The sequence below is a fragment of the Leuciscus leuciscus genome, assembly GCF_965113295.1.
Source record: "Leuciscus leuciscus genome assembly, chromosome: 1".
Classification (NCBI taxonomy): Eukaryota; Metazoa; Chordata; class Actinopteri; order Cypriniformes; family Leuciscidae; genus Leuciscus; species Leuciscus leuciscus.
In genome coordinates this window covers 21,258,111-21,397,121 of record NC_138725.1, presented here as the reverse complement: position 1 = coordinate 21,397,121, position 139,011 = coordinate 21,258,111, and the positions used below count along the sequence as shown (strand labels likewise).

The 139,011-nt window shown below is 38.5% G+C and overlaps 5 protein-coding genes and 1 long non-coding RNA gene across 13 annotated transcripts in view; 4 read left to right on the top strand and 2 right to left on the bottom strand.

The window, feature by feature from the left end:
• The window catches only part of LOC309501119 (uncharacterized protein), a 31,813-nt gene extending 2,622 nt beyond the window's left edge, over nt 1-29,191 (top strand). The window contains exons 2-3 of the mRNA XM_082173154.1: nt 23,333-24,581; nt 28,611-29,191. Coding sequence (XP_082029280.1) covers nt 23,338-24,581; nt 28,611-28,617 — 1,251 coding nt within the window. The 5' untranslated portion in view covers nt 23,333-23,337 and the 3' untranslated portion in view covers nt 28,618-29,191. The remainder of the gene's footprint in view (nt 1-23,332; nt 24,582-28,610) is intronic.
• A 5,609-nt stretch (nt 29,192-34,800) lies between these two features.
• Nucleotides 34,801-55,223, top strand: LOC309499444 (uncharacterized protein; the record flags this gene model as incomplete). Its single annotated transcript, XM_082170686.1, has 2 exons — nt 34,801-34,908; nt 53,503-55,223. The coding sequence occupies exon 2, from the start codon at nt 53,508-53,510 to the stop codon at nt 55,221-55,223; it is 1,716 nt and encodes a 571-aa protein (XP_082026812.1). The 5' UTR covers nt 34,801-34,908; nt 53,503-53,507.
• A 2,371-nt stretch (nt 55,224-57,594) lies between these two features.
• LOC309499284 (uncharacterized protein) lies at nt 57,595-61,882 on the top strand. Of its 3 annotated transcripts, none has more exons than XM_082170433.1 (2): nt 57,595-58,989; nt 59,737-61,882. In XM_082170433.1, the coding sequence occupies exons 1-2, from the start codon at nt 58,932-58,934 to the stop codon at nt 61,248-61,250; spliced, it is 1,572 nt and encodes a 523-aa protein (XP_082026559.1). In that variant the 5' UTR covers nt 57,595-58,931; the 3' UTR covers nt 61,251-61,882. The 3 variants fall into 3 exon arrangements, with proteins under 3 accessions (XP_082026559.1, XP_082026558.1, XP_082026557.1); XM_082170432.1 differs by having other exon boundaries at nt 57,596-58,989; nt 59,719-61,882; XM_082170431.1 differs by having other exon boundaries at nt 57,602-58,989; nt 59,527-61,875.
• A 170-nt stretch (nt 61,883-62,052) lies between these two features.
• LOC309503553 lies at nt 62,053-71,893 on the bottom strand. Its single transcript, XR_014207722.1, has 3 exons — nt 71,017-71,893; nt 70,470-70,632; nt 62,053-62,973 (listed from the first exon to the last, which is right to left on the bottom strand). It is a non-coding gene; the product is annotated as an uncharacterized lncRNA (long non-coding RNA).
• Nucleotides 71,894-74,949: 3,056 nt separating this feature from the next.
• On the top strand, nt 74,950-107,526 carry LOC309501520 (uncharacterized protein). Of its 6 annotated transcripts, none has more exons than XM_082173692.1 (2): nt 74,950-75,268; nt 106,625-107,526. In XM_082173692.1, exons 1-2 carry the CDS (start codon nt 75,211-75,213, stop codon nt 107,098-107,100), a joined length of 534 nt encoding a protein of 177 aa, XP_082029818.1. In that variant the 5' UTR covers nt 74,950-75,210; the 3' UTR covers nt 107,101-107,526. The 6 variants fall into 6 exon arrangements, with proteins under 6 accessions (XP_082029818.1, XP_082029820.1, XP_082029817.1 ...); XM_082173694.1 differs by lacking the exon at nt 106,625-107,526 and adding an exon at nt 77,136-78,375; XM_082173691.1 differs by lacking the exon at nt 74,950-75,268 and adding an exon at nt 90,681-90,994.
• Nucleotides 107,527-129,214: 21,688 nt separating this feature from the next.
• LOC309501961 (uncharacterized protein) lies at nt 129,215-137,847 on the bottom strand. The gene is made up of 3 exons (XM_082174261.1): nt 137,798-137,847; nt 136,103-136,359; nt 129,215-130,985 (listed from the first exon to the last, which is right to left on the bottom strand). The coding sequence occupies exons 2-3, from the start codon at nt 136,158-136,160 to the stop codon at nt 130,093-130,095; spliced, it is 951 nt and encodes a 316-aa protein (XP_082030387.1). The 5' UTR covers nt 136,161-136,359; nt 137,798-137,847; the 3' UTR covers nt 129,215-130,092.
• Between the last annotated feature and the right edge of the window lie 1,164 nt (nt 137,848-139,011).

The window sequence follows — 139,011 nt, the reverse complement described above, 5'->3', positions numbered from 1 at the left end:
ACCACAAATACTAGATATTTAGTTTTTTAGCGACTACAGCATGTCATCTATGGACATTTGTTCTATTTTTTTGCTAGAAATTAGTCAAAAATGCCTTGAAGTTATATACATATATATATCATACTAGCTCTCCTCAATTATTTTCATGAACCATGTAAACAAACAAAGTATTTATTTTTATTTATTTTAAAATTCAATGTTTTACCATATGACATATTTTGTTTTACCGTATGACATAGTACAATTTCAATGTTTCATTGCATTTTTTATGTAATAAATTGATGTAGGCCAATTCTGAATGATTTCAAAGAAACACAAGGCATCTCAAGTGAACCTTTTATTAACAGTAGAATATATTTCCCAACACTTGAACATTTCTTTTAGCTCATATCAAAAGATTAATCACTTTTTCACGAAAAACGTATAACAAATAACAGTAACATTGTGAGAATGTGGGAAAACCTCTTTTCCGCGAGATATTGAAGCCAAAAATTATCCTTAATTTTGAATTGATGTAAAACGCGTTGCGGCAGCATGCAGACATAGGCGAGACGGCTTGCACGCCCATTGGCTGCCCTGTGGCAACTGCAGCAGCCTATCGAGAGAGGCCCCTCGTGACGTCAGATCCAATGAGGGCGCTTCACGCCCACTGCGTCACGTCCCGCCGAAACGGGCGTGCTTGGGCCTATAAATATAGCTCGACAGGCTGTAGAATCTGTTTTTTCATCGCCGAAGCGAACCAGAGCGTGTTGCATGCACGGCAAAGATACGCAGTACTCGTTCCCTCTTCTAGAGAGAACCGAGGTTACGTTAGTAACCGAGTACGTTCTCTTATGAGAGGTCTCGTACTGCGTAAGTATCTTACGCTAGGGGAACACAGTGTAAAATGCCGTGCGTGCTGAGATCCAACACCAAAGTCCCAAGGGCAAGTGCCCAGGGCTCATATAGTGCATTATCATCAGGGACTCGCAGAGAGTCCAGGAAAGAGGGGCTGGAACAGCATCATTCCTGTAATAAGTAGCGTCCTATAAGGAGCAAATTATATCACTAGTGTTTCACACAGTCAGGGCGAAAAACTCGGCCTGGTCTGATGAATATTATGGGTCTTACACACTGCCCATAGAGTTATTTAATCGATCAGCGAGCGGCGCTCAAGCAGTTTCAGTATTCTGAGTTGATAGCCTCGGGCAGACAGTACTGATTTTTAGATCGAAAGCAGCTTAGCCTACAAGGCGGGAACCTCTAGGTTATAAAACCTTATAAATGTAGACGGGGAGGCCCAGCCTGCCGCCATACAGATATCTTGCAAGGCAATCCCACTAGACCACGCCCACGACGAGGCCATGCCTCTTGTGGAGTGCGCTCTGACACCTAACGGGCACTGCAGGCCCTTAGAGGCGTAAGCCAGCGCTATAGCATCAACTATCCATCAACTGTCCATCATGGCCTCCTAATCATCCCCATATACTGATTGGCTTCATCACTGTCTCCTCTCCACCAGTAAGCTGGTGTGTGGTGGGCGTTCTGGCGCAATATGGCTGCCGTCGCATCATCCAAGTGGATGCTGCACATTGGTGATGGTTGAGGAGATTCCCCCCTTCTATGTAAAGCGCTTTGAGGTCTCCGAAAAAGCGCTATATTGTAACGAATTATTATTATTATTATTAACTATCCATCTGGATAGACTGTTTCGAGGCAGCTAGTCCCTTAGAATGTCCGTTGAACGAAACAAAAAGCTGCTCTGTCTGTCTGAAGAGCCACGAGCTGTGCACCAGCTAGAGAACACAGACCATTTCGAGGAATAGAGCCGTCTAGTAGACGGGGCTCTAGCCTGCGTGATCATCTATGTAGGGACCAAAGCTCTGGGCGAGGATGCCAGATCGAGCCCTTGGCCTGAGAGAGGAGGTCCCTCCTCACTGGTATCGGCCATGGGGCGGTACTCGTCAGCTGCATCAGAACCGGAAACCAAGCTTGGTTCGTCCAGAACGGGGCCACGAGTAGCACTGAGCACCCGTTTTCCCTGATTCGCTCTAATACCTGAGGTAGGAGCGTGACGGGGGAAAAGCATAGAGCGGGCAGCGGGGCCAGACGTGGGCCAGCGCGTCCCTGCTCTTGGAGAAAAACTCCGGACAGTGAGCGTTTTCCTGAGACGCAAACAGGTCTACCTTCGCTCTGCCGAATGTCTTCCACAGCAGTTGGACTGTCTGTGGGTGTAGAGACCATTCCCCTGTCGGAACATTGTCCCTGGACAGTCTGTCTGGTCCCACATTCAGGTGGCCTGGCACGTGCGCTGCTCTCAGCGAGCGCAGATTGTGCTGAGCCCAGACCAAGAGGCGCTCCGTCAACCTGTAGAGGTTTCGGGACCTGATACCTCCTTGGCGATTTATATAGGCTACCACCGACATGTTGTCCGAACGGACCAAACATGGTGTCCTTTTATCAGAGGACAAAAACGCCTAAGCGCGTTGTCGACTGCCATCATTTCCAAGCCCTTGAGCAGCGCTCCCCATCCCGAGGTGGAGGCGTCCATAGACACCACCTTCACACTCGAGGAAGTCCCCAGGCTTACACCTGACCGGTACCAATCGGTCTCTCTCCAAGGTTTCAGAGCTCAGACATCATATACTCTCACAGTTATACCTTTCCCTCCTCTTAGCTAGGTTCTCCTCTCTAGCTGCAGGATCTGCCCTTAGCTTTGCACGGAAACGTGCACCCCTCTCCTTACTAGAAAGAGGCATCTGTAATTAATCTGTAAGAGGCATCTGTAAAAATGCTTGAAATAGGCAGAAATATATTATATATGTTAATATTAATTCATAGTAGTTGTACAAACTATATATGTGATAAAACAATTAAGAAATAACTAAATAATTCAGTTAAATGCTCTGTGTCATATGGTATAACAACATGTCATACGGTAAAATCGTTTGTCCGTATGACATTTTTTGTTTGCCCTTATGACAGTTTCATGCTTTGTCCATTGTAACAGGCAGTTGCTTGGCCACCTCCTTCCACCTTTACCCTTGACCTTGACTTTTAAACTTTATATTTCACCTGTAAATCAATATTTTTTCAAATTTTAAATGTATTAAACCCTTTTTTGACGTTTGACCATATGACACCCAAATCTGTGACACATGGTAACACACTTGGAAAAGGTGAAATTACCTGAAATTTAGGAGCAAAATCTTAAACGTACTTTAAACTTGGCTGGTCTTCAGGGGTCCTCTGAGTGATGTCATCACATGTCACATGACTTAAGTCATTAATATTCAGTTCCAAAATGGCTTCCAAACTTTGTTTTACCGTATGACATAGGGAAAATGTGTCTTTGCGGAACAATTTGTTTTAGATACTAATGACATTTCTTTAAGGTCTATCTCACTGACACTTTAATATGCTTATCTTAAGACTTGAATAAATATGCCAAATGAAAAATTGTATCATTTTTAAACATTTTTAATCATTTTAAATTCAATTGTCTTAAATAACTTTAAGTGAATTCCGTTTGACCGTATGACATTTGACCACATTAATAGTCTAAAAGTTACCTATTTTTGAATTTTTCACACAATTATGAACAGTGAGAAGGACAAATGATGTGAGATTAAAGCATATATATAATTTTAAACCTATTTTATATAAATATATAATATTTATTGCTCCTGGAAGTGCAAATCAGTGCGGCACGTCACTGACCCATATATATATATATATATATGTATCAGAGCATGTGAGCGGAGTGGAGCGGGAGCGGGCGGATCTTGGACAGAGTGCAGAGCGGCATTTTTAAAAGGACGGAGCGTCGCCTTATTTCCCGCTCCAATTTCGCTTCAATTTCGCTCAGCTCACACCACGAGTCTGAAGCATGCTCAGGCAAACCTAAACTAGGATCCATCTGTCTTGCACAGTCATCAACAGTAGACTATTTTCAGTCAAAACTCGGCTCAATAATGGAGTTCAAAAAGTAGGCTACTTCAAAAAGGAAAATGAGAAGTCATACAGGTCAGGTGTACTATAACTAAGTAACTAACAATGATAATGTGGTACAAGAAAACGAATGTGGAGACATCGTTTCAGTCAGCAAAGATTCATTTTGGAATCTCAAGACACATCTCTCGAAAACATGACCGTGAGCTACGCGAACACGCTGAGAAGAAAACAAAAGGTTAGCAAATTGAATACGGTAACTTGCAACAAAGTGTAAATTAAATATAGCGCAATATTCAAACAAATATGTTTTTTCATTCAAATAGACCTAATGGTTCGTTTTATTTAGCCGAATTTGTGTCGTCCGTAATAATATTTATATTATTAGGCCCATTTATTCGTTTAATTTTACAGCAGTTTGTGTGTATGGAAGCCAATTTAAATTTTAATCGTGCGCGTTGCGCAAAAGTTCACTTTTCAAAATTCTGGCCTTATAGTTAATTTACTTTAAAAAAAATGTATGTATATTTTTGTTTATATAATTTTTATTTATATTATTAGGCCCATTTATTCGTTTAATTTTACAGGACCTTTTGTGTAGGCTATATTCCTTCTTACATAGGCCTGTAATTTGAAATAAAACATTTCTATTTGAAAAATGTTGTTGTTACTCATTAGTTCTTTAGGAGGTAAGGCTGTGGTCTAAGCTAAAAGTGATATACATGTAGATTTTTTTTCCTTTTTTGGAGCGAGCGGGGGGCGATTTGAGTGGAGCGCGATGTTTTTTTATATATGTAAGATTTTTTTTGCACAGTGTGATATATTTCCTGCAGTTGTGTACTTACAATATCACAAAAGTCTCCAAATATTTTTTATTTCAGAGAAATTCCAATTTTAAATATTGGCCCGTCCTGGAAAAAAATGTCGCCTGTCAATGACGCAATATCCGCGCTGTCCAACCGCGTAGTGCGTAACGTTTAGCGGCACGCTGTTCTTGTTTCGTTCAAACATTATGGACCATGGCAAGCAGACTTTGAAACAAAAAAGGACTAAAACTAAAATGAGGCTCAATATCAATTTAATAGCTTCACAAGTTACGACTTGACAGCGACACCGCTCTTGAACATTCTTTATTAAGACAGGTGAGCAAATGTACATAAAACTAATTCCCAAATGATATTTGCTTTCATTGTTAGATATCTTTAATAATAGCAGCTAGACCCCCACCTCTCTTAACAGCTCTGCAGACACTCATAAAAGTAAAGTTAGGAGGGGCTGCTTCATTGAGGACTGTTGCACTGCAGCTGTCTTATAGCCACGTTTCATTTAGAAGCATAAAATCCAGGTTGTTTGTGGTTAAGTCGTTGACTAGAAGTGATTTATTTTTAAGTTAGCGGATGTCTTTTTCCTACATGTAATAGGCACCAGATTAGTTGGGTTTGCTGTACGGCTATTGAAGGCCTTAGACTTTATATCTTGTAATAGAACAGCAATAGAGAAAGATACAGGCACATTGGGTTCCCGCTTGTTCTGTAAACATTTGAGAAAGTTACTGTTATCACATTTACATTTTACATTTAGTCATTTAGCAGACGCTTTTATCCAAAGCGACTTACAAATTAGGACTAAAATTAAGCGAGTCATCATGAAGAGGCAAAAAACAATAACAACGCAAGAAGTGCTCAGAATACGAGGTTCAGGCATTATTCAGAGTAGCATAAGCCCGATAAGTGAGGGTTTTTTTTTTTTTTTTTATGAAGGTAAGTGCTCACGAAAGAGATGGGTTTTCAGCTGTTTTTTGAATGTTGTCAGGGATTCTGCATTCCGGATGAGGGTGGGGAGAGTGTTCCACCAGCATGGAACTGTGAATGAGAATGTTCTGGAAAGTGATTTTGTGGCTTTCTGTGATGGAACCACGAGACGTCGTTCGTTGATCGATCGTAGGTGTCTGGTAGGGATGTATGCTCGTAGGAGTGAGTGAAAGTAGGAGGGAGCTGAGCCTGTGATAGATCTGTAAGCAAGCGTCAGTGCCTTGAACTTGATGCGAGCAGCGATAGGTAGCCAGTGCAGAGAGATGAACAGAGGAGTGACGTGGGCCCTCTTGGGCTCGTTGAAGACAAGACGGGCTGCAGCATTCTGGATCATCTGTAGAGGTTTGGTTGCACATGCTGGAAGTCCGGCCAGAAGAGCATTGCAGTAGTCAAGCCTAGAAATGACCAGGGCCTGGACGAGAAGTTGTGTTGCGTGCTCAGTTAGGAAAGGCCTGATCTTCCTGATGTTGTGCAGCGCAAACCTGCATGATCGAGCTGTCTTTGAAATGTGATCTGTGAAGGTCAGCTGGTCATCAAACATTACTCCCAGATTTCTGACCGACCTTGATGGGGGGATCGATGATGAATCAAGCTGGATGGTGAAGTCGTGCTGTAGAGATGGATTGGCAGGGAGGACGAGAAGCTCTGTCTTTGCCAGGTTGAGCTGCAGGTGATGTTCCTTCATCCATGTGGAGATGTCTGCCAGACAGCTTGAGACCCGTGCAGCTACTGTTGGATCATCTGGTTGAAATGAGAGGAAGAGCTGTGTGTCATCAGCATAGCAGTGGTAGGAAAAACCGTGTGCCTGTATGATGTGTCCCAGTGATGTAGTGTAGATGGAGAAGAGGAGGGGACCAAGAACTGAACCCTGGGGAACCCCTGTGGTCAGTTGATGTGCTCTGGATACCTCGCCTCTCCATGCGACCTTGAAGGACCTACCTGTGAGATAGGACTCAAACCAGTCGAGTGAAGTTCCTGTGATGCCCAGTGATGAGAGACAGGACATAAGGATCTGATGGTTTACAGTGTCGAAGGCAGCAGACAGATCCAGGAGAATGAGGAGTGAAGATTTGGAAGCAGCTTTTGCAGTCCGTAGGGCTTCGGTGACCGACAGTAATGCAGTCTCAGTTGAATGCCCTTTCTTGAAGCCAGATTGGTTGACATCCAGCTGGTTGTTTAGAGACAAGAAGGATGTTACTTGGTTGAAAACAGCTCTTTCAAGTGTTTTCGCAATGAATGGTAGGAGAGAGATAGGTCTGTAGTTCTCTACAAATTATGTGTTTAGTGTTGGTTTTTTAAGCAGTGGAGTGACCTGAGCCTGCTTGAAGGCTGTAGGGAAGGTGCCAGTATGGAGGGATGAGTTGATGATGTGTGTGAGTGCTGGTAGAAGTGTGGGAGAGATGGCTTGTAGAAGGTGTGAGGGGATGGGGTCTAGAGGGCAGGTGGTAGGATGACTGGAGAGGAGAAGTGTAGATACTTCTTCCTCGGTTAGCGGAGAAAAGGAGGACAGAGGGTCGTTGGCTGTGGAAGGGGTCAGTCTTGGTTCCTGTGTGTGTGGAGCTGAGAACTGACTGCTGATGGTTGTTGTTTTGTTGGTGAAGAAGTTCGCAAAATCGTCGGCAGTTAAAGAGGAGGTGGGTGGTGGTGGAGGTGGACAGAGAAGAGAGTTGAATGTCTTGAAGAGTAGTCGTGTGTTGGGGGAGCTGTTGATCTTGTTGTGGAAGTATGAAGATTTTGCAGCATGAACATCAACAGAAAAGGACGAGAGGAGAGATTTATACATTCTCAGGTCAGATGAGTCTTTTGATTTGCGCCATTTCCTCTCTGCTGCCCTGAGTTTGGTCCGGTGTTCACGAAGAACCTCAGATAACCAGGGGTTAGAAGGAGTAGCGCGTGCTGGCCTGGAGGAGAGAGGGCAGATATTGTCTAGAGAAGAGGTTAGAATGGAGCATAAGGTATCTGTTGCAGTATTCACATCCAGAGATGAGAATTGTGAGGGTGGGGGAAGAGAGGATGACACGGCAGAGGAAAGGTGGGAGGGGGAAAGTGAGTGCAGGTTTCGCCTGATGGTGACTGGTGGTGGGGTTGGTGGTGCCGGGGTAGTGAGTTGTAGACTGAAAGTAATGAGGAAGTGGTCTGAAACATGGAGAGGTCTCACCAAAATGTTGTCTGTGGTGCAGTTGCGTGTGTAAACCAGGTCCAGTTGGTTGCCTGATTTGTGAGTACCTGTGGTGATGTGTCGTTTGAGATCGAAGGAGGCTAGGAGAGAGGTGAAGTCTGTTGCAAGTGGTTTTTCGAGATGAATGTTGAAGTCACCGAAGACTAGAAGTGGGGTGCCGTCCTCAGGGAAAGAGGACAGCAGCACATCCAGCTCCTCTACGAAGTTACCCAGCTGACCTGGGGGGCGATAAATGACTACAATATGGATCTTACTGGGGGTTGTAAGTGTGATAGCATGATATTCAAATGAGATGTTGTTGCATAGAGAAGAGAGCGTTGAGTATTTCCACTTGTTGGAGACGAGAAGCCCTGTCCCGCCACCCCTTCCAGACTGGCGAGGGGAGTGAGAAAAGGAGAAATTGCTAGAGAGAGCAGCGGGGGTTGCTGAGTCTTCTGGTTGAATCCAGGTCTCAGTCAGGCCCAGGATACTGAGAGTAGAATGAGATGCAAAGGCTGGAATGAAGTCAGCTTTGTTGACTGCTGACTGACAATTCCATAGACCCACGGAAAGAAAGAGAGGAGCGTGTGAGGATGAGAGAATGGGACGCAGATTAGTAGTATCACGCTGCCTTGTGCGCGTGATGAAGGGGCGTGTTCGAGAGATAACAGGAATGTGATGAAAACACATGCTGATTAGGGAGAAAGATAAGATAAGAAGTGGAAAGGGAAAAGGAGATACTTAAGTGCCTTTCTGGTGTCCTTGCTCGGTGGAGTCGCGCAGGTAGAGTCGATGGTCTTTACCCGAGTCGGTCTTCACACGAGGAGGCTGAACGCTTCCGCTGACGCTTCCGCGACAGCGTGCAAATTACACAGATATACAGATAATGCTTACACCGCTTGAGTGAGTACAGCTGTTTCGGTCGTGCAATTAAGTGAATAAGGCGACAATGGGCCAAAACGAAAGTGCTAGTAGCAAAGGCTTAAGTGCAAATTAGACTGTAATAATAATAATTTTCACTCGCGGCTGCTTGTTTAATGTAGTAACGCGTCTAACTAAAATGCAGAATTATGGGAAGTTCAAAATATAAAATAAGCAGAGATTCGAAGATGGCCTTACCTTGACTAAAATGCAGCACTGAAAAAGCAGGAGAACAGGGTATTCTAGAGAAAACACACTTGCGCGCTCCTGTCGTGCCTCTTGTATGCTCGCTTGTCCAGAAATTGAAATTGTCAATGAAGTTCACTGCTTTTATATTGCAGGTTTTTTGCAGCCATGTATTAAAGGGTAACTAAACCCTAAACCCACTTTTTTTATTTAATGATCTGTAAGAATGAGGCTTTATTAGTGCTGTTCATTGATTCGAGTAACTTTTTTGACATTTGGGTATAAAGTGTTTTAATTTTACAATATATGGTGTAAAAACGTCTGAGTGCTGCCCTCTTAAGGTTGAACGGTGGCTACTGCAGTTGAATTTTCCTATTGGATGTTGCGGTGGCAAGTGACGTAAAAGGTGGCAGGTGACGTAAGCAGGTTCCAGCTCTACCACGCCCCTGGTACGAGCTCACCACGCCCTTGGTATGAGCTAGCGTAGATTTATCTGTGTACAGTGGTCAGGAGGGTACGTAGGTGTAGTGTTGCTGGTTGCAACAGCACTGCTGGACTGCATAGCTTTCCAGCAGACTTGGAAAATAGGCGCCAGTGTTTGCATGCACTTGGCCTGGAAGACCGTGAGTGTGAAACCTGCATTTTCGCGGGATTGCTTCTCCAACGCAATAGAGGTGGAAATGGGCTTCTCCTCCACACAGCTCGTGCTGAAAAGCGACAGTGCAAAATGCTGCTGATCCTGCATGGACTCCACCACCGCAGCGGCGTCTTGATGTGAGTGATCATATATATTTTAATCACAATTTATGGTTAGGCTAAAGTTAATCCTCTGGGGTCGACAAACGCGTCGGCGCATTTTGCTGGATTTTTTCACATAGCGGCAAAATATGAATATGCCTATAGAGAGTGCGCGCTATTGACATCAACTCGATAAAACCAGAGAATGACGGGCTCTGATAAAACTCATCAGATGCACTTTACGTCGTCTTTCGACTCTGTGAGCAAACTCCATTTTAGAGTCTGACAGCAGGTCTCAGGTGCACGCCCCCCCCCCCCCCCCCCCCCGCTCACGGTTCGTCCCCTCTATCTCCGCTGGGGTCTGCCCACTTTTCTAGCATTTTTCAAATATTGACAGTGGGTGGAGTCAGGCTCTGACCAGGGGTTTAGTTACCCTTTAAGCCCAAGCAACCTTGAAAACCTGTTTGTTCCTCTTGCTGGGAGTGGTCCACTGATGAATGTTTGAACTTTCAGTCTTTTAAGTGTTTCAAAAAGTTCATTGAAATCCTTCTTAAGGAGTTCTGACTGCTCCTTATGAATATCATTCTTCCCCACATGAATGATGAGTCGATTTGCAGTCTTATGTTTCATCAGAATGTTCTGAAGTTCCCTGTTTATATCAGAAGTTGTTGCTTGTGGAAGGCAGCACGTAGTTGTATCCCTGCTGCTAATGTTTTTGATTATGGAGTCCCCCACTATCAGAGTCCTGGGCTCAGCTGTGCTCTGAGCTGAGTGCCGCTGTCTGCTCCACCTTGAGCGCCAGTTAGCATCAGTGTTAGCTACTGGCCCATTCAGTCTGTGTTCAAACACCTTCATCACGTTTGGGGATTCCTCATTTACATTCATTAGTACTTCAAATCTGTTCTCAAGATGTATAGGTGGTGGTAGGAGACCAGTGTTTGCAATCCTTGTTAGAACTGTATCTGGGGTAGAGGATGCTACTGCGGCAATATGTGATGCTCGTGACAATCTGATGTCTCTCGAGTGCCTTTGGGTCTCGCTCCCTGTTTGTGCCATAGATTTGTAAGCCGATCGGCTTGTTTCTCTACCTGTCGACGAGCACTAGTTTCATGTGACTCACTGGCTGTATGCTGAGGGTGTCCATGATGAAGCTCTGTTGTGTGTTCTGTCTGATTTGGTGATCCCGTAAGTAACTTTGTTTCAAGAACTGCAATCCTTTGTAAAAGATTCTTGAACCAGAAGAGGCATTTTCTCTCTTATCCTCATGTAGGCAGTTGTGTTTTCCTTTCCCTGGAATGTAAGCTGGTCGGGGAAAGAATTCTGCATTTTTGTAGTAATCTTAACTTTGTCGTTTGAGCACTGTGCTGTTTGCTTAAGTTAAAATTAGGTGATAAAAGGAGATAAGGCCAGACAAGTAGTATGTTGAGGGTTGATTTGTAGGGAAGGACTACACACCTGCGCACATATTCAAATACCTATAGACTGAACTCGTAATACGCATGTGCACGCCATCAGCATTCTCATCTTTATTCTAGAGCTGCTATAAAGCCAAAACAATCTCTGTTACTTTAATTTCCTATTATCACTGTAAAGCCGCTTTGGAACAATCAACATTGTTCAAAGCGCTATATAAATGAAGATGACTTGACTTGACAAAATTACTCAAGTAACCGCACACCGACACATAGCATCTATTGAGCCTTCATCAGGGTGTGGGTAGCAAACACACTCAGGGTCCTTTTAAGCAGCAATTAGTTAGTCATGTGACAATCACCTGGTTACGTAATAAAGAATAGTCAAAAATCACAATAGAGAAGAAATTATTAGATAAATAGCGAAGACATATCTCACCAAAACATCCACAAAAAACACACAATATAATATAACAATGCACTAAAGTGTAAATAACTTGTTCTTGAGAAGCTGAAGAGGCTTGATGGCTCTAAAGCCACAGGATTAGATTCTATTCCATCTAGAATCGTGAGGGATGCCGCTGAGATCATTACTCCGAGCATTACTCCTATTATAAACAGGTCGATAAGAACAAGGATACTTTCCCAATTACCTCAAGATTGCCAGAGTGATTCCATTATATAAGAAAGGGAGTAAACTAGACCCTGGTAATTATAGACCTGTCTCAATTCTCGGTTGTCTGATCATTTTTGAACAGATTGATAATTACTGTGTTACTGTCGACCATTGTGTTTTAAGTCAAGTCACCATTTATATAGCGCTTTTAACAGTATGGATTGTTTCAAAGCAGCTTTACAGTGATAATAGAAATTAGTGTAACAGTGAAGTTGCGAAGATCATTAGTCATTAACTTAGAGGCCACTAACACGACACCGTTCTAACAGAAAACCCTTAACGCGCTCCGACCGCCCATCCGCACAAAAAGTGCCTGGTGTCTCAAGAACGCACTCCTGAAATAGGTTCGAAGGAGCAAACGATTATCTGTTTTCTCTGCGCAAACCTCAAAAATGCAGATGCCGCACAAATGCGCATCACGTGTTCGGTTGATAGGTATGCGCGCAAATGTATGCGCAGACATGTAGTCCTTCACAAATCAACCCTCAACAAACTACTTGTAAGGCCTTAAATTTATAATTCAGAAATTGTCACGTCTGCGTAGCCACGCAAACTAGAATTATCCCAACAACGTTTTATCTGTATAGAGGTAAAGGGAAGGAGGCCTTCACAGGGGAGAGACTACTTGACACTTCAGGACTGCGTTGTCATCATATCCTGGCCCTGGTCCTTCATCAGATCTGGATACGGCCTGGATCCGGCGGACAGCGGTAAACCTCGGGATAAACAGAGAGACTAATATTAGCGTATACGCCATCCTTTTTATGATGTACCAAGTACATCAGGATTTATGGGAAGTGTTCCCGGTCCTTATTCATTAAATTGAATAAGACTTAATATTTAGTTGCAAATCCTTTGCTTGCAATAACTGCATCAAGCCTGGGACCCATTGACATCACCAAACTTCTGCATTCTTCTTTTGTAATGCTTTTCCAGGCTTTCACCGCAGCCTTTTTCAGTTGTTGTTTGTTTTGGGGGGTTACTCCCTTCAGTCTCTTTTTTTAGCAGGTAAAATGCATGCTCTATAGGGTTTAAGTCTGGAGATTGACTTGGCCAGTCTAAAACTTTCCACTTCTTGCCCCTGATGAACTCCTTTGTTGTTTTGGCACTGTGTTTTGGGTCATTGCTGCATGATGAAGGATCTCCCAATCAGTTTGGTTGCATCTTTCTGTAAATTGGCAGACAAAATGTGTCTGTACACTTCAGTTCATTTTGCTGCTGCCATCATGTTACATCATCAGTGAAGATTAATGAGCCCATCCCAGAAGAAGCCATGCAAGACCAAGCCATGACATTACCTCCACCGTGTTTCACAGATGAGCTTGTGTGTTTGGGGTCATGAGCAGATCTTTTTTTTCTCCAAACTTTAGCATTTCCATCGCTTTGGTAAAGGTTCATCTTTGTCTCATCAGTCCATACAACTTTGCCCCAGAATGTTTAAGCCTTGTCTCTGTTCTTTTTGTCAAATTCCAGCCTGGCCTTCATATTCTTCTTGCTAATGAGAGGTTTGCAGCTTCTGGTGTAGCCTCTGTACTTTTGTTCATGAAGTCTTCTGCGAACAGTAGATTGTGATACCTTCACTCCTGCCCTCTGGAGGTTGTTGCTGATGTCACTAACAGTTGTTTTAGGGTCTTTCTTTACAGCTCTCACAATGTTTCTGTTGTCAACTGCTGATGTTTTCCTTGGTCTACCTTCCGAGGTCTGTTACTTAGTATACCAGAGGTTTCTTTCTTCCTCAGGACATTCCAAATGGTTGTACTGGCTATAGCCAATGTTTGTGCAATGGCTCTGATTGATTTTTCCATTTTCTCTCAGATTCACAATTGCTAGTTTTTCACCCATGGACAGCTCTCTGGTTTTCATGTTGGTTACACGTCTGACTATAAATGCAGTCTGCACAGGCAAAACCAAAATCTGAAACTGAGCGCAGACATTCAGTGCTATTTGTTTGAATAATCAATGTAATAGGACACACCAGGGCAACAAAACACACCTGCCAGTCACATGTTCCAATACTTTTGGTCACATGAGCAATGGGTGGATTCAAACAAAAGGTTATATCTTCTAAGTTGTGTATCAGATCCAGATGTAAATACCTGGAAATAAAAGCTGAAATGTTGATCTCTTCCCTCATATTCATCTTTTGATGTCAAACCCAAATATTTTCAGTCTACAGAAAAATGAAAGGAATTGCCACTGTTCCAATACTTTTGGAGGGGACTGTATATCTCCAGATAATAATAGGCAGATGCAAATTATCAATTCGTCGCCATTCACTTGCCTTTTGACGCCACCTTTTCCACCTCTTCACAATCATGGAAAGTTTCAAGGACATATAATCAATTTATAAAAAGGCATCAAATTATCATAATATTTTATAGCTCTTGTCTACATTCTACCATTACACCAGGACTCACTCTCATGTCCTTTCACTTTATATTTCTCTCGGTTAATTATTTTGATGTACTGAAAATTTAATTTAATATTTTTTTTCTTTCATGTCAGACCTGATGGAAGTGAAGGAGGAGAGTGAAGAACTGAGTGAAGTAAAGGTGGAGAGTGAAGGAGGAGAGTAAAGAACTGATGGAAGTGAAGGAGGAGAGTGAAGAATTGAGTGAAGTGAAGGAGGAGAGTGAAGAACTGAGTGAAGTGAAGCAGGAGAGTGAAGAACTGAGTGAAGTGGAGGAGAGTGAAGAACTGAGTGAAGTGAAGGAGGAGAGTGATGAACTGAGTGACGTGAAGGAGAATGAAGAACTGAGTGAAGTGGGGGAGAAGAGTGAAGAACTGAGTGAAGTGAAGGAGGAGAGTGAAGAACTGATGGAAGTAAAGGAGGAGAGTGAAGAACTGATGGAAGTGAAGGAGGAGAGTGAAGAACTGAGTGAAGTGAAGGAGGAGAGTGAAGAACTGACATTTTGTGAATGTGAGAAGACTTTTAATTCAGCAAACAGTTTAAAACGGCACCAGAGAATCCACACTGGAGAAAAACCTTACAAGTGTTCACACTGTGACAAGAGATTCAGTCAGCCAGTACATCTGAAAACACACGAGAGGATCCACACTGGAGAAAAACCTTACAAGTGTTCACACTGTCACAAGAGATTCAGTCTGTTAGGAAATCTGAAAACACATGAGAGGATCCACACTGGAGAACAACCTTACAAGTGTTCACACTGTGACAAGAGATTCAGTCAGCCAGTACATCTGAAAACACACGAGAGGATCCACACTGGAGAAAAACCTTACAAGTGTTCACACTGTGACAAGAGATTCAGTCAGCCATCAAATCTGAAAACACATGAGGATCCACACTGAAGAACAACCTTACAAGTGTTCACACTGCGACAAGAGATTCAGTCTGTTAGGAAATCTGAAAACACATGAGAGGATCCACACTGGAGAACAACCTTACAAGTGTTCACACTGCGACAAGAGATTCAGTCTGTTAGGAAATCTGAAAACACATGAGATGATTCACACTGGAGAACAACCTTACAAGTGTTCACACTGTGACAAGAGATTCAGTCAGTCATCATCTCTGAAAACACATGAGAGGATCCACACTGGAGAGAAACCTTACAAGTGTTCACGCTGTGACAAGAGATTCAGTCGATCAGCATATCTGAAAACACATGAGAAGATCCACACTGGAGAACAACCTTACAAGTGTTCACACTGTGACGAGAGATTTAGTCAGACATCAACTCTGAAAACACATGAGAGGATCCACACTGGAGAAAAACCTTACAAGTGTTCACACTGTGACGAGATTCAGTCATTCAGCAAATCTGAAAACGCATGAGAGGATCCACACTGGAGAGAAGCCGCACATGTGTGATCAGTGCGGGTCGAGTTTCTCTATTAAAAGTCGCCTGAGTCTACACATGAAGATCCATGCAGTGGAGAAACCACTTAAACACAGTCTGAGATCACGGTAAATAGTTTATTTTCATGTGCTGAGCAACAAAGTCTCTTATGTGTAAGTTAGCCACACATCACCCTATAGCCAAATCTATCCTCTCCACCTTTAGCCGGTGTGAATATCTATTAACTTGTGTTCAACCAACAGTAATGTCTATTTTGTCTATTTTTGTATTATTAACTGGTCGGAAGTTTGAGATTGCAATAGACGTGAAGGACTATAATGCGTTAAGAGCTCGCTCAAGTACTGCGGAGCTAAACCATTTAGTGCTTTGTAAGTAATCAGCAATATTTTAAAATTGATGCGATGTTTAATAGGGAGCCAATGCAGTGTTGACAGAAATGGGCTAATATGGTCATACTTCCTGGTTCTGGTAAGAACTCGAGCTGCTGCGTTTTGGACCAGCTGTAGTTTGTTTATTAAGCGTGCAGGGCAACCACCCAGTAGAGCATTACAATAATCTAGCCTTGAGGTCATGAACGCATGAACTAATTCAGTCCCTTCAGGATTTCACGATTTTTTGTGATTTTTGCGATCAAAATGACTGATTTTTGTGGTGGTGTAGCAAATTAGCTCTATGAAATATGAATAGGCCTAATCAATAATAACTGGTTATAATTGATTATGAACATTTGGATCAGTTAATATAATGAACTTACTGTCGTAAGTTAATATTACAATGAATCAATTAGCCTGTTTGTCCCGTGAACAATCAGGATTAATTGTTTATTAACTCATAAGTTATGAGCTTGAGACACGGACAACTTTACGTGTGACATGAACAAGATTTTATTAAATACCTTTTGACTAGTTACCAAAAGTCCAAATCATAGTCTTTGCTGCACCAATTTAACCCCCTGAGGTCGGCGGTATCGCCGGTGATACTAGCTCGCTTTTTTTTTTATCAGTGTAAAAGAAACTCATAAATACTCTGTTGACTTTGATTTTCCATAGGAGTTTCACACATCAATCGATTCTGTTAAATGTGTATTGTTTTTGTGTATACTCACAATAAAAACAAAGTGTTGTGCTTTTTGCCAAATAAAGAAAAATAAACACGAAGCGAGTTCTGCCTTCTCTCTGCCACTGAAGTCCATTCTGAAACGCGTCCGAAAATGAACAATAACTCAGCGAATACTCAGTCAAACAGGCATACAGACACACAGGCATGAAGCTTGAATTATCTTCTTTTAAATTAGTGTTGTCACGGTACCAAAATTTCAGTATTCGGTACCGATACCAGTGAAAATCCACGGTTCTCGGTACCAATTTTGGTACCAAAGCTTAATTTAGATTAAATTTACATAATTATATTAAAGTGTATATCACAAAGATGGAAACTGTAGTATTAAAGACACTTTACAATAAGATTCCATTTGTTAGATAACATTAGATAAAATGACCTAACAAAAAAAACAATGGTTATATACTGTCGCAATCATTCTCCTTTAGGGGTTCATTTAAAAATACATTTTTAAAATCAAAAGTTAACATTATTTCTGTTAACATTATTTAATGCACAATGAATGAAGAGAACAAACATGACCAATCAAGTGTTTTGTATTAAATAACATTCACAAACGTTAATTAATGTTGTAAAAATATATTGTTCACTCAATGTGTTATGTTAGATAACGCATTAAGTGATGTTAATGAATGGTATCTTATTGTAGCATTACCAAACTATACAGGAGATAAAATATGTTTTATTTGACTTGACTATACTTTTATTTAATCCAAAACTGTATTCATATTTAACTTTAAAAGGGCTTTTTAAACCTGCTAAGAGTTATCCAGCCAAGAATAAGACTAGAACTGCTTTTCTGACGGACTGATATTAATGACGGCTTTTTATTTCTCATCTCCATAAATATATCTAGTAGTAAAGCTAATGCAAGGGCTAGAAATCAATTAATAGGCCTATGTCACACTTCCTCGTCGTCATGGAGAGCGCAGTTCGCACAAGCGTTTGTACTCCCGTGGCGTCTGTCGTTGCTATGCATCCATGAACGCACATGGAAAAGCGAGCGCGCCGCTTCTATTATGAGCGCGCTTGCCGCGCGCCATTTGAAATAACCATAGACAGTATAAGAAATAACGTATCTGCACGCACAAAAACATCAGCACCACATCAGCAGCACCGCCGATCGCCATCAGCGCTTTTATGAAGAGGACGCAACTGCACGCGCTTCGGGCATGCACGCGCATCAAGTACCGGGTTTGAGAAAACCTGGTACCGTGACGTTAAAAAAAAATTAGTACCGACTTGGTACCGAAGTACCGGGTCTTTTGACAACACTATTTTAAATGAAGTAATTTATATAAAAAACAAATATTCTCATCTTGTGAAATCTGTATTAAAAGAGAGCGATTCCAGTCAAGCTCATTACAGCTCATTCAAATGTAATGTGACTCCGCCTACGGAGAGCGCGCGCTATTCAAACGCAAATTACTGAGGCAATCCACGCAAACCTGTGAACGCCCCCATATCAGCTCGAGAAAACACAAGTTTATTCAGATCATTAATTGTTTACACCGTCTCGCAGCGCTGTGAGGAATAATAATAATGGAAAATGTCCCTCAGAAGTGCGGGTATATCGAGGAGCAAGGATCCGACTGAGCTGAGGAATACTGTACTAAGTTTTTTTCCTTCTCACGTGAATCGGGTTTCTGTTTGTGATGAATGAACGGCAGAGATGCGCGCTGTTTACCACAGCTCGCAAAAAGACAGTTTAAATTTAAATTGCGTTTGTGAATGAATGATGATGTTTTAGCAAACTGTATTGCTATACTGAGATGAGTAAAAATCGACTGAAATATGTTGAAATAAAATGTAGGCTATTTATATAAGCAACGTATTAAACTGCAAATTAACATTTATATGCCCTAATATTTCATAAAAACAGTCAGGCGAAATATGAAAGACAACATTTTGTTCACTAGATTTGGGTACAGATTTTACTGTAGAATATACTGCCACATCAAATAAGCTTTTGTTTAGCAATTTCTATATATATATATAAAATACTATTTTTGTCAAAAATAAAGTCATCAACTAAGATGTTAGCTGTTCCAATGTTGGCTATATTCAAACTAATGAATACATAGATAAAATGTAGGCCTATAATCTTCTTTTTTTTTTTTTTACAAAGAAAGAGTACACTTGAAATATTGTTGAAATTGTAATTATTGTTGTAATTGTAACCTTTTTAATAAAATAGCAAAACATATTTACAAGATAGATGTAAGCAAAATCTTAAATGGTCAATATAAGTCTTCTAAATATATCTTTTGTCCTTGCATTGTGGCTCAGTCAGTGTCACACCTGAATGAATGGCTAATTATGCAGAGTGGGTGGGACATTGTATTCTCAGGTGTAAACCACTCCTCGTTCACGCCCCCCTCGCATATTGGCTTTCCAAGCAAAACCTGTTTTACATCAATTTAAATCAATGTATTGTTTTATGTGAACGATAAAGCAAGACTATTTTCACATAATTTTGAAGCCAGAACTCGAAGTGACAACATCCACTAGTCAAAAGTCTTATTGACACATATTTATTATGAGTTTTGTGGTCTTATTTCAGCAACTTTTTTCTTTTTTTTTTTTTTACCACGCATAAACATTATTCTCTTAAAAATTCAAAAATATACATGCATGGTGATCACATATTTGGGTAGCCCTGTTTGTGCTATATAGAGTGAATTTACACCTTTGCCATTAACATGTTTATAAATAACTGAAAAAAGCACTAATGTCAGAGCATGTCAGAACACCTCCAGGGCCCAGAAAACCGCTCAGACTCCAGAGGGTTAACTGATATAAATTCTAGTGTAGAACATTGCATAGAAACTGTCTATTCCTCGTTTAGTGAGATCAAATGATAAATTTACTGCAGGATCTAGGAAAAATCTAATTGTTATTAAAACAGAAAATGTTGCTATTAGTAAACAAAAACAATTTCTAAAGCTAGGTCTTCTAAACATTAGATCACTCACACCTAAGGCAGTTATTGTAAATGAAATAGTCACAGATAATAGCTTCGATGTACTTTGCCTTACTGAAACCTTGCTTAAACCAAATGATTATTTCGATCTAAATGAGTCTACCCCAGCAGGATACTCCTATAAGCATGAGCCCCGTCTGATTGGTCGTGGCGGCGGTGTTGCAACAATCTATAGAGATATTCTCAATGTTACTCAGAAAACGGGTTATAAGTTTATTTCGTTTGAAGTACTTGTACTAAATGTTATGCTCTTAGATGTTGGAAAAACTTCCCTATTATCTCTAGCCTTGGCTACCGTATATAGACCGCCTGGGCCTTACGCTGATTTCCTAAAAGAGTTTGCAGATTTTCTCTCAGAGCTATTAGTCAATGTCGATAAAGCATTAATTGTTGGAGACTTTAATATACACGTAGATAATCCAAATGATGCGTTAGGGGCTGCGTTTACAGATTTATTAAACTCGTTTGGGGTCAAGCAAAACGTTACCGGACCAACTCATCGTTTTAATCATACACTCGATTTAATTATATCACATGGAACCGATCCAACCGATATAGATATCTTTACACAAAGTGATGATGTCACTGACCATTACATGGTAACTTGCATATTACGTAACTCCTGTAATATATCATGCTGCGGAGTGTTATCGACCAGGCAGAACAATCCTTCCATCCACCATAGATAATTTTTCAAATTGCTTATCTGATCTGTCTCAGCTGCTCAGTGAACCCAAACAAACAGATGAACTAGAGGAATTAACTAGCACTATGAGCACCATTCTCTCTGGAACATTGGATATTGTTGCACCTATTAGACTAAAAAAGGTCAGAGAGAAAAGTAAAGCACCATGGTACAACAATACTACGCATGTTCTAAAGAGAGAAACCCGCAATTTAGAGCGTAAATGAGGAAAAAACTAATTTAGAGGTCTTTAGAATCGCGTGGAAAGACAGTATGTCACGTTATAAAAAGGCCCTAAAAGCGGCCAGGGCTGAGCACCTCCGCAAACTAATAGAAAACAACCAAAACAATCCTAAGTTTTTATTTACCACCGTGGCTACAGATGTCACCTGAACAAAATATTCCGTTACAGTTTAGTAGTAATGATTTCATGAAGTTCTTCACTGAGAAAATAGAAAACATCAGAACCACAATTGTAAATGTTCAATCCTCAATCGCGCCTTATAATTCAGCCTCAATTATCACGACGCAAGAACAATTACAGTGCTTTACAACTATAGAACAAAAAGAGTTAAATAAACTTATTATTTCATCTAAAACAACAACATGTTTATTAGATCCTATACCAACTAAACTACTGAAAGAAGTGTTACATATAGTGGAAGAGCCTCTCCTCAATATAATTAACTCATCTTTATCTTTAGGTCATGTTCCAAGAACATTTTAACTGGCAGTTATAAAACCACTCTAAAAGAGTTAAGAAACCACAATTAGACCCGCATAATCTAGCAAATGATAGACCCATTTCAAATCTACCTTTTATGTCTAAAATGCTAGAAAAATTTGTGTCCGCCCAACTGGGCTCTTTCTTGCAAGAAAATGACATCTATGAAAAGTTTCAGTCTGGATTCAGACCGCATCATAGCACTGAAACTGCGCTCGTTAAAATCACAAATGATTTACTTTTAGCTTCTGACCAAGGCTGGATCTCAATACTAGTTTTACTTGATCTTAGTGCTGCGTTCGATACTATAGATCACACAATACTCTTAGATCGACTACAAAATTATAATGGTGTTCAAGGACAAGCTTTAGGTTGGTTCAGATCATACTTATCTGACCGCTACCATTTTGTCTATTTAAATGGAGAAAAATCGATCATTACTCCAGTAAACTATGGAGTGCCGCATGGATCTGTGTTGGGCCCTCTGTTATTCTCAATATATATGCTGCCACTTGGACATATTATAAGGAAACATGGAATTAGTTTCCATTGTTATGCTGATGACACTCAAATCTATATTTCATCACAGCCAGATGAAAACGCTAAATTATCCAAATTGACAGAGTGTGTTAAAGATATAAAAGATTGGATGACGCGCAATTTTCTTTTATTAAATCCAGACAAGACAGAGGTACTAATCATCGGTTTAAAAAACCGCCCACAAAACCTCTCACACTACAACTTTAACATAGTAGGATGTCCTGTTACTTTATCCTCTACAGTAAAACACCTGGGTGTTATACTAGACTGCAACCTGTCTTTTAAAAATCATATTTCATATGTTACAAGAACAGCCTTTTTCCACCTTAGAAACATTGCTAAGCTACGTAATATGCTATCAGTTTCTGATGCAGAAAAATTTGTTCATGCATTCATGACCTCGAGACTAGATTACTGTAATGCTTTATTAGCCGGTTGTCCTGCATCCTCAATAAACAAGCTACAGTTAGTCCAAAATGCCGCCGCTAGAGTTCTTACTAGATCAAGAAAATATGATCATATAACACCAATTTTATCATCACTACATTGGTTACCTATAAAGTTCCGTATTAATTACAAGGTATTGCTACTGACTTATAAAGCCCTAAACGGCTTAGCTCCAGTCTATTTGACGGTTCTTCTATCGCCCTATAATCCATCGCGCTCTTTAAGATCACTAAATTCGAGGGTTTTGGTCATACCTAGGATTTCCAGGTCCACCAAGGGAGGGAGAGCATTTTCACATTTAGCTCCAAAACTCTGGAATAGTCTTCCTGATACTGTTCGTTGCTCAGACTCGCTCTCCCAGTTTAAAACTAGATTAAAGACGCATCTCTTCAGCCAGGCATTCATATAATACTTTTAATCTTACAGTTAAATCCGACCTCTAGTTCATAAATGCCAGAGGAGAACTGGCCCCCGACTGAGCCTGGGTTCTCCCAAGGTTTTTTTTTTCTCCATTAGGTCACCTGATGGAGTTTTTCGGTTCCTTGCCACTGTTGCCTTTGGCTTGCTCAGTTGGGGATATTTAATTTAATTAATCAATCAAAAATACTATTGATCAGCATTACCAAACGTGGACGTTTTCCACTAGAAACAAGCATTGATGTATTATTTTAATTTAATACTGTGAAGCTGCTTTGATACAATCTGTATTGTGAAAAGCGCTATATAAATAAACTTGACTTGACTTGACTAAGTTGTGTATCAGATCCAGGTGTAAATACCTGGAAATAAAAGCTGAAATGTTGATCTCTTCCCTCATATTCATCTTAGATGTCAAACATATACAGTCCCCTCCAAAAGTATAGAAACAATTACAGATTTTGGCAATTCCTTTCATTTTTCTGTAGACAGATAATAATAGGCAGATGCAAATTATCAATTCGTCACCATTCACTTGCCTCTTGACGCCACCTTTTCCACCTTCACAATCATGGAAAGTTTCAAGGACATATAATCAATTTATGAAAAAGGCATCAAATTATCATAATATTTTATAGCAGTTGTCTACTTTCTACCATTACATCAGGGCTCACTTTCATGTCCTTTCACTTTATATTTCTCTCGGTTAATTATTTTGATGTAATGAAAATTAAATTTAATATTTTTTTCTTTCATGTCAGACCTGATGGAAGTGAAGGAGGAGAGTGAAGAACTGAGTGAAGTGAAGGAGGAGAGTGAAGACCTGATGGAAGTGAAGGAGGAGAGTGAAGAACTGAGTAAAGTGAAGGAGGAGAGTGAAGAACTGAGTAAAGTGAAGGAGGAGAATGAAGAACTGAGTGAAGTGAAGGAGGAGATTGGAGAACTGACATTTTTAAAGGAAAGAAGAGCCAAGAAATCTTACACCTGCACTCAATGTGGAAAGAGTTTCACAACCAAACAAAGTCTTGAGTGTCACAGGAGGATCCACACCGGAGAGAAGCCGTTCTCATGCGATCAGTGTGGGAAGAGTTTCACACACATAGCAAATCGTAATCAACACATGAGGATCCACACCGGAGAGAAGCCGTTCTCATGTGATCACTGCGGCAAAACATTTCCTAGTACATCAGTCCTGAAGACACATCTGACAGTTCATACAAAGGAGAAGCCACATTTATGTTCTGTGTGTGGAAAGAGTTTTTCACTTCTGCCATATTTACACGCACATCAGAAAATTCACACTGTTGTGAGAGAGTACATGTGCTTTGAGTGTGAGAAGACTTTTACTACAGCAAACAGTTTAAAACTGCACCAGAGAATCCACACTGGAGAAAAACCTTACAAGTGTTCACACTGTGACAAGAGATTTAGTCAGCCAGCACATATGAAAACACATGAGAGGATCCACACTGGAGAACAACCTTACAAGTGTTCACACTGTGACAAGAGATTCAGTCAGCCATCAAATCTGAAAACACATGAGAAGATCCACACTGGTGAACAACCTTACAAGTGTTCACACTGTGACAAGAGATTCAGTCAGCCATCAAATCTGAAAACACATGAGAGGATCCACACTGGAGAACAACCTTACAAGTGTTCACACTGTGACAAGAGATTCAGTCAGCCATCAACTCTGAAAACACATGAGATGATCCACACTGGAGAACAACCTTACAAGTGTTCACACTGTGACAAGAGATTCAGTCGATCAGCACATCTGAAAACACATGAGATGATCCACACTGGAGAACAACCTTACAAGTGTTCACACTGTGACAAGAGATTCAGTCTGTCTGCAAATCTGAAAACACATGAGATGATCCACACTGGAGAGAAGCCACACACGTGTGATCAGTGTGGGAAAAGTTTCTGTATTAAAAGTCGCCTGAATCTACACATGAAGATCCATGCAATGGAGAAACCACTTCAACACAGTCTGAAATCATGGTAAGAAGTTTATTTTCATGTGCTGAGCAACAAAGTCTCTTCTGTGTAAGTTAGCCACACATCACCCTATAGCCAAATCTCTCCTCTACACCTATAGCTGGTGTGTGGTGAGCACAGGACACTTTGTTGATTGATATCTATTAACTCGTGTTCAACCAACAGGAATGTTGACAGATTCCTGCTACCGCTAACCCGGACGTCGAGGTCACTTCAGTGATTTGGAAAAAAAAGCACGTAAAAATCCTGGCAGAAAGTGATGCATAAGGATGTAGTGTAACGACTATTCACTGTGTCCTTTTTGGTTAAAAAATAGTGCAGACAAAAAGCTTTTTTTTTTATCCAAAGCGACTTACAACTGAGGACTAAAGCAAGCGAGTCATTGTGAAGAGGCAAAAAACTACAGGCAAAGTTCAGGCATTGCTCAGAGTAGGTGGAAGAGAATGTGGAACAGAGAGGTGAAGAGGAGAGGGCTGAGACAAGGCCTTACTCAGAAGATCCATCTGACTGGCCACCACCACACCAGATTGGGGACTCATTTAGGCAGTGTATGCTTGAGAATGGCCCACTCAAATGTCCTGATGGGCCGTATCCAAGATCAGACAAGAGTAGACAATGTTTTTCCAAAGCATACTGTTTTCGTTCAATGTCCAATGGAGAACAAGTGCAGTGGGATTGGTTACTGTACTCCAAAAGGACAGATAGTGTATTGTTTTGTGTGTAAGCTTTTTGGTGGAGCTAGAGTTGTTGACACACACTTTGTGGTGGGGTACAATAACTTTCAGTGTCTTTCAAAAATGCTGCATCACGCTTACGCCTTGGTAAAACTATTGACAGAACATTGCAAAGAGCCATTGATGCTGAAAAGGCACACTGGAGTAGTGTTAACGAGAGTGATCGACTGCATACTCTTCCTCGCAGAAATGAACCTGCCACTGAAGGGGAAGAATGCTAAGTTTGGAGATCCTATAAATGGAAATTTCCTGGGTGTCATTGATGTCATAGTACAATATGATGTCACACTAGCAGAGCATCTTAGAAAGATAAGCCTCTAAAGAAACCACGGGATATCTTTCCTGGTGCACTCAAAATAAATTTTTAGATTCAATTTCTGAATGTGTACTTGGTCAAATTAGTGCCCAGGTCAAAGCCTCTAGGTACTTTGCAGTGGAGTTGGATTGCACACCTGACATTTGAAAGCAGGAGCTGGCCTCCGTAATAATCCTGTATGTTCATACAGACGACAACAAGAATGCCACCATCAATGAGTCTTTTGTTGGCTTCACAGTCGTGAAGGACACAACTGGTAAAGGCCTCACAGAAACACTGACTGGGGTGCTGGATAACCTGGGGTTGGAGTTGGCTAACTGTAGGGGCTATGACAATGGCTCATATATGAGGGGTACACAAGGGTGTGCAAGCATTGGTGCAGCAGAAGTGTCCAGAGTAGAGGTCTGCTACCCATTAACCCGATTTTTAAACATTAAATAATTAAACATTAACCCGAACCCGACCCGAAACCCGTGAGTTTTTCGGGTCCTGTCGGGCTCGGGTCGAGTTCGGGTTAATGTTTAACTATTTATCCCCTGCTGTAGCCACAGTCTGAACCTCCTGTTATGTGATGCTGCGTCATCAAACAGAGTGTGTCTAACCTTTTTTGGCACTCTCCAAAGACTGTTCACCATTTGTTCGGCTTCGGTGAAGAGGTGGGATATTCTGAAACAATTTGTGGACATTACACTGAAGCCTCTGAGTGATACCAGGTGGGAAGCAAAAATAAACTCGTCAAAGCGGTACGTTTCCAGTTGGGGGGGATTCTTGATGCTTTGGAAAAGCTTGAGGAAGTGGAAAAAGATGGCAAAACTGTCTCAGAGGCAAAGTCGCTGTCTGGCAAGATTGTCAGCATGGAGTTCCTCATGTGCCTCTTGGTTTGGTATGATCTACATGTATTGTCAGAGATCACTTATGTCAGCAAGGCAATGAACATCTCGATGGACACTTCCATTGGAATGATAGACTCTCTTAAAGATTTCTTGCTTAAGAATAGCCAATGAGATGGAAGCTTCCCCTGAGTTTAGAGAGACGTTTCAGAAAGCAAAAGAGATTTCATGGTGATGATTCCAGCACTGGCCATTATGAACAGGAACCTGGAACCCAAAATTGTTGCTGCATACCCCTCTGACACTGGGTAGTTGCAGAGGCCAGCTCCTGCTTTGAAATGTCAGGTGTGCAATCCAACTCCACTGCAAAGTACTTGGAGGCCTTGACCTGGGCACTAATTTGACCAAGTACACATTCAGAAATTGAATCTAAAAATTCATTTTTGACGACATTCTATTAACAACAATAAACAATTCTGAATAAGAGACAAATGTTCAATCAATGATTATAATGGTTAATTTCTTGCAAGAAAGGCTCACAGTCAGTCAGGAGAATGTGAGAGTGCACGCCCAGAGAGGAGACTCTCCCTCTTTATATCTTTATATCTCATAACATAGATAACATGGGGCCATAGCCTAGGCTCTTAGCCAATTTAACCTTTCTCTGCCTTATTAGGAAAGTACATGATTTATTATAGGGAAAGATCATTTAATATGAATAAAATAATGCATAAAAAAACTATTTCCATAACACTGGGTATTCATTAGGGCTGGGTATTGACACACATTTCACAATTTGATTAGTTTTTGATTCAATATTGATTATTTTGGATATCAGGTTCAATACATGGCAAATTTTCTCAAGGAAAACAAATCTCTTAACTAATGCTGTAAACTATGGAGTCAGTTGTAGCCTATAGGCTTCATTAGCCTACTATGATTTTGAAGGTAAAAATGTACTTATTTGTATACAAACACTTAAATTACAGTTTTATTTATTTTTATAATAATAAAGTTATATGAAATATAAACATTTAAATGATGGCTGTCATAAAAACTTGCCAGCTTTATTCAAACATGCATTATGAATATATAATATGGTGCATATACAGTATTTAGCAAAATGCTCCTCTCTAGAGTTAATTTTACTAGCTGACTGATGGGTTTGTGGCCACTGGATATGGTTTTTCTGAGGTAAATGTGGCGTTACATGACATTGTTTACAGGCTGTTTTACTGACGTCTTTCCACGGTTGAAACACTGATTGAGCGATTCCATGTCACATGATACGGATTTCGATAAGTTGTACTATATTTTAACACACTTTCAGATGCTCATTCATGTTTATTTGGCGCTGTAACTGGTGTTATTAAGGTGGAAGAGAAGATCATGTGCTGCTGCTTCTCTTGAGCCAGAGCGATTTCACGCCACAGCGCCATAATGGTATTCGCTGGTATATATAATTGTATAATTTATGTTTTTGAATTTCGTAAGAAAATGGAATTTGAAATCTGAGACTTTGTTTCATATCAATAGTAACAAAGCACAAAGATTATTGCGATTTATTGGATGGGATGCGCACTACAATGTTTCATTCATTCATCAACTGAAAACAAGATGACTAATCGATTATTGGGATTTAAGAATCAATATCGGTTCGAAAAAATGAGAATAGATTAATATCGAGAAATCAATTTTTTTTTTTGCCCAGCCCTAGTATCCATCCATTGAGTTTATTATTATTATTATTAGGGGTTCAAGCACGTCAGTGCTGAAACCCTATTGTAATTGTTAATTTACCCTTTGGGTAGCTATAACAGGGTCATTTTGAAAATGAGTGTATAAATCTTTAACGAAAACTCAGAACTTTATGAAAATTGGTGAGCATATATGTGACAACATTCTGAACAAGCATGCAACTTTTTATGGAGATCGGACCATAGGTGGCGCTATAACTGTTAAAAAGCTTTAAAAACCACATATTTCATTAGTAAATTGCCTTATCTGCTTAAAGGCCTTAAAAAGCTTGAACCCTGATAAATGCAGCTTTATTTATTTATTATTATTGCAAGTGACAATGTTTTTTTTTTCTGAGTTATAAAGTTCTGAGCTTCATTTCACTAAGTTTTCTTTCTACCGCTGTGATTTTCAGGTGCTGAAGATGAACAAGAGGATCAGGAGTGTCTGAGGATTGCTCCGATCGGGAAGACAGGAAATGGGAAGAGTGCAACAGGAAACAGTATTCTGGGAAGAGATGAGTTTGCCAGTGAATTAAGACTAGATTCAGTCACGACAGTTTGTGGAAAGAGAGTTGGTGAAGTTGATGGTCGACCAGTAACTGTTGTTGATACTCCAGGTCTCTTTGACACGACACTGACAAATGATCAAGCAGTAAAATAAATATTGAACTGCATTTCCATGTTGTCACCTGGACCTCATGTGTTCATCATTGTGTTGAGTTTGGGAAGATTTACAGGAGAGGAGATGGACACAGTAGATCTGATAAAGAAGATCTTTATGATTGATTTGCCTTGACTGATTTTTGTCATAATTGTCTTTAATTCTGTTTTTGTCAATGTATATATATTTTTTTTTTCCAGTTTCTGGTTAGAGAGGAAGCTCAGGGACGTTTGTGTTGTTGCTTCTTTTCTGTTTATTATTTTAGGGCTTACTCTCTCCTGAAGATTTACTCCTATCTTTTGTTAAGCCTTTTTGATATATGAAGGAAATAAATACTTTTACTTTTCCTTAAAGTTGCGTTATGTTTTCACTCTGAGACTGAGGCTGAAGTGTGTTCTGCACATATCTTTACATCTCTACGTTATCATACTTTCTTTTCCTTTATTACCTCTCCTCCGACCCCTAGACTGGGAGGGGAACGCGTCACGGATCGCTCTGAGAAGATCCAAGCGCAGCTTCATTGGAAAATCCAGAATCGTAGTCATGTGCCAGACAAAGGGTCAAAACACTTGCAAACAATCCACAATAAAAACACAAGAGACAAGGGAGAGCGCTGAGACGTGCAGTGTGACAACTACTAAACCTCGCTGAGAAATGACAAAGAGAACATGGTATAAATAGGCTGAGACAAACGATAATGACAAACAGGTAAATGCAATAATTCATGATGAGTCCGGGCAAAGGATTATGGGGACTGAAGTTCATGTTTATTTGATTACTTACAATATCCCAAATGTTTCCAACTATTTGTAAACCGTGAGAAAATTGCGATTATAACCAAGGATGTGTGAGGGAGTCGCCAGTCAATGGCGTCAAATCGCGTTACCCTCGGTTTACCGCTCGTACTGCCCGTGGGGTTGTGGGGACCTAGGCAAGATCATGAAGATTGGCCCCACCGGAGTAAAAAAAATGTCATTACAATTTTATGAAGGAAGAGAAAGCACATTTCAATATTTAAGTTTATAAATGTGAATTAAGTGTAGCATTCAACATACATATGAATAAATATTTACATGAAACTCAAACTGTTCGTGGATGATGGAGCTCTGTGGCTCAGAGGTAGGAATGTAGAGTATATTAATAAATATACTAGTAATATTAATAAATATATAAATTGTAGCATGCCCCCCGAACAAGGATGAGACTTTTACTGATGGTTTTATGATGTTTAATCCTTTATAAACTTTGCTCCGTTCACCATATCACCAACGTAAGAGCTGAAATGTATACAAATGATATAACTGATCAGCTAACATTGTTCACATTCACATTCACACTTACATTTATGCAAAAAACAAACATATTTACAGACAAAATGCTCAACTGATTTACATTAACACACCTTTTGCCTCTTTGGAGGGGCTGCAAGCATGAAAATCAATGTTTATCAGGTCTCCGTGTCGAAGTGCCGTATTTGGAATGACAAGCTGCTATATGCTATAAACTGCGCTAGCTTGGGAGCGCGCATTCAAAAAGAAAACAAAATCGCGCAGCCCAAGACCGGAAGTCAGCCACATCAACACAACATTTTCAAAATAAAAGACAGTCGCCTTTTCTGTAACAAACTTATGGTTATTTACACTCCCACCAAATTATGAGAGTTTGTTATATCAGGATGACAACAACGAAGAATTTAACATGAAATAACAATTTCTCTTAATCAACTTATGAGCATTCTAATATCAGAATTAGCTTTTGCACAGGACGCTCTACACTAGAAGGCTTATTACTGCGTTGACCTTTGTTATTCAGTCTCTTATCTCCAAAGGAGATTTTCACTCTTCTCACGAGTCCGTCCTTGCCGGTAACAGTCTCCAGGACTCTGGCAAGTCTCCATTCACCTCTGGGTGACAGTTCATCAATGTCCAACACAACATCACCTACTCTTAGAATACTTAATGTTGTGCAGATACTCACGCCTCCACCGGCACCAGAACTGCTCAGTCATGAACTGCAAACGACGCCATCTCTTTGCTCCATAGAGGTCCTCCTTTGGGAAGGCACCAGGTGGAGGCAGTATTGTGCTGGATTTCATGTGGAGCAGGTGGTTGGGGGTAAGTGGTTCCAAGCTGTCAGGGTTGTTAAGGTTGTCTACAGTCAGTGGGCGACTATTGACTATGGCCATCGCTTCATAGAATAAAGTCCTTAATGAAGCATCATTAAGTCTGCCATGCGCAAGGGACAGAGTAATATTCAATACACTTCTGACAGTTCTTATCTGACACTCCCACACTCCACCTGTGTGACTGGAGTGAGGTGCATTCATCACAAAGTCGCACTGTTTTTGGGACAGATAAGTACTCAGTCTTTGGGTGTCCAGTTCACTTAGGGCAGCCTTAACGTGGCTTTGGATAACATCTTAGATAGATGGCCTCCAAAGTCGCCTGATAACTCGAGTCTGTATTTAAAGAGGTTTACGCAGAGATTTTCTTTACTCGACAGTTGGAGAGAAACTCATCCCTCTCAAAAACAATTTACATGGAACAACAATTCTCTTTCAAACCAGTCTTGTATCGATATGTGGCTTGTCTCTAGAGATCTAAATAATGTATCCTCTGATATTACTCCATCGCCTCTCTCTGATCACAAATGCATATCCATATTCATTTTTCTTTCAGATACTGCTAACTTGCAAAGATTTACCTCCTTTTGGAAACTGAACAATTCATTGCTTAAATCTAAAGAAGTAAAATATAAAATTAAAAGTATAATCACTAGTTATTGGGAAAAAGCAAATAAGGAAAACAATTTTTGTAGTAATTGGGAATTAGTGAAATTGGTAAATACAAACGTTCTTTTGGTAGCAAATTGGCTAAAAAGAAAAACAATGATGAGAGTATTATAATATGTAAAATTTCAAATCTAAAATGGTTCTATCTGATGTTGAAAAGGTTGAGCTTGCTCATCATCAAAATGCGTTGGATGAGGTTTATAAGCAAAAAGCTGAGGGGGCATTTATTAGATCACAAAAAAGATGGATTGAGCAAAACTCTTCTTATTTATTTAGATTGGAAAGACAACAAATGGAAAAAAAATCAGATTGAAAAGCTAATGATTGATGGAACTCTCTGTGAAGACCAAAGAGTCATTGCTAATTTTTGTGCCAAATTCTATCATGATTTATACACATCTAAATTTAAGCGAGCAACATGCTCTGAATTTTTTTTGATTCGTTATTTTCCATTAACCAATTAGGTAATGATGACCAAGCCTTCTGCGATTCTCCCATTACTTTAAAAGAAATTGATGAAGCAATTAAATCTTTAAAAATAAACAAATCCCCTGGTACAGATGGACTAACGTCAGAATTCTATCACATATTCAGTGAAAACATAGCTCCTTTCTTAGGAGCTAAGGGGTTAGCTAGGACTAAATGTCTTTAAGGAAAGCATAAACAAACCGTCTCTCCCTCCTACATTATGCCAAGGGCTGATCACTTTAATTCCCAAACCAAATAAAAATATTAATTTAATAGATAATTGGCGTCCTATAACGTTACTAAACAATGATTATAAAATAATTGCTTTAGTATTAGCCAAACGATTAAAAGGAGTATTACATTCTATTATTGATGAAGCACAGTCTGGCTTTATGCAAGATAGACACATATCTAACAATATAAGATTAATACTAGATGTTTTAGATTATTCTGATATAATTAATAATGTCAGCTTAATTTTTTTTCTTAGATTATTACAAAGCTTTTGATACTTTAGAACACAGCTTTTTATTTCAAGCTCTTAAAAAAATAGGATTTGGTGATTTTTTCTGTAAGATGGTTAAAATGTTATATGTAAATGGAAATAGTTCAATTAAACTAAAAAACCTCTGGTACCTCTCCCAGATTTTTCCTTAATCGTGGTGTTGGACAGGGTTGTCCAGTGTCCCCTTTTTTATTTTTAATTGCAGTGCAATTTCTTAATTTGCATATTACAAGGAGCAACCTAAAAGGCATCACTGTAGGAACCAAAAAAATAATTATAAGTCAATTAGCTGATGACACAGCGTTGTTTTTAGAAGACTCCTCTCAAATCCCCGTAGCCTTAAATATCCTTCAGTCATTCTCTAGAGCTTCTGGTCTAAGTCTGAATAATGATAAATGTGAATTATTGCCCATTAAAAATTGTAATGTTTCTTCAATATGTGGCATAGCTACTGTAAAATATCTTGGCATAGAAATAACTAAAGATAAAAGTAGATGTGCAACAAACTTTAATCCGATTATTGCTAAAACAAAGAAAAAACTGAATTGCTGGCTTCAAAGGGATCTATCTATTAAAGGAAGAGTTTTGCTCACAAAGGCCGAGGGACTTTCACGTCTCTCTTATGCGGCCCAATCTCTTTATGTTGATAAGTCCACATGTAAATTGATTGATAGAGATCTGACAGATTTTGTCTGGAAAAATAAGAACCACTATATGAAGAAATCGGTTATTCTAAACAATTATAACAAAGGTGGTTTAAATTTGATTGATTTTAGTTCTTTAAATTATACTTTTAAAATAAATTGGCTTCATCTGTATTTGAAAAATCAAGACTCCATCTGGAATATCTTCCCACAACAAGCTTTTTCAAAAATTGGGCGTATAAGATTTTTATTAATGTGCAATTACAACATATCTAAAATTCTCATCAAACTTTCAAATTTCCACCAACAGGTACTTTTGGCATGGGATTCACCCCCCATAAATTCTTTATCTGGAATAATCAAAATATTTTATACAAAAATAGATCTTTATTTTTTGATAAATGGTTTAATAACGGCTTACTTTTAGTATGTCAACTATTTAACAACCAAGGTTTTTTAATGACTTACAATGAATTTCTTTCTGAATACAATATGCCAGTGACCCCCAAAGAGTTTGCCGTAGTTATGGGAGCAATTCCAACAGGAATCTGTGTCCTCTTTAAAAACTACATTCACTCTTCTGCTATAATTACTACTTTTCCTGAGCCAATTGAAACTCCAATAGGTAAAATATGTTTTTCAGGAAAAAAAGAAAGAAATAATAAAGTTAGATCCCTTTTTCTTGAAAATATAATTTCTGTGTCTCCTGCAATCTCTTATTGGAGTAATGTATTTAAAAACTTAAATTGGAAAAAGATTTGGTCCTTACAACAGAAATATTTTCTAACTAATAAAGTAAAAGAAGTGTCCTTTAAAATAATAAATAAATTCTACCCTGTTAAATATTTTATGATTAAATATAAAAGTAATATTGACACAAGATGTTCATTTTGCCAAGTTCACACAGAAACTGTTTATCATTTATTTTGGTCATGTTTCTATACTGAACAATTATGGAAAAAATATTGAAATATTTATTAAAGATAATATCCAGCAAGATATATAATTAACATTTAAAGACATTATTTTTGGATATTTTGAGCCTGACCCCAATAAAAAAAAAAAGCCTGCTTTGTTATTAATTTATTTTGGCAAATTTTACATTCATAAATTTAAATTCACCAATAACAAACCAAATTATAATGACTTTAATTTGTGTACACTAAATGATGTATAAGATGGCTCTCATGATTTTTTTTTTCTTCTTCATTTCTCGTTATTTTTATTTGTCTATGCACTGATAATTTGTATGTTCAGATAACATTTTTGTAATTCTGATACAAAATTGTATACCATGTTTGTCATCTCTGTATTGTTTGCAAGCATAATAATAATAATAAAAAATAAAATAAAATTAAACCACCATACCTCCCCGGACATGTCCTCTTTTTGGACCTTAAAAAAGCCCAAAAAGCCCGGGATTCAGCGTTTGCTTTATACAGTCGCCGTTCATTCATTGTGTGCGTTTGTGCATTGCTTTAGGTCCCGCCTTCTCGCACGCCACCATTGGTCGGTCGGTCATGTACGTAACGCCGCGGGAACTTTGGAATGCGGAAGTGACGCGTGTCGCGAAAAAGCAAACACCGACAGCTCCAGCACTGAACCCCCATTCATTTCCAGTGTTTCCGAAGCACGCGCGCAGGTAAGTTGATGAAATTACTGTGTTTTTCACTTTTAAACACTTCAGCCGTCCTCTCGTGAATCTAGGCAGTAGTTGTGTTTATGTAGCCAGCTTTAGTTAGTAGTGATGGTGAAATTAAGCTTTGTGAAGCACTGGGGCTTTCCCCCTCGCCTGTATCGTAAAATGGTTCATTACTCGAAGCTTTTCAACACGTTGCACACTAACGACATCTTGTGGTCAAAAGGTGGAAAAGCTGCCTTTCTGTCCCAGTAGACCGTTTTTTTTTTTTTCATTTTAATAAATCACTTTGTGCTCTGTAAACCACAAAACAATACAATTAATCCTCATAATTCATGTGTTAGTGTTGATGTAGTTCTTATACAATGTATGAACAAACAACTGTATGAATTAATTTAGGATTAGGGGTGAGGAGGGCGTGCATATTACACGCCATAAAGTGCGTATTATATACACGCGAAAACTGCGTACCATATTTACGCTAAAACTCATTTTGGCGTATAAATGATACGAGATATTATATAGTGAATACATAAATAAATAAAATAAAATGAAGTAAAAAACAAAACAACAAAGAAGAAGAAGAAAAGGTTGGACAGGGGTGTTGCCAGCACCATAAGTTCCCACTGTATGCTAAATCATATTTACCATGACTATTATTTTATTTTTATCTCACCACATGCCACTACCAAATGCAAAAATGTTCCCCATTTATCAGAATAAATATAAATTATCCCGTGCAGACTATAGGAGAGTTTTTTAAGGGCTGCCACCGGCCCTAAATCCGAAAGCCACTCAAAAATAGAAGATTTCCTCAGTTTTTCTCAGTTATCATTTATAATTTCTTAATTTTATTTGAGAAAAACTGCTGTCAAATACACCTTGATACTCAAAGCTCTTCACTTCAACCCATCAAAATAAAACCCCGCTTTTTAACTTGACAGTAATTACGATTAATGTACTTATCAGAATAATTATAATAATCATAATAGTAAGTAGGGTATTGCAATTTATTTAAACATTGTTTAAGAAATATTAATTTTCCCCCATAATTTAATTGAGTAAATCTCTGTTGTGCAGCACTTTGCCAAAATATAAAAGTTATTTTCAGTTGATTACATTCTAAAACTTTATTTAAAGTATGCATTAATTTTAATTGCCACCATTTTGTATAGTATATTTGTGTTAAATCAGTACAGAAGCCAGAAAACAGTCAAACCAGAATGTTTTATTAATTATTAATGATAAATCTAAGTAGTTTAGCTAATCTGTAATTCAATTATTAAATTTAACTGATTGGATGTTTTTGATGAATGAAATAGAACAAAATATAATATGCTTTACAAATGAAAAATACAAACACACACACACACACACACACACAAAAACAGTTTGACCATTTAATACCGTGTATATTTTCTGTGATGATTATCATACCATGAAAATCTCATACCGTTACACCCCTATAGTTAATACCGGCCCTAAAGAACAATTACAGTGCTTTAAAGGGATAGTTCACCCAAAAATGAAAATTCTGTCATCATTTACTCACCCTCAAGTTGTTTCAAACCTGTAAGAATTTCTTTTTTCCAAACAGTTGATGGACCACATTGACTTCCATAGTATGTTTTTTCCTACTATGGAAGTCAATGGGTTCCATCAACTGTTTGGAAAAAATAAATTCTTACACTTAACTATCCCTTTAAACTATAGGACAGGAAGAGCTAAATAAACTAATCTCTGCATCTAAACCAAGCGTGCCGCACAAGCCCTGAAAAGTGAAGCCAAAACGTCTCGATCGCCCCCCGGTGGCTGGTCCTAGCCCCGCCTCCCTGTGTTATTCAACGGGACGTGAGACCAACTAAACAATTCAATTACACGTCAAATATCTTTTTCCAAATGTGGTTTCTTTCATTTGCTGTCGTTTTCATCACGCTGATGTAAGTTCAAGTGTCTGTTTAAAAAATAAGTTGGTTTTTAGTTAGTTACGTGATGTGGTGGTGTAACGTCATGATTGACAGCTGTGATTGACAGGTTCTCTGAGCGAAGTAGTCACTGAAGCACCAACGGACATTTTTTTCCGGCATCTTCGGAGGACTGAGGAGATTGTATTTACTTTATTTTAACAAGCCTCTTGTCGTACTGCAATCATTTTTTAAAAAGTGTGCAGAATCCACTCTCCCTGAGTGCATTGTTGTTCCCTGTAGCAGAAGAGCCTTTTCTCAATATCATGTTCAAGATCGTTCAAGCTGGCCGTTATTAAGCCTCTCATCAAGAAATCACAATTGGATCTAAATGAATTTGCAAATTACAGACCCATTTCAAATCTTCCATTTACGTCTAAAATACTAGAAAAAGGGTAACACTTTACTTGAAGGGGTGTGCATAAGACTGACATGACACCGTCATAATCATGACATGGCAGATGTCATAAATATGAAGGAGGTCTTATGCATGTTTATAACAACTGTCATTAAGTGTCATTCGCTCAATTATGACATTTTTAATGCAAATATGACATTGTTTGAGATGTCTTTGTTATGACAACTTGACATAAACCAATACATCATAACCTGTCAGTGTCTTTGTCATGACAACTTGACATTACCAAGACAACATAAATATGTCATAAACATGACATAGCAGATTAACTATCAAACTTAAGAAACCACTTAGCTTTATGGGTTAACATTACATTAAACTTTCAGGAGATTGGTTTTGACATTGGCTGTCATGAGGCTATTATAACTGTGTCATGAATGTTTTTCTTGACCTCAACTACAGTGGTACACATTTAATTTGTCATTAAAATGTTATAATGGCTTCATGACAGCCAATGTCAAAACCAACCACATGACAGTTTAATGTAATGTTAACCCATAAAGCCTAAGTGGTTTCTTAAGTTTGATAATTAATCTGCTATGTCACGTTTATGACAGGTTTTGTTGTCTAAGTAAAGTCAAGTTGCCATAACAAAGACATCTCACACAATGTCATATTTGCATTAAAAATGTCATAATTGAGCGAATGACACTTAATGACAGTTGTCATAAACATGCATAAGACCTCCTTCATATTTATGACATCTGCCATGTCATGATTATGACGGTGTCATGTCAGTCTTATGCACACCCCTTCAAGTAAAGTGTTACCAGAAAAAGTCGTGTCTGCTCAATTGTGCTTTTTTTTGTGTGCAAAATTATGAAAAGTTTCAGTCTGGATTTAGGCCACATCATAGCAACGAAACTGCACTCGTTAAAATTAAAAAAGACTTCTAGCTTCTGACCAAGGCTGTATCTCAATACTAGTTTTACTCGATCTTTGTGCTGCGTTCGACACTATAGATCATCAAATACTCTTAGGCTATGTTTACACGCAAACGATCTGAAGAGAAAACGAGAAACGCAAAAGTGGCGTTGCGTTATCACTTTTAATTCTGTGTTTAGACGAGCGTTATGGAGGGGAAATCTGCATGCATATGGTGACTCAAATGTGTGTGAAATTCGATGTAGTATTCACTCCAGGTGGCTAGGTGGCAATGTGAAGCACTGCCACACAACAACACCAAGTCCGCGCGGCTGCGTACAACCTTCCTTCTAGACTAACCTGGCAGACTTTTGCGTTTTTGCCCTTTAGACGGGAACGCGACAGTGGAGCGTTTTTAAGATTTCCACTCTGGAGGGTGGTTTCACTTTTTTGCGTTTTTAAGACCCAAAAACGCCTTCACCGTCTAAACGAAAGGCACATCTGATCAAATATTTTTACGTTTTCACCCGCGAGCGTTCTTGTGTAAACAGGGCCTTAGATCGCCTGGTGCAAGTAAGCCTGAAGATTTTCGACAAAAATAGCGGTTTCAGTCTCCAAAAACGCCGGATCCGTGTGGACGAAACGCCAATACGATAAAAAATGTATACGTATACAGCGAAACGCGTCTCCGTGTGGACGGGCCCTTAGTCTGGTGAGCCAAAGAAAAATTTCCACTTCGGTGGACAATAAAGATTTTCTTTTCTATTCTATTTCTATCGACTACAAAATTAGCCCATACATGACCATATTAGCCCAGTTCTGTCAACACTGCATTGGCTCCCTAATAAACATCATATACATTTAAAAATATTGCTGATTACTTACAAAGCACTAAATGGTTTAGCTCCACAGTGCTTGAGCGAGCTCTTAAAGGGGGGGTGAAACACTCATTTTCATGTTATGTTAATCTTGAGTACCTATAGAGTAGTATTGCATCCTTCATATCTTCAAAAAGTCTTTAGTTTTATTATATTTATAAAAGAAAGATAGGCTGTACCGAGTCTTTCCGGAAAAAAACCAGCGGCTGGAGGCGGGCCGTGTGGGCGGAGCTAACGCTGTGCTAACGCGCCGAGCTAACAACACACAGAGACATTTGAAGCAGTTTTACTCAACGCCCGGTTCCAACGCACGACCATGAACCTTTATCATTGTGACTGCTCGATCCTTAAGCATTAGACGATCTGCAAATCCGTCGATCTGGGCTTTGTTTATAAAACAATCATCGTCGAAATGCAGGGAACAAACAGTATACAAACATATTTGTATAGATTGTTATTGCTGCTTCCACAGACATCAGTGTGTATTTTACAAACTCCAAATGTATTGTTTTACTCATGCTTATGTGCATTTAAATATCTGAAACCTAAAATAAACATTATGAGGTTGAAAACACTGCTTAGTTGTGATATATGACAGCGCTGAACGCGTCCGACTCTGGCTCAGCGCCAGCCAACGCGTGAAAGCACAGTTTGAATCTGGCAGTTATGCGACGTCACTGAACATTATAAATGTGGCACCGTACTCTCAGGGGCACAGAGATAAAAATCCCATATATGAGACCATACCGCTCAAAAGGTTAATCATGCGGCGCCCGAGTGCATTTGACCGGCAGAAAATCGGCATTTGTCAGACTGACTGGCCGGTCGCCGGTCATGGCCGATCACGTGAAAATCGGCCAATTCCGATCACCACCCGATCAATCGGTGCATCTCTAATCTGGTGCACATTGAGTCCCCCGAATCCACTATTAAAAATACATAATCCACCCGCAAACCGCCCATATTCTTTGATTTAGATATCTGCATCTGATCACATTACAATTATTCAAATTCTCAGTGTTAAGCATGATAACATGGTAACATATCACACTGAAGTTGGCTAATTAAAAAAGAACATTTATTTAAAATAAAAGTTCTTCTTTTGCCAAAATTACATTTCCTTAATAGCCTAAACAGAAGCTTTACTCCCTTCAAACTTAAATTGTCAATGTTTCATTACATCACTGTTTGAAAACACTCTGAATAATTTTTTGTACCTTTATAAAAGGCATTTTTTTCCATAAATGTTTGCTCCATCTTTCATTTCAAAGTCTTAAATTTGATCAATATATTCAATTAAAATAATAAGGCACTAGGCTGTTACCAATCAAATTAAATAATTTACATTGAAAAATTATAACTGTATTAAATGAGATTATTTTAAATATTTTTGAATATACAAATAAGGAATGTTGAAAAGAATGATACTTTGAAACTAAACTGCCAGTAGGAGGCGGCAGGCGACCATCTTAATGAGCGAGTCATTGAGTCATTCATTCAAACGATTCGTTCAATCGGCTGATTTATTCAGAATGAAGCAGTTTATGAATAGTTAATTGAATCTTTGACTCAACCGATTCGTTCAAAACGTTGAATCATTCAGTAATGCTGCTGCAACAAGCTGTGAGATGCGTTACGGTTCTGCTTCGATCTTTGTTTGGAACTATTTTCGCTGCTGAAACAGAACAAAAACAGTCATTGCATCTAAAATGTAAGTGACTTAATTTTAACTATTTGTTTATTGAACTGTTATGAAATCAGTCTCGGTTTCAATCTTGATGGCATTCAGGAAAACATCACTCTGGTCGCGTGTAGCCTAGGCTATTGATTCTTAACTATAATATGTTATAAATAACTGCGTGAGCCTCAACAGCGCAACTTTGTTACCGTCAGTACATTAGGTAGGACTATATTATTATCAACTATAGGCTATCAATCGCCACTTACATTAAATGAAATAAAACAGAATCATCCTCACGGTTTCGGTGATTCCCTAGTTATTTTTTATTTTATATTAAAAATTGTTTTAATCAGGGCATTTGTCCGGATTGGCTACAATTCTCTCTCACTTTTATCTTCAAAAAAAGAAAAAAAAAACACACGTGTCCTGGACACAGTCTATGGTCCCGGACTCCCGGACAAGCGTTATTGTCGAGCCATATGTTTTCCTTGATTTGTTTTCCCTGAAGAGAATTACGTTGTTGAAAACGAAAGTAAAAGAGTCACGCACGTTCATTGCTTTTTACCGTGATGAGAGTTCCGTGTCTTTATTAAACTCAACACATTATAATGATTTATCTGTCATCCACCCTCGATTAATTGGAATGGAATATTTTATTACTTGGCCCGCCCGACCCGCGGATTATCCACGCAGCACTATACGGTTTGAAAATGGACAAGCGGTAACCGCAACAGAACCGTCACGCTGGGAAAAGTGTATCTGACCATGACTGTCTGTCCAAGTTTTGTCGAGAGCAACAGTGTTCATTACTAACCATTCAACTCCGGATTGATTCTGGAATCTTCGCTGGGGGAATAAGCATTAAGCACCGGCAACAATCCATCCTCTAACTAACGCATGCTCATGTTTTGATTCAGATCGTGCTCGAAGAGGAGGGGCTAGTCGTGCCTCCGTTGTCAGTTTTTTGAGAGAGAGAGGGAACAAGCAGCGCGCAGCTCTACAATAAAATAAAATTTTACCTATATTAAAAAAAAAATCTGAATCAATCCGTGGCGGTCAGCGACAGCGTTGATATTGTGGCGGGCCGCCACAAATTAATGAATGTATGGGAAACCCTGGAAGAAAGTCTGTCTAGCTTTGCCTAGTTCCATATTAAAAGCATGGATGCAGTCTTTGTAGATGTTATAATGGACTACAAGTTTTGTCTTCCGCCACATGCGCTCTGCTTTTCTGCATTGTCTTTTCATATTTTGCACTGCTGTTGAGTTTCTCCAAGGTGCTTTTTGTCTGCCACTCTTGTCTGGGTTGGGGGAGATAACCCCCCAATATTTTAATCTATGCATTACACCTAGGCCTGTCGCGATAGTCGATAAGTCAATTAATCGCACGATAAAAAAAAATGAGCTCGATAATTTTTCCGGCCGCGATAATTCCATTTGCATGCTTGTTTGTTTTCCTCGTCTCTCTCTCTCTACCAAAGAGACTGGATGACCACTCTCGGTTCCTAAGCGTATAGGAGGAGTGAACCCGCTTGTCAGTCACATGGTCTTTGTGTGGGAAAGCGCCGGCGGGACTGTTTGCGGCGACTGCCGGGAGAGAGAGAAGACACTTTGTGAGTTGCGACAGCGAGCCCGATCACATGAAAATGCGTATCTATACCACGAATGTTATTTCTCGTGCCATTTATACGGCAAAAATAGTTTTTGCGTGCATATGATACGCTCTTTATGGCGTGTAATACGCACGCACTCCTCACCCCTAATCCTAACCAAGTATTTTCAGTGCGTAGCATACACGCAATAAAGTGCGTCTCCGTCTTCCCGACAGTACACAATCACTCGCCAAAGTAACAGGAGGACAAAGTAACAGGAGGACAGTGCAAAATTGTGCGATATGGCTTGTTGAGGCTTTTTTTATTTGTTTACAAAGGTCCTAACTGTCAGTTTTGCCTGTTATGGAATTTATGCCTAATGTCTAAAGCCTAATGTTTAATATTTTTTGAAGTGCATTTTTGTTTACATCCATTTTATTTATTAACAGACATTTATTTTGTTAACAGACACTAAGAGTCCATTGCTTTTATTGTTTTTGGTTGTTTTGTTCATTTTTTTGGATATTTAAAATGTTTTCCGTTTTCAATGTTTAATATTCTTTAGAAATAAAAGTTTATAGATCGTTGGAAAGGTGTACCCGAATTATTATGCCATTATAATTATATTAAATGAAAATGGTCTCAGAACGACAATATTATCGTTTATCGCGATAATTTCTTGGACAATTTATCGTCCAGCAAAATTTGTTATCGTGACAGGCCTAATTACCCCCCCCCCCCCCCCCCCCCCAAAAGCAGCCAATTACAATTCCCTTGTTGTACTACCGAAGTTAATGAAAGGTGTATGATAATAATAATAATAATCAAGTTGTACGGCACCACAGCAATCAACTAACAGCTTAACGTTACATTTCTGTGGTAAATTGTAAACTACAGCTCCTGCACTGGGATTTAAGGATTATCTGGATAATCTGCGCAGATTTCAGTTGATGATTCTGTTTAAAGTTATTAAAAACGAATAGGGCTGGGTACCGAGTTCGATACTTTTTAGGTACCGACCGAATTGCCTCGATACTACCGAGTATCGAAAAATGACTTGTTTTTCGGTACCAGGTTTCGATACCTAAGGGGTTAACTCGTCAACGTCAGTGCTCAAACAAATACATATAAAATGCACAACGACACACGTAAAGTCGCTCACGCACATACACGCAAACTCTACACACACGAGACGCGCAGAACTCTCCGCGCACATACTCATATGAGAGGCGCGCGCTGTGATGTGGATAAGTCGATCAAATGAGTGGCTACATTTCTCCAGGCTCGACGCCAACAGCGCGCGATGCAGTATTTGCTGTAAAATAATTGCTGCAAAGACCGGTACCGCGACAGATATGATGAAGCCCTTGACAGTGCACGGAGTAAACATAAGAGCAGTAAGTTGCTGCGTCTTCGACTGGTAAATGAAGAGATACCTTGTTGATCACTCTGACAAATTAAAATAAGACCTACTGCATGTAGCCTGCCGTTCAGAAATGTGTTGGTTAGTCAGATTTTTTTTTTTTCAGTAAGGATGCATTAAAGTGTTCAAAAATGACCTTAAAACATGTGTAATGTTACAAAAGATTTCTGTTTCAAATAAATGCTGTTCTTTTGAAAATTTTATTCATCAAAGAAACATGAAAAAAAATTATCGTTTCCAAAATATTAAGCAGCACATTGTTTTCATATTTCTGAATGATCATGTGACACTAAAGTAATGATTTAGAAAATTTAGCTTTGACATCACAGGAATAAATTACATTTTGAAATATATTCAAATGAGACTTTAAATTGTAATACTATTTCACAATGTTGTATTTTTGATCAAATAAATTCAGCTTTGGTGAGCATGAGCTTTTTATATAAAAAAAATTGTTCCTTTGTGCACTGGCGAAGGAGCATGAGTCAAACTGAAAAAATAAAACCAAAGTTTTTCTGAAGGTAATGTGTTATGTAATCTTGTTAAAATGGGATTCATAAAATTGGTATCGAAAAAAGTATCGTTCAGGAACCGGTATCGAAATCAAGGTATCGGTATTGGTATCGAAATTTTTGGAACGATACCCAGCCCTAATAACGAATCATGAATGATAGAGAAAGAAAAGAGCAGAATGTGCTTTTATATTGCTTTAGAAATAAGTGATAAGTCACAAAAGAGAACTGAATTCTGCTCTGCGCGCGCTCCGAGCGCAACACGGACAAGCAGTCTTTGTCTCCGGTTCCACGCCTTAAAGGCCAAATAAACACAGAAATATTTCAAAATGCCAAGTCGAGTATTCCTGTATAAACAGTAGATGCAAGCTTGCACTATGTACATTTGTGCCAGTTGGAGCAAAAATCACAGGTTCTATTTAGTTATTTTTATTTATTATTGTATATGTTAATCTTCTCTTATGTTCAACAACGTAAAGATTAAAAATTATTTACTTTAAGGGGTCTAAAATAAAGAAAAGAGAAAATTGTTTGTTACTCCTGCACTTTATTATACTGAATGTCCTTTGTTTTTTGTTGTTGTTTTTTTGTACTTGATTGCAATAAATTATGGTTGAAAAAAATAAGAATCGTGTAAGAGAATCGTGATCTCAATTACCATGGAGAAAAATCGTGATTTACATTTTAGCAAGAATTCATTGAGGATTGTTGCACTGCAGCTGTCTTCTAGCCAGGTTTAATTTAGAAGCATAAAATCCAGGTTGTTTGTGGTCATTAAGTCATTGACTAGAAGTGATTTATTTTTAAGTGAGTGGATGTTTAAAAGTGCTAACTTCACAGTCTTACTTTTTGTCCCCACAGCAATCTTAAGCCGCTTTTCCACCGACATTACCCGGAACAATTTGTCCCAGGAACTTTTTTCCCAGGAACTTTTTTTGCCCCAGACCGGTTGCTTTCTGCGTTTACACCGCAGTCTAAAGTACCGGGAAGGTAAACTGCGCGCAACTGCTCCTCCCAGTCTGCGACGGACAGTAATCAGTTTTGAGCGCCACATTTATAATAGGCCTAAGTATGGAGGAGATTCAAACTGTGCTGCAGTTATGTATTGGTTTACTAACGAGGTAATTAACAAAACAAAATAGACGAGCACTGATACTAAAGCGTGTTCAGAAAGCTCGTATGCGTATAAAATTAGACAACGTATGTTATCAGTTATTGTGAGACGCCTGGGACGAACGCGCAAAAATTTCCTCTTTCGCAAATACGCTTAAAAAAAAGCCTGAACCCCGTCTATCAATCATAAATAGTGACAGTCTTGTAAATAGTTGTTTGTTACTAACCTCAAAGCGCTATTTCAATCCTGTTATAGTAAATTTGTAACATGGTTTGGAGTGCCTTGCAATAGATGACAATGTGTAAACATAATGACTTAATAATAAAAGCTGTGGCAGAAAAGAGACGAGCACTGATAAAGCGTGTTCAGTAAGCTCGTAATGCTAACGTTAGATATAAAATTTGTATGTTATCAGCTATTGCAGACATTGACCGTGAGATGGCTGGGACGAACGCGCAGAAAGTTTCCTCTTCCACAAATACCCTTAATAAAGCCTGAAACTCGTCGCCAGTCCACCAGTTTTTTTTTTTTATTAAATTCCATATTTGCAGACAGACATCTCTTACTGCATGAAGCCACGACACGAACCGCAATATATTTTTTAAAAAGGGAGGTTAAAAATAAATAAATGCTGCGTGGTGTCATCCAACCAAAATGCGGCGTGAACACAACCAATCAGCTTGTGCAGCGCACAAGTCCCACCCCTGAAAGTTCCTGAACTTTGAAAAAGTACTACCTCATGAGCAGGGACTATCGGAGGGGGAAATATTTACCCGGAACTTCATTTAGACCCTGGTTCCTGCGGTGTAAACACATCGAGTACCAGCCCAAAGTTCCTAGTTCCTGGGGAAAGTTCCTGCGGTGGAAACGCGGCTCTAGTTTGACATGTAATAGGCACCAAATTAGTTGGGTTTGCTGTACGGCTATTGAAGGCCTTAGACTTTCTATCTTGTAATAGAACAGCAATAGAGAAAGATACAGGCACACTGGGTTCCCGCTTGTTCTGTAAACATTTGATAAAGTTACTATTATCAAAGCAGAGACCCAACACACATCACTGAGAGCTGGTATCAGTTGTTTTTGGTTCACCTCGAGCAGATGGAGGAGGGTGTGGGCCCTGGCGTTGTGGCAGAGGCCGAAGAGCTCTCACAGGGGGAGGGGGAGCTGGGCCCGCAGGCTTTGGTGGTTGAGGTGCCTGCATATTTTTGCTTGATATCTGGAAAAAGAGTTGGATAGTTTGGTTCCAGTATACACCAGTTCTTCCATTTTCTGTGAGAAGCACAGAAGTGGCGATGCTGGAGAGAGGGAGAGAGTGTCTGGTGAAAGTGGCTGTTGCTCTGGTGTTATCGGAGGCTGTGATATGCTGACCTGGCTTCCCTGGCTGTTTTCCAGGAAGTCTTCCTTGGGTGCTGAATCTTGGAGCAGAGATATATCAATTAGATATTGTCCTTTAGCACTCTTGAACCAAGTTTGTTTTGGTGGTGGCCATCCTGATGAAACCGTTGTCTCTGACTCCAGAAAAGATTGAAGTTGTCAGTGAAGTTCACTCCTTTTATATTGAAGGTTTTTTGCAGCCATGTATTTAGCCCAAGCAACCGTGAAAACCTGTTTGTTCCTCTAGCTGAAAGAGGTCCATTGATGAATGTTTGAACTTTCAGTCTTTTAAGTGTTTCAAAAAGTTCATTGAAATCCTTCTTAAGGAGTTCTGACTGCTCTTTATGAATATAATTTTTCCCCACATGAATGATGAGTCGATTTGCAGTCTTATGTTTCATCAGAATGTTCTGAAGTTCCCTGTTTACATCAGAAGTTGTTGCTTGTGGAAGGCATTTAGTACGTAGTTGTATCCCTGCCGCTAATGTTTCTGATTATGGAGTCCCCCACTATCAGAGTCCTGGGCTCGCCGCTGTCTGCTCGACCTTGAGCGCCAGTTAGCATCAGTGTTAGCTACAGGCTGATTCAGGATCACATTCATCACGTTTGGGGATTCCTCATTTACATTCATTAGTACTTCAAATCTGTTCTCAAGAATGATGTATAGGCGGTGGTTGGAGACCAGTGTTTGCAATCCTTGTCAGAGCTGTATCTGGGGTAGAGGATGCTACTGCGGCAATATATGATGCTTGTGACAATCTGATGTCTCGAGTGCCTTTGGGTCTCGCTCCCTGTTTGTGCCATCGATTAGTAAGTTGATCGGCTTGTTTCTCTACCTGTCGAGGAGCACTAGTTTCATGGGACTCACCGGCTATATGCTGAGGGTGTCCGTGACAAAGCTCTGTTGTGTGTTCTGTAATTGTTAGGCCTTACAAATGTATAGTTCAGAAATGGTCACGTCTGCGTTGCCATGCAAGCCGGAATTATCCCGACGACGTTTTATCTGTATAGAGGTAAAGGGAAGGAGGCCTTCACAGGGGAGAGAATAGTTGACACTTCAGGACTGCGTTGTCATCGTGTCCTGGCGCTGGTCCTTCATCAGATCTGTATACGGCCTGGATTCGGCGGACAGCGGTAAACCTCGGGATAAACAGAGAGACTAATATTAGCGTATACGCCATCCTTTTTATGATGTACCAAGTACATCAGGATTTATGGGAAGTGTTTCCAGTCCTTATTCATTAAATTGAATAAGACTTAATATTTAGTTGCAAATCCTTTGCTTGCAATAGCTGCATCAAGCCTGTGACCCATTGACATCACCAAACTCCTGCATTCTTCTTTTGTAATGCTTTTCCAGGCTTTCAGCGCAGCCTTTTTCAGTTGTTGTTTGTTCTGGGGGGTTACTCCCTTCAGTCTCTTTTTTAGCAGGTAAAATGTATGCTCTATAGGGTTTAAGTCTGGAGATTGACTTGGCCAGTCTAAAACTTTTCACTTCTTGCCCCTGATAAACTCCTTTGTTGTTTTGGCGCTGTGTTTTGGGTCATTATCTTGCTGCATGATGAAGGATCTCCCAATCAGTTTGGTTGCATCTTTCTGTAAACTGGCAGACAAAATGTGTCTGTACACTTCTGAGTTCATTGTGCAGCTGCCATCATGTGTTACATCATCAATGAAGATTAATGAGCCCGTCCCAGAAGAAGCCATGCAAGCCCAAGCCATGACATTACCTCCACCGTATTTCCACCGTATTTCACAGATGAGCTTGTGTGTTTGGGCTCCAAACTTTAGCCTTTCCATCACATTGGCTCCTCTCTTTGGCTCTCAACGAAGGCGGTCGCATTTTCTTCCCTTCCTCTCCCTTATCTCCCCTGCTTTGCTCCTCTCGTCTCGTCTAGTCTACTGTCTTGTACTTTGAGAGACTCTCTCTGCACTGCTCTCCAAACTAAGAAATTATGGATTTGATCAACTGGTCTCTCAACGCAATTGACACCATCTTCTCGACGAGAAGCTTGGGTTCGGGGGAACCTGACTGCCCTGCCGGAACGTTCGCAGCTGGCTACACGATGGACGCGTGGGAGAGGTGGCGGGTCGTGTGTCTGGCGGCTCTTTCCGTGGAGGACATTGAAGATATCTACCTTTTCGGAACCATGATAACAGGTTTTCTGCTGTTTGGATTAGGCATTGCCCTGGTTTATCGAGGAATTAATAAGACGGTGACAGCTGTCCAAAACCCCACAAGGCTGCCCGTCATGATTGAAGCAGTGGGCAGAGCTGTCAGCACTCAGACTGTGACTTTGGTGACTATGAACCAAAATATTGATAACATCTTGGAGAAGCTTACAGCTTTGCAAAGGCAAATGGATCGTTTCGGAGACCCAAATGGACCAGGAGCTGTGTAAATTGGAATGCGGCTACTCGTCCCAAGACCAAACAACCCCAATCTTATCTGCTTTCGGCCCCCCTCTACCAGCACTGGCCTTGGCCGAGGCTGCTGCTGCAACAACAACTCCCTCTGGAGAGAGCACTGCAGCGAGACGCTCTTGCCTTCCTTCCCCCACTCCCCACTGACACCTGCTGATTGTTGACTCTGTCTGGGACCTGATCAAGGTTGACTCCATGGCAACTGCTGTGTATCGCTATGACATCCTGCGGACTGAAGCACCTAGATTAGGATGTCAGGCGTAGCGACTCTCGAGGCCTACACATACACGGACTCTTACATATACACAGATATGCAATCACCCTCCCCCACCCCCCATCCCTCGCCTTCGACGCTTTGTACCCCCAGTCTGACAGGCGGGTCTGACCAGCGCCGAAAATGGCTGCAGGACCGGATGGCTGCTTGCCTGTGCTGGGTTACCTCCACCCCCCACTGCCCTCCCCTGTTGCAAGTCTTGTGTGTTCATGTTGTGTACTGATTATGTGCTAATGTTGCTGAGGTGTTTTTTTACTGTTCCCAAACTGTACTCCTTACAGGAGCATAGTCTGGGGGTTGCCTTTTTTTCCTCCTCACCTCTCCTCATGTTATGCTGTATTTTTTTCCTCAATGCTCTGTCTTCCTGTCCTGTCTTCCCCCTTGTCATATTGTATGTATGTTTGTATGGACAGGTTGATGGCGGAATTTCGCTGGTACCTGTGACTAGTGACCAATAAAGCTACTACTACTACTACTACTACTACATTGGTAAAGGTTCATCTTTGTCTCATCAGTCCATCCTTGTCTCTGTTCTTTTTGGCAAATTCCAGCCTGGCCTTCATATTCTTCTTGCTAATGAGAGGTTTGCATCTTCTGGTGTAGCCTCTGTACTTTTGTTCATGAAGTCTTCTGCGAACAGTAGATTGTGATACCTTCACTCCTGCCCTCTGGAGGTTGTTGCTGATGTCACTAACAGTTGTTTTAGGGTCTTTCTTTACAGCTCTCATAATGTTTCTGTTGTCAACTGCTGATGTTTCCTCGGTCTACCCTTTCGAGGTCTGTTACTTAGTATACCAGAGGTTTCTTTCTTCCTCAGTAATTTTCAAATGGTTGTACTGGCTATGGCCAATGTTTGTGCAATGGCTCTAATTGATTTTCCATTTTCTCTCAGCTTCACAATTGCTTGTTTTTCACTCATGGACCGCTATCTTGTTATCATGTTGGTTACACGTCTAACTATAAATGCAGTCTGCACAGGCAAAACCAAAATCTGAAACTGAGCGCAGACGTTCAGTGCTATTTATTGTTTGAATAATCAATGTAATAGGACACGCCAGGGCAACAAAACACACCTGCCAGTCACATGTTCCAATACTTTTGGTCACATGAGCAATGGGTGGGTTCAAACAAAAGGTTATATCTTCTAAGTGGAGTACCGCAGGGATCTGTGTTAGGCCCTCTGTTATTCTCAATATATATGCTGCCACTTGGAAATATTATAAGGAAACATGGAATTAGTTTCCATTTGTTATGCTGATGACACTCAAATATATATTTCATCACGGCCAGATGAAAACGCTAAATATCCAAATTGACAGAGTGTGATAAAGATATAAAAGATTGGATGACGCGCAATTTTCTTTTATTAAATCCAGACAAGACAGAGGTACTAATCATCGGTTTAAAAAACGCCCACAAAACCTCTCACACTACAACTTTAACATAGTAGGATGTCCTGTTACTTTATCCACTACAGTAAAATACCTGGGTGTTATACAAGACTGCAACCTGTCTTTTGAAAATTATATTTTGAGATTTCACCAGAAGGAATATGAGGCGCCATCTAGGGCTTAAATCAAACTTCATTCACGCACATATGAAACCCTTACATACACATATACTAAGTAGTCACACATACATGTATACTGCTGAATGCTCAAACTAATACATATGAAATGCACAACATCACATCGTAAGTCGCTCACGCACACACACGCAAACTCTACACACACGAGACGCGCTTCCATATACATATTGCATGTTTCAGGCTTCCTCTACTTTCAGAGTCATCCTGCAGATATGAGGGTCGTATTTTAATTGTGGTTGAATACAAGCTCCCCCATGTTGTGGTCACCAGGTTAGAGGTCCTACCAGGTCTTCCTGGAGGTAAGCTCCCTTTAGGCCCTCACAGGCCTCCTCAGTGTTTTGAAACACAAACACTGGGTAGATCCATGGATCGAGTAGAGAAACTCCCCTCGCTTGTAAGGGCTGTAAAGCACTATGCTGAGTCATACTCTCCAGGATGTCCCGTCTCTGAGATCTGGGCTGAGTGGTTCACTGCCTGAGCGCAGTCCCTCGGGTTGGATGCCTTCCAAAGGCAAGTGTCCAGAGGCTCTGTCTTCGGACAGACAGGAAGTGGCCAGACTGTAGTGTCTTATGTAGTGACACCAGGTCAGGCCTGCCTGGTGGCATTTCAGGTGGCACCTTCCCCTGAATAGTGACTGGCTGGGATTCCCTCGGGTCCCCTAGCCACATTCCCTAGAAGGGACCCTTTCTAGTTTTTGAATTGTGGTCCTAGGCCTTTGAGCTGGCCCAGGTAGACCTTCCTTTAAATCTGCAGAGGTTTTTCTGTGGTATCCTTTAGCTTGGGCTATGACCGTAGGGAATGCTGTCACTGACAGCCCAGTGTGACCTGAGGGCATGCACTCCCCTTAGCATGGTGGCGTTGGTATATCGTTCCCCATTGCGGCATTCTGACGTAGTGTAGAATTCCCTTTCGAAAGGGAACGTCTCAGGTTCCCTGAGAACAGGGAACGAGACACTACGTCTTTCTGCCATGCCTCGGGGCCTGCCTGCAACAGTCCCTTCAGACGATAGGATGTTGTCTTGTGTGCAAGGCTCCCCTTTATACATCCAGGTCGCGCGTTAATCAATCAAGCTGATGATTCACGGGCTGTCGCCGGTCAACATGATTGACGTGAGTTGATATTTGATTTCAGACACCTGTCACGCCTGAGGCGTTCCCCATTGCGTCATTCTGACGTAGTGTCTCGTTCCCTGTTCTCAGGGAACATAGGTTACAGTCGTAACCTGAGACGTTTCTGATGCAGAAAAGTTAGTTCATGCATTCATGACCTCGAGACTAGATTACTGTAATGCTTTATTAGCCGGTTGTCCTGCATCCTCAATAAACAAGCTACAGTTAGTCCAAAATGCAGCCGCTAGAGTTCTTACTAGATCAAGAAAATATGATCATATAACACCAATTTTATCATCACTACATTGGTTACCTATAAAGTTCCGTATTAATTACAAGGTATTGCTACTGACTTATAAAGCCCTAAATGGCTTAGCTCCAGTCTATTTAACGGATCTTCTATCGCCCTATAATCCATCACGCTCTTTAAGATCACTAAATTCAAGGCTTTTGGTCATACCTAGGATATCCAGATCCACCAAAGGAGGGAGAGCATTTTCACATTTAGCTCCTAAACTCTGGAATAGTCTTCCTGATACTGTTAGTTGCTCAGCCTCGCTCTCCCAGTTTAAAACTAGATTAAAGACGCATCTCTTCAGCCAGGCATTCATACTTTTAATCTTACAGTTAAATCTGACCTCTAGTTCATAAACACCAGAGGAGAACTGGCCCCCGACTGAGCCTGGGTTCTCCCAAGGTTTTTTTTTCTCCATTAGGTCACCTGATGGAGTTTTTCAGTTCCTTGCCACTGTTGCCTTTGGCTTGCTCAGTTGGGGATATTTGGGATATTTCATTTAATTAATCAATCAATAATTCTATTGATCAGCATTATCAAACGTGGACATTTTCCACTAGAAACAAGCATTGATGTATTATTTTAATTTAATACTGTGAAGTTGCTTTGATACAATCTGTATTGTGAAAAGCGCTATATAAATAAACTTGACTTGACTAAGTTGTGTATCAGATCCAAATGTAAATACCTGGAAATAAAAGCTGAAATGTTGATCTCTTCCCTCATATTCATCTTAGATGTCAAACATATACAGTCCCCTCCAAAAGTATTGAAACAATTACAGATTTTGGCAATTCCTTTCATTTTTCTGTAGACAGATAATAATAGGCAAATGCAAATGATCAATTCGAAACCATTCACTTGCCTTTTGACGCCACCTTTTCCACCTTCACAATCATGGAAAGTTTCAAGGACATATAATCAATTTATAAAAAGGCATCAAATTATCATAATATTTTATAACAGTTGTCTACTTTCTACCATTACATCAAGGCTCACTTTCATGTCCTTTCACTTTATATTTCTCTCTGGTTAATTATTTTGATGTACTGAAAATTAAATTTAATATTTTTGTCTTTCATGTCAGACCTGATGGAAGTGAAGGAGGAGAGTGAAGAACTGAGTGAAGTGAAGGAGGAGAGTGAAGAACTGATGGAAGTGAAGGAGGAGTGTGAAGAACTGATGGAAGTGAAGGAGGAGAGTGAAGAACTGAGTGAAGTGAAGGAGGAGAGTGAAGAACTGAGTGAAATGAAGGAGGAGAGTGAAGAACTGAGTGAAGTGAAGGAGGAGAGTGAAGAACTGAGTGAAGTGAAGCAGGAGAGTGAAGAACTGAGTGAAGTGAAGGAGGAGAGTGAAGAACTGAGTGAAGTGAAGGAGGAGAGTGAAGAACTGAGTGAAGTGAAGGAGGAGAGTGAAGAACTGAGTGAAGTGAAGGTGGAGAGTGAAGAACTGAGTGAAGTGAAGGTGGAGAGTGAAGAACTGAGTGAAGTAAAGGAGGAGAGTGAAGAACTGACATTTTTAAAGGAAAGAAGAGCCAAGAAATCTTACACCTGCACTCAATGTGGAAAGAGTTACACAACCAAACAAAGTCTTGAGTGTCACACGAGGATCCACAGTGGAGAGAAGCCGTTCTCATGCGATCAATGCGGGAAGAGTTTCACACACATATCAAGTCGTAATCAACACATGAGGATCCACACCGGAGAGAAGCCGTTCTCATGTGATCACTGCGGCAAAACATTTCCTAGTACATCAGTCCTGAAGGCACACCTGAGAGTTCATACGAAGGAGAAGCCACATTTATGTTTTGTGTGTGGAAAAAGTTTTTCACTTCTGCCATATTTACACACACATCAGAAAATTCACACTGTTGTGAGAGAGTACATGTGCTTTGAGTGTGAGAAGACTTTTACTACAGCACACAGTTTAAAACTGCACCAGAGAATCCACACTGGAGAGAAACCTTACAAGTGTTCACACTGTGACAAGAGATTCAGTCTGTCAGCACATCTGAAAACACATGAGATGATCCACACTGGAGAGAAACCTTACAAGTGTTCACACTGTGACAAGAGATTCAGTCAGTCACCACATCTGAAAACACATGAGATGATCCACACTGGAGAAAAACCTTACAAGTGTTCACACTGTGACAAGAGATTCAGTCATTCACCACATCTGAAAACACATGAGATGATCCACACTGGAGAAAAACCTTACAAGTGTTCACACTGTGACAAGAGATTCAGTCATTCACCACATCTGAAAACACATGAGATGATCCACACTGGAGAAAAACCTTACAAGTGTTCACACTGTGACAAGAGATTCAGTCAGTCAGTAAATCTGAAAACACATGAGAGGATCCACACTGGAGAACAACCTTACAAGTGTTCACACTGTGACAAGAGATTCAGTCAGCCAGCACATCTGAAAAGACATGAGAAGATGCACACTGGAGAAAAACCTTACAAGTGTTCACACTGTGACAAGAGATTCAGTCAGCCATCAAATCTGAAAACCCATGAGAAGATGCACACTGGAGAAAAACCTTACAAGTGTTCACACTGTGACAAGAGATTCAGTCGATCAGCATATCTGAAAACACATGAGAGGATCCACACTGGAGAAAAACCTTACAAGTGTTCACACTGTGACAAGAGATTCAGTCATTCATCATTTCTGAAAACACATGAGATGATCCACACTGGAGAGAAGCCGCACGCGTGTGATCAGTGTGGGAAAAGTTTCTGTATTAAAAGTCGCCTAAAGCTACACATGAAGGTCCACACTGGAGAAACCACTTAAACACAGTCTGAGATCACAGTAAGTAGTTTATTTTCATGTGCTGAGCAGCAAAGCTCTTCTGTCAAGTCATTTTCATTTATATAGCGCTTTTAACAATGTAGATTGTCTCAAAGCAGCTTTACAGAGATAAATGTATAATTTAACGTAAGATTGTTTTGGCTTAATAGCGGTTCTTTAATAAAGTTATTTTCCAGCTAAAGTTAGTTTTGATTGATTCGCTTCCGTCGCAACGATCATTTGTTTTTAAATTAGGGCCGCCAAGACGACACCATTCTCTCTACACAGACTTTAAACGCGAACCTGTGAGAAACGCTGATGGCGTTCAGATGCGCATTAAGAACTGTTCTATAGTTATGTGCGTTTGAATATATGTGTGCAGGTTTGGAATTCCCTGCAAACCAAGCCTAAACAAATTACTGGTGTTTCCTTATAGTTTTGATTCAGAATTTTATTTGATCAATTCGGGGTAGATACGCAAATTGAGTTTTCCCGACGATGCGTTATCTGTAGAGTGGGAAAGGGATCCTCCATATGGAGAGACTAGTTGCCACTTCAGCACTGCGTTGACATCGGGTCCAGGCGAAGGTCCTTCATCAGATCTGGAAACGGCCTGGATCCGGCAGGCTGCGGGAAAACCTTGGGATAAACAAAGACACTAAAATTAGCGTAGATGCCATTCTTCTCATGATGTAACAAGTACATCAGGATTTATGGGAAGTGTTCCCGGTTCCAGCTGACCTAATCTATGCAGCCTAATATTGAATTATAGAAGTCTATAATGTATTATGTGAACGCTATGTCAAAGAGATGTGTCTTTAATCTAGATTTGAACTGACAGAGTGTGTCTGCTTCCCGGACAATGGTAGGAAGGCTGTTCCAAAGTTTTGGTGCTAAATAGGAAAAGGATCTACCGCCAGCAGTCGATTTTGATATTCTAGGTATTATCAACTGGCCGGAATTTTGAGATCGCAATAGACGTGAAGGAGTATAATGCGTTAAGAGCTCGCTCAAGTACTGCGGAGCTAAACCATTTAGTGCTTTGTAAGTAATCAGCAATATTTTAAAATTGATGCGATGTTTAATAGGGAGCCAGTGCAGTTTTGACAGAACCGGGCTAATATGGTCATACTTCCTGGTTCTGGTAAGAACTCGAGCTGCTGCGTTTTGAACTAGCTGTAGTTTGTTTATTAAGCGTGCAGGGCAACCACCCAGTAGAGCATTACAATAATCTAGCCTTGAGGTCATGAACGCATGGACTAATTGTTCCGCATTTGTCAATGAGAGCATATGACGTAATTTAGATATATTTTTAAGATGGAAAAATGCGGTTTTACAGATACTAGACACGTGACTTTCAAATGAAAGATTGGTATCAAAGAGCACACCTAGGTTCCTAACCGACGACGAAGACTTAACAGAGCAGCCATCAAGTGTTAGACAGTATTCTAGGTTATTACATGAGGAATTTTTCTGTCCAATAATTAGAATCTCTGTTTTTTCAGAATTTAGAAGTAGGAAATTACGAGTCATCCAATTTTTTATATCAGCTATGCATTCTGTTAATTTAGTGAATTGGTAAGTTTCGTTAGGTTTTGAAGAAATATAGAGCTGAGTATCGTCGGCATAACAGTGGAAGCTAATTCCATGTTTCCTAATGATATCTCCTAATGGTAGCATGTACAGAGTGAACAGCAGCGGTCCTAGTACTGAGCCCTGTGGTACGCCATACTGAACTTGTGATTGATAAGACATCTCTTCATTTACTGCTACAAACTGATAACGGTCAGATAAGTATGATTTAAACCATGCTAGTGCAATTCCACTAATGCCAACATAGTTTTCTAGTCTATTTAAAAGAATGTTGTGGTCAATGGTGTCAAACGCAGCACTAAGATCGAGTAACACTAATAGAGAGACACAACCACGATCGGATGATAAGAGCAAATCATTTGTTACTCTAACGAGAGCAGTCTCAGTACTATGGTATGGTCTAAATCCGGACTGAAAATCCTCGCAGATATCATTTCTTTCTAGAAAGGAACATAGTTGTGAAGATACTGCCTTTTCTAGTATCTTTGACAGAAAAGGTAGATTCGAGATCGGCCTGTAATTGACTAATTCTGAAGGATCAAGTTGCATTTTTTTAACAAGCGGTTTAATCATAGCCAGCTTAAAGTTTTTTGGTACGTATCCTAGAGACAAAGATGAATTAATGATATTAAGAAGAGGATCTATGACCTCTGGAAGCATCTCTTTCATTAGCTTAGTCGGTATAGGGTCTAACATACAGTTAGTGTAAGTTAGACTAACATACTCTCAATGTATACTAAACATTTAGTGCAGCAGCAGCGAGCATGAGGAGAATATGTTCAGCATGAGGAGTTCATTCAGACCTGAGCGATTTCGTGTTCGTTTGTGTGATTGTTTCGTCAAGTCAGAAGTCAAAGTCAGTTTGAGATCAGTGAGGGGAATTGATATGGGAATCAATCTCAAATAAATCAAGTGAAAATCAAATGAATCAAAAATCAAGTGTCATACTGGAACAGAGACTGCTAAATGCTTTACATTGAGCCTATAATGAATGAGCCGCGTGAGACATTAAATTAATGAACAATAGTGCAACTCTTTGGAACATAACTATTCCCTTAGTTCCCATTACTATTTGGAAAGTTTTATAATCATTTTCAATTTCTTTGCATGTAAATATATATAAATTCTGCACGTTATTATTTTAATGATCTAACTACTTTAGTGATTAATGTAGTTATCATAAGATCAAACTAGCTAGGCTACATTTAGATTACTTTGGACATTATGCTGCTGTAATAATTTATCTGGTTGATGAAGATGAGTGTCATTAGTGATTGTTTTTGTGTTATTGATGTTTTATTCATGTCAAAGTGTGAGAAATGACAGTATTGTCTATCAATAGAGCAGTTTTACAGGCTTTTATCATCTATCCTGACTCAAATAATGTGTTTCTAACAGCAAACACTCAGAATAAAGTGAGATGATCTGCTGATGATCCTGAATGGCTTGTTGAATGAGTGTTGATAGTCTGAGGCTCATCAATATTAACAGATCTGCTGAAAACACTCTTTATTTCATGACAATAGTTCCTGTTTTCATCTCATTTATTATGCTGATGTCTTCAGATCTCCTGTAAATTGACACTTAAAGCTCATTTCATTGGTGTCAACAGACTGAGGGGATTTGATGGTTACTATATATACATTTATTTATGTGTTTATGATTTTAACTGTTTTTCTTACCATTATTCATATTTGCAAGAATTTAGATTATTTCTATACCTTTATTTCTAGATACCTGTATTTTAATTAAGATTCAGAATAATGTTAGGATTAGCAATACAAATAATGAATGAGTTGTTATTTCTCACAGGGTTATTCACTTCAGCTTGTGTTTCTGGTGTCCCACTTTCACATGCGTATTAATGGAAGTCAGTGCAAGGAAAAGTCTAGTGTGAACGGCCATTAATAATAAAACAAACTCAGTAACTGACATATTTTAGATTTTGGGCAGATCAGCTCCTCCCACACCAATTGCATCATCAGTGAAGCTCCTCCCACTGCAATTCTCCAATAAATGCTGTAAATTCCCATCAGCTACAAGTGAAGACGAGCATCAGAGCATCAGGAAGAGCTGAAATCTGCAAAGACTGAGTTTATTAAAGAGGACAGTGAGAACATGAGTGATCCAGAACCCTGCAGAATGAAACACACTGAAGATCCAGAAGAACAAAGAGGTTGGTGTTTATTCTTCATTCATTCATGATGCTGAAGAACATTAATGTTAGAAACATTCAAGCACTTCATAATTTTTAGATAAACAGTTAAACTATGAAATGGTTCAGAATGTTCTGGGTTTTCTTCAACAAATGGACAGTAAAGGGAGGTTTGAGACTTTTTTATATTGATTATCAACATCAGATCAAGCTAATAATGTTTTAACTGTTTTATTTGACATTTATTTTATATCTGGTTCCCAATTTTTCAACAACATTACCAGAATTTTAGAAGATTCTTTTAACAGTAATGTTAATAACAGCGTTGATGAATCAGCAATGAGTGTGTCAGATAAATTTACCTCATTCATGAAAAGTTTCAAGGACAAATAATCAATTTATAAAAATACTTCAAATTATAATATTTTATAGCAATTGTCAACTTTCTACGATTTCATATGGGCTCACTTTCATGTCCTTTCACTTTATATTTCTCTCATTGAATTATTTTGATGTACTGAAAATTTAATTTAATAATACATTTTTCTTTAATGTCAGACCCGATGGAAGAGAACGAGGAGAGTGAAGAACTGAGTGAAGTGACGGAGGAGAGTGAAGAACTGAGTGAAGTGACGGAGGAGAGTGAAGAACTGAGTGAAGTGAAGGAGGAGAGTGAAGAACTGAGTGAAGTGAAGGAGGAGAGTGAAGAACTGAGTGAAGTGAAGGAGGAGAGTGAAGAACTGAGTGAAGTGAAGGAGGAGAGTGAAGAACTGAGTGAAGTGAAGGAGGAGAGAGAAGAACTGAGTGAAGTGAAGGAGGAGAGTGAAGAACTGAGTGAAGTGAAGGAGGAGAGTGAAGAACTGAGTGAAGTGACGGAGGAGAGTGAAGAACTGAGTGAAGTGGAGGAGGAGAGTGAAGAACTGAGTGAAGTGAAGGAGGAGAGTGAAGAACTGAGTGAAGTGAAGGAGGAGAGAGAAGAACTGAGTGAAGTGAAGGAGGAGAGTGAAGAACTGAGTGAAGTGAAGGAGGAGAGTGAAGAACTGAGTGAAGTGAAGGAGGAGAGTGAAGAACTGAGTGAAGTGAAGGAGGAGAGAGAAGAACTGAGTGAAGTGAAGGAGGAGAGTGAAGAACTGAGTGAAGTGAAGGAGGAGAGTGAAGAACTGAGTGAAGTGACGGAGGAGAGTGAAGAACTGAGTGAAGTGGAGGAGGAACATCATGTCAATCCTGGAGGAAAACCCTTGAGTCGCTCAAAGACTAAAAATACATTTTTAAAGAAAAGAAGAGACAAGAAATCTTTCACCTGCACTCAGTGTGGAAAGAGTTACACAACCAAACATAGTCTTGAGCGCCACATTAGAGTTCACACTGGAGAGAAGCCGTTCTCATGTGATCAATGTGGCAAAACATTTATCTGGGCATCACACCTGGAGACACACCTGACAGTTCATACAAAGGAGAAGCCGCATTCATGTTCTGTGTGTGGAAAGAGTTTTTCACTGCTGACATATTTACATAGACATGAGAAAGTTCATACTGGTGTGAGAGAGCACATGTGCTTTGAGTGTGAGAAGACTTTTATTACAGTGAGCGATTTAAAAAAGCACCAGAGAATTCACACTGGAGAAAAACCTTACAAGTGTTCACACTGTGACAAGAGATTCAGTCAGTCAACACATCTGAAAAGACATGAGAAGATCCACACTGGAGAGAAACCGCACACGTGTGATCAGTGTGGACAGAGTTTTGCGTTTAAAAGTGCCCTGAAGCGACACATGAGGATCCACACTGGAGAGAAGCCATTTAAGTGCGATGAATGTGGGAAAGATTTCAGTCAATCTTCAAACCTTAAAGAACACAAGAAGATCCACACTGGAGAGAAGCCGTTCTCATGTGATCAATGCGGTAAAACATTTATCTGTGTATCAGTCCTGAAGAAACACCTGACAGTTCATATGAAGGAGAAGCCACATTCATGTTCTATGTGTGGAAAGAGTTTTTCACTGCTGCCATATTTACATAGACATGATAAAGTTCATAATGGTGTAAGAGAGTACATGTGCTTTGAGTGTGAGACGACTTTTATTACAGCTGCACATTTAAAACAGCACCAGAGAATTCACACTGGAGAAAAATCTTACAAGTGTTCACACTGTGACAAGAGATTCAGTCGATCAGGACATCTGAAAACACATGAGAGGATCCACACTGGAGAGAAACCGCACACGTGTTCCAAGGACCAGATGTTTGAAAGAAGACCCGGAGTCAGAATTATAAAAAATTGAAGAAATGTTTTACTGAAGATAGTTTGCAGCTTTATCAACAGAAGTTCAGCTTCAAGACTCACACAGGAGTTTGTAGGCCGTCCCGCTTACAGTAACAAAGATCACAGCAGTTATACCATTTCCAAGGGCACGAATGACATCAGTACACACATGTTGGCTCCTTCTGAAGAAATAGATAAACATAGTAATTTTCCACACATATACAGATAGACGGAAGCATATCTCCATCTGATTATGCAGCTGACACTCAGACCCTGAAGTCTGGCACGTTGTGACCTTCCAGGTCGCAGATTTGGGTTGCTGGGCGCCAACATGTCCCGATCAACAACTCAGTCAATCTCCAATAATGACAGTGGTTCCTTAACCTGTAAGCAAGAAGACTAACACACACACCGACACACAGCTTTTCCAAGGTTGGATTTGGCCAGGCTCTAACTATAAACAGGAGTCTCATCTCAAAACATCAAGATACCCATACAGAAATGTAATATATGTCAATATATGTAAATTACATATATAATGTCAGTGCCCATGTATGTCTGCTGCCTATATGAGAATATATGCAAAATTCATATATGTAAAACACATACACATATATGAAACATATATTTCAAAATATTGCAAAAATGGCCGTTTTCATGTAAGTGCCATATATTTTCCCGTATATGCACATAAATGTGAAATATATGTAAGACGCATTGTATGTATACATGCATATATGTACTTATTTCTATAGTACATACTTTCACTTATATTAGGGATACAAATCTTATATATGAATGCATTGTAATTAAATGCCTATAGTTGGAGATTTTGTGTCTATTGTGTGAATACCAAATATAGTATTTTAATACAATAATGCAGTGTTTTCTTTGTCATTTTTGACAAATACTTCCACAAAGTACCATAACCATATGCCACAGCTTTAAAAATGCATCAGTATCACATGCATGTACACTGTAAAACTTTTCACTGTAAATTTACAGTAAAATACTGGCAGCTGGGTTGCCATCCACATACTGTATTTTTACACCACTAGTACAGTAAACAGCATTTACAGTACTCCACTGTAATTACCAAATACAGTATATACCACATACTTTTACCATATTAAACTTGTCTACAGCAATAAATTGTATTTTACAGGGAATAATGCTTTTATTACTACATAATTAAAATATTATATTTTAAGGTTTCATAAGAGTAGCCACACTAGGAAAAAGAAAACAACATTTTCTGGGTTTTAAAACATTTATTTTGGTTAAAAGCAAATATCAGAAAATTGCCTTCTGTGAACATGTTGGCTGAATTATTTTTTAAACATAAAATGCAATTTTAACACTTAACAACAAACAGGTAACACTTAGCACTTAATTAAAGGAATAGTTCACCCAAAAAATGTTATTAGCACATGATTTACTCACCCTCAAGTCATCCTAGGTCTATATGACATTCTGCTTTCAGACGAATACAATCAGAGTTATATTAATAAATGTCCTGGCTCTTCCAAGCTTTATAATGGCAGTCAATTGCTGTTTCTGTTTTGAAGTCCATAAATGTGCAAACGGAATCCCATTCAAAGTCTGCAAGTTTTCGCAGAAGTGAGGAAACCTGTAGGCTTACAGTGGTGTTCTTGTTTTGCACAACTTGGCCAGTTTTCTTTGAAGTTACTTGTCCTTTCTTTGTTTTTGATCCACGTTCAGGATTGATGTCAAGAAAGCGTCTAAAAGGCAGAAAAACAATGAAATATTATGGACTGAGTTTATATATTTTGACAGAGAGAGACAGCACAAAAGATTTGTAAAAAGAAACCAGATACCGGTTTTAACGACTAGTTTGTTTGGATAAAACTGAACAACATGAAAAAAAAATGCAATGTTGGATGTTGTGATCAATAACTGATATTTGTTCTGCCCTGGTTAAAATACATCAACTCAATGTGTCTGTTTACATGTGCACTGTCAACTAACTAAACTTTTGGAGGTGGGGTTGCCAGATTTAAAGTTTTATTCTACAACTTTTGTCTACTCATCACCCAGCTCATTAACAATATCATCCCCTCATCAGGTCCCATCAGAGTATCAGTGGAAAGGCAGTCATAGACTCTCAGTTTATATAGAGCACACATTGCCTGAATCCAGCCCAAACCTTTGTGACAGAAATAATTTAACTTATTGCAAGCCTTGCAATGTTTATTGCATATATGACTACACGATAATGTTAAACATGACATTTACCAGACTAAAATGCATGTTTGCACCCAAAAATTTTAATTCTGTCATTAATACTCACCCTCAAGACTTTGATTCATCTTCACAACACAAATTAAGATATTTTCAGGGTTCTTGCAGGTTTCAGCAAGTCAAATTTAACGTGTGTCAGAATCAGAATCAGATATATATTTTTTTTTATAGAAAATTGTACTATGCATATTATACTGTAAAAAAAAACATAATTAGTAGATTTTTTTGTTGATCATAGTTGATCATAACTAGAGATGAAATGGCATGAACATTTCATTTAAATGATTATAGTGACAAAAATGACCACGGTTTTCACAGAATCCTGTTCAAAAAGTACTAATACTACACAATGTCGAAAACCAGCAAATAACAAATAAAATTAGCATCAATATGCACTTTTTGTTTACATAAACATTAAAATAATACCATTAAAAATGATAGCCAGATTTTAAAAGTGTCTTGCAACATGTTATATACTAACATGTACAAGTTCAAACAAAGTTTAGACAAAGTTTTTTTATAAAAAGATAAACCTCACATATTTCAGACTTTAAATGATTTTTTTATAAAAAGATAAATTACCGACATTTACAATGCACTTTAGCTTCTTTTATTATTAATAGTAAAATTCGGTCGGATTTTCCCGCGGCGTCTGTCGTTGCTATGCAACCAAGCACTGCGCTCTCCACAATGACAAAGAAGTTTTAGTGGCTAATGGATTTCCACCGGCGAGAAACGCTTGCTGTAGCTCTGCTTCAAGATTTATTTACGGAGAAGAGAAAAAACACCCGTAGTGTTTGGGTGCACCCGGACCCTTCCAGTTGAGTGAGCTTTCAATGTTGTTACGGAAAGGGGCGGAGCTGATTGGTTGGTTCTTGTCACATGTCCTGCGGTGCGTTTGCGGCATTCTGAAGAGTTGAGATTTTTTTTATCTCGCTGCGCCTGGAAAAAAACGAGTGCGTCGCTTCAATTAAGAGCGCGCGCCTACATTTGAACGAACTTGAGCGCGCAAAAGATGCGATATGTGAACGGCCTGTTGGCGAGACCTTTTTTAGACCTGACTAAATAAAATTTAAGACCACGGATGAAAATCTGGCCTTTTTTAAGACATTTTAAGGCCTTAAATTTAAAGTTCAGAATTTTATACTTTTTAAGACCCCGCGGGAACCCTGATTTTTGATGAAATCTGAGAGGTTTCTGTCCTTCCATTGATATCAATGTCATTGCAACTGTCAAAGCCCAGAAAGGTGGTAAAAACATCAGTAAATAGTACATATAACTACAGTGGTTCAACCAGGGCTCCAGACTAACTTTTTTCACCTCCGTCCTGGAACCGTCCTGAAAAACGATTTGAACCGTCCTAAAGTGAATGTCAGCCGTCCCAAAATAAACATGTTGTTTCTGCACTTTGTTATTATCATCTATAGTTGTTAGTCACATAATAAAAACACCATTAAAATGTTTATGATATATATTATTTATTTAGCTCCATTCAAAGTAGTTATCTATAAACAGGTAAAAAACAGATTTAATAAAAAAATAACAGGAGTTAAATGCTTTTTTGTGTTAATGCAGAACAATTTTATTTTATTTTTTATTTTTTTTTACATTCGAAAATTAAGAGAAAAATACAGTTCAAAACATTTTTGAGTTGGTTGGATTAAACAATAACAAATAAATACTGGTGACTACATATCTCAAAAATATAATCATTCTTTATTCTTTCAAGCAGCAGACATATTTATTTGTATGAATTAAATATAATGAATCCTTATTAAAGCTATTAACGAGCAGTGAATGCTTTTCTCTTTTACTTTTGTTGCTTGATCAATATTAAGGACACAGACCGCATTAGGTTTATTACCCACTGTCACTTTAAGACATCGGATCATGTCCAATGACATGCGGATCCAATTGCACTGATGCACATCCGATACACTCAAAACTGTTTAAGACATAATCAACATAATTTACGTGAATACTCTCCAAAACGGACATTTCGACATAATGTTGTGTGTATTTGTCCACTCAGACACGAAAGAGAGCTCAATTCCGTACTCGCGCGCTGTATAGGTATCTGTGCATGGCTGCACGCTTCGGGTCGGGTGTGTGCGTACAGAAAACCGTACCGAATAGAGCTCTTTTTTTTGAGTCGTCACTCTTATTCAGATCTATATGTCTGCTCTACTCATTCTCCCAGACGTTTACATTTTTTAACGTTTTATGAGACATGCAGCGCATGTAAACTCGTGTGCCGCTGGGCAGTGGCGATTCTAGGGGGTGGCCTGGGGTGGCCGGTGCCACCCCTGAAAGCTCATTGGCCACCCCTGCGGCCACCCCAGATCTGATAGGTAGGTCAAGTTCGTCAACACAAGAAACGAGAAATGTTGTCAATCAGTGATGACAGCTGATCAACTGATTTAGGGCCAGTTTCACATTTTTAACTAACACAGGAACGGTCGTACTGAGACTGTGAGAGCTGATTTCTGCTCAGCGGACGTTTGGCCATGCAGATCAGATGACCCATGAGATAAGAGCACGCGCGCTGCACGGTGCACCTGCTGCTGCTGGTCCGTGAAACAAGAGGACGTCACACAGTTGCAACAATACAACAACGATAAAAACGCTGGAATCAGTCGATTGAGAGGTATGGTCGGGACCCAACGCAACAGAGTGCGGCACGGGAATATAGATCTGATGGCCGAGTGCGGGCGCGGGCGGTAATGCACTCGTGTGTCGATTCGCGGGAGTCGGGACTCCCGCAAAATAGAATGATCTATAAATTGAACAAATAAAAACAAATAAATTGTCATTTATCTGTTGCACAAAAGCAACAAGAACAACTAAAACAAAATAGAAACTATTTACAGGCCAGAGTCTCTATTTATAACATGTTTGCAGCGTTGAACAATGTAACCAATCACAGACATATGTGTTGATTTCTTGAACGCAATGGCCAATCAGATGCATTTAAGATAGAATCCCCTCACCGCTCAAAATGGACTTTTTGTTCAGTGCTGAATTCTGCATACTGGCAAATCATCTATTATATCAAACAAAGTGTAGATAATATGAAAGATTAATTATGCTGCCAGTTTCATTGATAATAACAGAGATTTGTGAGATGGCGATGAACTGAGATGTCAGCTTTTTAGGAATTATTAAGTGAGAAATCCGTCCCGCGCAGGTCTCTAATGTAGACTTTAAAAACAAACCACTAACATTATATTTACATTAACAGTAGCCTAGGCTGCAATCTAGTGTATGTAAACCTTTTTGCAGATAAACACAAATGCATTTTCGGACAAGTTAATGGCCAAGTTAATTGAGTAAATAATATCCCCCACTATGGCAATTAATAACAGACTATAGTAAACACATTTCCTAAATAGGCCTGTGACTATATCTTACATTTTATGAAATAGTACCATTATTTAAAAATAAAGTTTGCACTTTGTTACTATTATTAAAATCCTCTATTTCCTCTAATCTAGATCCAACTCCTCCCACCTTACATATAAGAGTTTAAAGGTTTACATAACATTACTTTATAGTATATATGGCCACCCCACTCTAGTTTTGTGTCCCATCTTGGCCACCCCAGTAAAAATGTCCTGGATACGCCTCTGCCGCTGGGTAGATCAGCACGTCACAGTAGCCTACAAATGTGCGCATCTACCACAAACGCAGGACATCAGTTCTGACTGGATCGCTTCCCAAATCGTCACTATCTAACATTTTTGTTGACGAAAATGTCAATAGATTTTCGTCATAGTTTTTGTCATTCAAAACTAGTTTTTATTTTGTTATTGTCTCGTTTTCGTCTGTGAAAATAAGCCATGTGAGATGTTCCGCGAAACAAGTCTCCGAGTGAGTAGCCGGCCAGTGATAGTAACTATAGTAACAGCATGAGAAGACACGCTCCGTTGTAGTCAGCGCTTGGTCGGTTAATTTTGGCATTTTCTAAGTAAGTTACCCTAATATAGGGTGACCATATTTTAGTTTTCAGAAAACAGGACGGGGGCTTGGTTGATGGGCGGGGCATGATTTTTGGGGAGGCGTGGTTAAGGGGTGGGGGCGTAGTTTGGGGGAGAATGCATCAAAAAATACAAATGCATTCACAACCTTGCAACTATGTTATACTTTAATACATAAAGTAATACATCCTTTCCATTCAATGTTTGGCACGCAACAATAGAATACTATATATATATATAAAAAAAAAATAGTTTAGCTTTTAACACCTTTTACATGACAATATTTCTTTTCATGGCCATAGCAGGTTAAAAATCTACTACTAAAATAAAAATAAAAAATCTACTATACTATTTCAGTAAAAAAACAATTTCAATCCTCCTGATGTTCTCTTAGCCTATACTTTCTTTATGTGCGCTTTTAGGTCGCTATAGCACCTTTATTTGACACTGACACGTACGTGCCAGCTTTGCAGTTCATGCATTCTGCTTTACACGGATCCCGACCGAAACGAAAACACGGGAATTTTCTCTGTAAATCATCTGTGAATTTACATTTGGGCTTTTTCTTTTTCTTTTTCTTTTTTTTTTTACGCTGTTAGCTACATCTTACCTCGAACTTGACCGTAAACTGAAAGCGTAAATCGTCACGTTGCTAAAATTCTGTGAACGTAAAGTCCGCCTACTTTGACTTGATTGGTCATTTCAAATATTCTGACATGGACAAGCAGTGACAGACCAATGACAATGAGGCTGCGATGAACAGACACACACACACACACACACACACACACACAGAGGCCTCTGTATTCTGACGTGCTCTCTGCTTGCCGCTGCGGATTGAAGAACGCGCTGATTATAACAAGACGGGACGAAGCCGGTTTCATTTGTTGTGTGTGCTAAGGAAAGCGTGTATTTAAAGAACACTCTTAATGGCCCAATGAAAAATAATGAAAACCAGGACATTTTCATCACTTTTTAAAAAACAGACAGGACGGCCAGGACACGACGTGAAAACAGGACATGTCCTGGGAAAACAGGACGTTTGGTCACCCTACCCTAATAGGCTAGTAATAAATAATAAGCGCTGCACTGTTTTACACTACGTCAACAGTGTAGGAGAATGACATGGAAAAGAAGAGATTATTCAACAATGTCGTTATTTTGGGGTTATTTTGCACACAAAAAGTATTCTCGTCACTTCATAATATTTAGGTTGAACCCAGGGCTCGAGACTAACGGCGTCCTATCGTCCTGGGGACGATAGAAAATGTGTTTAGGACGAACAGAAATATTCTCCAGGACGCCTACAGGACGAAAGACATTTTTGTATGTGTGTTCATTTATTACTAGCCTATTTAAAGCGTGTATTTAAAGAACACTCTTAATGGCCCAATGAAAAATAATGAAAACCAGGACATTTTCATCACTTTTTAAAAAACAGACAGGATGGCCAGGACACGACGTGAAAACAGGACATGTCCTGGGAAAACAGGACGTTTGGTCACCCTACCCTAATAGGCTAGTAATAAATGAACACACATACAAAAATGTCTTTCGTCCTGTAGGCGTCCTGGAGAATATTTCTGTTCGTCCTAAACACATTTTCTATCGTCCCCAGGACGATAGGACGCCGTTAGTCTCGAGCCCTGGGTTCAACCTAAATATTATGAAGTGACGAGAATACTTTTTGTGCGCAAAATAACCCCAAAATAACGACATTGTTGAATAATCTCTTCTTTTCCATGTCATTCTCCTACACTGTTGACGTAGTGTAAAACAGAGCAGCGCTTATGGGTTCTACATCAGAACGTAGGCTCACTATTGGCTAGCTCCTGGGTCATCACACACGACCAGAGTCGGCCAATAATAAGCATACGTTCTGACGTAGAACCCAGAAGCACTGCACTGGCTTTTTCTACCCGAGGCAAACTTTTGTTTAAAACCATACTTAGAATGGAAACGCCACTTTTAAGTTTGACCGTATTTTCGTTTTTGGTCAAATTGCCTTGTGAATGGGAGTGCTTGTGGCACTTCTATGATAGCATCAAAACTCACTATTTTTAAAACACTAAGAAGGCTCGACACAACATGAAACTGTGCTGGAAGTATCACCAGAGGCTCTACACATGAACTCCAGCATTGAGAACATTGTTTGTGTACACAGAGTTTAATAGAAAGATTTTGAACAACTCACTGAAGCTGTGTCCGCCGGCATTTAGTCAATTAGCAATAGTCGATCTAATAACTTTATTGTAGAGATGCTGTAAAGCCTAAACAATCTATGCTACTGTAATCTCCTATTATCTCTGTAAAGCTGAAACAGTCTATATTGTTAAAAGCACTATATAAATGAAGGTGACTTGACACTGTTTACTCTACGTCAACAGCGTAGGAGAATGACGTGAAAGAGAAGAGATTGTTGCATAATGTCGTTATTTTTTTATTTTTTGGTGTACAACAAATATTCTCGTCGCTTCATAATATTAAAGTTGAACCACTGTAGTTACATGGATTATTTTTAAACAATGTTTTTACTAGCTTTCTGGGCCTTAAAAGTTGCAAAGACGTTGCTGTCTATGGGTGGTTCAGAAACCTCTCAGATTTCATCAAAAATATCTTCATTTGTGTTCTGAAGATGAACGAAGGTCTTACAGGTTTGGAACGACATGAGGGTGAGTAATTAATGACAGAATTTTCACTAATCATTTAATTGAAAACAACTTGCACTGACATATCTTAAAATATGTGACTGCCACTGTTTTGTCTCAAGATGCACACCAGTAATGTTTTTTATTTATGTATTTATTTATTTATTTATAAAAGCTGCTTAAATACCCTAATTTTATTAAGGCCTAGACCTGGCTTAAGCTAAGCCCTGTATGGAAACCAGGGCCATATTGTTCATACCAGTAGTCAGCTTAATAAATCCTGTCAAGTCAAGGTTAATGACACAATTCAGTCTAATATATATATGAATGGCAAATATGCCAATGACTAACCTCTGAATAAACTCAAGGTACTGCCTCTTCCTGGTACTGCAAGCTGAACTCATAGGAGGAGGCAAACAGCGCTGCCAGGCCAGAGATGAAGAGGCTGTGATCCTTTCACACACACCTTGACTTTCCAAACTTAATATCCAGCACTGGTTGCTTAGAGATTGACCTGTAATGGAATAAAAAATAAATAATAATATTAATAATTAAAATAACTACTGTGGGTTCCACTGTGGTTTGATGTAGTTGTCTATTCATAGTTCTATGAATTACATTTTTCAACAAAAAATTTAAATTGGTTAGAATGCTAAAATGCACTGGCATATAATTTTGTTTGTTTTAAGCATAAACTCACTTAATTTTGACTTATTCTTTCAGAAAACAAGACAATTATTTTTACTTGTCTATTAAATGCTTCTTCATGTCATAATTGTAGATATCTGGACTGGAAACAAAATAAAAACACTAATTAAGAAAAACATATTTTGCAGTGGGGTGAGTAAATGATGGCTTTTCATTTTAGGTTTCATCTACCCCTTTAATGTTTACATACCAGGAAATAAGTCGTGGACTTTCTGGCAAATGTAGATTGCTGGACATCAGCGACGCAAATTCCTGAAACAATTTTTACAAAGGACAGCACAACCATGATCAACAGAACCAAAACATAAAACATATTACAGATTAATGAGATTTGCTTAATAATCTCTACTTATCTGCTTGAAGGATAACACCGTCTAACTTCTTTGAATTAGGGAGTAGTTGTAGGACCATGGGATGGCAATCAGGAATACTACATTTGAAAACAGCATTAGGAACATGGATTTTCATGTGCTAGCAAAATTCTGACAACGATTCAAAAGCACGATCACAGACCTGACAGAATTTGATAGCATTTTTATTTATTTTTTTACCACATAGACTATAACTGTAACAGTACTTAAAATCACTTACATTAACACTGGCCATAAGATTACAAAGCCTGAAACGAAAAAAATATATATCAAAAGCACGTCATGCAAATAGCATGGTAAATGTTGCCTATTATGTGAAATGTCAAAGTTACTTGGTAAACAGGTGAACAGAGTCAGTGAATCGCTTGCGCGGCCACGGTAGTAAACCGCGTTCGCAAAATCAAACCAAATACGTGGAAACAATGTAGAAATGCGAACGCAAAACAAAAACTTATATATTGGCTTACCGTATCACTCAGTTGAATAATTCTCCATCTTCTCAAACTCTAAATCCCACTTATCGTCACGCGCAGTTTCAGATGACAAATTCTTCCATCCGTCTTCATGCACCGTTAACGTCGTCCATTTTCTGCTGCGTCACAGGCAACTAATGTTTGAAACACGAACCGAAGCTCACAAAAGCTTAAAAATTGCTCACAGATTTGCAGACATTGTTTATCTTGATAACAGGAAAGATTATTCTGTTCAGTTGAATCCCGCTGACAAAACAAGTTTGCCTGTAGTAACTGCCTACTGTCTGCTCGCGTCACATTTGAACTGAATTGAGCGCGAAAGAAATCAATCCCACAATGCAATGCCTTTACAGTCAGTATGATATTGTATTACGAATTTATCGGGATGAAAACAGAAATGTGCTGTATATTTGCAGCTGTTCTGTAAAAGATACAGCTTAATACTGTATTATGGAAATACAGTGCAATTCTGTAAGAAATTCGCTGTAAATTTACAGTAAAGGGTTACAGTGTATGTTTACATACATTTATTAAATATGTGGAAAACAAATATGTATGTCACATATTTATACTTAATGTTGCCCATATATGCGAGAAACCAATACTATACTGTAATATGTGCAGATATATGGTATCATATATGGATGAACTCAAATATTTTCTTCACATGTTTGGACACATAAATGTTCATATATGTTGCAGGCATATATTGTGTTCTGAGATAAGTCAAATATATGTATAGATATATGTCATGCTATTTAAAATATAAGTACAAATATGGCCATATATTACATTTTTGTATGGGTAACAAGTTCTTTCTGTCAGGATAGGACACTTTAGTCTAAATGGAAAATATAGGCTTTAACTGAGAAATGGTCCCTTAAACTATAGACTTCAATGAACCCTATGTGTTTTAACAAGTTGAAGACCTTTCTTAAACACAAAACCAGTCCCTATTTAATTTCTGGAAGCCGGAATAAATAAGCAAGCACTGCTATTGCATTCAAATATCAAATACTGACTTTAAAAATAATACATGAAAATAACATTTCAGTAATCACACTGGTAACTTCAATAACCAAATAAAAATCTCCAGAGAAGTCATTCAAATCATGTGATATTTTGAAGGAAAAATATTGATTAATACCTTGATGATAATCACTCATTACATAAACATTGAAGCAGCAGTGGATTCCAGTCCACCCCCTTCAGTCCCCCGTTTTAGACCAATATGGGATCCTAAACACCACATCTGGTCTTTCCAAAAAGGCTGGTTCAAAATTTTAGGTTTCTGACCCATGGTCCTCTATCATGGTCAAATGTTTAATATATATATTGTTTTGTGGTGCTTAATTTAACCCCTTGTTTGGGTCTTAAATATAGACACCTTCTACCTTATTTTGTTTATTCTCAGGTTAGGTAAAGTCAGTCGAATTCGTTCTAAACAATAAGTACATAAATTTCCATACTTACAATTCAGTCGAAAGACTGCTCCGTGGTTTAGTTCAGCTCAATCTTTTGTAAAACAGAAACTTAAGGCAGGCGAGCTTCTTAATTTCAATTATATGTATTTCTTATTATATACAGGTTAACTAGTTTACATAAATGGTATTAATATATAAAATAAAAATAGAAGTAAATCAAAACCAAATAATTTGCAAGCTTTCATCTTCATGTGGCGCAATGGCAAGGCATCTAACACCGGAGAGGCCGTCCTTGGTGAACCAGCGTCTGACTTTGACATTCCTTACAATACTTTTTATAGTCCACACGCCCTCCGCACAGATTCAGTCCTTTACAGACAATCTGTCCAATCCGAAGTCTTGAACTGTCCTCAGTTCTGGAAACCCCCTTCTAAACTCCATATATAAAGCTCTTTCCTTTGTTCTCCTTTGCTTGCTGCTCTGGACCCTCTGCCTTTCTCCTGCGTCTCATGCTCCTCATCAAACGGGTAATGCTTGCCATTTCTACTTTGCTAAGATACATGCTTTCTACTACTTAGTGTTATTTCTATCTACCATATGCTATTCTTTCCATTGATTAAATGCTTAAACATGAGTACATTATTATCGTTTCCTGCATGCATTATTACAATAAAAACTATTACAAAACAAGTTGCAGTGTCTTTCTTATACAACACTCTTTCTTACTAAATCATAAACTTGGTTAGTAACATACATAAGCTTATACATAAAAGGCATTGGTTAATACAGAATAAATTGCATATATATTCCACTTACAAAGTTACAAGTGTGGATAATATCATGTCAGCCTATATGAGGCATTATAAGAGTATAAATTGCATATTCACTTAACATTGGGTTCCCCTGGATGTTCGGGATCACTTCCCCTTGAACAAGTAGCTTGAACTTTCCAGATGTTTTGCCCTTTTGGATCTCCAAATCATCTTGAGGTGAATCAAGTAAGCATATTTACAACAGAGAATAGTGTCAGGACCACAATATGAATAGCGTTTTACTCTTGGAACAATAGTGCTTTGTGGTGCTCTTATTTTTTAAAGTTTTATGATCATTTTCAGTTTCTGTACATATAAAATGTTATTATTTGAATGATCTAACTTTATAGTGATTAATGTAGTTATCATAAGATCAAACTTAATTTGGACACATTATGCTGCTGTCATTATTTATCTGTTGATGAAGTGAGTGTCATTAGTGATTGTTTTTGTATTATTGATGTTTTATCCATATCATGTTGTGAGAATTAACAGTATTGTCTTTCAATTGAGCAGTTTAATAGTCTTTCATCATCTATCCTGACTCAAGTAATGTGTTTCTAACAGTTAAACACTCAGAATAAAGTGAGATGATCTGCTGATGATCCTGAATGGCTTGTTGAATGAGTGTTGATAGTCTGAGGCTCATCAATATTAACAGATCTGCTGAAAACACTCTTTATTTCATGACAATAGTTCCTGTTTTCACCTCATTTATTATGCTGATGTCTTCAGATCTCCTGTAAATTGACACTTAAAGCTCATTTCATTGGTGTCAACAGACTGAGGGGATTTGTTGGCTACTATATGTTTATTTCTGTGTTTATGATTTTAACTGTTTTTCTTTTTTAAATTATTTATATTCTTTTCTATATTTCTAGATACCTATATTTTAATGAAGCAGCAGAATAATGTTAGGATTAACAAAAAATAATTAAAAATAATCTGTTACTGTACGATGAATAGATGGACAGACATACATGTTTAGAAATGTCATTTATTATAAAAACAAACTCAGTAATTGATATTTTTGATTTTGGCAGATCAGCTCCTCCCACTGCAATCACATCATCAGTGAAGCTCCTCCCACTGCAATCACATCATCAGTGAAGCTCCTCCCACATCAGTCACATCATCAGCGAAGCTCCTCCCACATCAGTCACATGGTCAGTGAAGCTCCTCCCACTGCAATTCACCAATAAATGCTGTAAATTCCCATCAGCTACAAGTGAAGACGAGCATCAGTGCATCAGGAGGAGCTGAAATCTGCAAAGACTGAGTTTATTAAAGAGGACAGTGAGAACATGAGTGATCCAGAACCCTGCAGAATGAAACACACTGAAGATCCTGAAGAACAAAGAGGTTCGTGTTTATTCTTGGTCAACATCAGATCAAGCTAAATACTATTTTAACTGTTTTATTTGACATTTATTTGATATCTGGTTCCCAATTTGCAACAATGTTACCAGAATTTTCAACATAGTTTACCTTTTAAAGAATAATCAGTAAACACCAAGTTACTGATAAAGTTGTATTTGTCAAATATCATACAAGTTATTCATAGTTCTAGAGATTCTTCTTACAGTAACTTTGGTAACAGGGTTGATGAATACAGTCAATGCTACAGTTTGTGTAAAAACTGAGACAATGGATTGAGATTATTCTCTTGTCTTCCCATCATGCAGTAGAAAGAGCCCAGATGATGTCACTTCCTGAGTGTCACAGTTTTAAGAAATGCTCTGTTTTTAAAGGAGGAAAATCATGTCAGGAGTAACAGGGTTGAGTGAAACATGTAGGACACAGATAATGCTAATAAAAATAGTTAATTTAAAACTAGTTAAAGCCGCGGCCGCTCTACACTTGTGAAATTTCTACAGACACTGCAACGGCCGTGAAATGACGTCACATTCTGTGGCAGTTTTTCACAAACATAAATTTAACATACCGGTATAACAAATAATAATAATTCAAAATTTAAAAATAAGCAATCCACTCCACTTGAATGCTAAACGTTTGTGTTATTTCTCACAGGGTTATTCACTTGAGCTTGTGTTTCTGGTGTCCCACTTTCACATGTGTATGAATGGAAGTCGGTGCAAGGAAACAGTCTAGTGTGAACGGCCATTAATAATTAAAACGTGTTTAGTAAAATAAATATCACAATATCTCTAAGTTGGTGTCAAAATATGGCAGTATTGTATATTTTAATGTTAATATCATGTTAGATAATTGTGTCATTGATCAAATTAATAGTTCTTGCTAAATGTTTATAATGTTTTAAAAATAATAACTGGAAGATACATTTACCTCATTCATGGAAAGTTTCAAGGACATATAATCAATTTATAAAAAGGCATCAAATTATCATAATATTTTATAACAGTTGTCTACTTTCTACCATTACATCAGGGCTCACTTTCATGTCCTTTCACTTTATATTTCTCTCTTTTAATTATTTTGATGTTCTGAAAATTAAATGTAACATTTTTTTCATTCATGTCAGTCCTGATGGAAGTGAAGGAGGAGAGTGAAGAACTGAGTGAAGTGAAGGAGGAGAGTGAAGAACTGAGTGAAGTGAAGGAGGATAGTGAAGAACTGAGTGAAGTGAAGGAGGAGAGAATGAGGAGAGTGAAGAACTGGGTGAAGTGAAGGAGGAGAGTGAAGAACTGAGTGAAGTGAAGGAGGAGAGAATGAGGAGAGTGAAGAACTGGGTGAAGTGAAGGAGGAGAGTGAAGAACTGAGTGAAGTGAAGGAGGAGAGTGAAGAACTGAGTGAAGTGAAGGAGGAGAGTGAAGAACTGAGTGAAGTGAAGGAGGAGAGTGAAGACCTGAGTGCAGTGAAGGAGGAGAGAATGAGGAGAGTGAAGAACTGAGTGAAGTGAAGGAGGAGAGAATGAGGAGAGTGAAGAACTGAGAGAAGTGAAGGAGGAGAGTGAAGAACTGAGTGAAGTGAAGGAGGAGAGTGAAGAACTGAGTGAAGTGAAGGAGGAGAGTGAAGAACTGAGTGAAGTGAAGGAGGAGAGTGAAGAACTGAGTGAAGTGAAGGAGGAGAGAATGAGGAGAGTGAAGAACTGAGTGAAGTGAAGGAGGAGAGTGAAGAACTGAGTGAAGTGAAGGAGGAGAGAATGAGGAGAGTGAAGAACTGAGAGAAGTGAAGGAGGAGAGTGAAGAACTGGGTGAAGTGAAGGAGGAGAGTGAAGAACTGGGTGAAGTGAAGGAGGAGAGTGAAGAACTGAGTGAAGTGAAGAAGGAGAGTGAAGAACTGAGTGAAGTGAAGGAGGAGAGTGAAGAACTGAGTGAAGTGAAGGAGGAGAGTGAAGAACTGGGTGAAGTGAAGGAGGAGAGTGAAGAACTGAGTGAAGTGAAGAAGGAGAGTGAAGAACTGAGTGAAGTGAAGGAGGAGAGTGAAGAACTGGGTGAAGTGAAGGAGGAGCGTGAAGAACTGAGTGAAGTGAAGGAGGAACATCATGTTAAACCTGGAGAAAAACCTTTGAGTCGCTCAAAGACTAAAAATACATCTTTAAAGAAAAGAGACAAGAAATCTACAACCTGCACTCAGTGTGGAAAGAGTTTCACAACCAAAGTCTTGAATGTCACATGAGGATCCACACCGGAGAGAAGTTGTTCTCATGTGATCAATGCAGCAAAACATTTCATGGGTCATCAAGCCTGAAGAGACACTTGAGAGTTAATATGAAGGAGAAGCCACATTCATGTTCTGTGTGTGGAAAGAGTTTTTCACTGCTGCCATATTTACATAAACATGAGAAAATTCACACTGGTGTGAGAGAGTACATGTGCTTTGAGTGTGAGAAGACTTTTTCTTCATCAAGCCATTTAAAACGGCACCAGAGAATTCACACTGGAGAAAAACCTTACAAGTGTTCACTCTGTGACAAGAGATTCAATCGATCATCAAATCTGAAAACACATGAGAGGATCCACACTGGAGAGAAGCCGCACACGTGTGATCAGTGCGGGACAAGTTTCTCTTTTAAAACTCACCTGAAACGACACATGAAGATCCATGCAGTGGAGAAACCACTTAATCACAGTCTGATATCACAGTAAATAGTTTATTTTCATGTGCTGAGCAACAAAGTCTCTTCTGTGTAACTGTGGGATTACAAATGTAAGAACCCTTGTGAAAAAAAAAAAAGCACTTTAGTGTACTTTTATAAAGTGTACTTATTATACAAATAATATACTTTAAATGTATACACTTAAGTATAACTCAAATGCAATGTTTTCACCGGTCTGAATGCACATTAAGTATAATTGATTTGAAATATATCACATATTAAGTTGAAATAAAATGCAATATGTTGTCATTAAGAGTGATTTTTTTTTTTGTACCACTTAAGTGGGACTTTAATACAACTTTATATTTACTTTCATAATTGCTTCTAGTGTCTTTAAAATTTATTTCAAGTGCACTGCTCAATGCATTGACAAGCAATTCATGTGAACTAAAATGTACTTTAATGTCAGTTAACAATACACTTAAGTGTGAATTAAATGTAATGTTTGCACCGCTTAAGTGCATTTTATTTGTATTTAATTTCAAATGTATCACAGATGAAGTTCATATTAAATGCAATTAGTTGAACTTTTGAATGCTTTTTTTAAAACATAAATGGGACTTTAATACATATTTAATAAGTACTTTGTGTATTTAAAATATAGTTAAAGTGTAGTTTAATGAACTGACAAGCAATTCATGTGAACTAAAATATACTTTAATGTCAGTTAACAATACACTTAAATGTAAATTAAGTGTAATGTTTTCGACAAACGTATTGCATGTAATTGATTTCAAATGTATCACAGATTAAACTCAAATTAAATGCAATTAGTTGAAATTAAGAGTGCTTTTTTGGAACAACTTAAGTGGGACTTTAATACATTTTTATTTGAACTTTGAAATATGATAAAAGTGTACTTCCAAATATACTGACAAGCAATTAATGTGGACTAAAATATACTTTAATGTAATATACATGTACACTATTATAGAATTAAATACATTTGTAATAAAAAAAAATAATAATAAAGTTGCAATTTATTTCAAATTTTAATGAAAAAAATCTTAACCTAGTTACAATCAACACAAATTCAATTTAAAACCCTCTACGTACATTTACTGACAAAATCTCTAAAATAAATACATAAAAACCTTTCTGTTGATGCACAAAAAAAAACCCCAAAGAAACACTATACATAAACAGTTACAACACCTAGGGATATTCTGTCATCATATACTCACCCTCAAGTTGTTTCAAACCTGTATGAATTTATTTCTTATGCTGAACACAAAAGATGATATTTCGAAGAATGTCAGTAACCAACCAGTTAACTGGTCCCATTAACGTCCATAGTAGGAAAAAAAAATACTATGGAAGTCAATGGGGTCCATCAACTGTTTGGTTACGGACATTTTTAAAAAAAATATCTTCCTTTGTGTTCAGCAGAATAAATAAATTCATACAGGTTTGAAACAATTTTGAGGGCGAGTATGATGACAGAATTTTCATTTTAAAGTGAACTATCCCTTTAACTCATTTATAAAGAGTCTGGAGGACAATGATGCTTATTATGCACAATCATTTTCTCCCTCATACAAAGGTACCTAAACCTATCCATCACAGAAAACATTTAGCATTTTTACATTTTCAGAAAACATCATTCTGTATGGATTTATAAGATTGTTTGCATGTAATTTACTGGTATTACTATACTTTTGGGGTAATTTGGTCCCCATAACCTAGGGATTACCAGTACACACATAATTTTAGAAGCAAACACACAGTACCTCAAACACACAACCCATGAATTAATACAAACAAAATGTGAAGAAAAGTATCATTCCATGTACAACACTAAGATTCAAATGGGTAATGCTTTACAAAAAGGTATTATTAGTTAACTACTTCAGTTAACATGAACTAAGAATGAATAATACTTTAAGCATTTATTAGTCTTAGTTAATGTTAATTTCAACATTTAATAATGCATTATTATATTCAAAAGTTGTGTATTAAAATTAGTTAATGCACTGTGAACTCACATGAACAATGACTATAAATTGTATTAACTAACTTAAACTATATTTTAATTAACTAATATTAACAAAGATTAATAAATACTGTAAAAAAAAAAAAAGCTCATTGTTAGATCATGTTGGCTAATAGATAAACTATCATTAACATAGCACACTTTACATAGCACCAACATTAAACAGGACAAAATGCTTACTCCAGCATTACAGTGAATATAAGTTTGTCTAAAAACAAAACAAAAACTGAAGAAATCCAAAGGCACAAAAACAAGATAACCAAAATCATGTCACCAATTTTTTTTTGAAGTTGTTGGAAAGTGCTGTTTATGTCAATGTCCCAGAAGCTCTCCAGAGTAAATGTGAATGGAAATGTTCCAAAGAGGCAGAAAAGTCAGAAAAAATACCTTGAGAAAAAAAAAAAAAAAAAAAAAAAAACAGAAGGAAAACATTTGTTTATAAAACAGATCCAGTCCATTATTATATTTGGCTCAAATGAATGAAATTGATAGATATACAGTTGTGCTTTAAAGTTTATATACACCTTGCAGTATCAGCAAAATGTTAATAATTTTAGCAATAAGAGGGATCACAAAAATGTATATGTTCTCTTTTTATTTAGTACTAACCTGATGAAGCAGTTTATTCTGCAAAGCGTACGTAAACTTTTGACTGCTAGCCTAACTGTTGATGAATGTGTGATGAATTACCTCAGTCATCAGGGTCACATCGTAGTGCTGGGCAAGGTTCCTTCTATTTCCCACAAACACCAGGATTCCACTGACCACACCATCTTCACTGACACTGGGCTTAAAGTGATTAAAAATAGAGAACATTTGTATTGCTACTTTACAGGGAAATGTAAATGTGGATAGGAGCAGGCTTCACTCGAGTATACTTGTCAACTTTAAGAGTGCTGGCCTAAATAATGATAATCATGAAAAGGGAGGGAGGCCGCAGCCGCCGCACTATGCTTAAATATATATATATTAGAGGTGGGCATAGATTAATTTTTTTAATCTAGATTAATCTAGATTAATTTTGAAATTAATCTAGATTAATCTAGATTAAAATGGCTCATTTGAATTCTGCCGAAGGCATTCAGAATATGTGTGCTACCCAAATAATGACTATAAAAGTAAGTCTTTGAGAACGGGTTTCTCAAGCCAGGTGGCGCATTAGACCAGGGGCTCATCTCCTGTTTCCAAAATGCATCATAAACTGCTTGAGAAAGCTGTTCTACTCATAGACTGTAAAAGGTTACTGTTACCGTCCGTAGGCAACATTAGGTAGGCCTATGTTATTATCAACTACTATAGGCTATCAATTAGGGATGGGCGATATGGCCTAAAATCTATATTGTGATATACATTGCAGCCTCTTGCGATAACGATATACAGTATATTATAATAAAACCATTTCAGAACAGGTTACACAGACCCATGCTAAACTGCTAAATGTTTTTTTTTTTAAAGGGTGTATGTAGTTTTGAGAACATATATTGTGCAAAACTGTAAGTATACAACATCATTTTGCAGATAAATAAAATTTAAGTACACTAGCTGCAGAGACTTAAGCAGGTCTAATGTTTATTATGGCTTGGAGCTTATGAAACCCCAAATTTAAAATTAGAATATTGTCTAACTGATGTCTTTTCAGTTAAAAAGAAACACAACAATGATTCTTAAAATCGAGATTATGTGCTACACCACTAAGATATATTGGAATGGGAATAATACGCGCGCGCTGGTATTCAGTGATATCATGTTTCGTTTTGAATTTGAGGTGGTAGAACGGATTAGTCAGCCCGGTATCACCCCAAAACGTCATATACTGACGCGTCTTGACCATGCGTCAACATACGACGAAAAGGGTACCCCTTTAACGTCAATATGAGACGCAGACAGAAGCGCACCAGCAGCGCCTCCTAGCGGTACCATAACGCATACCTAAACCTACCCATAACCTGAATCGTCACACATGGACGTTAGGGGGTACCCTTTTACCTATTTACCACGGTTGACACAGCAATGCAGCAGCCTTCTTCCTTTGGTTTGTTACCTGTAAAATACATGGTGATTATAGGGGCATATGTAAATGCACAGGTGGAAAAGATTCAAAGCATTAAAGCTATAGGGATATTTAGTGACTTGATAGTAGTGTTTTAGCTTGATCAAGGTGTGCTGTCTTGGCAATATATTTTGTACATACTCATGTACATCTAGCAGCTACTCAAATGAGTCAAAAGAATATTTTATGCATATAACAATTAGGGTTGCAAAGGGGCGGAAAATTTCCGGTAAATTTCCATGGGAAGTTAAGCTGGGGAATTTTGGAAATATTCATTACCACGGCAACCGCTTGCGCGTCCACTCTGAAAGTAACTGTAATAAGAGACGGATAGATACATTATTTAAGGTTATTTCTATTCATTAGAATATTGATATATGAACTTGTTGTCAAGTAAGCCCCGTTGCGAGCATGTGCGTCTCTCTAAACTTTCAGTGTGCTGCACTGCTTTAGTTGACTTCCGCACCTTCCCCCCCCCCCCCCGAAAATATCACCTTAATTTTGAAAACGTAATTCCTTTTGTGGATCCTCTTGGTCTTTCTTCATGTTTCTTTGACAAATATCAGTGTCTCAGTCTCACGCACGCTGCACGCGAGTTAACCACGCCTACTTATTTACATGTCGCGGTATACACGTAATAAAAAAATCTGTTACGGTTGACATTTTCTTCCGCGTTAACGATATATACCATCATACAGCCCAGCCCTACTTATGTGGTAAATAAAGTTATGCTAGCTTATTTAGCATCCAACTTATCAGCTTGCTATCTACTAGATGAATACATTTGCATCTGATATTTGCAATTTAAACATTTAATAAATATATTTCCCCATAATATCATCAAAACTTACTTCACTTTGTTTAGTCCACAGGCTCAAATGTGTGCCTTCAATAGTCTTGTGCTTTGGGCTTCTGTACATGTGATGGAGGCATGCACAGTGCCAGTAGGGGGTGTGGTCTCAATAGCCATGCAGTAAGCAGTGTGCTATGTGCATGTGATTGAGGAATGGCATGAATATTCAAGTGTATTTGAATGGCATCTGTTTGTTTTTGTCAAGATTATGCTAAAATATACTTTCCTCAACTATATTTAAGTTCCCTATGAAGAGCCAACCCTCAACTTTGAAAATTCCCAGTTTATTCCTGTTTATTCCCATAAATTCCTGTTAATTCCCTTAAATTCCCATTAATTCCCATGGAAAGTTTCCATCTTTGAAAATTCCCATAATTTTGCAACCCTAATAACAATTATGTTGACTGAACATGTTATGCATAAGATGCTAAACATATGTAAACCATACATATTTAACATTCATTTTTCTTTCTGCAGCGGCAGGAAATAACACAGTATTACATCAGCTGAATGTATGTCTGAAACATTTGCCTGAGAAAGTGCATCCGATCTTTATATGTATACATAACTTAATAAACCAAACACAATTTTAAAGTAAATTCATAATGAACACTATAACCTTGTAAATGGAGTCAATCTGAATCGAATTAAACGCATTTCACAATCACCTCGTGTTACAGCGTTCACGAAATGGCGGACAGTCTGCATATCAACATATTCACAACCTCGAACGTCATTAGCAGCTACTCGAAATATCTGCGGCATATACATTTGCATTACAGATCTCGTGTGCATATTATTAAGTTGTTGTAACAATAATACCTGCAAAATAACAGGAAAAATTGATGAGACAGGAGCCACTGTGTCACGTTTCACCAAATCCTTAACAGAGAGCAGATGTGAGGGCGCAGGCGCACACAGCTCCTAACAGCGCATTTTTCAAACTCTAGTGAAGTAGTGCGTCATCATGACGTAGTATTTCCGGCGCATGCGCATTAAACAACATGTTCGTATATTTCATGCATAGACTGTATATAAAAGGGTTATTTATTTCAGCTTTTCTGTTTAAGTTGAAGTTGTTCTAACTCATTGTGTTGTTAGACTCTGTAGCCTAAATTCACAAAACTTGACTCTTTCACCTAACTAAAAATCAATATTTTTGTTCAGTGTAGTCTGATTACAATTAAATGTGTGTTTAATTGACTAAGAACAACATAATTATATTGAAAGTATTCTGTCCACAGTTGTAAAGTACAACACATTACTATTATGCTAAGACTGTCAACAATATGTTGTACTTAATGCGCAAGTATATATTCTTGCCTAGTCTATATTATAGACTAAACGTATTTAAAATACATTAACAAATAATTTTTGGACAACACACCTGAGTTGTAATTAAAATCAATTATTTTCCATGTTTTCCATTAAAGTTCTTATTTTATTTAGTACATTAGTCAATACATCAAAATAAATTTACTTTAATAACTTATAACTTTAACTTTAATAACTTTAAAACACTAAAAAATCATAATTATTTAAAATGTTTGTTTAAGTAAAACTTAAGCAGACATTATTAAAAAGTGCATTTTTTAAAACATGCACTTAAGTGTGTTTAGAAATATTATCATGAAAGTGTACTTTCTTTAAATAAAAAATAATTAGACATTATTATAATGTGCATTTTTAAAAAGTACACTTAAGTGTGTTTAGAAATATTGTGATGAAAGTGTATTTTCCTTAAGTAAAACTTAATTAGATATTATTACAAAGTGCATTTTTAAAAAGTACACTTAAGTGTGTTTAGAAATATTGTGAGGAAAGTGTACTTTCTTCAAGTAAAACTTAATTAGACATTATTACAAAGTGCATTTTTAAAAAGTACACTTAAGTGTGTTTAGAAATATTGTGATGAAAGTGTACTTTCTTCAAGTAAAACTTAATTAGACATTATTATAACGTGCATTTTTAAAAAGTACACTTAAGTGTGTTTATAAATATTGTCATGAAAGTGTACTTACTTTAAGTTAAGTTTAATTAGATATTATTACAAAGTGCATTTGTAAAAAGTGCACTTAAGTGTGTTAAGAAATATTGTCATTAAAGTGTATTCCATTTAAGTACACTTAAGTGGTCTTTAATTTGAATTATATTATATTATCTGCAAGTGCACTTTTTAAAAAAGTATACTTTTATTATTTTAAGCACACAAAAAGTACGCTTTCAATACAATTAAGTACACTTCTTTTTCACAAGGGTACATTTACGAATAACGGTAAAATGCTGCAAATATTTTTTTCTTACACTTGAAAGGTGATTTACACCTTTACAAATCTACTACGTTTTAAATACATTTGTCCTTGGGTTAGAATGTTTTGGATGGTTCTCATCAGAAGGTAATATGATGCCATAAAGAATCTTCTCTTGTGCATGCAAATTTAATTTACGCTTGCAAACTTATGTACACTTTCACAAATCTTACCCTGTGCATACGATTCTTTATGGCATCATATTACCTTCTGATGAGAACCATCCAAAACATTCTAACCCAAGGACAAATGTATTTAAAACGTTTGTTTGACCTGTTCAATTCTCAATGCACCACGTATGCAAATTCCTGGACAATGCATCTTTAATTTGGCCAAAATCAAACAGGTAATTTTCTCCAAGTAGAGATTCTGTTGAATAAATGTGTTTGTGCCGCAGAAAATCCCTAAATGGTGTTGTCTTGATAATTAAGAAAATATTGTTAGGAGGAAACATGATATTAGCCTGTTTAATGGTATCATAGATTATAACATATTTTATATTTAAGTACATCTAGTCATTAAAAGTACAAAATCTTCCCAACTAGAGTCCACCAGTGAATCTCAGCCATTTCCAGCCCTGGATCTAACAGATCTTCATGTGTATCTTCAGCTGACTTTTAATAGAGAAACTCTTCCCACACTGATCACACGTGTGTGGTTTCTCTCTACTGTGGATCCTCTCATGTTTTTTCAGAGTTGATGACTGACTGAATCTCTTGTCACAGTGTGAACACTTGTAAGGTTTTTCTCCAGTGTGAATTCTCTGGTGCTGTTTTAAACTGGCTGCTGTTATAAAAGTCTTCTCACACTCAAAGCACATGTACTCTCTCACACCAGTGTGAATTTTCTGATGGGTATGTAAATTTTGCAGCTGTGAAAAACTCTTTCCACATACAGAACATGAATGCGGCTTCTCCTTTGTATGAACTTTCATGTGTGTCTTCAGGTCTGATGACCCAATAAATGTTTTGCCGCACTGATTACATGTGAACGGCTTCTCTCCAGTGTGAACTCTCATGTGAATCTCAAGACTTTGTTTGAGACTCCAAGTGTTGAGTCCAAGTTTGAGACTCTCAAGACTCCAGTGTGAACTCTCATGTGAACATCAAGATGTTTGGTTGTGATACTCTTTCCACACTGACTGCAGGTTGTAGATTTATTGGCTGTTCTTTTGTTTATAAATTTATTTTTAGTCTTTAAACGACTCAAAGGTTTTTCTCCAGGTTTGACATGATGTTTCTCCTCCACTTCACTCAGTTCTTCACCTTCCTCCTTCACTCAGTTCTTCACTCTCCTCCTTCACTTCACTCAGTTCTTCACGCTCCTCCTTCACTTCACTCAGTTCTTCACGCTCCTCCTCCACTTCACTCAGTTATTCACTCTTCTCCTTCACTTCACTCAGTTCTTCACTCTCCTCCTTCACTTCACTCAGTTCTTCACTCTCCTCCTTCACTTCACTCAGTTCTTCACTCTCCTCCTTCACTTCACTCAGTTCTTCACTCTCCTCCTTCACTTCACTTAGTTCTTCACTCTCCTCCTTCACTTCACTCAGTTCTTCACGCTCCTCCTCCACTTCACTCAGTTATTCACTCTTCTCCTTCACTTCACTCAGTTCTTCACTCTCCTCCTTCACTCTCCTCCTTCACTTCACTCAGTTCTTCACTCTCCTCCTTCACTTCACTCAGTTCTTCCACTTCACTCAGTTCTTCACTCTCCTCCTTCACTTCACTCAGTTCTTCACTCTCCTCCTTCACTTCACTCAGTTCTTCACGCTCCTCCTCCACTTCACTCAGTTATTCACTCTTCTCCTTCACTTCACTCAGTTCTTCACTCTCCTCCTTCACTTCACTCAGTTCTTCACTCTCCTCCTTCACTTCACTCAGGTCTTCACTCTCCTCCTTCACTTCACTCAGTTCTTCACTCTCCTCCTTCACTTCACTTTAAACGAAGGTTTTTCTCCAGGTTTGACATGATGTTTCTCCTCCACTTCACTCAGTTCTTCACTCTCCTCCTTCACTCTCCTCCTTCACTTCACTCAGTTCTTCACTCTCCTCCTTCACTCTCCTCCTTCACTTCACTCAGTTCTTCACGCTCCTCCTTCACTTCACTCAGTTCTTCACTCAGTTCTTCACTTCACTCAGTTCTTCCACTTCACTCAGTTCTTCACTCTCCTCCTTCACTTCACTCAGTTCTTCACTCTCCTCCTTCACTTCACTTAGTTCTTCACTCTCCTCCTTCACTTCACTCAGTTCTTCACTCTCCTCCTTCACTTCACTCAGTTCTTCACTCTCCTCCTTCACTTCACTCAGTTCTTCTCTCTCCTCCTCCACTTCACTCAGTTCTTCACTCTCCTCCTTCACTTCACTCAGTTCTTCACTCTCCTTGCTCACTTCTTTTGGGTCTGAAATGAGAGAAAAATAATTTAATTTAATTTTTAGAACATCAAAATTCCACGAGAGAAAAATGTATATATATACAACATGGCCATAATACAGACAATAATAATCTATCTATCTATCTATCTATCTATCTATCTAGATAGATAGCATTCTAGCTTTTAAAACTACTAAACTAAGACTCTTAGCTATTTCAAACTTAAAAGGCTTTGTCAAGCAACTTTTTTTAACCTAGTTAGTATTTGTTATTTAGTTTATCTTTTGTAGTTGTTTAAAAAAAAAAGAAAGAAAAAAAACTCCTTTTTACAAAAAGAGTGTGACATCAATTCATGACCATTGCAGAAATTTGATTGCTGTCTAGACAGTTTTAAATTAAAGTAAAATTAGAGTTTGCTTAAGTTATGATTACAATCCTGTCAGCCATTCTGGCAAGTCAATTTACTTGATACAGTTTAATGTTTATTGCTTAAAAAACAATGTTGTAAACTATGTTGAGAAATGTCAGACATTTTGTTACAGTAACATGGTTGCAAAAAAATTGTGAACCAGAGCTAAAATTATACTTAGTTTGACAGCAAATCAGTTTTTTATACACTCTTTCATGTAGTTGCGATGGTATATTGTGTCATGTTTATCAAATTAAAACTGATTCAAAAATGTAGACTCCACTTCATTGATAGTAGCTTATGTTGAACTTTATTCTTGTTCAAACTGTATGAAGCAGTACATAAAGTATGAATTAAAAAAAGTATGCTTCACTGACTGAACTGCAGATTGATCAGAGGAAATAAAACAATAAAAAAATCAGTTACCGAGTTCATTTTCATAGGGTCAAACGCCAAATATGTCTGCATCAAATTAAATTTACAAAAGTGAGTTTACATAGAAAACCCATTCAATGCAAGTGTCTATTTTAATGTTTCAAAAAACGTTTGTGAAAAGAAAATGTCAAAATACAGATGAAATAATGTCCCATTGTCATTCAGCATAACATAAATATTTATGTAAAAATTAAAACACATTTATTTTGACCTGTAGTTAATAAAATATATAAGATCATACTAAATTTTATTATATTTTAAATAATTAAAATTTCTTGCTGACAAATGGGTAAAACCTAGTGGTTTGAAGTGGCAAATTCTAAAGCTTTAAAATGACAATTAATAGTATTTTTGGGCTGCACTATGATCCTTAAATACAGTGTTTGAATATGTTATCAAATTATTCTTGTTCTAAATATAATGTGAACCCCTTTTTGACCCATATACTAATTTACACATTTAAGCATTTATATCTCATTTATTTATATATGTCTGTCTACTCTAACGCAAAGCAACTGATGCTGATTCACACATTTTTATTTTTAATTCTAACATTATTCTGTTATATCGAGAAGTAGTAAAGAACTGTAAGAAAGCATAATTGAAAGCATAAACACAAAGGAATAAATGTACATATTTGTAAGCAACAAATCCCCTCAGTCTGCTGACACCAATGAAATGAGCTTTAAGTGTCAATTTACAGGAGATCTGAAGACATCAGCATAATAAATGAGGTGAAAACAGGAACTATTGTCATGAAATAAAGACTGTTTTCAGCAGATCTGTTAATATTGATGAGCCTCAGACTATCAACACTCATTCAACAAGCCATTCAGGATCATCAGCAGATCATCTCACTTTATTCTGAGTGTTTGCTGTTAGAAACACATTATTTGAGTCAGGATAGATGATAAAAGCCTATTAAATATATATTATGCTTTCTTACAATTCTCTACTACTTTTCTAGATATAACCGAATAATGTTAGAATTAAAAATAAAAATGTGTGAATCAGCATCAGTTGCTTTACGATAGACAGATATAAATGCTTAAATGTGTAAATAAGTATATGGGTTTAAGACAAAAAGGGGTTTACATAGGTTTAAAGCTCATTTCATTGGTGTCAACAGACTGGGGGTATTTGTTGATTATAAATATGTACATTTATTTCTGTTTATGCTTTCAACTGTTTATTTTTTATAGTTATCTATCTGTATTTTAATGAAGAAGCAGCATAGTGTTAGGATTAGCAATAAATATAATTTAGGAATTAGCATCAGTTACTTTACGATCAGTGTTGGGAGTAACGCGTTACAAAAGTAAGGCATTACAGTAACGTATTACTTTTTGCTGTAACACAGTAGTGTGAGGCATTACTAATCATTTTTCAGTAATATTTTACTTGGTACATGTTCAGTAACACTTGCATTACAACACACTTTTTGCCCAAATTTTTATTGTTCAAAAAACGTATGCTCACGTCCGTAACGGAGAACTGTCTCATCCGTAACATTGTTTTCTCCTCATAATCGTGAACACGAAAAATTTAATAAAATTAATATTTTATGTTCTGTGGAGAGCCAATCCTTCTTCATCCGGTGGGTAGTATTATTTTTGATAAAAAAAAAATATAGTAAAACTAAAATATAGTCAAATATTTTGCCACCTAAAAGTTAAATATTTTTCGTGTCTTGCATGCATGCATGTCTATTTCCCTCATATTAAATATAAAACGCATGTGTAGACTAATATTTTTCGAATGTCTGGACTCCTTTATTAATGGAGTATATGGATAAATAAACAGACGTTTCTATATATTGGTAGGCTATTAAATTCATTTTCTGAGAATTTATATTTCAAGTTTTTACCTCAAATGTCACGTCCATAACTCTGGAATTGCCCAATTTTAAAGAATTTATCCTCAACTAGTTGTGTGGTGTAGGTCCACGTATTTTATAATGTTAAATTCAAATAATGCTAACAGTAATTTAAAGAAGTGGTAGCATTGGATCGGACGGGAAGGATAACTCTGTATACTTCTGTAGTTATTTTGGTGAAAGTAACTCAAACGTAATACAGGAGTAATGTAACGCATTACAATTCTGAGACAGTAATATTGTAAGGTAAAGAATAACTTTTAAATAACAGTAATCTATAATGTAAGCAACTTGCACAACACTGTTTACGATGAATAGATAGAAAGACATAAATGCTTAGAAGTGTCATTTATTATAAAAACAAACTCTGTAATTTTTTTTTTTGTCAGATCAGCTCCTCTAACAGATATCACATCATCAGTGAAGCTCCTCCCACAGCAATTACATCATCAGTGAAGCTCCTCCCACATCAGTCTCATCATCAGTGAAACTCCTCCTACATCAGTCACATCATCAGTGAAGCTCCTCCCACTGTAATTCACCAATAAATGCTGGAATATTCCCATCAGCTACAAGTGAAGACGAGCATCAGAGCATCAGGAAGAGCTGAAATCTGCAAAGACTGAGTTTATTAAAGAGGACAGTGAGAACATGAGTGATCCAGAACCCTCCAGAATGAAACACACTGAAGATCCTGAAGAACAAAGAGGTTGGTGTTTATTCTTCATTCATTCATGATACTGAAGAACATTCATGTTAGAAACATTCAAGCACTTCATCACATTTACCTTTAATATGAATTATGAGACTATATCTGCATCCATTGAGAATAAAACGGCTGTATGGTCGTCATGAAAGCGCTTGACTAAACAATGTCTCTCATGGTTTTTAGTTAGAAATATTGATATTTTCTTATATGTTTATGTTAAATTTCTTTAGAGAGGAGTAATATTTATTCAGTTTTTACCCAAAATGAGGAGATGTGAGCACTGTGGAGCATGAAAGAAGTACATTTTTCAACTACATGTCAACTAACTCTCATTAGAGTATTAGTAGACTGTCTGATTAATATCAATGATTTTGTTGGTCCACCAACAGACATTCGACTCGGTTTAAGTAACTTGGCAACTACAAGTAAACCGTACTACAAGTTACAAGTTCTCCTAACCGAACCCTAACCATAACCTAAGAGTCTACTGACAGTCTACTAATACTCAAATGACAGTTAGTTGACATGTAGTTGAAAAGTTACTTATAGTTAGTAGAAGGTCTAAAGTGGATTATCGAAATAAAGTGGAACCAAAAAAAAATACTATAAAATTTACAGCAACCTTTGGCAATTTTGGTTGTAAATGTTGAAATGAATTGTTATTTTATGTATTTTTGCACATAATGATGTAGTTGAGATCTGTTAGTGATTTTTAATGTTCTGTTGGGATTGAAAGGGTTTCTGTTGAGTTTTGTGGGTCACCATTGAGTTGAAGGCTGTGCTTCAGTATGAGCAGAGAAACACTGATGTTATGTTGCTTTATTTAACACTGCACACATAATAATTGGAATATCAATGTCCCTCATTCATGAAAAGTTTCAGGAACGTATAATTAATTTATACAAAGGCAAAAATACAAAATGTAAAAAGTGATTACATCAGGGATCATATTTATGACCTTTCACATAAAATTTCTCTCTTTTAATTTTTTGATTTGGTGAAAATGCAATCAAACTTTTTCTTTCATTTCAGATCTGTTGGAAATGAAGGAGGAGAGTGAAGAACTGAGTGAAGTGGAGGAGGAACATCATGTCAAACCTGGAGAAAAACCTTTGAGTCGCTCAAAGACTAAACAGACATTTTTAAAGAAAAGAAGGGCCAAGAAATCTTTCACCTGCACTCAGTGTGGAAAGAGTTTCACAAGCAAACAATATATTGAGATTCACATGAGAGTTCACACTGGAGAGAAGCCGTACACATGTGATCAATGTGGGAAGAGTTTCGCACAATCGTCACACCTTAAAGAACACATGAAGATCCACACCGGAGAGAAGCCGTTCACATGTGATCAATGTGGGAAGAGTTTCGCACAATCGTCACACCTTAAAGAACACATGAAGATCCACACCGGAGAGAAGCCGTTCACATGTGATCAATGTGGGATGAGTTTCACGCAAAAAACTAGTCTCAAGGGGCACATGTTAATCCACACCGGAGAGAAGCCGTTCACATGTGATCAATGTGGCAAAAAATTTCCTTGGGAATCACACCTGAAGACACACCTGGCAGTTCATATGAAGGAGAAGCCACATTTATGTTCTGAGTGTGGAAAGAGTTTTTCGCTGCTGCAAACTTTACATGGACATCAGAAAACTCACACTGGTGTGAGAGAGTACATGTGCTTTGAGTGTGAGAAAACTTTTATTACAGCGGGCAGTTTAAAACTGCACCAGAGAATTCACACTGGAGAAAAACCTTACAAGTGTTCACACTGTGACAAGAGATTCAGTGTGTCATCAAATCTGAAAACACATGAGAGGATCCACAGCAGAGAGAAACCTTACAAGTGTTCACACTGTGACAAGAGATTCATTCACTCATCAAATCTGAAAAGACATGAGAGGATCCACAGTAGAGAGAAACCTTACAAGTGTTCACACTGTGACAAGAGATTCAGTCAGTCATCAAATCTGAAAACACATGAGAGGATCCACACTGGAGAGAAGCCGTACACGTGTGATCAGTGTGGGAAGAGTTTCTCTTTTAAAAGTCTCCTGAAGATACACATGAAGATCCATGCAGTGGAGAAACCACGTGTGTAGTATTTAGTTTGATCAAACTCTTCAGCTCTGTTCTTGTAACTCTTCATCTCGTCTCTCTCTGCTGTGGTCATGAAATACTTGTTGCTGCACTGTAAACAGAATATTGTGAAATTTACAGTAACTTGCTGGCAGCAATTAGCAAGTAATTTGCTGTAGTTCATTTCACAGTATGCTTACTGTACATTTAATTGCAGTAACTTTAAAAATACTGTAAACATATTTACATTAATAATCACAGTACTGTTTCATCACCACAAATATTTTATTTATTGTTTTATTATTTACTGTAATGGGGATTACTGTATTAATTTTGTGCACTGTAAAATGAAGACACTGTTTTTGTCACAAAAATGCCATTTATTGACAACTTTTAAATTTCAAAATGCACAGGATAAAAGTAGCATAGCATAAAAACGATTTTTTTTTCAATAGCTAAATATTTTTCTGTGAATATTTTGTTTTGTTCTGTATACAAAAACACTTTTCTGAATATACAAATCAATCCTGTTCAAGCTTTATTAAAATGTTTGGTTAAAATTAGAAATGTATAAAAGACAAAATAAATTATTTAAAAACAGCAGGAATTCAAACTGTAGAATTTGGTTCCCGAGTGTTGGTTTTCTCCCAGAACTGTATTTTTCTCCTAAAACTGGACCTGAACTAGTCAACTTCCTGGGCTGGAATCTTCTACCCTGCAGTGGAAGAAATTAAATATTAATGTAAAAGTTTATAAGCAAGACAGATGGGTTGATGACAATATACTGTATATGAAAGTTTGATTGGCTAAATCCAATGATCCAATTGACATGTGATACATTGTCCACTTCTCTATAAACCACAACTCTCACTTAAACAGAGGTGTCCACACGTTTTCCTAAAGGGGGCCAGATTTGATTTTGTGGACACGCCTGGGGGCCAGATACTGTCAACTCAAGCTGTTGTCATTTCCAAAAGGGCAAAACATGTAGGCTAATATATATATATATACACTCAAAGTGGGGAGAACTGCCGATTTTCCCACTTACAGAGCATGTAGAAGTCTGTAATTTTTTATCATAGGTACTCTTCAATTGTGAGTGACGGAATCTAAAACAAAAATCCAGAAAATCACATTGTATGATTTTTAAATAATTCATTTGCATTTTATTCATACTTTGCAGTCACGTGACTACCATGGATACCTGGTGGGCAACAAACGGGTATTTTCAACGTAGAGTCCTGTAGTTCCAGGTCCTTCTAGTAGCTATCAAGTCTGTTAGCGAGCTAGCTGCATAACTATGGACTAGGATTAACTCCAAGGTAGCTAAATTGTGTAAAGCAGACAAGGTTTTTTATGATAATCGAGCAGTAATAATTTTCAATGAATTTTGCCGCTCTCGCCGGCGGCGGTGTGTGAACGTACAGTTCAGAGCCTAGACACAAACAGCTGACTCGCCGAAGCAGCTGGTGGTGTTGATTGACGAAACTACAGGGTAACTTAAAGATGCGATTACATGATAATACACCCATTGTATTCAAACAAATGTTGAAATTACCTTTGATGGAGTGATGATCACTGCACAGACTGTGAAGGTTGCTTATCTCATCTGCGGTTAAAAACTATCTGGCATGTCGTTTACACCTCAAAACACCAACTTTTGTAAAGTAAAACTGGCGACGTCCTGGCAAGATCCTTGATTAGTTTACTGGGTTTCGTTGCTGGATGTTATGTCCTGTGTGGTTTGGGAGGGTTGTTTTGTTTTCTCTCTCTCTTTCCGCTATTCTTTCTCACAGGACCAGTGATTGGAGGATGTTCCTGTCACTCATCGAGTTCACGTGACAGCCCGAGAACCAATCAGAGACTGGGGTGTGCGTATAAAGATCCGGAAATGATGCCAGTGTGGGAGGGCGGCTTCGTCTCTCCTTTGTTTTGCTCTCTTGTGGTTATTTGTTCTTGCTTGTTATTGTTTAGTTTTGGTGTGTTAAAGTTTACTCTGTTGAGCTCTTCATAACGCTGTTTTGTTGCGTTTATGCTGTGATCCGACTTTTGATTTTTTCTGAGCTTGTTAAGTCTTTCATCGATGCATAGCGATGGGACCAGGTTAGTACATCACGTGATTTACATTTCACAACACGCAGAGTAAAAACTATTTAACACACTAGTTTATGAGCGGGTGCCAACTTATGTATTTATGTTTATTAGGTAGGGCAGTTAGTGGCGTTTTACGCTGAAGATTATTTTCCTCTGTTTCTTTACTTGAGTTTAGTGTTTGTCCTGGGGTTTAGTTAACGTGTTTTGTTTTATTTACTTCTTTTCTTTAGCACTGCTCTTGTCCCTCGCTTTGTAATCATTTATCGTTTATGTTGTATATAATTTGTAAATAGATTGTTTGGACGTATATTTGATTCACTGTTTGTGTTATTGGGTGTTTTGTTATATCAAACTATATTACTTACTAAAAGCAAGTACAAATCCATTTTGGTCTCTGCCTGTTTCTTAATTCATCACATTACATCTCCTCAATAGAGTGCAAGTATATTACTTTAAACAACTTTTTATTCAATTATTTATATTTTTATTTTGTCTATGTTACGTTCCATAACCTCTAGATGCCAAATATATTATGTGAACGTAACACTGGAGAACGATGTTCTTGCCCGCCAGCCAGAACTTGTGACGTCGCATGCAAAGTATGAATTGCATGACATAAGTATTTGATACATCAGAAAAGCAGAACTTAATATTTGGTACAGAAATCTTTGTTTTCAATTACAGAGATCATACGTTTCCTGTAGTTCTTGACCAGGTTTGCACACACTGCAGGGATTTTGGCCCACTCCTCCATACAGACCTTCTCCAGATCCTTCAGGTTTCGGGGCTGTCGTTGGGCAATACGGACTTTCAGCTCCCTGCAAAGATTTTCTATTGGGTTCAGGTCTGGAGACTGGCTAGGCCACTCCAGGACCTTGAGATGCTTCTTACGGAGCCACTCCTTAGTTGCCCTGGCTGTGTGTTTCGGGTTGTTGTTTTAATTATTTAATTAATATTTAAATTTTAATCAATGACGGCGTAGTGTGTTACTAATGGTTTTCTTTGAGACTGTGGTGCCAGCTCTCTTCAGGTCATTGACCAGGTCCTGCCGTGTAGTTCTGGGCTGATCCCTCACCTTCCTCATGATCATTGATGCCCCACGAGCTGAGATCTTGCATGGTGCCCCAGACCGAGGGAGATTGACCGTCATCTTGAACTTCTTCCATTTTCTAATAATTGCGCCAACAGTTGTTGCCTTCTCACCAAGCTGCTTGCCTATTGTCCTGTAGCCCATCCCAGCCTTGTGCAGGTCTACAATTTTATCCCTGATGTCCTTACACAGCTCTCTGGTCTTGGCCATTGTGGAGAGGTTGGAGTCTGTTTGATTGAGTGTGTGGACAGGTGTCTTTTATACAGGTAACGAGTTCAAACAGGTGCAGTTAATACAGGTAAGAACAGGAATACAGTGGAGAACAGGAGGGCAATAATTTTTTTTATTTTTTTTTTTAATCATACAATGTGATTTTCTGGATTTTTGTTTGATATTCTGTCTCTCACAGTAGAAGTGTACCTATGATAAAAATCACAGACCTCTACATGCTTTGTAAGTAGGAAAATCTGCAAATTTGGCAGTGTATCAAATACTTGTTCTCCCCAATGTGTGAACACATTTCTTGAAACTATGCCTCGTATTCTCAAAACTATAAACACAAATCCATAACGTCTCACCCAATTCCCCAAACGTCCTATTTTCAGGTCAAAATGAAGTTCTACACTCAAAACCATTCACTCTTGCTGAAAAACCAAACTTTGCCCTCAGACAGGACACACAAGCCCTAAAAATCACACACACTACAACATAGTCTAACACTCTGGTGCAATAAATTCAAAACAACATTTCCAAAACTGGCAAGTTATGTTGCTTGTGTTTCCCCATATCACAAACCTTTTCACATGATGAACACAAAAGACACAATCAAAGGATACATTGGCACATTATTATTCATGCATGTACTACACAGTACAAGAAGAAGAAAAAAAAAGATTTTTTTTCCTGTTTTACTTTCTTTCTTTTTTTTACTCTCTCCTCTAATTTAATTTTTTTTCCTTCATATTTACTTACAGTAAGATGTGTGACCATCATATGACAGTAAAAGAGCACACACAAACCTTATTCTAATATGAAAGTGTATTGGAATAAAGAGTGTTGGTCGTGACAGGAGGGCCTCCACTCAAGTAGACAATATTACAGTTTTTCTCGATTGTTTAAACACATTTTCTGAAAGCATGCCTCATATTCTCAGAACTCTACACACAAATCAAAAAACACACACACAATGGGCAAAACCCTTTGTTACGCTCCCCGCGTGTTTTGTGTTTTGCTTTACTGATCCGTGCACGTTAGTGTACTTTGCACGTGTTGGTTGTTGTGCTCATTATCTTTTCTCTGTCTTTAGCTCACTATCTCTGCTCGCAGGTTGCTGTGATTGGCCGAGTCGGACGTCAGTCATCATTAAGGCGGTGCTGAGAGCCAATCGGAGGCCGCCCAGCTGGTTTTAAAGGATGGCGTGTTCATTCATGCTTTCTCTCTCGATCGCGAACTGAACTCTTTGTAGTGGACTGAGCTCTTTGTAGTGGAATGAGTATTCTGTAGCGGACTGAGCTCTTTGTAGTGGAATGAGTATTCCGTAGCGGACTGAGCTCTTTGTAGCGCCATGAGTTTTCTGTAGTGAATCGAATTCTTGTGTATGTTTCTGCCCGCGAATTGAGTTGTGTGCTATGTGCTCTGTTCTTTGTATTGTGTTGTCTACCTTTTCATTTGCTCTGAGATATCGGGCAACAGCTGATATAGTGGGAAGAGAACGCAGGTCAGTATATCGCGATATACACTGCACCCGTAGCAGATGATTGTTTAGACACACTAGGTAAAAAGTGAGCGCCACTTAATGTATTTTCTGTTTTGTTAGGTAGTTCAGTTAGGGTGCCGGATGCACCGAAGATTTCGGTTTATTTTCTACCTTTTTCTTTGGTTAGATTAGGTTTAGAGTAAGGATTGTTTTGTTATGTTTTGTTCTTTTCTTTGGCGCCGCTTTTTTTTTTGTTCTTTTCCCATTTATTGTTTGTTTGTTTACATTATCACATTGTACAGAGCGCACATTATTATTATTGTTATTTTACTGGATCTAGTGGCTTCGGCTTTTTTGTGAATAAAAATCCAGTAATTTTTTCGCTTTCAAAGATTGTCTGTCATGTTTTTCCACCTCACTTCACATCCAGCAGCACATTAATATATAAATGTTACGGTACATTCCTTAGACCTTTTAAAGTTCGTAACATTAAATGGGGGCTCGTCCGGGATAATATTTATATTTTTCCCGAGATATTAATTACTGCTGGTGTGGATGGTGGAATGCATGTTCAGTGTTTTCTTTGTAGAGTATTAGTGTTCGCGAGGCAGTGATTAGTGGATGGGCTGGTTGATTATATGGTTAGTGATTCTGACAGGAGTAAGTATGGCTGATTTTGATTTAGATACCTTTGTTAGTGCACCTACGGTGGAGCAACTTAATAGGTGTAGGAAAGATGATCAGCTGTGTATCGCTGCTCATTTCCAGATCGCTGTTTCGAGGCAGCAGCTTAAAAAAGAGATTAAGTCTACTGTGTCCCAAAGGTTGGTGTAACTGGGTGTTCTAGAGCTGCCTACAGTAGTCGGGGAAGGTTCCTTTGGTGCTGACGGTCACCCTGGTGAGGAGGAGCGAGGTGGAATGGGTGAGGTGGAGGATTCCGAGGCCAAGGCTGTTCATCCGCCCTTTGAGCCTTTTTCTCTGGGCTCGGTTGAGTCTGGAGGAGGTGATGTGCTGCCTAAAGTCCGCTTAGCGCGACTCCAAATGGAGACACGCGAACGGGCAGAAGACCATCGGGCTAATATGGAATTCCGACTTAAAGTCCGTAGACTCGAAATCGAGGCGGAGACGCAGGTGAAGCTGCGTGAGCTTGAGTTGAGTGCAGGCAAGGTGACACCTGTTCCAGTTACGCAACCCTTACAGCCCGCTGGTGCTGGCTTGGGGGGGACCACCTTTGAGGTCAGTAGACATATTTCCCTTGTGCTGCAGTTTCGAGAAACAGAGGTTGTTTCATATTTTAATGTATTTGAGCGGATTGCGTCTACACTTCAGTGGCCTAAAGAGGTCTGGTCGTTGCTGTTACAGTGCAAGTTAACTGGCAAAGCTCAAGATGTTTGCGCTACATTGTCTTTAGAGGATAGCGTGAATTATGAGGCAGTAAAAGCTGCAATCTTGCGCGCTTATGAGCTGGTACCCGAAGCTTACAGGCAACGGTTTAGAAGCCATAAGAAAAATTCCAGTCAGACATTCGTTGAATTTGCGAGGGAGAAAGGCATTTTATTTGATAAGTGGTGCACATCGAGTAAGGTAAATGATTTTAAAGACATGCGAGAATTAATTATTTTAGAGGAATTTAAGAATTATTTATCTGAGCGTGTTGTCGTTTACTTAAATGAGCAAAAAGTGACGTCTTTATCTCAAGCTTCTGTCCTTGCAGATGAATTTACACTGACGCATAAAAATGTGTTTACCCCTTTGCGTTCTGAGAAAGCTGTGCCTTTTCAAGTGAATTCGAGTAGTTCGTCACGACCGAAACCAGTTACTTTGAAGTCGAAAGAGGATCGAGAATGTTTTTATTGTCACAAACCTGGTCATTTAATTTCTGATTGTGTTGTGTTAAAACGAAAACAGTCGAATTCTGTACCCAAGAGCGCTGGTTTTGTTAAACTGGTTGGTCCTGTTAAAATCGAGTGTAGTGATAAGCCTGATCCTAGTTATGCACCTTTTCTGCTGGAAGGGTTAATTTCTGTTACGGGAAATTCTGAGGAGCAGATATGCGTAAAAATGCTGCGGGATACTGGGGCAATGCAGTCTTTTATTAGTGCAGATGTACTGTCGTTTTCTGATCAAACCTATTGCGGCAGTAATGTGCTAGTACAGGGCATCGAGATGGGTCTTGTCCAAGTTCCGTTGCACCAGATTCATTTAGAGTCAGAATTGTGTACAGGTTTCGTGAAGGTGGCCATTCGTGACAGTTTGCCTGTTAGTGGAGTACAATTCATCCTTGGCAATGACTTAGCTGGTGGGAAAGTCATGCCTTTGCTAGACCAGTTCTGTCAGATCAGCCTGATGAACTGTTGAGGTCTTATCCTGAAACTTTTCCAGTCTGTGCAGTTACGCGAGCTCAGTTTCGTAAAATGGATGCTGAAGATTTGGCTACATCTTTTATAGCACCTGTTTTTATCAGTGACGTGTTACCTTGTGATGAGAGTGAAACTGTTGAAAATTTGCCTGTTTTGAATACTCTGAATGTAAAGTTGCGTGTGACACGCAAGGGAGTTATTGCTGCTCAAAAAGAGGATGAAAGTCTTCGGAAGTGTTTTGCTGCTGTTGTTTCTCTAGAGAAAGTTCAAGAGAGAAAAACTGCTTATTTTGTTGAGAACGATTTACTGATGCGTAAGTGGTGCCCTGATATTGCAGATGATTCTGAATGGAGTAGTGTGTATCAGATTGTGATTCCTTCCTGTTACCGACAGCAAGTTCTATCTTTAGCTCATTAACAGGCAGAGATGGGCATAATTCTTTCTTTCTTTCTTTCTTTCTTTCTTTCTTTCTTTCTTTCTTTCTTTCTTTCTTTCTTTCTTTCTTTCCTTCCTTCCTTCCTTCCTTCCTTCCTTCCTCCCTCCCTCCCTCCCTCCCCCCTTCCTTTCTTTCTTTCTTTCTTTCTTTCTTTCTTTCTTTCTTTCTTTCTTTCTTTCTTTCTTTCTTTCTTCCTTCCTTCCTTCCTTTCTTTCTTTCTTTCTTTCCTTCCTTCCTTCCTTCCTTCCTTCCTTCCTTTCTTTCTTTCTGCCAATTACAAATAAACGTATAAATTAAAATAGCAGCCATAATATACTTGTTTCTGGTTACAATGACAGACACAGGATATCAAGATGGCTGTCGTGGTGTGAGTGTGTGCTGCAAGCTGCAGTTTCTGGCCCAACGTTTTGCTTACTGAGGTCATTGTGACATATTTTTCTGCTCTAAAACTCTTTTTGTGCAAATGGTCTACTAGTGGTTTATCAAGAAAGGCGAACTAAACCAATCTTCAGCTCTAAACCAACTAGTTATTGGACCACATCCTTCTCTTTGTGTGAGTGGAAAGAGGCTCAATGGTGACGAGACAATTACTCTCCAAAATATTTTGGACATGATGCAGCAAATGAAGCTTGATATGATTTCACACATGGACGCTAAAATTGACTCACTTGGAGCCAATCTGTCCAAAATAGATGGATCGCTTACAAGCACACCTTTTGTTTCAATCGGACTGAATTCATTCCGATTGGTGAGTCTGAATGTAGTGTTTACATGAACGCAAAACTAGTGATCGGTTGATGTGCGTTTTAGCGTTGCTAAGAAAATTCCTGTGTTTTCATGTCAGTGTCAAATAATGTAATAATGTAAACATAATGAATGGCGACTGTAGAAAGCAAAAGCCGAATCCCGGACATTTTGGGCGATCTCGAAATCCCGGCCGGACATGTCCGATGCTCGTGGCTGCCTGTACGAGCCGCAATACAGCGAGGAACAGTTGCGGATGATGGAGGAACAAGAGGCGGCCGGAGCAGCAGAGGAGGAAGAGCCCGGGAGGACTCGAGCTGGGGCGGACTAACTCGTCACCGAGACTCACGATAAAACGGCATCTTTTTAGTTTTGAGTCAACTAGAAGCCTAGTTGTATCATTTATTCTGTATAATAATTATTATTATTATTATTATTTTACATTTTAGTGTGTATAAAAAGTAAGCAAATGTATGTGTGGTATAACCACTGTTTAAATGTAAAATGTACACATATTCTCATGAGATCATGTTGCATTGGTGCATGTTGATTCAGAGTTGGTGTCATCTTAAGTCCTGTCAAGAGTTGGTCTCTTCACAGGTGTTGGGCATCTCAAGTCTTCATAAGAGGCTGGATCCAGACTGGAGCTGACGTACTCTCTAGTTACCTCAGGATGGGCATCCCGGGATAAAACAGAAGCAAAATCAATATAATTAGCTTAGCTGCTGTTCGCAACATTAAACAAAGATAACCATCAAACTGTCATTGATGATTGTCAGTTTCTGTGTGTAAAAAGTGTTGTGTGTTAGAGATCGAATTACCTTAATACAATATGAGTGCCATTAGTGTTTGTTTTTGTATTATTGATGTTTTCATGAGAGAAATAACAATATCATCTTTCAATATAGCTGTTTTATAGGCTTTTGTCATATATCTGACTCAAATAATGTGTTTCTAACTGCAAACACTCAGAATAAAGTGAGATGATCTGCTGATGATCCTGAATGGCTTGTTGAATGAGTGTTAATAGTCTGAGGCTCATCAATATTAACATATCTGCTGAAAACACTCTTTATTTCATGACAATAGTTCCTGTTTTCACCTAATTTATTATGCTGATGTCTTCAGATCTCCTGTAAATTGACACTTAAAACTCATTTCATTGGTGTGAATAGACTGAGGGTAATTGTTGGTTTCTATATAGAAATGCTTAGGTGTGTCATTTAGTATTAAAACAAACCCAGTAACTGATATATTTTTTTTATTTTTGCAGATCAGCTCCTCCCACAGCAATCACATCATCAGTGAAGCTCCTCCCACAACAATCACATCATTAGTGAAGCTACTCCCACTGTTATTCTCCAATAAATACTGGAATATTCCCATCAGCTACAAGTGAAGACGAGCAGCAAAGCATCAGGAAGAGACTGAGTTTATTAAAGAGGACAGTGAGAACATGAGTGATCCAGAACCCTGCAGAATGAAACACACTGAAGATCCTGAAGAACAAAGAGGTTGGTGTTTATTCTTCATTCTTTCATGATGCTAAAGAACATTCATGTTAGAAACATTCAAGCACTTCTTCACTTTTAGACAAACAGGTAAACTATGAAATAGAAGAACATTTTCTTTCTTGTTTGTTTACAACAAATGGTCAGTAAAGGGAGGTTTGAGAAATTGTTATATTGATTGTCAACATTGGTCAACATTTCTTTGCAACCATGTTACCAAACATTTTGACATTTCTCAATATAGTTTACTGGGTATTATTGACACAATTTTCACGGTTCGGTTTTATTTCTATTCACAAGCTTGCGATTCGATATTGATTGTTTTGAATATACTGTATATATCAGATAAAGTACATGGCAAATGTTCTCTAACTTTTATGATACATACATGGTGAAAAGAAAATAAGTAAACAACCAAACAAATAAATAAACAGGTATAAATAAGTAATAATTATAAAGGTAAAGGCGAAAAAGTAAAAAAAAGGAAGTAGTAAAATAAATATAAATACATTCTCATCAGCAGAGAACAATGGAAAACTGAGAAATACTGAGACAGACCAAAAAAGTATTAAGTGCACTTAAAACTGAATTCTAAACATCAATGTAAAATTACAAAGTACAATCTGGAATGGAAAGGGTTAATCAGACGCATATTAAAGATGGCAGAGTCTGTACCATAGACTGTAAAAAATATGGACAAAGCGTCTGTGACGTCACCCATAGACTTTCTGAAGAACGGGTTTGAAGCCGTTTATGGGGGGTATGGGCGGCGCCATCTTGGAAAATCTTGGGAAATCCTAACCCCGCCCACCTTCTGACGCAGCGCGCGTCACTTAGCTCGCTCTGCTACTTCGGTTATCTCTGAGTATATTTTAGGCAACGAAATATGTTATAAAACACCATACTAACTCTTTTCGTTTTCATTTAAAGAAATCTTAAACATTATAGCTACACAAATGTGGTTCAGGCAACGCATATTGATTATATTCAACTGCACATAACGTTTGCCTATTTATGAAAAAACAATATAAAACACAAACCTGCCTCTTTTCATTTTAAATATAATATAAAAATATTAAACATTTTATGGTCCAGGCAATATGTGCATTTGTACTAAACAACAGATTTTGCAGTAAACAACATTACAGATCATCTTCGTTGTATTAAAATGACAAAACTCAACCCAGTCTCTTTTTGTTAAATTTCAGTTTTATCAATATTAGCCATTATAAAAGTATAAGTAAAAGGTATAAGAAGCTATACAAATAAAGCAAACAATTCAGTCAAACATACAAAGTCAGCGCTCTAGTCTAACCATACATCGGTAAAGTTAAATAGCTTATAAAGTTATGAAACTTCCCCTCAGCCAAAACGATTGCCCAGGGAAAAAATTATAGATTCACGAGACCAAAAAGACGAATTATATCTCATGTTTAACCACTACAGAGACTCCAGAGTCCGCGGCATTGGCGGCAAACCTCAGAACCACTAGCCGATGAAAGGCTGCTCCAGGCGGGGTACGTGAACGCCGAGCGCCCGGTCATCGCTGGATCAACTGGATAAAATTTTCATAAATCTTTAAATAAACCACAGATTTGAGCTTTAAACAACTACATTCTCGCCTGAAAAACTCTTAAAACTACATTTCATGATACAGAAACAGTAGTATTATATGTCAACTGTATTAAAAAATGGCGCTTCTTATGTTGTCATTCTCCGTGGCGCTGCCTTGTCAGCTGTCAATCAAGCTGTCAATCAAAGTTAACCACGCCCTTATTGTCATACATTTTATATCTAAATACGATCTAAACTAACGAGTTAGAAAAAAATTCACCCCCCTCACAGTTGTCAGGCACTCGGAAGCTATCGAAAAATACAATAAAAGTCCATGGGACCAACCTGTAAAAACATGAATTTATGCTGTGAAAACGGACATTTTAACATGGGGGCTATGGACATTTGCTCCCTTTTGGGACCTCCCTCTAGCGGATTTTCGATGTATTGCAGTTTTTCGCACTTCCGGGTAGGCTTCATTTTTCAGATCAGAATGTTGCCGCTTGGTCTGTACGTATGTTAAAAAGGGCTTCCAGATTGTAGAGAATCATGCACTGGGCCGGTGAAGAGAAAGTCAATTTTTTTCAAGTTTGATGAAATACAAGGCGTCTTCAATCCACCTAGAGTGTGATGGGGGTGGAATATGGTTTTTCTTAGGTAAATGTGACGTTACATGACATTGTTTACAAGACGTCTTTCCGTGGTTGAAACACTAATTAAGCGATTACATGAGACATGTTACCAGGGCCGCATTAAGAGCTCACTGGGTCCCGGGGCTATATGAGTTACTGCAGCCATTCCCCCCAAAAAACAGCTGAAGTTGTTTCACATTAATAGAATCTAGAATCATTCAGAATAACAGTTGCCAATTCATTTACAATAAACGATTAAGAAAAATTGCTTACCTTAAAATTAGGGCTGGGCGATAAAACAATAACGATATATATTGCGATAGACATGTAATCAATATCAATAAAAAAATGCGTTGGATAAAACGTTTGATCATTTTTTTTCCTTCGTCTGAAGAAACCAGAGGTTGCGAAGTAAGTTTGGTTGCATCAACAAAGGCACTCACTCTCTGGTAACCTAGCAACGCAGGGGCTGACACGCTAACAGCGTGTCCTAATACACGCAATGCCGCAACACACGATAAAAGGTATCTTTTCCATGTTAATCAGAGTTTTTGTCCTAACCAGGCGCGGCACGCGGCGATTCTATTTTAGAAACAGTTTCTATTTTTCTGCGACGTTGCGCTGGAACAACAAACACAAAGTGTGGCGATGAAAATCTCAGGTACTGTTTATGTGCTTTATTTAGTGTTAAAAGCATGAAATGTGACTTTGAATATCATTTAGTGCTCCCAGCTTTGTGTAGCTGTAAAAGCAACAGTGGATAATTCACCTCAGATGTTGAAATTAAACAAATGGAAACAAGAACGTTAAAACTGTGAACAAACAAGTGTATTCTTTGACAAAGATTGTTTTAGTAACTCAGTAGCCTATGTATTTTTGAAATGGTGTTATATTTGCCGTCAAGTTTACTCTGTCTCACAGTCGTATAACGATATATATTGCGATAGACACGTAATCAATATCAATAAAAAATACGTTCGGTCATGTAACAGTATGGTTTGGAAAAAGAACGCTCTCCATTGGCGTTAGTCGCAGGCAAAGTCAAGAAAATATGAAGAGCTATGTCCATATTAGGGAACACAGAGTTTGAAGACAAGAAAAACAGTTCTTGAATTGAAAATGTTATGGCACTGTTGTATATGTTTAATGTGTTTATTACATTTGATTATTGTGTCATTGATCAAATCATTTAATGGTTCTCTTGACAGAAACATGGGATTTGTGCCTATAATGTTTTAACAGTAATAATTGAAAGATCTATGTTCCTCATTCATGGAGATTTTCAGGGACATGCATAATTAATTTATAAAAACTCATCAAAATGATTGGAATATTTTAGGGCTTACTTTTTGTCCTATAACTTTATAATGATATTTCTCTCTTTGAATTTTGATGTAGTGAAAATGCAATTAAACTTTTTTTCTTTCATTTCAGACCTGATGGAAGTGAAGGAGGAGAGTGAAGAACTGATGGAAGTGAAGGAGGAGAGTGAAGAACTGAGTGAAGTAAAGGAGGAGAGTGAAGAACTGAGTGAAGTGAAGGAGGAGAGTGAAGAACTGAGTGAAGTGAAGGAGGAGAGTGAAGAACTGAGTGAAGTGGAGGAGGAGAGTGAAGAACTGAGTGAAGTGGAGGAGGAGAGTGAAGAACTGAGTGAAGTGGAGGAGGAGAGTGAAGAACTGAGTGAAGTGGAGGAGGAGAGTGAAGAACTGAGTGAAGTGAAGGAGGAGAGAGAAGAACTGAGTGAAGTGGAGGAGGAGTGTGAAGAACTGAGTGAAGTGGAGGAGGAGAGTGAAGAACTGAGTGAAGTGAAGGAGGAGAGTGAAGAACTGAGTGAAGTGAAGGAGGAGAGTGAAGAACTGAGTGAAGTGAAGGAGGAGAGTGAAGAACTGAGAGAAGACATTCTCATGTGATCAGTGCAGCAAAACATTTCTTGTGGCATCAGAACTGAAGAAACACCTGACAGTTCATACAAAGGAGAAGCCACATTCTTGTTCTGTGTGTGGAAAGAGTTTTTCACTGCTGTATAGATTACAAGCACATCAGAAAATTCATACTGGTGTGAGAGAGTACATGTGCTTTGAGTGTGAGAAGACTTTTATTTCAGTGAACTGTTTGAAACTGCACCAGAGAATTCACACTGGAGAAAAACCTTACAAGTGTTCACACTGCGACAAGAGATTCAGCCAGTCAACACATCTGAAAACACATGAGAGGATCCACAGCAGAGAGAAGCCGCACACGTGTGATCAGTGCGGGAAGAGTTTCTATTTTAAAAGTCACCTGAAGCGACACATGAAGATCCACACTGTGGAGAAACCACATCACCACAGTCTGAGATCACAGTAAGTAGTTCATCTTTATGTGCTGAGCAACAAAATCTCAACTGTCTATAGTTGGCGCTGTTTCACTGTGGCTGCTGTTGAATCATCCAGGTCGTGAATGAGGCCAACACCTGATGTGATTGTAAAGCGCTTGGTGTGTACAGTAGTAAATAGTAGCACTATATAAATGCCTCATCCACTCATTAGTTTCTTAACAGCTACGATGAGCAATGGACATTTTGTTGTTTGATTGGTTTCTATTAACTCATGTTCAACCCAACATGAATGTGTGATATATAAAAAAAAAAAATCTGTTTTTACATGTGATTTGTCTGTTCAGTGAATGCAAAATCACTCTCCGACAGTAGGTGGCGCTCATGTCAAAACAAGCAGAAATAAATCAATATACATAGCAGCGCTGTGCAACTTTCTCTTTCTGACACTGCTTATTATGGCTTATTCACATGTAAATCAAGTCTGAAGATTCACATGAGAGTTCACACTGGGAAGAAGCGGCTCAGGCTTTCGCTCTGAAATCACATCAGCTTCTCATTCTGAAGAAAGACCATTTATCTGTGATCAGTGCGGTAAACAGTTTCATTGAGCATCAGTCATGTAGAAACACCTAAAGATTCACTCAAAGGAGAAGATTCATTAGTAATATTACAGCAGAAAAGACACGTCCGGTGCAATTCACACTTAAAAATTCTTCTTTTTAGTTAGTTTAGCCACTGTTTCAAATAAACACCTAGGATTATGTTTATTTTCTTCTAATAGGGTTGAAAAATAAGCAGATCAAGCAGCTTTTAATGCCTCTCTGTTTGCAATCAAGCTCTCCTTCCATGAAATGCGAAATACCTCTAGTTTTGTTTTCTTCCAGTTGCGCTCCATTTTTCTGGCTGCTCTCCTAAGGGCCAGAGTGTGCTCGTTGTACCACGGCGTTAGACTATTTTCTTTAATCTTCAAGCACAACGGAGCTACTGTGTCTAAAGTGCTGGAAAAGAGAGAGTTAAAAGTTTCTGTTGCAATATTATTAATAAAGCAATCTTTAGTGGCAGAAGTGATAGGTCTAACATATTTATAACACGGCGTCGGCTTTGCACCCTAAATGTAATTTACACAAGACTAGGTAATGATCTGAGATGTCATCGCTCTGCTGCAGAATTTCAACGGCATCAACATCTATTCCATGTGATAATATTAGATCTAGAGTATTGTATATTTAAAAATCATGGTTTCCCCCATTATGGTTGAATCACGGAAGCTACACGGGTTACCTTTGCCAAGAGATCTCAATTTATTATGTATCATGTGTCAGACAGAGAGAAACAGGCATATAAGAATAAGGCTACATGAGAGGTCTTCATTACAGATTTCTCTGTTCCCCATTTCTTTATCTTCTCATGCCATACTAGCTGTAAATGGTTTCTCTGGCTTTATGTTTCTCTGCCCTCATGCCTTTGTTTCTCTGAGGTGGTACAGTAAGATCTCCTCATGCACTCAACACATGCACATGAAACTCTGGCTTGACAAAATACATTATGAAATTATTATGAAAATTAATAAAGAAAAATAATACAAATACATAACATTAAACAATACATTTTTAGTCTTCAAGTATGATTACGACAATGAGTAGGTCCTGATACGTGTTGTCTAACTCCAATTGAGTTTACAATGTCTTTAAATGCCAAACCCAATGCATCTTTTTCATTATCGATGTGTATATTAAAATCACCAACAATTAGTACTTTATCTGCAGTCAAAACTATTTCTGATAGAAAGTCCGCAAATTCTTTGCTAAAGTCTATATGGTGCCCTGGTGGCCTGTATACAGTAGCCAGCACAAATCTCAAACGTGATTTATCGTTTACACTATATATTTTTACATTAACCCTCTGGGGTCTGAGGGTTTTTTGGGGTCCTTGAGATGTCCTGACATGCACTGACATTTGTGCTTTTTTCAGTTGCTTATAAACATATTAATGGCAAAGGTATAATTACACTCTATTTAGCACAAACAGGGCTACCATAATATGTGAGCAACATGCATGTACATGTTTGTATTTTTGAGAGAATAATGTTTATGCATGGTTATTGAAAAAACTAAAAACTAAAGTTTCTGAAATAAGGCCACAAAACACATACTAAATATGTGTCAATAAGACTTTTGACTAATGGATGTCGTTGCCTAGAGTTTTTTCTTCAAAATGATGTGAAAATCATCCTACCTAAATCATTCACATAACACAATACATTGATTTAAATCTTGTAAAACACTTTTTGTTTGTAAAGGCAATATGCGCAAGGGTTCAACACCATCATGCATATTTAGTGATTCACACCTGAGGAGACAATGGGGCCCGCATACTTAATGAGCCATTCATTCAGGTGTGTCACCTATAGCCACAAGAAAGAATGCAAGAGCAACAGTTGGAAGCATCAAAATTTTTTTTGCTTGCAAATTGGCCTATAATATCCAAGGAAAACATGTCTAGTAATTGTGCAGTTAATTCTTATACTGTATTTTCAGTTTTGGAATATTTATCCTCTCCCCAAATTTGTCACTAATAAAACACAATAAAAATTATTTAAAGAAAAGGATTATATTTACCTTTTAATAGTTTGTTTACATCTACCTTGTTAATATATTTTTTTATTAAAAACAACAATTCAAGTGTAATCTTTCTTTGTAAAAACTAAAGTCTGTAACCAGTGGCGTAGCACCAAATTCTGGGCCCTGTATACTCTCAATGTCAGTGGGCCCCCTACACATGCCATTGTACGATGCGGGTTAGCAAAATGAAAATTCAATTTTGAATGAAATTTTTTTTTATTATTATTTGAATATAAACAAGTATAAATAGTGTTTAAATCTATAATCAAATCAGATTACAGTAATGACTGGTTCTTTCATTCACCACCTGAATTGATGCATTTGGCCTACTTGTGCTCAAATACCTTTAAACCTTAGGCTACATCGGGTTTGTGTACTAACATTTTGATTCATGATACTGATGCAAGTTTTAAATTAAAAACATTTATTTTTGAACAGGAGAACAGGAGAACACGAGACAACTGTACCCTCAGAAACCAATCAAATAAGCTAAGCCTGCCATAATGAAACAAAAAATGTCAACTATAAAAAAATAAAAGTCAAATGAGATGTAATCTACATCCCAGTAAATCCCCACTGACGAGTCTTTTTGTTTGCGAAATCAGTGATGAGATCTGTAAAGTCCAACTGTTTGGCCAATTGGCTTTCAATTGACAGAATGGCGAGGCTGTTTAGTCTATCCTGGCCCATTGTTGATCTCAGGTAGTTTTTTACCAGTTTTAACTTGCTGAAAGCCCGTTCACCTCCTGCAACTGTGACAGGAAGTGTGCAGAAAATCCTTAAAACAATGCAAAGCTCTCCAAAAATGCTCTGCAGCTGCATCTTCCAGATGGCATTGAGGAGCTCAAGAGAGGACAGAGTTTTTGAAAATGTAGCATCATAAATGGTGCGGAAGTGTTGCACTTCATTTTCAAAATTTTCGGAGAGATCCGTGTCATACATTTTTGCCAGTGTCTGGCATGCTTCTTTTATCTGCTCTGCAGTCATATCTGTCAGCTTCAGAATAGGTGCAAATGTTTCACATATCTTTGCTGTGGTCTGAAATCTGGCACTCAATGCACTGATGATGCTATCCATTGCAACAAAAAATATTTTGTTCCTGAATGCATTTTCTGCACTGTCTTCAGTAGTTGCATCTTCTTGTGGCATCTCATCAGGCATGCGTTTCCTTTTGCGCTTCCGTCTCTCTTCAGTCCGAAAATGATCAGGGACATCCATTGTTTGCGCTACTAGGGAGGCCTCTGCAAGCAGTGAGTCCCATCTATCACGAAGAGCCTGCATTTCCTCTTGTAGTGCCTTGATGTTTGCAGCCTGAACATCCAGAGAAATATCTCCTGCCTGAAGAATTACATTTCGGTTTTCAATGCACTGCAAAATCTTTACCCACACAGTGAGCAGGACGATAGCGTCAAAGGTCTTGAAATAACTTATCAAACCATTTGCCTCAGACTTGGCTTCACTTGCTAAACTGCAGGTGGCTAAGACACATTCCAGTGCCTCAAGGATGGAGGGCAAGTGCACTGCCACAACTCGTACTGCAGCAATGCGGGCACTCCATCGAGTGTCAGAGAGACGATGAAGAGAGAACCCTGTCTTTTCTTTCAGGATTGCCCATCGCTCTGGGCTAGCACTGAAAAGATTATAGAGACGGTTTACAGAGCCAAAAAATGTTGCAACCTCTGGACATGACTCAGCTGCATGGACACCAACCAGGTTGAGGGTGTGGGAAGCACAGGGAGAGAATGTAGCAAGCGGATTGACTTTTAAAATCTGAGCTTGTACTCCTTTCACCTTTCCAGACATGTTGGCTCCATTATCATAGCCTTGTCCTCTACAGTCTTGTAAAGGTATGCCATTGGACTGCAACACTTCTAGAATCATTTCAGAAATTTCCTGGCCTGTCTTTTTGTGAAAATCTTTGAATTCAATAAACCTCTCAACTATCTTCCAAACACCACTGTCTTCTTTGTCTTGATGTACATATCGTATCAATAGCACATTCTGTTCTGTATGAGATATGTCTGGTGTTGAGTCACATATGACAGAGTAATATATTGCATCTTCTCTTTCTTTCAGGATAGTGTTGAGCACTCTCTTGCCACAGATCTCAATGAACTCGTTCTGGGTGTCTGGACTTAGGTAGTGAGTTAAACGTGACCCTTTCTTTTTTTGCCTTACTTTTTCTAAGTGCTCTTGTAAGAGGGGATCATAATGGGCCAACAACTCAAGAGTTCCAAGAAAATTGCCATTATGTACATCATCCAAATTTGAGGTTTTGCCTCTGAATGCAAGATTTCTTGAAGCTAAATAAAGAGTTACATCTAAAAGCCTCTCTAAGATCTTGGTATGCTTCTCTGCTTCTGTCTGGAACTGTTTTTGAAGGTGCCCATCAACTCCTGTAGCTACCAATAATGAGTGCTGAAGGCTTTTCCATTTTACATAGCACTGCTTATGGGGAGTGTGTGTCTCATGTTCAGGGAACTTTCTATACATTTTTTGCCATTTGATGTCTGCCAACTTAAGTCCATCCTTGCTGTTCAGTGCACTTTTAGATGGCCTAGTCTGCTCATGTGAGAACAGAAGGCATGGGATACAGAATAGAGCATTTGCACTGTCACTGTGAATCAGCCAGTCCCTCCTAATCGTCTCCCGCCCATTGGCCGACTTAACGTATTGAAGATAGCTAGGGAATGCTTTGCCGTCCTTGTCTTTGGGTGACACTTTGGTCAGGTCTCCACTTTGACTAGCCAGTCTGCAAACTAGAGTATCTCTCTGCTGAGCAGTTAGCTTCTCTGGCCACAGTCCTGGGTCCTCTGACAACTCCTCTTCATTTCCCTCACTTTGCCCTTCCTTTTCTCTCTCCCCAGCCTCTTCATTTCCCTCACTTTGTCCTTCCTTTTCTCTCTCCCCAGCCTCCTCACTACTCTCAAATACATCTACAAGCATGAAATATACATTATTTATGTTAGCCTCAACCTTATTGTAGTCTCACATGTAATAATTCATCCTACTTGATAATAGTACTATAATAGTAGTATAATAATAGTAGTAGTATGTCGTAGTATGATAGTAGTATGATAATAGTAGACTGCTGCTCATTTCAGTTGAAACTGCTACAGCACATGATTGCTGGTAATAACTTAAAGTTGCCTCTATGAGCTCACCTTCTCTCAAATCATCAGACTCGCACCCTGCCTTGTCTTCTGCATCAAGTGCAGAACTATCTACATCAACAAGCACAAAAAATAGGTATTAGCCTCTTAACGTACAAAAAAAACAACTTACTTGTTAAAGCAAGCTCACTTTGTATTCCAAGAGCCATTTCAGTGCAAGATAAAGCGCTAAAAATAATTAAACATGTGATCAAGCATTGCGTATTATGTTGACAGTTTGGACTAAGCTTTAAGCTGTCAACCAAGTGTCCAAGTACCCACAATAGGGCGCTTAACAGAGCTTGAAATATACCATTACGAACAAGTACAAAGATAACATAACTATTAATTGGTAGGGTTGCAAAGGGTAGGAACATTTCCGGTAAACTTCCAGTAAATTTCCAGAAACTTTCCATGGGAAGTTAAGCTGGGGAATTTTGGAAATATTCAAATTTGAAAACTTTCCACAAAAATGATGGGAATTAAAGGAAATTAATAGAAATTAACTGGAATTTGGTGATAATTTCAACAAACTATCATATCCAAACATAAATATCAAAAATTTGTTTTTTAAATAGTAAAACAATGTAAACAACATGATCTTTTATCAGATTTATTTTAGAGTAGAACTTTAAAACTTTAACTCTTGTACTGAACCATTAATTCTTCCACGGAATAACAAAACAAAAAATAAAAAAACAAAAAAATAAAATATTACTCATCATTACACTTTATGTAGTTTGCAAGCTCAAGTGTGTCAGTACTCCAGGGTTTAAGAAATCATCAGTGCATGTGATGGAGGAATGCACAGTGCATGTAGGGGGCGTGGCCTCAGTAGCCCTGCAGTGTGCATGTGATTTAATAGCAGAGATATTTAAGTGTGCTGCATTAAATCTGCTTGTTTTAGCCAAGATTATGCTACAGTATATTTTCCTCAACTATATTTAAGTTCCCTGTTAAAGGAATAACCTTTCAGTTTTGTAAATTCCCATTAATTCCCTTATATTCCTGTTAACTCCCATGGAAATTTTCCAACTTTGAAAATTCCCAGAATTTTGCAACCCTATTCATTGGCTTTGATAACATCATGAATTTATTGAGCATTGACTATAGCTTTTAAGCACAGCACTGTGCTGCAATGCTAGGGCTTTTCACCAAACAAAAAATATCATTTGCTTTATTGCTCAAATCAATATTACCTGTGTGCACTTGAGAACACAGTGATATTGATAGGCACATCTACATGTGCAGAAATATAGGCAGATAATTTATTAAGGAGTTTGAGAATATATCACACATTATAAGCAATAGTAGGGCTAGTAACTTTACACTGTGCTGCCACTCTTTCCACCACTCCAATAGCACTAGGCAATAGCACACACATTGAATCAAAATGCTTACTTATTTAAGGTAAACAACTCACAATTAGGAAGCAAGGGGGGAGCTCGCCCTTTGAGCAATGATCTCACCTTGTCTTTCCTCATTTCTGCTCTCAGTCTCAGCCTCATCTCCAGAACAGCAGCCAGGACTGGCCAGTGCTGCTACTGCTGGTGTGTCAGAAGAACCACTGGTTGTTTCTGAAACTGGTTAATGTTGGCAACCTGACGTTAGCTGGCCTGGCCCATAATTTACTTACAGCAACAAGCAGCCTGGTTGACAAACTAAGCTAAAGATTTAACATTAGCATACATTAGCAGCAGCTGTCTGGAGTTGACTACGTTAACTTTAATTGGATGTAGGTGCATAACAAGCAAACTCAGTTCACCTTTTGAAAAGAAAGCAGTCATCAGCTGCTTCCCCTCATTCTGCCTCCTTTCTTTTTCCTCCCTGTCTTTCTTTTTTTGAAAGCCCGATTTGGGCTTTTTGCGCAGCATGATCAGGCTCCCAGGCTCGACTCACTGCGTTACTTGTTTGCCGCCGGCTGCCGTCTATGGGCGGACTAAACCATTTGGGGGGGGGGGGAGTCCAGAGTGTCTGGCACTGAGTTCATTCTCTCAGTTGCTGTTATCAATATATTTAGAAATTAATAATGACATCATTTGGAGGGCCCAATTAATTCGAATTAGGCTACAAAAAAAAAAAAAAAAAAAAAAAATTTGGGGGGGATTTCAAAGGGCCCTCTCCCTAGACGGGGCCCTGGGTAGTCAGGTCCACTTTTCCCCCCACTACCACGCCCATGTCTGTAACATAGGTCTTTCGTTTTTATTATAAGAAATATAAATGTTAATTTGCAGTTTAATACGTTGCTTATACAAATACATTTTATTTCAACATATTTCAGTCGATTTTTACTCAATACAGTTTGCTAAAAACGAAGCATTCATTCACACACAGAAACGCCTGACTGTAACGTTGTTTTTATGAAATATTAGGGCATATAAATGTTAATTTGATTTTTACTCATCTCAGTATAGCAATACAGTTTGCTAAAACATCATAATTCATTCACACTCAGATATGCGATTTAAATGGTCTTTTTGCGAGCTGTGGTAAACAGCGCATCTCTGCCGTTCATTCATTCACTCACAAACAGAAACGTGATTTACTTGAGAATGAAAAAAAACGTACTACAGTATTCCATCCGTTGCTCCTCGAAATACCAGCACTTCTGAGGTACATTTTCCATTATTATTATTCCTCACAGCGCTGCGAGACGGTGTAAACAAGTACAATGATCTGATTAAAACTTGTGTTTTCTCGAGCTGATATGTGGGCGTTCACAGGTTTGCGTGGATTGCCTCAGTAATTTGCGTTTGAATAGCGCGCGCTCTCCGTGGGCGGGGCAGATTAAAACGTAATGAGCTGAGATGAGAACGACTGACATCTCGCTCTTTTCTTACAGATTACATGAACTGAGAATATTTGTTTTTTATATTACTTAATTTAAAAGAAGAGAATTCAAGCTTCATGCCTGTGTGTGTCTGTATGCCTGTTTGACTGAGTATTCGCTGAGTTATTGTTCATTTTCGGACGCGTTTCAGAATGGACTTCACTGGCAGAGAGAAGGCAGAACTCGCTTTGTGTTTATTTTTCTTTATTTGGCAAAAAGCACAAAACTTTGTTTTTATTGTGAGTATACACAAAAATAATACACATTTAACAGAATCGATTGATGTATGAAACGTGTTTGTAATATCAAAGTCAACAGAGCAAAATGAATCTCTTTTGAACTGATAAAAAAAAAAGCGAGCTTGTATCGCCGGCGATACCGCCCGACCCCAGGGGGTTAAGCACCAGCACTTCAAAAGAAGTATATTTAAAACTTGATTTCTTAGTGGTTTTGAAAATATTACTATAAATTACAGCAACACCTCCCCCTTTGCCTTTCAGACGAGGTTCATGTTTATAACAGTAATCTTGCGGGGTGGACTCATTTAAAGTAATGTAATCGTTTGGTTTTAGCCAGGTTTCTGTCAAACACAGCACATCTAGGTTATTATCTGAAATCATATCATTAACAATGAGTGCTTTTGAAGTAAGCGATCGAATATTCAGCAACCCAAGCTTTAGCATTTGCTCATCTGTATTATAGCTAGGGGTGTAACGGTTCACAAAATTCACGGTTCGGTTCAATACGATACACTTGTGTCACGGTTCGGTACGGTTCGGTTCGGTACGTTTTCCATAGGCTACAGCAAAAATAAATAAATGCCAGAGAAATTTCCTTATTTTTTTAATTTTTTATTTAATGAAACTATATAACATCATAAAGTATGATTTTATTTTTTTTTTTATTTTTTTACTGAGCAATAATGGAGCTATACTTTACTCTTCTTATGAGCATATAAAACAAAACAGCTCCTAGGACAAAATGAAATGTAATATTGTAGTAGTAGGCTAGTTATAAACAAAGGTTTATTTTAGTTCAGATTAACATTTGAGGGCAGCAATTGTATTCATAATGTCAAAATAAAACAGACGTAATGTTACTTGAAAGCATTATAGCCCACTATTCCTGACAAACTTCCATACCTTGCAGTTAGTGTTACTACAGCAAATCCATTCCACGGTGAATGTTACAGATCTGTGGACACCGGCCAGTTCATTCATGGCACGATGTTTCTTCCTGGTTTCCACGTCAGCGCTGTTTGATCCGTTAATAACAGAGAAATGTGCATGTTTCTCACTAGATCTCGCAGCGATGTTATTACTTCAGTTCAGTGGCGAATTCAAAAAGCATTTGAAATTCAAATGTAGGGATGGGACGGTATGAAAATTTAATATCACGATTATAGAGATCAAAATTATCGCGATTATCAATATTATCACGGTTTTGTTAAAACGAGATGAAAGTGTTCAAAAAGAGATGATGATCACACTGAAGGCATTTCAACAAGTTTTATATTTGAAAATCAACAAACAACAAATAAAACAAGCAGCTCTATGCTCTTTTTAAAGCAAGATTCTATTATGTGCCATTTCCTTCCTTATAATGACGGTCGTCAATAGCAACGCATTATAACACCGCGCACATCCATTTTAACGGCCACCTAGTGTTAAGTAGTGTTCATGACATGAATGTTGATGTGCCTTTAAGATAACTTCTTCTATGGCATACGTTATTGTATGCATGCTGTTTTTATGTGAGCGCGCACGCACAGTGAGAGGAGATTGCTCGCGCTAAGAGGAAGAAGATGACCGCTCTACTGCTGACCGTTGTTTTATTATAATGTGTTTACTTCCACTTTGATTTGTAGCGTGTTTTAGAGTGTTTTCTTTTACCTTTTAACATTCGCTCTTCGACATGTATGTGAAGAGTGTGCTTATAACTGAGAGAAAACATCTATAAAAGTCTCAAGTCTTCAAACTCTCTGACAGACGTTACACCATGTATCACAATGGACGCGCTCTCTCGTTTCATTCAAATAACTTGCCGTCTTGCGTCTCCATTTTTAATTGTATTGAAAATTAAATCAGAGTTGATTTATTGTTTACAGAGTTTGATAATATTGTTGTGATCATCTTGTCTGAACGATTGTTTTCCATCCTCGATTAAGTTTGCCTCAGGACTTTTGTTAAAGCCAAAATATGACCACACCTCAGAATTGGTTATCTTAAAAGGCTGAAAAATCTCCCGAGCGCTGTCACTGCTTTCCGCTATTCCTTCTTGAATAAAAAAACAACAACATTGCGCGCTGAGCCTGTCAGACTGTTGCTGGCTGGACAGGATCTAAAAATCGCGATAATCAAACACGGTTTTAATGATAATTAAATTTTAAACGATATTACTAACCGTCAGTAAATTTTATCGTGGTTTATAGTGAAACCGGTAATCGTCCCATCCCTATTCAAATGCTTTCTTTACTGGTCTGGATCTCTTAGCGCTGTGTGGTGTTGCTTGATCAGGCTCGCGCTGTCGCGCATAGGGCTCGCGAGTCCCGCTTCACAGGTCAAAACTGATAAACGGTCCACACAAACACAATAAGAGTAGCTCAGTTTCGTTCCTTACATTGCATTTGCCAGTTGATGTTGTGGTCGCGCCAGCCTCTGAGCGCGCTTGCCACCCGCGACGCGCCTTCATTTGAAATAACGAAATTTTGGTCGGCAGAAAAAATGGTCCAACGAACCATTCGGTACGTAATGCGTACCGAAAACCGAACCGAAAGCCTCGTACCGAACGGTTCGATACGAATACGCGTATTGTTACAACCCTAATTATAGCTGTTTTTTATTTGTTGAACATCAATTCAATTTTTAACCTTAGATGGGTTTAAACGTTTTTTTGGATTTCCAAATTCGGGGAACAGACACAGTCTCTATATGATGATATCTAGGTGAAAGAGGCTATATGTGATGGGATTTATCTGACCTTGGTGACGCGAGGCCGCCAGCAGACGGTCGGTTAAGCCAGTCTGTCTGCTTCCTGACCTGAGCCCCAGATTGTCATGTTTGAGCTCTAAGACTATGTGTCATATTACTAGAGAGAAGAGCAGCATCATCCCAGGAGGGATGAATACCATCTCTTTTCAACAGGTCAGGTCTGCCCCAAGAACTTTTCCAATTGTCTATGAATTCTATATTATTAAGCGGACACCATCTCGACAGCCTGCCATTAACTGAATACAATCTACTAACTATCTCATCACTCCTGCGAACAGGAAGGGGGCCAGAGCAAATTACAGTGCTTGACATCATACTTGCGAGTTCACACACCTCTTTAATATTAATTTTGGTGATCTCCAACTGGCGGAGTCGAACATCATTAGTGCGGACGTGAATAATGATCTTAGAGAATTTACCATTAGCATTAGCCAGCACTTTTAAATTTGCTTTGATGTCAGGCACTCTGGCTCCCGGCAAACATGTGACTATGGTGGTTGGTGTCTCTATTTTCATGTGCCGTGTGATCGAATCACCAATTACTAGGGCACAATCAACAGAATTCTCAGTGGGTGTTTGACTGAGCGGGGCAAATCGATTTGTTATGGTAATCTGAATGGAAGAGTGTTTTTTTTATCCGCGACTAGAGCGATCCCTCACTGTCACCCATTTGCCCGGCTGCACAAGCGCTAATTCAGTTGGAACCGAATCATGTAAAGAGTTCACTAAGCTAGGCGCATTTAAAATAGTATCTAAAGCTCTAGCACTCTTACTATCCTCAATTAAAGTTTGGATGTGAGCCTCTAGTTCTGAAATCATCTTTGTCAGCCTGGCTGTCTCCTTGAATTTATCACATATAAATCCTATATTGGCGACAGAGAAGGCTATGCTAAACACGTGACATGAAGTGTAAGTGATAATAACAGAAGTCATTACTCACCGTGTTTGTTGACTGATTCTTATTCACCTGGGGCTCGTTCTTCGTACGTTGCTTATTACATCCGAGATCAAATGACACATCCAAGATGATATCATCGTGCTAATCATGATCCGGCTAATTGGGTTCTTCGAACACACCTGTTGTTTATGATTAGTATAGCTGGATTGAGTTATCTGAGATAACTGCGCGTTCATGCGCTGGTTTAAAAGGGGATATGTATCGATAGTAGTAACATTGATCAGCAACGCTGCTATTGGCTGTTCAACGTGGCCAAAGAGCGGGCTCAGTTTTTCTCCTCAGCAGAGCAAGAACTAATAGTCGAAGTTTATTCGGAATTTTAATGTTTAATCAAAACGCCAGGGAACACCTCAAAGTCTGCAAAAGCCAGGAGAGAGGGCTGGCAAAAAGTAGCAGACAATTTAAATCCGTTAAAAGTGGCCATGTTAGATGTTTTTATCACTTATTAGCCTATATTTTTGTATTTTAATAATTGCATAATTACTTTGTTCATTGTAATGTCAGAGTCACCACACTAGAACATGGGAACAAATAAAAGTTAAGTACAAAAATATTCTACATAATGGTCATTTTTAGTTATATTATAGTCTCTTCTATAAAAGGCACTGTTAAATAAATTAAATAAACAAATAAATGGTTGTCTGTTTATAAAAGCAACCAAGAAAAAGGCTGAGAAAAAAATAGAAAAGATCTTAGTAGCCTACACTGTAAAATTTTTTGCTGCATTAAATTAAGGCCGTATAGTCATTTCAACTGTTAAATCTTGAGTAATGATGAATTGCTTTGACTTGTGAAAGTGAAAACTATGTTAATGTAAAAATATTTTGCCATGAGTTATTGATCACATTTTTCCCGAGGGTAGTTCATTGTAATGACATTGTGTTTTCCTCTTTTGTGTACTTTTACATAATACACCATCACTTGTATCTGTTCCCAAGAAAGTGGTGGCTGAAATATGTGCAGTAAGTGGACATTTTCTAACTTTCCAAAGGAAAGAAAGTATAAGACTTTGTAATGTCCATTTTTTTCCATTGCACTGGACAGTGAATAAACCCTCTCAGATAACTGTCATATGGAGGAACTAGCCTACCTGCAAGTGCATAAATAACTTTACTTAATTTATACTTGTATGCTTTATGGCTGCAATATAAGTTGCAGGATTCCACATCTACAGAAAGGCCTACAGAAGAGTCTGCACAGACAGAGGAGACATAGGCCTACAGGCGGGCAGTGTAGAGCCAACTTTTCCTTTTTATTTGTTGCATGAGGCATGTGTCTAATATCTCTTGTTGCAGGCACTTGACCACTGGCTTTTCTTTACAAAGAACAATTGAAATAAAACTCAAGGAACTAAGCATATTTGTCTTTTATTAAACATTTAATGAAAAGTTTTTTTTTTTTTTTTTTGGCAATGTTGTGTAATATGGCACATGCAACAATGTCACAGGCCCTGTCAGATGTGCAACCCTCAGACTTTTCAGACACTGAAATCTTCCCTTTAGTTAGCCAAAGTTCATTTCATTGTGTGCCCTTGTCCTGGCTAGAGCTGCATTGTAACTGGTTTGGGTCAGGGAATGGGGTCATAAAACACCTGTCTGCAGACAGGAACATGTCATAATCACCTATGAAAAAATGCAGTTCTGTTAGGATCAGCATAAGTGTATGTAATACAGTGAGCTTGATATTTAATTGTGGAACTTTCCTTACCACTTTCAAATAATGTGCATAAATGTGAATCTCTGAAAATTCTTAAGTCATGCACAGATCCTGGCCATTTTGCTTTCACATTTGTGATATGGAAGATTTTAGTCAACTGCCTTTTTTTTTTATATAATATTATTAATCTGGAATATTAAGAATCCCAATAGTTACTGGGCTGCACATTTACATTGTGAACCCCCTTTCTGTTCACATAATCCCCCTTTCTGTTCACATAATCCCCTTCATTGAGGCCTTGATGGCAGTCTATGGTAGCCTATAGTCTATGGTACCAATCACGTTAGTGAAGCCGGATATGATGAGTGACACATACTGTAATCGGCATGGTCATGATTGCATGATCTTCATAAAAAATTAAGATAGACAAAAAATAAATTAAAAAACTGCTTTAAAAAAACTGCTTTAAGTGGCTTGGAAGTGCCACTAAAAAACCTAAAACTGTTTTTTAAACCTAAAAGCGTCAGGTAAACTCCGAATGACACGACAGACAGCACTTTCCATCAAGTTCTCCGCATCTCCAATAGTGTAAAGGAAAGAGCCACTCGCAAATAATCTTAGGGCAATGCAAACAGTTTGTGCTGTAGTTAAAGCCAGACTCCGACAAGTCGAAAATAAATGTGCGTTTCCAACAATTTAATAATGTAAACGACAATCTCACGAGTCACGAGAAAAAATATACATCTCAGAAAGTGCACTATCGCGCTGCGCTGAACTTCCCGTATCAGCTCCGTTTATGAGCCGCGATCTAATCCTGTTTACATGAAATAAGCCTGCTCACGAGCAGGTTTGAGCTTGCGCATCTGTTGCTATGACAGCAAGTCCAGGATGAGCTTCGAAGAACCAAACAATCCAAGATCATGCCAAATCGCTAACTGAGTTAGCTACGTACGAAGAACGAGCCCCTGGGCTTTTTATGAACTCAAAGGCACGGGCGCGCGAGTTACTGGCGTGTTGTGCTAATAACAACGGAAGCTAGCGATGTCGGGTTAATCTGAGATGTTGGATAAGCTGTATTTAGTAGTATAAACAAACAACTAGAAATGATAGTAAATTATGGTTCAAAACAGAATGAAATACGAGGCTAAGACGGAGCTTACAGCACCGAAGCAAACAAACTCACAGCAGGCAGCGAGGCAGACAGGAGCAATCGATCAGGAGTGACTGCCAGCAGTGATTGTGTGCGCATGCTCGCTCGTAAGCTGCGTGCACATGGCGATTTCCATACCGAGAAGAGATCCGTATTCTCCCAGCTGACCCGAAGGCCCAGACAAGCTAGGTGCCGAAGCACTAGGTCCCTGTGTTCGCAAACCTGGTCTCGAGAGTGAGCTAGGATCAGCCAGTCATCGAGATAGTTCAGGATGCAAACCCCGAGTTGCCGTAGCGGAACAAGGGCTGCCTCTACGACCTTCGTGAAGACGCGAGGAGATAGGGCTAGCCCGAATGGGAGGACCGCGTACTGGTATGCCCGCCCCTCGAAAGCAAACTGTAGGAACGGTCTGTGTCGAGGAAGAATGGAGACATGGAAGTAGGCGTCCTTTAGGTTCGCTGCAAACCAATCCTGTGGCCGCACACATTCGAAAATGCGTTTGGCCGTGAGCATCTTGAACGACAGCCTAAAAAGAGACCGGTTCAAGACGCGCAGGTCCAGGATTGGTCGTAACCCACCGGTTTTCTTGGGAACAATGAAGTAGGGGCTGTAGAATCCAGCCTTACTTCAAATGCACTTATTGTTAATGATATGATTACAGACTATAATCTAGATGTGCTGTGTTTGACAGAAACCTGTCTAAAACCAGACAATTACATTACTTTAAATGAGTCCACCCCGCAAGATTACTGTTATAAACATGAACCTCGTCTGAAAGGCAAAGGGGGAGGTGTTGCTGTAATTTATAGTAATATTTTTAGAGTTACTCAGAAGTCTAGTTTCAAATATAATTCTTTTGAAGTGTTGGTGCTTAATATAGCAATATATAGTGTAAATGATAAATCACGTATGAGATTTGTGCTGGCTACTGTATACAGGCCACCAGGGCACCATACATACTTTATCAAAGAATATGCTGATTTTCTATCAGAGTTAGTACTGGTTGCAGATAAAGTCATAATTGTTGGTGATTTTAATATACATGTAGATAACGAAAAAGATGCATTGGGATTGGCATTTAAAGACATTTTTAACTCTATTGGAGTTAGACAACACGTGTCAGGACCTACTCATTGTCGTAATCATACTCTAGATTTAATATTATCACACGGAATCTTGTGTGGAATCGGAATCGGAATGTTGATGCCGTTGAAATTCTGCAGCAGAGCGATGACATCTCAGATCATTATCTAGTCTCGTGTAAACTTAATTTAGCCAAGGCTGCAAAGCCGACTCCGTGTTACAAATATGTTAGACTTGTTCTCCCCACTGTAGTCATAGAGCTCAAACATGACAATCTGGGGCTCAGGTCAGGAAGCAGACAGACTGGCTAAACCGACCGTCTGCTAGCTGTCTCACGTCACCAAGGTCAGATAAATCCCATCACATAGAGCCTTAGAGACTGTGTCTGTTACAAAAAACTTCCAAACTCATCTAAGGGTAAACATTTAATTGATGTTCAACAAATAAAAAACAGATATAATACAAATGAGCAAATGATAAAGCTTGGGTTGCTGAATATTAGAAAACAAACATCACACTCCCCACGTTACCCCCCTAGTTATACAAAATGGTATGACCGCTGCTATTATAAGCGCGTTCCGTGTTACACGCGCTACCGGAACGAGCAGAACACAGCACAATCAACGGGTAAGCACAATACAATCCAACAGAACTGCATAATTTAAATGACAAATAAACAGTTTGTAAAAACCACTAGACTGCCTCCTTGCGATTATTACACTTCAAGTGCTAACCATAACAGTCAAAGAATGGAACTTATATGATGTTACTGAATGTAGTCCTTGTGGAGTTGCTAGCGTCAATAGCTGAGTGTACTTGGGATGATGTAATGACATGTAAACAAAGCGCTTAAATTATATACTAGACAGACTAATTATAACAACATGTAACACTCACTGAGGCGTACCTAAATGGCACTCTGGTGATGACGTCATCACAAAGGTTCGTCATCACAGAAGCTCTAGCCAGGCTCCCAAGAACTGCAGCGAGGCGGAATTACCGGCCCAGACGTGGGCGGCGTAGTGACCCGGTGTGGGGGCACGGTCATTAGCCGCGTCCTGACAGAGGAGGCCAGGGAAGGACCAGTGTTCCACGGGGGCCTGCTCTGCCAGGGGTCTGGCAACAGAGAGGGACGAGAGTGGCGAGGCCGGGGGAAGGAGTGGCCCTGCAACCACCTCCAGAAAGAAGCCATCTCTGAGCTGCCCGTAACAGGAGCGACCGATTAGCCCGGCGTTTAGCGGGGCTGGTACGGGCTGGAGCGCCTTCCTGCGACCAACTCCACAGCGCGGCCCGGGGTAATGGCTGCTCCTGGGGCCGGGAGGGGTGGAAGTCGCAGGAGGGCGCCCTCAGCAGCGAGTGGACTGAGGATTCTGTGCCGATGGCCGAGCAGCAGGCCTTCGGGGAAGAATGTGCTTTTTAGCCTCATTCTGCTTCTGGGCGGCCAAGAACTGTTGGGCAGAGTTCTCGACCGCGCCACCGAAGAGGCCAGCCTGGGATATGGGGAAGTTGAGGAAGCGGGTTCACTCAGCCCCACGAATATCGACCAGGTTAAGCCAAAGGTGCCTAGGCCACACATGTAGACATCGCCTGACCCAGGGAGCGTGTGGTCACCTTCGTCAGTGGTGATACGCAGCTCATGCATGAGCCCTGCATCAGCCCTACCCTCGCGCATGTCAGTAAGCACCCAGGCCTTGTAGACCTGATGGATGGCCATAGTTTAGTTAATGATCTGTAAGACTGGGGCTTTATTAATGCTGTTCATTGATTCAAGTAATTATTTTGACATTTGAGTTTAAAGTGTTTTAATTCTACAATATATGGTGTAAAAACATCTGAGTGCTGCCCTCTTCAGGTTGAACAATGGCTACTGCAGTTGAATTTTCCTTTTGGAAGTTGTGGTGGCCGGTGACGTCAGAGGGAACCAGCTAACCATGCCCTTGCCTACAGAGAGATGCATCTCATATGCATGCCCCCTCTCCACTGGGCTCTGCCCACTTTTCCAGCATTTTTCAAATATTGCCAGTGGGTGGAGTCAGGCTCTGGAAACAGCGTGCACCGGTGTGCAACGGGGTTTGAGATACGTTTTCTCTTGTTTGGTGGATGTGTCAGAACTGCAGTCCAATCAGCAGCAACATGTATATAAAACATGCGGTATTAAAGTGAACTCGCACAATGGGTTCAAGGAAAGTAATTTACAAATGTGTTCGATGCAGCTCGGTATACGCAACAACTGAGGATTTTAGAAGACATGTTTGTCGTAAGTTTTATTGTAAAAATATAGGATATCAACATAATGATGTAGTTGTTTATATTTTTAGCTTCATTGCAAGTGTATGACATTTGGTATAGAAATAAACAATGGTAATTAAGTGCTTTCCCTAAAAATGCGAAAGAAAATACAGGGTATTAAAACAGTATGAACTACAAATAAAGTCAGTATGTGAGGCTAAATAGATGTGTTTTAGTCTGAATTAGGTAAGATGTGTGCTTCCATTTCAGTTTCCACAAATCCCTTCACTCGATTGGGATGTTCTCTTTTGTTCTGGGCGGCAAGTGCAGTAACTGTAACATCGGGCATATTTTGTAGTATTAAACACATATTTATACCGACTTCATCAGGCTCTGAAAATTCTTCACAAAGAACACAAAGAATGGCCTTCTCAGCTGCCATTGTTGCAACTCTTGCGTCATCAGAACAGTGTGTTCAACGCATCACAGTTTCTGTTTAAAAAAATGTATGCTGGTTTTCTTAAAGATACAACTTTATCTAAATAAGAGCAATGTGGAGTCCTAGGATTTATTAAAACAAACAACAACTTTGTGACAAACTTTGACAACGTGGTTTATGTTGCATGGACAAAAATACTGCTTGAATATTTTTGTATAAATAAGATCTAAGACGACGAAGCACAGTTTTTGCTTTAAAATTGTAACGTTTTTGAACAGAAGCTGTTTAGTAAAAATAATAATATTGTCATGTTTTGGGTTTGTTCTTGTCATGTTTCTGTGTCTTGTCATGGTTCCATGTCTGTCATGTGATTCCCTGTTTTTCATGTGATCCTGCCATGTGTCTTGTCATTGGTTAATTGTCTGATCATTGTTCACAGGTGTCCCTTGTCTTGTCTTTAGTCTGTGTATTTAAGCCCTCATGTTTGTCATGTGTCTTTGTTTAGTATTAATTTCTGTAACCACTGTTGTGCGAGTTTGTTCACAGCTTTTTGTCTTGTAGGGATGGGCAAATGAAGCCTCATGAAACACTGAGACTTTCCCTTGATTGTTCTGGGAAAAGATTCAAAGCATCAAGAGTGTCGAAAACAGCGCCATCTTGTGACTGGTCAAATTTATAGTAGTGGTGGGCAAATTGAGGCTTTATGAAGCAATGAAACAGTTGAACCAAATGGGCCATATTGTTTCGAGGCTTCGAATCAATCCGACACCCGTCTCAACGGTGACACCTAGTGGTCACTTGCAGGTGTTGATCTGAAACAACCTTGACAAGCCATTAAAAAAATGTGTTGTTTTTTTATTAATGATTTTTTAGAGATTTTTATTCAAAAATATTAATTTCTCTGCTGTGGAAGGACTTAGCCTACTTAGATAATTTCTCCAGCCTTTGAAAAAATCCTCTCACAAGGGACACTTGTTGCTGGCATGCAAAGATATTTTTTAGCTAGGACATACAAATGAGGAAAGATTACTGCTCTCTCTTTCCAGTAAGTTAGTGGATCATGAGTTCTGGGCAAATACGCATCGTTGATGTATTTGTTCACTTCCACTGTGGCATCAGCTGTAGCATTGTGTGTCTCATATGTAGACCTATAAAATGTATATTCACACAATATTATATTATATTATATTCACATTGAAGCTATTTTTAACATGATTGGCAGTTGTGATTGGGACATTAGGTAGTAGGGCATAGGGCTATGGACTTTCTAAACAGTGTCCCAAAAGTTTGTAATTATATTTAAATTATAATTATATTTCAAACAATGCATACCTTGCTTAGATGGCCCAGCAGTGTCAGTAGCAGGCCTAGGTACAGGGGGAATGCCATCCTCTGCACCCTGCAAAATAGCAATAGATATATGTATCTATTAATGTGTCACTATATGTATACTCTGTCTGTCTCTAGCCTATCAGTCAATGTGTTGTGTAAATTTAAATGTAAGCCTAAACAGCCTATAACTAATCAAATCGCACTATGTCACAATATCATCAAAAAATCCGCTATCTCAAAATCAAACTCCTCTCACAAAAACCCACGAGGTCAATATGCGTTGATTTCACTTTTATACAGATGTGCGATTGTGTGGTCTGTTCCCGACCGTGTCAATCAAACGCTGATTCGGCGGACCACACCTGATGAAACACTTAGTGAAACACTTCGAGGCTTCGTTTGGCCATAGTCACGTGACATGGGTGTTTTGAATCACGCTTCGGATCAGTGTTTCGAAACATCTGCTCTTCGGGATCTCGCAAAGCTTCGGAACGACTGTTTAGCGTCAGCCATCCCTAATTTATAGCAGCCATACACCCGAGTGTGCAGCGCCGTTGCTTTATCTATTAAGCACAAATAAAAGCCTGACAATGCTAAATGTTCAGTTTTCAGATAATATAATTCACATATTAAAGTGTGCCAATAAATTAAATGTAACAATTATATTAATACTAATTATAAAAATACCAACAGAGTTGCTTGATGCAAGTAAATGGTGATTTAATTATTGATTTCTATGCTGTTATAGGCTATAGGCTTATTTATAAAAAATATTTTTAATAAATGGACTTAAACTTCCAAAAACCTGTAGAGTAGTGGTCTGGGTTCAAACATTCCGACACGCAGAGTGAAGAATTCATGTGACTGGAAAGAAAGTGAGGTTTCGTTTTTCGTTGATCACGTGTTTCTCTGAAAACAATACGCACTCTTGGATTAGTTTGTCAAAGTTGCACTTAGGTTCTCAAGGCTCGCCTCCAGAGGATACCTCTTACAAAACGTAACTTATCTTGTAAATAGTTGTAAAAAGTACTGTAAGTGTGTAGAACAATTTATTTTGTATCAAATGTACAAATTCATTGAAAAGAAAATGACAAGTCATAACTTTCATTACAAAAATAAACAATATATATATATATATATATTTTAAATTTATTAACTATAACTCACATAAAAATGGTGTATACGATTCTTAAATTTACAAATTTTAATTCACATAAGCAAAAGTTTATCTAATCTGTCAAGAAGAGAAAACAATAGGCTTGTTTGAGATGAGCAAAATCTGCGCAGAACCGATCACCGGTGATACACACAGAAAAATGTATTTGGAATGGAATTAAATAAGTACTTTAGGTGTCTTGTTCATTTTATTTATTTTCATATAAAAGCAACAGAACTTAAATTCCATCCAGTTTATTAGCAACACTGCACGAGCGTGAATCTCGCGATATTCGTCTTTGATCTCATAGGTGTCAGATCCACTACGAGAAGAGAGAACTGTCCGGCTTGCCTGCACTTTTTTCACTCCTCCTCTCACTGCAGCGGCTCCTACTCTCACGTACATTTCAGGCGAGGCAAGGCGCATCTCAGACAAGCCTAATCTGTTCATTATCTCCCTGTTCTCCGGTGATCTCCTCTCCTCTGTCTCTCTCTGAAACTTCATGTCCTCCCGAACTAGCTCCATCAGCTCCTCTCGGTCTCGTTCCTCTCGGCCACTGCTGTTCCTCGTTCTGTCCTTCGCGGCTCGGGGAAAGAAGGACGGTAGGAGGGTTGCCAGGTCTGTGCAACAAAAGTAGCCCAAAAAACCCATCGGCTCTTCTCCATCGAGAGGCCGAATTCTCCACTGGATTTTTGCGTCTGATGGATGTTTTGGGGGTGGCGGAGTGCCAAAATCAAACTTACAGGGCTGGAAATCAACCCACGGAATTTTTTTTACTGCGGCAACAACTTAAAAGTAGCCCAATTCCGTGGGAAAACCTCGGACTTGGCAACACTGACGGTGGGCCTAATTAGAAGGATCCTTTGAATTGGGACAGCCTTCGTCGCACCGCTGTGATGCAATCGGCCTTCTAATGCGGCCTTTGAAGGATGCAGCCTCTGAATTGGGACACAGTTTTTGTTTCTCAGCACATAAAGATGAACTACTTATCATGATCTCAGGCTGTGGTGATGTGGTTTCTCCACTGCATGGATCTTCATGTGTATCTTCAGGTGAGTTTTAAAAGAGAAACTCTTTCCACACTGATCACACGTGTGCAGCTTCTCTCTGCTGTGGATCCTCTCATGTGTTTTCAGATTTGATGACTGGCTGAATCTCTTTTCACAGTGTGAACACTTGTAAGGTTTTTCTCCAGTGTGAATTCTCTGGTGCCGTTTTAAACAGTTCGGTCTAATAAAAGTCTTCTCACACTCAAAGCACATGCACTCTCTCACACCAGTATGAGTTTTCTGATGTTTATATAAATATTGCAGCAGTGAAAAACTATTTCCACATTCAGAACATGAATGCGGCTTCTCCTTCGTATGAACTGTCAGGTGTCTCTTCAGGTTTGATGCCACAAGAAATGTTTTTCCACACTGATCACATGTGAACGGCTTCTCTCCGGTGTGGGTCCTCATGTGAAGCTCAAGAATACGTTTGGTTATTAACATCTTTCCACACTGATGGCACCCGTACGACTTCTGTCCGGTGTGGATCTTCATGTGTTCCTTAAGATGTGATTTCTGTGTGAAACTCTTCCCGCACTGATCACATGTGAACGGCTTCTCTCCAGTGTGAACTCTCATGTGTCGCTCAAGACTATGTTTGCATGTGTAACTCTTTCCACACTGAGTGCAGGTTGTAGATTTCTTGGCTCTTCTTTTCTTTAAACATATATTTTTAGTCTTTGAGCGACTCAAAGGTTTTTCTCCAGGTTTGACTTGATGTTTCTCCTCCACTTCACTCAGTTCTTCACTCTCCTCCTTCACTTCACTCAGTTCTTCACTCTCCTCCTTCACTTCACTCAGTTCTTCACTCTCCTCCTTCACTTCCATCAGGTCTGAAATGAAATGTGAAGAATTTTTTATTTTAAAATGTATTTTTAGTACATAATTCAAAGAGAGAAATATAAAGCGAAAGGGCATAAAAGTGAGATCTGATGTAATAGCAGAAAGCAACAGCTATAAAATATTACAACCACTTTTATGCATTTTTATAAATCAATTATACGTCCCTGAAACTTTTCATGATAAATGAGGTACATTGATATTCCAATTATTATTTTTCAAAGCATTATACGCACAAATCCCATGTTTCTGTAGTGAGAACTATTAAATATAGTTGATCAACGACACAATTATCTAACATAATTTTAACATAAAAAATACAATAGTGCCATAATTCTGACACCAACTTTTAGACTGATATTTCATTTTTTTACGAAAAACTTTAATTATTAAAGGGGACATATTATGCCCCTTTTCACAAGATGTAAAATAAGTCTCTGAACAAAAATAAAAATAAAACACACCACAGATGCACAAGAAACATTTTGAAAAGAGACAGACAGGGGCAATGATAAGATGGAACTTTTATTTTTCAGATAATGTTTATTGCACATATTTTGTATTTTAATTCCTAAATATAAAACAATATATATTCAGACACAGTCAATAATACGAATCTAATGTTTTATTTGATGCGAGATATCAGCGGTCACGAGACAAAAGAACGAAGGACTCAAACCCGAAAAAATGAACTAATCATTTCTGTTTCTGCATAGTGCTATGGGTTTGTGGCTTGAAGAACGAACGACTCGAACCCGAAGACTCGAGAGATGAACGAATCATTTCTCTTTCCGGTACTTACAGCATAGCCTCTATGGGACTGACAGGAAGAACTCGAGACTCGGACCCGAACCCGAACTCGAGACTCGAAAAATGAACTAGTCGTTTCTGTTTCCGGCCCTGCTGTATCACACACGGCTCGGCCCAGCAGACAGATCACAGTCACTCAGAACACTGCCGACAACTAACGTCTCAAGACACGAGAGGAGGAGAACAAACGTGATAAATATGAAGTTGCAAAGGAAAGAACGTCTCGGATCAGGAGGTGAGGTGAACTAACAGAGTCAGACTGAAATAGCCCGAACTTAAGACCCAACAACTAATCAATTAATAAAACATTTCGGTTTCTTATAATTTGGCTTTGGCTGCATTACCCTATAGTTTATTTTTATTCTTTTTACAAATGTAATAAACATTTTCGTAACTACTAGATGTGTTGGGATATTTAACATGCCATTTTAATTATATTATGCTGAAATGAACGAAATGACTCGGAAAAAAGATTCATTCATTTTGCTGAACGAGACTCAAAGATCCGAGTCAGTAAAATGATCCGAACTTCCCAGTACTACGTCAACCTATGAGTGGTGACTGATATTATGGGAGTGGCTTGATGCAGTTAACTTAAGAAACTTTAATTAATACTGTCACGTGACAAATCTGCTTCAAAAATAAAATTAAATGAATTGCTCATTACAAATTTTTAAATAAAAATGTAAAGCCTGTACAAATCCTAGAAATCGATAAATGATTGGCAATCATGTAAAAAAAAAAAAAAAAAACTGTGCATATTTAATGCATCTATTAACTTTTATATTGTTTTGGTTGCTTGGATGTTTCCATATGAAGATCCAGAAATTCGTCATGCTTTTCGTCAGGTGTCTTTTTTAATTATATGATGTCATTACATTGCCGTCAGAACAATCTTTAGCTTGTTCTAATTTAACAATTTTTTATTATATTGTCTGTGTCCTACATTTTTCCCTCATACCTGTTACTTCTCACATGATTTTCCTCCTTCCTCAAAAACAGAGCATTTCTTAAAACTGTGGCACCCAGGAAGTGACATCATCTGGGCTCTTTCTACAGCATGACGGGAGGACAAGAAAATAATCTCACTCCATTCTCTCAGTTTTTACACAAACTGTACAGTGTTGACCAGATACTAAGGTAATAATAATAAGATTAAAGCTGCAAGCAGCGATGAAAGGGCCCTCGCACTCGTGCCATCGTCACTCGGTGGCTTTAGAAAGACAGAGCATGGTTGGGCAATGTGCATTTAAGGAGGTATAGTAGTTGCTAGCATGTTTAGTATGTTTCTAGCATGCTTAGTACACAATAGTTATGTGGTTAGTACTGCATTACTGTTTTAACCATGTCAGTTTCTGTTGCCAGTAGGTGGGGCTATGTCTACATCTGAATATCGCTATGTAGATGTGTTTAGTGCAGGACTTTTATCAAACATGTGAAGTTTGGGGCAGATTGGACATTGTATGCTTGAGTTACAATAACTTCCTTTAGCATTTCTTGCATGTTTTATGATGTTTCTAGCATATTACATATTAATTTTGGGGTAGATTGGACATTGCATGCCTGAGTTACAGCAAATTCATATTTAATTGCAGTAATAGCATGCTTTAACACTTAGCTAAGTATTTGATAGCATGTTTCTAGTATGTTGCTAACATGTTTAGCAGTTGGTGGCACTTTTTTATATGTTATTAGGAGTCCAGAACAATGTTAAACATCACTTCCTGTTGCCAGCAGGCGGCGCTATGACTATATCTGAATATGAGCATGGACTTGTGTTCAGGAGATAATTCTTATCAAACGTGTGAAGTTTGGGGTAGATTGGACATTGTATGCTTAAGTTACAACAACTTTCTTTAGCATTTCTAGCATGATTTAGAACTTAGCTATGTGTTGCTAGCATGTTTCTTGCATGTTACATATTAAGTTTGGGGCAGATTCGACATTGCATGCCTGTGTTACAGCAAATTCCTATTTAATTGCAGCAATAGCATGCTTTAGCACTTAGCTAAGTGTTTGCTAGCATGTTTTAGCAAGTTTCTAGTATGTTGTTAGCATGTTTAACACTTGCTGGCACTTTTTAATGTTTTTATATGTCCACAACAGTGTTTAACATGTCACTTCCTGTTGACAGCAGGTGGCGCTATGACTGTAACTGAATATGAGCATGGTCATGTGTTCAGGACAGAACGTTTATCAAAAGTGTGAAGTTTGGCGCAGATTGGACATTGCCTTCTTGAGTAACAACAACATCCTGTTTCATTGAATTAGCATGCTTTAGCACTTAGCTAAGTATTGCTAGCATGTTTTAACATGTTTCTAGCATGTTTAGAAGTCAATGGCATTTTTAACATGTTGCTAGAACGGCATCAACGTGTTAAACATGACACTTCCTGTTACCAGTAGGTGGCGCTATTACTATAACTGAATATTCTCATGTAGATGTGTTCAGGCCATGCCTCTTATCAAACGTGTGAAGTTTGGGGCAGACTGGACATTCCGTGCCTGTGTTACAGCAAATTCCTATTTAATTGCAGTATTAGCATGCTTTAGCACTAAGCTAAGTATTTGCTAGCATGTTTTAACATGTTTCTAGTATGTTGTTAGCATGTTTAGCACATGCTGGAACTTTTGTATATGTTATCAGGAGTTCACAACAGTGTTAAACATGTCACTTCCTGTTGCCAGCAGGTGGAGCTATGACTGTAACTGAATATGAGCATGGTCATGTGTCCAGGACAGAACGCTTATCAAAAGTGTTAAGTTTGGCGCAGATTGGACATTGCCTTCTTGAGTAACAACAACATCCTGTTTCATTGAATTAGCATGCTTTAGCACTTAGCTAAGTATTGCTAGCAAGTTTTAACATGTTTCTAGCATGTTTAGAAGTCAATGGCATTTTTAACATGTTGCTAGAATGGCATCAACGTGTTAAACATGACACTTCCTGTTACCAGTAGGTGGCGCTATTATTATAACTGAATATTCTCATGTAGATGTGTTCAGGACAGAACGATTATCAAAAGTGTGAAGTTTGGGGCAGATTGGACATTCCATGCCTGAGTTACAGCAAATTCCTATTTAATTGCAAAAATAGCATGCTTTAGCACTTAGCTAAGAGTTTGCTAGCATGTTTTAGCATGCTTCTAGTATGTTGTTAGCATGTTTAGCACTTGCTGGCACTTTTTTATATGTTATTAGGAGTCCATAACAGTGTTAAACATGTCACTTCCTGTTGCCAGCAGGTGGCGCTATGACTATAACTGAATATGAGCATGGTCATGTGTTCAGGACAGAACGCTTACCAAACGTGTGAAGTTTGGGGCAGATTGGACATTCCATGCCTGAGTTCCCGCCCTTCGACGAAAACTCAAGATCTTCGCAATTTAACGTCGCAAAGGCCTTAAGATTACACTCACCAAATTTGAAGATGATCAGATTAAAACTGTAGGAGGAGTTCGTTTAAGTACGAGGCCTGAAAATGGCAAAAACTGCACAAAAATCTGAGAGGAAGTTCAAAATGGCTGACTTCCTGTTGTGTTTAGGGCTATGCTCCAAGAGACTTTTTTGTAGGTATTAGGTGATTACATGTATGTACCGAATTTCGTGCACGTACGTGGAACGTTGCGGGAGGCGCACTCCGTTGAACTTTTATAGGTGGCGCTATCGAGCCATTTTGCCCCGTCCAATTCTGAAACCTATATCAGATGTAAATTTTCGCCAATTCTGACGCGTGTGCAAAGTTTTGTGAGTTTTCGAGCATGTTTAGGCCCTCAAAAATGCAATTAAATGCGGAGAAGAATAATAATAATAATAATAATAAACAGAGCAATTCCAAGAGGGTCCTCACACCATCGGTGCTCGGGCCCTAAATAATCTCAATAAATATGAATAACTTCTATAATTTATGAGAAATATAACTTTATCAGTAACTATAAATCAGAGTTTGCTTAAGTTACGATTACAACCCTGTCAGCCTTTCTGGAAAGTTTATGTACTTGATACAGTTTGGCGTTAACTGTATATTGCTAAAATAATTATAATGATAACTATGTTGCCAATATTTTAGACATTTTTCAATATTGTTGCAAAAAATTGTTGAACCAGATATAAATGTAACAACAACAAAAAAAGAGCTAAAATAATATTTATGACCTTTACTGGCCATTTGTTGAAAACAAACAAGAATATTTTGTTCCATTTCATAGTTGAACTGTTTATCTAAAAGTGATGAAGTGCTTGAATGTTTCTAACATGAATGTTCTTCAGCATCATGAATGAATGAAGAATAAACACCAACCTCTTTGTTCTTCAGGATCTTCAGTGTGTTTCATTCTGCAGGGTTCTGGATCACTCATGTTCTCACTGTCCTCTTTAATAAACTCAGTCTTTGCAGATTTCAGCTCTTCCTGATGCTCTGATGCTCGTCTTCACTGGCAGCTGATGGGAATATTCCAGCATTTATTGGAGAATTACAGTGGGAGGAGCTTCACTGATGATGTGATTGTTGTGGGAGGAGCTTCACTGATGATGAATTCCAGTGTGGGAGGAGCTTCACTGATGATGAATTCCAGTGTGGGAGGAGCTGATCTGACATATATCAGTTACTGAGTTTGTTTTTGTACTAAATATCACATCTAAGCATTTATGTCTGTTTGTCTGTCTATTGTAAAGTAACTGATGCTAATTTACAACTTATTTTATTACTAACCTGAACATTATCCTGCTTCTTCATTAAAATTAAGGGTGGAAAAAAGAATTGATACTCCGATGCATCACAATTTGCTTGATGTTACGCTTGCAGTGCACGGTCTCGCCCGCCCGTATTTTCCTTACAAATGCTCTACGAAGGAATCATTTATGTCTTCTGGAATGCAGTGGATTATATATTAAAAATGCGAAACTCGCTGACAGAAGGACGCTTTCAGTTTCAAATGCTGACGTGGGCTTGGTGAAGAGCGTGCGGCTGTGAGAGACTCTGTGTAGAGGTGAAATGTTATTGCGTCTCTAAATTATTTCTGACGCGAAATTAGTGTAAAGACAGTCAGTTATGTCTTAAGGTATTAAACAGACACACCACATCTTATATTTCTTTAGTGCGTTAGTGAATATCTCCTGCTGTCCATAATGTCATAGTAATAATCAAACAACAGTAAAGCTGAGAAAGAGAAAAATCACTCACAGATCTTGACTGGAAAACGTTCGGATAATCTTACATACTAAAGGCACTCTTTGTTTATTGCTTGTAATATGTTTCTTTGTTCCTCTTTATTATTTACTACTTGCTTTAATGCTTTCAAGCTAAATTTATTAATTTCAATTAAATGTTTCCATTGTAATTATTTTAAAAAGTACTAATAATTACACATGTGATTAAATAAAAAAGATTTTAAGATTTTCAAGTTGGTAAACTAATTAATTAAGAAAAAAAGTAATTGGATCGTGACTCTCAGAATCAGATAGGATTCGTGAGGTGCCGAAAGATTCCCACCGCTAATCAAAATATAGGCAGAAATCTAGAAATACAGAAAAGAACACAAATTATGTATTGTACATTCAAAAATAAATATGAATAATGGTCAGAAAAATTTGCATATTTGTAACCAACAGATACCCTTAGTCTTAGACCAGTGAAAATGAGCTTTAAGTGCCAATTTACAGGAGATCTGAAGACATCAGCATAATAAATTAGGTGAAAACAGAAACTATTGTCATGAAATGGGTAAAACTATTTACTGCCCGAGTACAGCAGTTATCAGTTTAGAAGTATACATGTGAATTAAACGTGGGACAATGGCCTTCATCATCACAGTATGCTAATGTAGGCAGGGAATCGTCATTATGCAGATTGAGGACTGATGTGTCTCTTACACCTCTAACACACATCTGTGCCATTTGCTACACAGGACACACACACTTAATGGAGTCAGATTACTTATATTGGAGTCAGATAACTAAATGCTCCATTTAAAAAAAAAATTTTCACATAATTTACCTTTATTCTGCACCGCTGTGTCCCTTCTCCTAAACCGGTCTGATGATTTCCTGGTTATAAGAAGCATCTCCCTCAGAAATACACGACGGGCTCTGATTGGTCAGCTTGGCCCAGTCTTTGTTGTGATTCGCTAACCGTCTAGCTCACGCTGTCCTGAAACGTCACGGAACGATGACGTTGAGGTCGTGCGCTAGTTTGAGTATAGGGTTACGTCACGACCATAGACTGTAAAAAATATGGACAGAGCGTCTGTGACGTCACCCATAGACTTTCTGAAGAACGGGTTTGAAGCCGTTTATGGGGGGTATGGGCGGCGCCATCTTGGAAAATCTTGGGAAATCCTAACCCCGCCCACCTTCTGACGCAGCGCGTCACTCAGCTCGCTCTGCTACTCCGGTTATCTCTGTGTATATTTTAGGCAACGAAATATGTTATAAAACACCATACTAACTCTTTTCGTTTTCATTTAAAGAAATCTTAAACATTATAGCCACACAAATGTTCAGGCAACGCGTATTGATTATATTCACTGCACATAACGTTTGCCTATTTATAACATAACAAAACGAAATATAAAACACAAACCTGCCTCTTTTCGTTTTAAATATAATATAAAAATATTAAACATTTTAATATGGTCCAGGCAATATGTGCATTTGTACTAAACAACAGATGTTGCAGTAAACAACATTACAGATCATATTCGTTGTATTAAAATTTAAAATGACAAAACTCAACCCAGTCTCTTTTTGTTAAATTTCAGTTTTATCAATATTAGCTATTATAAAAGTATAAGTAAAAGGTAAAGTTACAAGAAGCTATACAAATAAAGCAAACAATTCAGTCAAACATAAAAAGTCAGCGCTCGATCTAGTCTAACCATACAACGGTAGTTAAATAGCTTATAAAGTTATGAAACTTCCCCTCAGCCAAAACGATTGCCCAGGGAACAAATTATAGATTTACGTTACGAGACCAAAAATCGCCCATTAGATATACACAAGACAACACAATTATATCTCATGTTTAACCACTACAGAGACGTCAGAGTCAGCGGCAAACGTCCGAACGTCTAGCCGAGGAAAGGCTGTACCAGGCGGGGTACATCGCGCTGAGCGCCCGGTCATCGCTGGATCTCACAACTGGATACAATTTTCATAAATCTTTATAAATAAACCACAGATTTGAGCTTTAAACAACTACATTCTCGCCTG

Bases quoted from the DNA above. Each gene is read 5' to 3' on its own strand.
- LOC309499284 (XM_082170431.1), top strand. From the start codon at position 58,932: ATGAGTGATCCAGAACCCTGCAGAATGAAACACACTGAAGATCCAGAA. The intron at 58,990-59,526 runs GTTGGTGTTTAT...CTTTAATGTCAG, and splicing joins AGATCCAGAAGAACAAAGAG to ACCCGATGGAAGAGAACGAG.
- LOC309501520 (XM_082173689.1), top strand. From the start codon at position 90,937: ATGAGTGATCCAGAACCCTCCAGAATGAAACACACTGAAGATCCTGAA. The intron at 90,995-92,026 runs GTTGGTGTTTAT...CTTTCATTTCAG, and splicing joins AGATCCTGAAGAACAAAGAG to ATCTGTTGGAAATGAAGGAG.
- LOC309501961 (XM_082174261.1), bottom strand. From the start codon at position 136,160: ATGAGTGATCCAGAACCCTGCAGAATGAAACACACTGAAGATCCTGAA. The intron at 130,986-136,102 runs GTTGGTGTTTAT...ATTTCATTTCAG, and splicing joins AGATCCTGAAGAACAAAGAG to ACCTGATGGAAGTGAAGGAG.